Source organism: Chenopodium quinoa, unplaced genomic scaffold, assembly GCF_001683475.1.
Source record: "Chenopodium quinoa cultivar QQ74 unplaced genomic scaffold, ASM168347v1, whole genome shotgun sequence".
NCBI lineage: Eukaryota > Viridiplantae > Streptophyta > Magnoliopsida > Caryophyllales > Amaranthaceae > Chenopodium > Chenopodium quinoa.
Genome location: NW_018744069.1, coordinates 1428777 through 1572955, shown reverse-complemented (window position 1 = coordinate 1572955; position 144179 = coordinate 1428777). Strand labels below are relative to the sequence as shown.

General features: G+C 37.8%; 1 long non-coding RNA gene across 1 annotated transcript; it reads left to right on the top strand.

Moving 5' to 3' along the window:
- Positions 1 to 1303: 1303 nt before the first annotated feature.
- Positions 1304 to 4145, top strand: LOC110691185. The gene is made up of 6 exons (XR_002505243.1): positions 1304 to 1663; positions 2020 to 2084; positions 2928 to 2992; positions 3505 to 3568; positions 3639 to 3716; positions 3926 to 4145. It is a non-coding gene; the product is annotated as an uncharacterized LOC110691185 (long non-coding RNA).
- The last annotated feature ends 140034 nt before the right edge of the window (positions 4146 to 144179 follow it).

Here is a 144179-nt window from a genome sequence, read left to right as displayed (position 1 = left end):
TAGTTATTGTTGGTACATAATAATAGTTATTAAGCACCAAAATAAGTCCAGAGGGAAGTCTCAAGTGATAACTTCCAATAGCAAGTGCAACAACTTTTGCTCCATTTCCTACTCGAAGCGTTACTTACCCTTTTGCTAACTTCTTACTTTCTCTCAAGCCCTGCACGTTATTAACGATGTGAGCACCACAACCGGTATCAAATACCCAAGTGGAAGATGAAGTAAGATTAATTTCTACAACAAAACATCAAGTAACTCTTTACCTTCTGTTTTCACTGGTGTGTAATGGGGACACTCTGGTGTATGGCATGGCTAACTACCGCAAAAGAAGCATTCGCTTCCTCTCCTTTTCAAGAACTCCTCAGCATGGTTAAGTAAAAGGTTGATCAATCTCACCGAAGATCCCTCATCATTATGAGTGAGCTTGACAATGTCAAAACCATTATGGAGTGAGAACAAGATAATATCATGTGCAGAGTCATCATCAATCGGTTTCCCAAGGACATCTATCTGATTGAACATTTCAATCAGTTCACTGACATGGGCCCTTACTGACTGACCAGGAATGATTTTATTTGGCATTATCTTACAATGAACATTCTAAGGCTCATACCTAACGCTGTCAGTCCAGGAGTTGTAAATCTGAGGGGTCGAGTTAACGACCTCTCTTACATTATGATCTTTGAAGCCTCCACTTCCTAATGCCCCAATGCCACCTTGACAAATAGCACGAACCATTTTCAATGCAAGTTGGTTAGCTCATAGTGCCTGAATATTCTTTTCCAACAGATTGGAATAGATTCTAAAATGAGTCTTCTAATTTTCTCTGCATCTGAAACAATTTCAGCATGCCTTTCAACTTTATAACCTTCTGTATACTCGCTCTGAACATGAATATATAAACGAGATTCAAGCCCATGGCTTATGAGAACTTTTCTCAACTCATTTTCCCATTCCCTGAATTTTTTGAGATCCAGCCTTAAGTTAAGTTTCATTGGTAAAATAGTGTTGTCGTATAAGTTATTCATCTACAAACAAAAAACAAACGAGGAAAAATTCAATAATTATGTTTAATAAATTTAAAGTACCATAAGCAATTTTAAAACTGGTAACTTTAAAGCATTCATTCAATGTAATTGATCCCTATTGAATAGAATGATTCCAAGATCCTTTATTTGTGCAATAATCGACCGGACTGAGGCCCTACCACTACTACAAAAGGAGCCTTTTTTCGACGCTATTAACTCGACGCTTAAGCTGGGGTGTCAACAACAAATTAATGGTTCCGCGTATCCACGACGCTTTTTAATGTCTGAAGTATTTCTAGACATGTTTTAGCGTCGAGAAAACAAACATGTGCCCCGCAAGTGTACTCAATTAGGTGAACCCACTCGAAACCACTTAAAATCACAAAACTCCCAACTCGTCATATTCTTAACCCTAACTAATCTGTATATTTTTTTCTTCATTCGATCGAAATCTGCTCAGCGATTCATGGAGTTATGGCCTAGATTTTGAATTCAGATCTTCTTCCTCCTTGCGCTTCTCAAATACTATCACACCAATTTAAATATCTTGCCGAAAATTACTTTCTTTCTCTCAGATCTGATTGTTTGCATTGAAAATTGATATGCGACAGCTATTGCTCTTAATCTCTTCACAGGTTACATTCCTACATCACTCTTTGTTGATTTTAATTCTTTATAGCAATTCTTTCATTTTTTTGTGTGAGTTTAATTGATACTTGCAAGTTGCAATTTCCCAATTTCACTGATTTCAAAACCCTAGGTTATAGATCTCGTTGAATTAATGTTTCTTCTATTAAAACTCTTAAATTCTAATTTTTTTTTTATAAATTTGTAGATTGCAAAGTTTAGATCTTTTATATTACGGTATGAAAAATTCAACATTGAATTTTTTTGTTTATTAGAGTAAAAAATAATAAAGTTAAAAAAAATCAGTTTTAGTACTTTATCTTGGTAAACAAGGTCCGTGGATTTCAAATCGTGAATCTTGCAGATTCTGCAATGTGAGGCATCAACATAAGCCTAAGCAACAATGTCGATCAACAAAGGAATCTTCAGGTACACTTGATTTTTTTTTTTTTTTTAATTAGGGCCACGAGAAGCAAATTAATAGTTGAATAAGTATTTATTGGTGAAATATGTTATGAACTTTAACGTTGAAATCATTGTTTATTGACTAAGTGCATCATAATGAATGGATAGTGGGAGCCTACTGTTGGTTTTTACTTTTTATCTCAAGCCGGATATCTAGTCATTTTTGAATTTAATGTGAATAATCATTTTTCAAATTACACTTATTTGTTGAGAATTCAATCAAATTCACCAGTATTTCATGGTCTAAGGTAAATTTCTTCATATTCCTATCTCTCTGCCAGCTATGTTTTGTATGTGGTGAGGTCCATGTTTCAATATTTTATAAATAAGAGAGAAATCATTTTATTATAGAAACGAGTTAGCAAAAATTCAATTTTGATTAATATTTAAACTCTTCAACTGAATTGGAAGATATGTTACTCTAGTTGTATGCTGAAACAATTTTGGTGTGGGCCTTGAGGCCTTAGAGTGCCTATTGATATGGAATATCATGAATATTGTTCTATGTTGTGACTATTTTGGTTCTGTATTATGATTGACTGGATAATTGAGAAGGATAGATGTATGTCTCGGGCCTCTCGGCACATTTGTGAATTAGGTGATAATAATTATTGTTTTGTATGAAAAGTTTGGTCTTATAGTTTGAGTATTTTATTTCTGCTGCTGCCTGGACTCTGCTCTGACATCTATGTAAGACGGGTTTAAGTGCAACGTGTTCCCTCTATGGTTGCTTTGAAGCTATAATATCATATTTTAAATACCGTTTTCTACTAATCAACTATGGTTTTCTGTCTTTTGTTTTTCCAGGTTTATCTTAAACTTTGTTAATTCTTGTTGCAGGCTTGTCATCTTTAGACTTGAAAGCGTAAAAGGTATTTGTTTTATCCTTCTATATTTGTTCCTTTTAGAAAAACTAACATCAATACTTTGGGTTTCAAATCATACCATTTTATATTGCCCTTAAAAGTTACTGAATTCTAGTAGTATTGGTGTAAAAAACTAGCTACACATTCTTTAGTAGCTGTAAAAACATTTGTTAGACTATTATTGTTAGTTAAATGACTTTTATTTTTTAAAATTTTGTAGCACTCAAGCTCATTTGTCTGCATAATCAACATGGTGCAGCCTCTTAAATTTTTTCTTCAAACCTTCTGTTTTTCCCATTTTAAGATATGCCTTCCCAGTTGATCCCCTTGCCTTTACTAGGCTTTTAGGTTGGTCCTGCTACCTTGTTGTTTGATTTTTATACGGAAATGTGACGTTGAGCATCATCTTTATTAGCGAATTTTGTTTCTGCATAGTTAATGGTTGTTTTTCCTCTTTGGATTGCATGTCTGAGCATTTTGTCACAATCTGAACTTTGTTTTACTCCCCCTGCAAGCAGATGAAGAAACCATAATTGTGGCTTTTAACTAGACCTGTAATGAGGATAGCCAAGAAGAAATAAGGTACTTCACCATCCTCTCTCTTATTCTATGAGGGCTCTGCATATTCATCTAATATTAATATTCATTGCAGAAATCAAACTTGAGAATTTTGATAATATTGGCAACTGATGTCTTGTCTTCTGAGTGTATGGATGCCTTTATACTTTTGGTAAGTTCTTTACTCCATAATTTGTTATGAAAGCTGGTTGTGATTTTGGTTTTCTTAAATTATTAGGTGGAAAATACTTTTCAGAGATGGTATGTATTCTTTGTGTTTTTTGGCAGATGGCTCCCTAGTGTTAGTAATTTTGATCTATTATTGTATTTAGATTCGCTTGTTGATGTATTTATCAATGCATATTGTGAAATGTGTTGTAGGGTCAAAAGAATATGTGACATCCATGTATGAATACTAAGAAACGGTGGAAAAGGGCTGACATCTTACACTGCAATATTTCAAGGATGGACTCATGGAAGAAAGATTTCAATTAGTGATTCGGAATTTGTTCCACTACAACTAGTCACGAATTAATTATAAGTTGGAATTATATTTGTTGTAATAGAAAACTCATTACTACGAAATATGAGTTATTGTACATGTTTCGGGGTTTTCTGATGTCCTGCGGGAGAGTTACAATTCCGAGACTGGAGCCGGACGCCTGTACATGCAAAACAACGGAGACTCCTGGTGGTGGGAGCTCCGGCTCCAACGGTCAAGTTAGTACTTGATTAAGGAGTAATTAATGCGGAAATTAAAGTGATTGGGTCTCTCTAGGTGAGAGTGTTTAATGTGAGTTTTTAGCGTAATCCTCTCTTAACGAGGATTAAGGGAGGTATTTATAACCTTGGGAAACGTGCCCATCCTAGGTTTAGGTTAACCTAGGGCTGATTGGGCTTCCCTCGGAAGTTGGGCCTGGGTGGCCGGTTTCTCCATTAGGCATGGAGTATGCCACGTGGCAGTTCCAACTGGGGGACACTTGGCAGGACCTGATTGGCCCACGTGGCGCATTCCGATTGGTGGGAGCAAAATCCCCTAATCATTTGCCCCTCACAGGTGGCACGTGACTGGTCACGTGTTACCTGTGACAGGTGTCGCACTGTAACAGGCGACGGCCTGCTACAGGTGTCAGTCGGCGAAAGGCCGAGAGATTCTCCCGCCCAAATTTTGAATTCTGGAAGTGAACCTTCGCCTTCTCACTTCGCCTATATAAAGGAGTGTTGACTTCAGTCATTTTCACACTTGAGAACTTTTTGAGAGAACATTCGGACCCCTGAACTTGCTCTGACATTTTGGACCCTTTCTGCCTACCGCCTGCTCTGACAAGCCGACTGCAAAGGATTTTCAGAACTTCATCAATCGTCACTCGTTCAGGTAACTGTCGGTTCTCTTACTCTTAATTTTCTTTTTATTCTTTTTTGAAATGGCACCACGGAAGCACACGACACGACCTAGGTTAGTGATCAGCCGGTCACCGGGGACGGCTGAATCTAGGACTAGGAGTGCCGCCTGCCCTTTTCCGGACCCATCTTTGCCCTTTATACAAAGTCCGACTGTATCTGTGTCTATGCAGAGCATGATGGCCAGAACAAAAAAGACTGCCAGGATCTCAAATTAAGACGGCTCCTTCCTTAGGGTGCCGATTAGTGAAACATCTGACCAGGCGCCAGATGTGGAAGTGAAACAAAGCGGCTTGAAAGCCGGCAGTTATGAGGGAGGAGTCAAAGTGACCCCTTCCCATTTTACAGTTGACAATTCTTCATTTTCTCCGGCTCCTTTTAAAGGAGAGGAGGCGGGCCCCTCCGGGAGAGGGGAGGAGTCGTCCTCTTCGGACTCGTCAGAGGACGATTCCGAGTCTAGCTCTTCTGGCCATGCTTCTCTGGACACAGAAGAGAAAAACAGTCGCCTACAAGAGGCGAGACTTTCTCACGCAGTTGAGAAGGGGGACGATTGGGCGGAGCCATCCGCCTCTTACCGAGAGCAAAATATCCCCTACTACTGCACGGTACCTCTGGGCCGGATCACAGCCATGCAAGAGAAAGTGGAGAGCTTTATCGCAAACCACACAATGGGCCCCAGCTTTTTAGTGTTTGTGCCGGATCCATAAGACACTGTCGTCTGGCCGGCTGGTACCAGTTATGATAGCGCCTGCTTTGGCTGCTACGAGGCGGCCATCAAGGCTGGGCTGCGCTTCCCACTACATCCGGCTGTTCAGCGGATCTTGGATGGGTTTGAATTGGGGCTATGGCAATTAGCCCCGAACTCCTGGGTCAACGTACTCGGCTATGTGGCCGGGTGCGAACTGCACGGGGTGGAGCCGAGCTTCGAGGCTTTCGCCCACATGAACTACCTCAGCCGGACCCCTAAGGCAGGCGGTATCGGCTGGTATCAATTGACGAGCCACAGGGGCTACCTCATGACGAGAGGTAAAGCAAACAAATGGAAGGACTGGCGGAGCACCTTTCTCATCATTGAGAGTTCAAACACAGAGCTGAACAAGCGCTTCAACAGGTGGAACGGGAATCCGCCCCTTCTTGGAGGCGGCCGCAGCATGCCGCCTGTTCCCCCAAGGCTAAGAAAGAGATCCTAGATAAAGGACTCTTCAAAGTAGAGTCGAAGGTGAACTCTACTTCAGGGGTACGAGAGCAAGTACCCCTACACTGCGTCTGCATGTCAATGACCGCCTGCACCTTCTCAGGGTTCGCCTCTATACCTCTCTGATTGATAAGGAATCCGAGAAATTTCCCAGACTCAACTCCAAAGACACATTTCTTGGGATTGAGCATGACATGGTGCCGCCTGAGTGTGGCGAAAGTTTCTCGGAGGTCCGACAGATGATCTTTCTGAAGTTTAGACTTGACAATCATATCATCAATATATGCCTCGACATTTCTCCCAATTTGATCAAAGAACATAGTGTTTATCATTCGCTGGAAAGTGGCCGGGGCATTCTTAAGACCAAACGGTATGACCGTGTAACAGTATAACCCCTGATCAGTGACGAAGGCCGTCTTCTCCTGATCTTTCTTCCATAAAGGAATTTAATGGAAACCAGAGTAGGCGTCCATAAAGCTCATCAAAGCATGGCCGGCTGTTGAGTCGACCAGGTTATCAATTTTAGGCAGAGGGTAACTGTCTTTGGGGCACGCTTTGTTTAAGTCTGTGTAGTCTACACACATTCGCCAGGTGCCATTCGGCTTTTTAACAAGCACCACATTTGCAACCCAGTCTGGGAAGTAACATTGCCGAATGAACCCTGCATCAAGTAATTTTTTAACTTCGGCGGCTGCCGCCTGACTTCTTTCTTCGCCATGGTTTCTCTTCTTCTGCCGTACCGGCTTCTTTTTTGGATCCACGGCCAGTTTATGTACCGCCAGATCAGGACTAATGCCTGGCATTTCATGGATTTCGAATGCAAAGATGTCCTTGTATTCTTTCAATAGTTTGTGAAAGTCGTCACCAAGGTCTCTCAGAGCAGTCGTCCCAACTTTGACTGTTCGCTCAGGACGTGAGTCGTCTAAGATCAAGTCCGTATGCTCACCAGCCGGCTGAGGGCGGAATTCATCCGACCGCTCCTCTGTCAATGATTGCTATTTTTTGTCTTTTCTTGCGGCCCCTGTCTGGGATGCTTTTCTCTTCTTGCCGCCTGCTTCTTGAACATGCGCACTCTCCTTGACATTGTCAAGGTCTGTTTTTCCACCACTTGACCCAGTGGCCATAACAGTGGGCTTGACATCCGAGAGATAGCACTCTCGGGCCATCTTCTGATCTCCCCTTAGGGACCCGACTGTTCCATTATCCCTCTCAAACTTGAGCAACATAAGAGATGGGATTATAACAGCCTTGGAATTATTCAGGGTTGGTCGTCCCAGAATCATGTTGTAGGCCGAGAGTTCTTCTACTACCAGGAACCGGACTACCATGTGTCGTCCTTCTCCTTTTTCGCCCAGGTGGATGGGTAAATCCACTCGTCCTAGTGGGTGGACGACTCCTCCTCCAAACCCTACTAAAGGGTGGGATGCCGGATGTATGCAATTAGTCTGATATTTTAGTTTCGACAGACATTTGCTACTGATGAGATCTGAGGAGCTTCCGGTATCTATGAGGATTCGGACAACTCTCTGGTTGGCCACTTTACATTCAATAACGATAGGGTCGTCATGCGGCCCTCTTACCCCTCCTAGATCTTTTTCAGTGATGACAATCTCAGGAAATGAATATTTGGAGGGCCGTTCTTGGTGAACGGAATTTACATCTAACTGTTTGATGTTGTCTGATGTTTGATGTTTGATGTCGTCATGCGGCCCTCTTACCCCTCCTGAGAAGCCGCCTGCAATGGTGTAGACGACTTCATCATCTGTATCGGAGCTGTCGGCCTGTTGATTCTTTTTGGCCGACTGCTTTTTTGAGGAAGTGTTCCCCGTATATTTCTTGACATAAATGTCAAGATCACCTTGCTCAGCCAGGCGATCCAGATACCGCATGAGACTGGTGCAATCATTGGTGTGATGACCAACATCTTCATGATAAGCACATAATTTTTCTTGGTTCCGGTTGTTTGCAGAACCCTTCATGGGGACCGGCTTCTCAATTGAGATCCGTCCCTTGATTTCCTTTAGGATAAATTAGCTATCCTTGTTAAACGCATACTTTGGGGAGTATGGTTTGAATTCTTTTTTCTTTTTCTGGGCCGGCTGTTTAGAGGAATCAGCCGCCCAGACCTCTTTTCTCTTCTCGTCTTTGTTTGACGACTGTTTCTGTCGTCCTTCTCTTTTGTCGAACCTTTTCCCGTCTGACTGTTTTACCGTACTACAAAAATCAGTCGCCTGTATATAGGCTTCCGCTTCAATCAAGGCCTCTTGAAGAGTCGCCACCCTCTTTCGGACCAAATCAAATTTGAAGGTCGACCCGTCTTTGAGACCTCTGAAAAAGTCAGTATAGGCTACTTCATCCGGTAACCCTTGAATCTGTATTCTCATCAGGTTAAACCGCCTGATGTAAGAACGAAGCCCCTCTTTCTCGCTCTGCTGAATTGTTCCTAAATCAAGGGTCGTCTTCTTCGCAGGGATGTTCATGGCGAAGTTAGAGGTGAATAAATAAGCAAGCGTCTTGAAGCTATTTACACAACCAGTCGGCAGGTTGCCGAACCATTGTTGTGCGATTCCTTTGAGAGTCGCTGGGAAACACTTGCACCAAGTGGGATCATCCAACCCTTGAAGGTACATCAGGTTGGTGAAGGCCATAAGATGGTCTTCTGGGTTAGTAGTGCCGTCATAGGCTGAGCGGCTTCAGTAATTTCCTTGGAGAAGGCCGACGGCTGTTCACCAATTCTAAGCAACCGTAGCTGCCAGTCCATAGGTTGGACATTTTTTGTTGCATGTCCACCAAACGGAGGTGGCTCTAAAAAATACTGTTGTTGCGGCACAAACGGTAAGTTTGGTACCGCCTGGTCGCTATGAAAGCCGGACTGACGGGAGGTGCCGCCTGACTGACTCTCATGATACGACTGAGTATGCCTCATTGAGGTATTTCGCAGACTGTCTTGGAAGTTTGAAGTAGAGGCCGACTCTGACAATCGGTCACTCTTCTTCTGCTCTAGCAGTAGCCGAGCGTCTGTGTATGTTTGCTTCGACCCGTCCGCCTGAATATGACGAACAGGTTTCCTATTTCCTGGAGTAAGAAAACGGTATTTTGTGAAATCAAGGGCAGGTGGCTCCCACTTCCTAGATTTAGGATGAGGGGTCGCCTCTCGCCCTTGAATTGGTTTCCTCTTCAGTGAAGTGGAAGGTTTCTTAGCCGACTGCTCCTTGTCCAGAGCAGGCGGCTTCTTGTTGATCAACTCTTGAATCTCTCCCTTGAAAGTCCCTCATGAAGGTCATGAGTTCGTTCCTTGTGATGGGAGCAGACCCATCAGTCGGCTGCTGCCGAACAGGCGGTGCGCCTGCTGGCTCACTTCCAGTTTGAAGATGTTCCCGTTCCCTCCTTTCGGTATGACGGGTACGTCGGGCCCTTAGGGTCCCGTCTGAAGCTGTGTGAGCTTCAACTTCAAATTCATTCTCAGTATCGTGGTCCGACTGAACTTGAGGGTCGTCTAGGGGACGCCTCTCTTCAGGAGTCGGTACAGACTTGGATGCCATCTCAGAAGTACTCTCCCCACAGACGGCGCTAAATGTTTCGGGGTTTTCTGATGTCCTGCGGGAGAGTTACAATTTCAAGACTGGAGCCGGACGCCTGTACCTGCAAACAACGGAGACTCCTGGTGGTGGGAGCTCCGCCTCCAACGGTCAAGTTAGTACTTGATTAAGGAGTAATTAATGCGGAAATTAAAGTGATTGGGTCTCTCTAGGTGAGAGTGTTTAATGTGAGTTTTTAGCGTAATCCTCTCTTAATGAGGATTAAGGGAGGTATTTATAACCTTGGGAAACGTGCCCATCCTAGGTTTAGGTTAACCTAGGGCTGATTGGGCTTCCCTCGGAAGTTGGGCCTGGGTGGCCGGTTTCTCCATTAGGCATGGAGTATGCCACGTGTCATGACATAATAGGTCCAAGGTGGACGAATAAGCGTGTGCCACGTGGCAAGCCCTGGCAGTTCCAACTGGGGGACACTTGGCAGGACCTGATTGGCCCACGTGGCGCATTCCGATTGGTGGGAGCAAAATCCCCTAATCAGTACATATTCAATAATATATTTATATGCAATAATAAACTATTGGCATAATTTTGTTGTACATGTATCATTTTTTTTTTTGGTTTAATATTAATATACTAAAAATAATTATCAGTGAATAAGATATTTTAATTTGATATTCTAGATATTTTTTTAAATATTATGGACAAGAAAAAGCGACTCCAAATTAGATAATATGGACAGAAAAAAGCGTCACAAAAATGTTAGCAAACAAAGGTATGAAAATTTGGACATAGAAAAGTGTCACCAATTTTAAGATTCATGACTAAAAAAAGCGTTGCCAAAGATATAAAGTGCGCCAATTTTTACAATTTGCGACGCTTCGTAAAAAAATTTGTACACAATAAAGCATTGAGATTCGCGACGCTTTTTGACATCTAGCAAATTTCTCGACTCACTTATTCTCGACACTCGTCAAGAGAGATTTTTGCGACGCTTTTTTTTGTCGAAAAAAAGGCTTAAAAGCGTCTAAAAAGCACGCTTTTTGTAGTAGTGTATCATCAAGTATTGCATTTTCAAGGTGAGAAAACTCTTTACTAATTACAACTCTTTATAATTCTTGGTTGAATAATTACCCATCATATGTTTAATTATTACCCTTAGCTTCAAGGTTCTAAATGCTTTAGGAAACCTTGTTGAGTATAACCAATTAAAAATGTAAAAAGTGATTGACACCCTGCTGAGGCATGACCTATCATAAATATCGAAGGTTTCATCGGGTTTTTAATTGGAAAAGCAACCTCAATATTACCGGGACCTAGATTTATTATGTTGTGATTATTTAGTGAAATCTAGCGCATCATCAAATAACATAAATAAAATCTAACATGCATAATCTACTAATGTATAAATAAAACATGACATAGTATGGCTCCTTAATCCTAAGAAAACTAATAAAGCAAAAAGCTCCCATTTCAACCTTCATGGATCTCATCCATCTTGCTCATTTGGGCCTTCACTCCATGGATTCTTGGATTAACTGCAACCTGTAATACTATTCTATTCTATCTACTACTTAAATAAAATAAAATAAATTACAAAAATACTTTATGGTACGCAGACCGTATTTAGATTACAAAAATATATCACGATGCGCAAATCGTATTTAGAATCTATGAGCCATACTAATCTATATAGCAATAATTAAACATCATATATTATAAAATGCCATATAATAAATCACTCAACATGCTTTCCTAAACTACAACATCGGATGTTCACAATTAAGGAAACATGGCTCCTAAATATCTCATATTTTAATTAATTACTGTAATTAGATAATATCATATATTATTCATAACCAATTATAAAATATCATATATTTTAATTTAAGTATGAGATAGAATCAAATCTTATTTTAATTATAGAAGATAAATCATATTTATTTTATGATTATCCTAACTAATTTAGGAGATTCTATCCTAATTACTTGCCAATCACATATTTTAAATCAATTAATATCCTAAAATAATTATGGGATAATCACATTATTTAATCAATTATTATCCAAATAGAATCTTTTGCTCCATAATTATCCTATCTTAACAAAATTAACAACTTTAGCTTTGTTAATAATTTTTTCAAAATCAAAACTTATCTTTTAATATTGTTTTAATTTTGAAAACTGATTTTTATCCAAAATAAAATAATAATTTTTATTTTTTAGAAAACCACGCCAACCACCGTGGTGTGGCCAGCCAAAGCCGGCCACGGTGGCCGTACTCCTTGCGGTGTACGCTGCCCTGAAGCGACGCACAAACAGCAGCAACAACACATGCAACAAGGTGGTGCACTGCTTGCGCTGCCCCTGTTCGTCCCCTGCCCAGCCCGCCTTCCCTCCTGGACCACCGCCGGTGCGGTATCGCCGTGGCTGCGCCACCCAGCCGCGGCTGCCACACCTAAAATTCTTTTTTTTTTTTTAATTTAAAACAAAACAATTTTATTAAAATTAAATTAGTGTGGTCCTTCTAATTTTAAAATTAAATCATGTTCAATTTCCGGTTCTTCATGAATTTAATCCCAATTCAATTTAAATTTTTAAATTAAATAATTTCATCATAAAAAATTCATAATTTAGCATGAAATCAAATAAATTAAATTCTCTAAACATAAAACTTTTGAATTAAATCAAAACCAAAAACACAAATTTCACAAATTAGGGTTTATGATTTCGAAATTTTCAAAATATTAGGGGGGGGGGTTCGAATTTTTCGAATAAAATAAGGCAATTTTTAGATCAATATTGGAGCAAATTAAAAAACTTTTAATGATTCTATATTGTTAAATAACATTTAATATAATAATTGACCCATAATTAAATTATTCTCCCTCCTAATTGAATTAAAATTGTGGATTATCAAAGAATTAATACTCAATATATGTAATTGCAAGAGACTAACTGATACCACTGTAGGGAATTATAGGTACGCAGTGGATTAAACATGAATCATATTCATAAAGCACCAAACCAAGGATCTCATGCATAACGCATAAAGAGTAAGAATTATACCTTTGTAGCGTGATTCCACTAGTAATCGAACAAGAACGAGGGAGACAAAGAACCTCAAACGTGATTCCTCTACTTGGTCCACAGGCACGGATTAAGACCTCCACTAATGCTAGTTAGTCGCGATCGAACTCTTCAATCGACTTTCTACGGAAAAGTATGAACAACGAACTAGCCACGAACCACCACGAACAACAATAGAAGAAGCCGACCGCAAGTCCAAGGGAGGGGGAGAGGGGTGCCGTGAGAGAGAGAGAGAGAGAGAGAGAGAGAGAGAGAGAGGTTGGTTAGGGTTCTTGGGATTTAGTTGCCTTGATTCACAATTCACTGTAAGTTAATTGTGACTTAATTAATCAACCCTAGGCATGGATCTTATTTATAGATCACATCTCTAAATAAGAGTCCATGACAAAGCCCAATTCCTAATCCCAATCAAACTACACTAGCCCAATCCTATTCATGATTAGTTAAATGCTCATAAGGCTCATTAATGGGCCTCTTACTTGCTTAACCCAATACCTTTGTGTGTGACCTCATAGAATCCATTCTAGCGGGCTTTGGACTATTTTACTAGCCCAAAGATCATCTCTCATAGTGTAGCAAAAAATGATGACGCCCCAAGAGAATGAATTTATTATCTCCATAATAGTTGTTTCAGGGGTTTTTTTCCCTTGGGAGAGTTACAACACTGAGACTGGATTCAGCAAAGGGTGCCTGTACCTGCAAAGCAAACGGACCACTGGATGGTCAATGGTCTGCCTCCGACGATTAAGTTAGTTAGTATTCGGAGTAAAACGTGCGAAAATAAAGTTATCTGCTCGGATTCCAAGCTCAGGTAAGGTGATGTCTGTTTCTGGAAAACGATAGCTCTGTAATAAATGTTAAAGTGACGTATTGTCTCGTATTGCGTGTATCTCTGTCATAAATGAGAGAATTGTCTCTATTTATAGGGTCTCATGGAAAAGTGTGCCCTCCCTAGGATCTGGTGACCTAGGGATTAGGTCACGCCGCAAAACGGCGCCTCAAGGTTTAGGCCCTTGAAGGCCGCCATTCTAGAAGCAATGCCTAAGTGACACGTGTCACTAATCCCAAAGGGCTTTTGGGCATCTCTTAGGGTGACACGTGTTTCCCTCTTAATGGTCCATGCTGGATCATCAATCATCCCAGAATGGTGAGATGGCTGCCTACCACGTGTCATCATCTCAACGGTCCAGGTGGCACCTTTACCTATGACACGTGGTGGCTTCTGATTGGGCCACTTGGCCGGGTATAAAAATACCCAAATCATTTGCCCCTCACAGGGGTCATGTGCGTTGCACATGACGCCTGTGACAGGTGTCAACATCTGACTGGCCGGATTTTCAAATTATACTTTTGGGGGGAAAATTAGGGTATACCCTTTTTATAAATATAAGGGTTTGGCTTCCTTTTGGATTCACATTTGCGTGAATCTTCAAGGAATCTTGAATCTTCAGACTTTCAAGGACTTTGACTTTCAAGAGCATCCAAAAGCCGGCCCCCCTAGTTCTCCTGCTTCATCAAGCGCCCAAGACCGACGTCTCTCGTTACCTTCTTCTAAGGTAACCGCCTGATCCCTTTTTCACTTATTTTTTTTACATTTTTCTTTTAACGAAATGGTTTCCCAAACGCACACGGCACGACCTAGGTTAGCGATCAGCCGATCACCGGGGACGGCTGAATCTAGAACTAGGAGTGCCGAATGCTCGTTCGAGAACTTTCCATTAAGTACATCTCCAAATCTGACAGTGTCTGTGCCTCTGCAGGACACGATGGCCAGAAAAAAGCAAACGACCAGGAGATATAGAGCGGATGATACCTTTTACCATTCGGACAGTGAGACTGTCAATTTCGATGGCACCATTAGGGTGCCTATCTCTGAGGTTAGCAGAGACCCGCCTAGCACCGTCAGCACTCCAAATGACTCGTTTTTGGAGGAGTTCGACGAGGAATTTGAGAACCCCGGGCCGAGTGGATCGGTGCCATTGCTACAGCCGGCAGTCCCCTAACTCCGATGAGAGTTCTGATGACTCGGCGTCATCGTCTTCCAACTGCGTCCCTCTTGACTCAGAAGAGGCGCTGTCAAATTTAAACGCTGCCAAAGAGTCCCTCTTCGTTGAGAAGGGAGAGGATTGGGCAGAGCCGTTTGCTTCCAGGCGGCATGAACGTGTGCCCTACTATCTGCGCGTTCCGGAAGGCAGGCGGAAGATCATGGCGGATGATCTTCCTGAATTTCTTTCTACTCATGTCATGGGACATGGGTATCTTCTGTCTGTGCCGGATGGTGAAGACACGGTCACCAGGCCTGAGATGGCTGTTTATGGTGACTAGTGTTTCGGCTGCTACGAGGCGGCCATCCAGGCAGGACTTCGCGTTCCTCTCCATCCTGCCGTAATTACTGTCATCATTGTTACGGCTACCCATCTATGTCAAAATAAGGCGAAGTTTAATAATTATGTTTAATTTATAATTAAAGTATCATAAACGCATTCATTAATTAACTTTAAAACACTTTATTCAATAATTAATTGATCCCAATTGAATTTTAAGTGATTCCAAGATCCTTTATTTGTGCAATAATTGACCGGACTAAGGCCCTACCATCAACCATTACATTTTAAAGGTGAGTAAACTCTTTAATGATTACAACTCTTGTAACTCTTGGTTAAATAACTAATCATCACATGCTTAATTATTACCCTTAGCTTCAAGGTTCTAAAACCTTTAGGTAACCTTCTTAAGTATAACCAATTAAAAGTGTAAAAGTGATTTACCCCAAATCCCCAAAGATATAATATGAAACCCAGCTGAGGCATGACCCATCATAAATATCAAAGGTTTCATCGGGTTTTTAATTGGAAAAGCTACCTCAATATTACCGGGACCTAGATTTATTATGTTGTGATTATTTAGTGATTCCTAGCGCATCATCAATCAACATAAATAAAATCTAACATCCATAATCTACTAATGCAATAAAACAAAGCATGACATAGTATGGCCCCTTAGTACTAAGAAAACTAGAAATGAAAATGCTCCCACTTGAATCATCATGGATCTCCATCCACCTTTCTCCTTTGGGCCTTCACTTCATGGGTTTCTTTGGACAAACACTATTTGAATAACTATTCTATTTAATTCAAATAAAACTTACAAAAATACTTAACAGTACGCAAACCGTATTTAGATTACAAAAATACTTCACTATGCGCAGATCGTATTTAAGAATATATGGGCTATACTAGTCTATATACAGCATCATAAAATCATATATTATGAAAGTGCCATAGAATAAATTAGTCAACATGCTTGTCTAAACTACAACATCGAATGTTCATAATAAAGTCAACGCATTTCCTAAAATATCTTATATTTTGATCGTACTTAGATAATATCATACATTCTTCATGACCGTTTATAAAATATCATATATTTAATTTATTCATGAGATATAATTAAATAATATTTTAAATCTAGAAATATAAATCATATTTAATCTTCCATGATTATCATAACAAATTTAGGAGATTCTATCGTAATTACTAGCCAATCAAATAATTTTAAAATCAACTATGTCCTAGTCTAATTATGGGATAATCACATTATTTAAATCAATTATTATCCTTTTAGAATATGCTCAAAGTATCCAAATCAATCTTATCCAAAATTAACCACTTTAATTAGGATAATTGCAAATTTAACAACTTTAAATATGGATAATATCAAATATAACAACTTTTGAATATTTGATTTTATCCTAAAATAAAACATTTTATCAAAATAAAATCGATTATATCTTTTAAAATAAAATATTATATTTTTAAAATATTATCTTATCCAAAATAAATCATATTTATCTTAAAATATTTTTAAAATAAAATAAATTTTTTTTTTGATAAACTGCAAGCCACCACCACCGGGCACCGTAGTTGGCTAGCCGAAGCTAGTCACGATGGCTGACTGCCTTGACGGCAGCCACTGCCGCAAGGGCAGCAGCGCGACAGCTGCTCCACTAGTCGTGGCAGCAGCTGTGCAACACTTGCACGCTGCTGCCCACAACCACCATCGATAGCCTTCCCTCCCTCCCTCCCTCTTCGCCTACCACCTGTTCGGCAGCCGCCGTGGCTGCGCCACCCAGCCGCGGTTGCTGACCTTAAATCATTTATTTATTTATTTTTTGTTTTAATTCAATTAAAATAACATTTATCATAATTAAAGTAAATCAGTCCATAAGATTAAAAGTAAATCAATATTCAATTTTAAAATTAGGGTTCATCAAAAAATTAATCCAAATTTAATTCTAATTTGTAAAATTAAATCGATGATCAAACAAAAAACACTTTTATGTATAAACCAATTCGATTAAAATTATGAATTATAAAATAAATTTAATTAAATCAAAATCAAGCACAAAAATCATATTTTAGGGCTAGTATTTCGAAAAATTCAGAATTAGGGTTATGGTGGTTGAAAATTTTGAACAATATAGGGCTAAATTTTGGTCTCTTCATGGCTATTTTGAGCATAACTAAATCGCATTTAATCAATTCCAAGAGTTTAATCACATTATATATAATAATTGAACCATAATTAAATTAGTTTCTCCCTCTAAATTGATAATAAAATTAACATGGACATCAAATAATCTTATTATTATGATCAAGTGTGTTCATGCAAGAGGCTAACTGATGCCACTGCAGGAGTTTATGGGTACTACGCAGCGCAAATAATATGAATTATATTCATAAAGCACCTAATCCAAGAATCGTATGCATAACACACAAGACACATAATCATACCTTTGATGCGTGAATTCCACGTAGCTATTCAACAGGAAAATCAGGGGGAGAATAGAGCCCCGAGTGTTGCTCCTCTACTTAGTTAACGAGCTTCGAACGAGCCGTCCACCAATACTAGATTGATCGAGTGATTGAGGAAAACCGCGATCACCACCTTTTAGGGACAAGGACCGACAACCACGAACCACCACAGGAGGCGCCGGGAAGGAAAGTGCCGTGAGAGAGAGAGGAGAGGAGAGTTTCAGAGGGCTAAGTCTCGTGTTTTCTAATTAGGGTTTGATCACACTGATCAGTTAATTGCATCCTAGCAAACCCTAGGCACCTAGTCTATTTATAATCCGATTATAATTAGACTAGTGTACCAAGCCCAAAACTGTCTTATCCACTCCATATTGCCAGCCACTATAGGGAATGAGGCCCATGATGGGCCTCATCCTCTCGTGCTCGATTTAGGCCCATCGCGTGACCATATAGGATCCGTCCAATTGTGATTTGGGCTATTTTAATAATCCAAAGATCGTTAGTACCTCTAGCTATGGCAAAACGATGACCCAAATGTACGAACTTAATTATCTCGATAATTTGATCCATTTATATATCTAGTAATTGCACACGATGAAGACATAACTCCTTCACTTCAAACCTCAAAGTCTGCTTCGATGATTCATCCGGCTATGCGGTATTTCAACCATACGCTCTTTGCTCCAAGGACTCTTTGGGAGCTATCTCCCGTGAGGAGCTTTGTTGGTAGTAAATAGTCGACCAAAACGATTTTGAGATTAATTCGGTGGATTTCACGGAGCATTTGATCTCTCGATTCTTAGATATTCGTGATGGAGTTTGCCTATCGGTGTGCATCCGATTGGGTGGGATGATTTCTATACCAGTTCTTTGCATCAATAATGATTACAAGACTTTGTTAGATGAGCTTCCCCCGATTATTGATCCTCGAGAAAAGTCTCCCTCTCATTTCCTAAACATCTCCACCCTTGTGAATAAAAAATTTCTTGATCGAACGAGGAAGGATGATGTTTTCATTTGGAAAGTTTCTGGAATGGTTCCTCATCCCTTGCAACGAGGAAACCACTCGACCTGAGGAGAGATATTCCTTGTCTTGGAGGCCCCTGGTGCAAGATATTAATCCCTCTATCCAACGAAAGACAAATTGTACAAGAGGTCGTTCAACCAATGCGTGCTCATAGAATGCTCATTCTCTTCCCCCAGTTGAACCGGTAGGTACACCTACTCTTACCCCCTCTCCCACTCCTTCTACTTTTGATATGTCAGCCATTCATGCTAAGCTTGATTCTATTACTAACATGTTATACTCCATGCCTTCTGTGCAACCCCCATCCCTTGGTTACGATTACCATACATATGGATTATATGATTTGCATGTTTGGAAGGGGGAGATAGAACCTTACGTCAACTATCCGTACCTCCTGATCCAAAAAGGACTTGTCCCTTAATAACAGCCTTTTGATCCTACTGTTGGTCCTAGACTTTGTTACCCTTATTGGAGGGCCCCCTTATTCACCCTAGTTCTATCATAGGCACTACCCTGGGCACTTACGATTATAGGCGACCCGGTGGTTGTGATTATGCGTATGATCCGGCTAATCCTTCGCCTTTTTTGGACACCGAGACTTTTGGTAAGTGGGGTAGGTCGGGTTGGCCGGTCTTAGTTGATTGGTCTCATTATTTTGAGGTTGATAGAATTAGGAGGGAAATTCGGTTGAGGGGTAAGGCTCCCATGGAGGTGAGCGAGATGGCAAGCTCTAGTCATTTGATTGAGACCGGTGAGGGGAGTTCTCATTCTACCCCTTACCATATTCCCGAATGATACTACCGTGCCCCCTCCCCCTTTTGTGCTTTATATGATGTTTCTCTTTTGCCTATATGTCTTTAGGTTTATAGTTAGGGGGTGGCCCATATTAAGGTTGGGGGTATTATATGTCGTTTGTTGCCCCTTGCTTTTGTAGTTCATTCCTGGTCTCGTCTGCTTCTAGTTTCGATATCTGAGTCCTTTGGTTCTATGATGATTATGCTGTGTTTACGTTGATTTCTCTGCCCGGCTATTTGCTTTGTTGTTTGATTCGCTGACCATTGTCTGATGTGTTTTTCGGTATCTCTGTTATGATGATTATCTGATATCTTGTTTCCAGTTACTCTTTCGGTCTGATGTCTCATTGGATATTACTCCTGTTGCTATTACTACTTGCTTTTCCTTTATTTTCATTATTTTATTTTCTTTCTTTTCTTCTTTTATTTTGTTTGGAAGTAACTAACAATTTTCTTTGTATATATTTCTTATATTTTCACCTTGCTCTTTTGCTTATGCTTTAGAATTCAACGATTCGTAAGGTGCTCTTTCACCTTGATTAGTGTAGCATAGCTTTGGCGCTCGGTGAGATCTTTCTATATCTCTTCTTTTTCTTTATTGGATGCTTAGTTTAGGATTAGCTTTAGGATGAGTTGAATGGTTCGAGGATGTTTGCTTTGTAACACCTAGCGTGTTTGGGGTCATTGGCATTGTTGTCGAATGACCACTTGTTTGACGATTGGGTATTACTTGTAATTGTTTGCATTCTTGTACTTATCTCTTTTTATTTTAATTTTTAGTTCTTTTCTCTCTTTTAAATTAGAAATAAAACATTTTTGAGTCTATTATTTTTCTTTTTTCTTGTTTAGCTCTTTTCTTTGGATATTCTACAACTCGAAATTTTGCCTTTGCATGTATGCTTTCCTATTTTTAATTGGTGTGCATATTTTGAGAATATTTGCGGTTGACTCTAGGATAAGGTATGCCAAGGTAGCGATTTAGACCTTTTGGGGCCTTGAAGCCTGATTCCTTTGGGTTTGTGGTATGGCGGAGTTGCTTCTTTTTGTTGATTTGACACCTTTAGTGAGTTTTTGCCGCATCCATGTGAGGTTCATTATTTTTCAAGCCTTCAACATATATTTGCATTAGCGGCATGGATCCTTGACTATTGAGGAACTAATCTAGAATCTTGACTCATAATTCTCAAACTCGAGACCGAACCAACTAGGGAGGACAAAGGCATCTTTTCGAGGTGGTATTTTTCATTTCTAGGATTTTTCTTTCTTTCTAGTTCATTAGGTTTACATTTTCCTTCTTGCGAACCACTTGAGCCTTTTCCCTTCTTTTCAAGCCACATCTTTAGATCTTGCGCCTTTTGTTTCATTTTCGTTTCCATTATTGGTTTTTGTGAAGCAATAGATCATTATTGTTGGAATTTGTGGTGAAGGAGTTTGGGTATTTGGTTCTCTTGAAAGCAAGTTTATATTGTGATATTTGTGTGAATAATGGCAAGTGAATAAAGTAAAAGTCGTCCAAAGAAAAACAAAAGGCAAGGCCTATGCCATTGCATATTTGTAAAAGTTGTCCTAAGTTTAAGAGGCATGGACAATTGTTTTGATATTAATGAAAATACAAAAATAAAACAAAAAAAGTGAAAATGAGGAAAATTCAAAAATATTTTGATGTAATTTCTTTTCCCTTTTCCTTTTAGCTTGGGGGAGAAGCGTTTACACTTTTTGTATATATGCTTTTATATATAGCTTTGAATAAGCTTGGGGGTGTTAGTTTGTTTTTGTTTGGTGAGTACTTTATTGTGATTCTAAGAAAGGGTCCATTTTTTGCTTCACTGTTAGGGAAACCACCAAATTTTAAAATTTTAGCCTACCCCTAACCTTTTGCGCTTACGTTACAACCTTTGGGAAAGTCCTTTCAACCTAGTGATTGAGTCATATAACGAGGGAGGGAATTATGAGTTAAAGCCTAAGGAAAAGGGATGCAAGGTCAAGATGTCGAGAAACCTTAAAATTATATTCTTTTTCCGGTTCCTTCGAGTAACCATAGAGATGCTCAGTAAGGAAAGATTTCAAACCATAGGGAGAACGCGGCTAGATTGGTTAGGATGAAAGTGGATTGCGCCTGTTTAGTTCACTACGCTTAGCATACCTTATGTTTCAATTAACCGTGAATATCTTGAAGCATGCATACCCATTCCATATAGAAATATGTTCATGCATTTGCATTTGACCATTAGTGAAAGTCCTTGTCAAGAGCTATTTGTTTAAAGTTTTTGTTTTACTTTCTTTTCTTTTTAAAAGATTTTGCCTCATTTTAATTAAAAAGAGTTTTGGGTTAAACTCTTAGGAAACCCTTACGAGACCTCACTCGTCCTCATACGCGACTTTGGGGTTTAAAGGGCTTGCTGTAGCTAAAAACAACTGTGATTCCTACGACAGTGAGGTTTAGTGTATATTCTTCTTCTCTCTCTTTTTATGCTGAAATAAACTCTCCTTATTCCTTTTTAGCCTTTGTTTTGCTCGGGACGAGCAAAAGTCAATCTTGGGGGGATTTGATGAGTTCATTTATGGCACTCATAGGGTAGTGTTTTAGGATATTTTCACTATATTTTTCATGCTTTTCTTTTATCATTTTGGTTATTTCTCCTTTAGTTTCTCCATTTCTTCTTTCTTCGTGTTTTACTTTCCTTTATGTGCTTTTCCTCGTGTTTTCCTTTTATATTGCTCTTTTTCTCTTCTATTTTCTCTCTTTGGTTTCTGTTGTAAGTGCCTAAGGACTTAGCTTTGCAAAGGATTTAAGAGGAGCTAAAAGAGCAAAGCAAAGGAGTTTCAAGCCTCATGGAAAGGGCTTGGCGAGGGCGCTCCGCTTCTTCTCATGGTCGCGGGCGCGGGTTATGTGCACCATGTTGGTGATTTTGGGCAGGAACTCTCCGCACCCTAGTCGAGGTCTAGACGCGGGTGCGGTGGATCTGGAGAGACAGCTCCAGAATAGAGATATCAAGGCCCACTGCTTCACCAAGAATAGGGCATCTGCCGTGCCCTGAGCCGCGGGCTCGGGTGTCTTTATCGCGGGCGCGGGTTACAATACCCGCGTGCGCGAGTTTTGCCTTGATTGCCCGCGGAGTTAGTTATGGAATCTGTACCCATTTATGCGCGCCTGCGGGGTTTTCTTGGAGAGGGCGACCTATCAGTTTCTCTTCTTTGTCTATAAATACTCTTGTAAATCCTTTGAAAGCCAACTTTTAGATAATATTTTATTTGCTTTGTTTTTAGAGAGAGAAACTAGAGAGAAAGTAGAGATTGTTATCTTCGGATTTGATTTGTAATTCAACATTGTTTCTTCAATCAAGTTTGTCATTCTTCTTCATATCAATCAAAGTTTGTAAGATTTCTTTCCATTGAATTTACTTCAATTGCAATTTTCTTTTATGCTTGAATGTTTGGTTTCGATTTTGATTTAGCTTTGAGAATTTGTTAATTGATTGTACTTTATTTTGATTTAGCTTGAGATGAATATGTTTGTGATTGAATTTGTTTTGGCTTTAGATTTCACCATGATTAGTGAGTAGATTAGTGGCTAGGGAAAAGGGGAAGCATTCTTGATTGATGAATTTTGCTAGTTGATGATCCTTGATTGATTGATTGTTGCAATTAAATTGGTTGACATAGTTGTGCATGTGATTAATTAGACTAGGAGTGATCAACCCATAAGATTAAGCTAGATTGCATTGCAAATTCAATGACACGAACAATTGATTTGGGAAATGCTTTAATTGATTGAATTTGATTGTGATTCTCCTTGTTAACCATTCATAGTGAACCCTAGCTTGGTTTATAGGAGATAACCTTTGAATTCCTTTGATTGCAACTATTTTTTGTCCTTTACAATGTTTGAATCAATTAGGTGATCTATCAATTAGCATGATTGTTAAGCTTGCATGTGGAACCTATATCCCTAGTGTTTAGCAATTTGATTGAATTCTTGATTCTTGTTATCCTAGTTACCATTCTCAATCATTGACAATTCTTCAATTAAGCTTAACATTAGACTATAGCATAGCTTTGATTCATTCCTTTGGGTTCGACCTGCCTCTATACTCGTATAAGGTTTGTTAAGTGCTTACAAATTTAGTTTGACCAAGGGAGAATTAGATGACAACCTAGTTCCACCCCTTGTCAACCGCCAAATTCTAAATTTTAAGCCTACTCTCAACCTTTTTTCCTTACATTACAACCTTTGGGAAAGTCCTTATGACCTATAGGTTGAGTCACATAACATAACGAGGGAGGGAATTATGAGTTAAAGCCTAAGAAGAGTGGATGCATTGTCAAGACGTCGAGTAGCCCAAAAATATCACTTTTTCCGGTTCCTTCGTGGAACTTTTGAGATGCCCACTACGGGAAGATATGAGACCAGTTGGGAGAACACAATAAGACCGTTTGGGATGAAAGTGGATTGCGTTTCTCTAGTTCCTATACTTAGCATATTTATGTTTCAATCAACCTCGGGTATCTTGAAACATGCATTCCCTTACTTATTTAGAAAGATTTGCATTCATTTGTGCTTGTACATTTGGAAAAGTCCTTTCATGAACATTTGTTTGCTTTTCTTGTATTTTGGTTTCTTTTTCATGCTTTGCCTTGTTTGTATTATTATGAGAGTTATATGTTAATCTCTTAGGAAACCTTTACGAGAGCATCACTCGTTCTATAGGGCGATCTAGGGGTTTAAATGGCTTGTCTTTAGTTGCTAGAATTGTCCGTGATTCCTACGAAAGTGAGTTAGTGTATATTCCCATCTTCTCTAGTTTTCTTGTTTCTTTCTTTGCATGAATAATTTCATTATTTTTCCCTTGTTTTGTTTTTTTTTGCTCGAGGACGAGCAAAAGTTTAACTTGGGGGAATTTGACCCGTGCCATTTATGGCACCCTTAGGCTATCTTTTCTTTATATTTTTATGCTCGTTTTTAGACGTTTATGTTGTGTTTTTTGGGAATAATGCTCGATTTGCGTGTTTGTGTGTTCACTATGAATAACAAACCAAGGGAATCACAATCAAAACCAATCGATAATTGTAATTCCTAAATAAATTGTTCGTGTCATTAGCAATTACAATGTAATCTAGCATAATTCTCAAGGCCTAATCTAATTACACACATGCAAACCTTCATTAATCACTTTAAACTCAACAATCAATGAACATAATTCCCAAATTAATCACAATTAATTAATCATACAAGTGTAACCCAATTCCTAGCCAATAACAACTCAACTATCATCATCTATCAACAAACAACTAAAGAAATCAAGAATCAACAATATATCAAGAACAATTACACTAATCAAACATCAAACATCAAAATTAAAGCAAACAAACATGAAATTAAACAAAGCAATAAAGTGAGATAGAGTTAAGAATTCTCATTGATAATAGAGATGATCTTCAACACAATTGTCACCCTTGTATCATCAATCTCTCAATCACCATTGAAATCCTTCACTTTCTCTCTCTAAAATCTACTCCTAATCTAGAGAGAGAACCTCCTAATATAACCTAATTCTAGAGAGAGACTATTCTAATTTAAAGTATTTCATGTATGAAGAATAAAAGGAAAGGTCGTACACTATATATACAAAAGGAGAAAATAAATGAAATCGCAAGTAAAACCTAGAAAACCACGCCTTCGGAGAAATCTGTCGTGCTCGCGGAGGAGAACAAAGCACGTGGGAAGCCGCGCCCGCGTCCAGAGCCCGCGCCTGCTGGGCTCCCTCGGCTAGCCCTCTCCAAGTTCCCAGTCGGAATTGGTAATTTTTTATGCACAACCCCTCGCGCCTACAGCCTGCAGACCCGTGCCCAGCCTTCACCGCGCCCTCTCTGAGCCCTCTCCGCGCCCTCTCCAAGGAGCTTGCTTGTTCTTTGCTTAGCCCTTTTTGCTCCTCTTGATCCCTTTGCAAAGCCAACTCCTTAAGCACCTACAAAAGTAAACAAAGAGAGAAAATAGAAAAGAAAAAGAGTCAAATAAAAGGAAAACACGAAGAAGGAAAGAAATAGGGAAACTAAAGGAGAAAAGACCAAAATAATAAAAGAAAAGCTATAAAAATAGGGTGAAAACATCCTAAAATACTACCCTATGAGTTCCATAGTCATAAAATTCCCCCAAGCTAAACTTTTGCTCGTCCTCAAGCAAAACAAAATCCAACCCAAGGGGAAAATTATGACATTATTCACGCAAAGAAAGAAACAAGAAAACAAGAGAGGGTGGAAATATACACTAACTCACTTTCGTTGGAATCACGGTAAATTTTAGCAACTAAAGACAAGCCATTTAAACCCCTAGATCGCCCTAGAGGACGAGTGATGCTCTCGTCAAGGTTTCCAAAGAGATTAACCTATAACTCTCATAATAATACAAACAAGGCAAAGCATGAGAAGGAAACCAAAAGAAAAGAAAAGAAAATATATGTTCATGAAAGGACTTTTCCAAATGTACAAGCACAAATGAATTTAAATCTTTCAAAACAATTAAGGGAGTGCACGTTTCAAGATACCCGAGGTTGATTGAAACATAAATATGCTAATCATAGGAACTAGAGAAACGCAATCCACTTTCATCCCATACGGTCTTACCACTAGTCTAATATCTTCCCCTAAAGAGCGTCTAAAAAATTCCACGAAGGAACCGGAAAAACAAATAATTTTGGGCTACTCTACGTATTAACAATGCATCCCCTCTCCTTAGGCTTTAACTCATAATGTCCTCCCCTGATATGTGACTCAACCTCTAGGTCAAAAGGGCTTTCCCAAAGGTTGTAACGTAAAGGCAAAAGGTTAAAGGTAGGCTTAAAATTTAGAATTTGGCGGTATTCCTAATTAGTGAAGCAAAGGGTGATCTATCCTAAATACCATAATCAAGAAGTCTCCAAACAAAAACAAACTAACACCCCAAGCTTATTCAAAGCTATAACCATAATGATATATACAAAAAGCGTAAACGCTTCTTCCCCAAGCTAAAAGGAATCATTGTCCTCAATGCTTGAAAAGAGGAAAAGAATCACATCAAAATATTTTTGATTTTTCTTATTTTCATTTCTTTCAAACAAATTGTCCATGCCTGTTTAACTTAGGACGACTTTTACAATTTTTAATTTATTATGTCCTTGCCTCTTTTAACTTTGGACGGCTTTTTCCGTCATTCATTTGCCATTATTCACACAAATATCACAACATAAACTTGCTTGCAAGAGAACAAAATATCCAAAGTCCTCCACCACAAACTCCAACAATAATGATCAATTGCTTCACAAAAACCAAAAATGGAACAAAAAGAAACAAAAGGCTCAAAGTTCTATATATGTGGCTTGAAAATAAGGGAAAAGGCTCAATTGGTTAGCAAGAAGGAAAATGTAAACTCAATGAACTAAAAAAGAAAGAAAATTAAACTAAAAAAGAAAAACTACCACCCCGAAAAGATGCCTTTATCCTCCCTTGATGGCTCGGCATCGTGTTTGAGAATTAAGAGTCAAGATTCTAGATTATGTCAGCAATAGTCAAGGATCCATGCCTCTCTTGCAATTATATGTTGAAGGCTTGAAAATTAATGAACCTCACAAGGATGTAGCAAAAACTCACTATTAGTGTCAATTCAACTATAGGAAGCAACTATCAACATGCCACAAACAAGTAAAATCCGATTTCATGGTCCCACTAGTTCTAACCAACTACCTTAGCATGCTTTATCCTAGAATCAACCAAGCATACTCTCAAACCGTGCACACCGTTACCATTTAAGAAGAAAAGAATTCAACTATACAAGTCCAAAAGTATTATGTCCAAAGCAAGAATAAAACAAAACACAATGCAAATTTGCTTTGATAGAAACAAAAAATCTTTTTGGGATTTTTCTAAAATAAAGAACTTTGAAATGTATAGACAAAGGTTTATATCATATATGAATCAACATTCCACCAAACATGATAGAATACCCTCCCCTAAGATTGAATGATACAACATGCTCAAACATAAATCAAATATTCCACGGGAGGGGAAAACAAAGAGATTAATCCAACAATACCAACACACGTCCAACAAGGCTTCAACCATTAGAGAGAGAGCAAGGAATGATATTACCAGATTTAGGTGGGTGTAAATACCTGCAAATAACCCAACTTAATCATTCAAAGCTAATTTCCTCAAGAATTGAAACTTGTTTTCCATGTGCTAGCAATTGTGGTGCCAATCTTTCTTGATTTTTGATCCAAACCAATGCACCAAAGTATATCATCAAGTCATGTACCTAGAAAAAGGCAAACAAACATTTCCATCAGAGAAAATACATTCTAAAAAGAAAAGAAAATGAAAGCAACAAAACACGGGTTACTTCCTGAGAAAGTCTTGCTTAAGGTCCAAGCTTGACCGCTCTAGAAAAAAAAATAATTGAACGCACGCAAGAGCTTGTTAAATGCACTACTACACATTTCATATGATAAAAGGTAGGCAAATGACAGGGTAAGTACGTAAAACAAGGATATCGCACGCAAATGAGGAGAAAGATGCCAAGAAAAGGAAGAAGAATCAAAAGAAAATTCAACAAAATAAGATGAAAAAGAAGAAGAAGAAGGCAAACTCTCCTCAAAATATGTTTGGGTGGCTACATCACCCTTTTCCTCAATATAAGACAAATGAGGGACATTAAAATTATCATAGACAAGGGGTACCCAAATAGGCTCATCAACAATGGAAGGGAGGGATATAGGAGTGTAGGGGATGTAGTTGAAATTGCTTGAAAAAGGGACATGAGAGGAGGGAATAGGGGCTATGGTTTCACAAATGAACTCTTTCTCACCACCATGCCTCAAATTACCAATAAGAGCATGAAAATCAATTATAGAATCCTCAAAAGAAGAACACTCATGATCATCATCTCCCTCAAACATCCAACTTCCAAGAGGAACTACATAATCCCCTTCACTTCAACCGTGAACAACAACTCCCTCAACTTCCTTGAAGCCTAAAGTCTCAAAGCCATGCATGAATGGATGCAAATTCATTTCAAACTCATCTCTCTCCCATGAAGTAGTCTTAATGAACTCAGTCAAAAGGCTATGAGTTTTCATTTGACACTCAAAGAACACATTGATCATAACCTCAATCGAGTCCAAATACTCATGGATAGAAGAATCACAATAATGCATAAGAGACTCATCAAGATGGGAAGTAGGGTTGAGGTTATCAAAATCAACACTCTCTTCATTCTCAACTCCTTCACCATCACTCAAATTCTCACCAATGGGACCCTCACACTCTCTTGATTGCTCAAAATCATCATCATCATCCTCAACACACACATTAAATTGGGATTTTTCACCAACCAGCATCAAGGATGACAATTGTCTTTCTAACTCTTTCCTCTTCTCTTTTGCTCATTCGTTTTTATCATCTCTAATTGACCTCTCATGTAATTAAGAATCTTCTCCTTACTAGGCCCAAGCTCATTATCAAGCTTAATGCACCTAATTTGAGCCTCAAATACGATATAGGCACATGGATGCATTTCCATGTTCTATATTTTGAAAAACTCCGAAAAGATTCATATTTCTATCATGGAAAATTTTCAATGCATCTTTGTTTTGTTCTTGATTTGAACATAATACTTTTGAACTTGTATAGTTGAATGTTTTTCTTCTAAAATGGTAATGGTGTGCACGGTTTGAGAGTACACTTGGTTGATTCTCGGATAAATCATGCTAAGATAGTTGGTTAGAACTAGTGGGACCATGAAATCGGATTCTACATTTTTGTGGCATGTTGGTAGTTGCTTCCTATAGTCGATTTGACGCCAATAGTTAATTTTTGCAACATCCATGTGAGGTTCATTATTTTTCAAGCCTTCAACATATATTTGCATAAGCGGCATGGATCCTTGACTATTATGGACCTAATCTATAATCTTGACTCATAATTCTCAAACTCGAGACCGAGCCATATAGGGAGGACAAAGACATCTTTTTGGGGTGGTAATTTTTCTTTTCTAGGTTAATTTTATTTCTTTTTAGTTCATTGGGTTTACATTTGCCTTCTTGCTAACTATTTGAGCCTTTTCCTTTCTTTTCAAGCCACATCTTTAGATTTTGATCCTTTTGTTTCATTTTAGTTTCCATTCTTGATTTTTGTGAAGCAATTGATCATTATTGTTGGAGTTTGTGGTGGAGTAGTTTGGATATTTGGTTATGTTGAAAGTTTATTTATGTTGTGATATTTGTATGAATAATGGAAAATGAATAAATGAAAAAGCCATCCAAAGTTAAAAGAGGCAAGGACATAATAAATGCAAAATTGTAAAAGTTGTCCAAAGTTAAAGAGGCATAAATAATTGCTTTGAAAGAAATGAAAATTAAAAAAAAAATGAAAGTAAAAAAATTCAAAAATATTTTGATGTTATTCTTTTCACCTTTTCAAACATTGAGGACAATGCTTCCTTTAAGCTTAGGGGAGAAGCGTTTACGCTTTTTTTATATAAGATTGTGGTTAAAGATTTGAATAAGCTTGGGGGAGTTAGTTAATTTTTGTTTGGCGATTGCTTGATTATGAGAAGAAGGTTTGATCACCTTTTGCTTCACTAATTAGGAATACCGCTAAATTCTAAATTTTAAGCCTACCCTCAATCTTTTATCCTTGCATAACAACCTTTGGGAAAGACCTTTTGACATAGAGGTTGAGTCACATACCGAGGGAGGGAGTTATGAGTTAAAGCCTAAGGAGAGTGGATGCATCGTCAAGAAGTCGAGTAGCCCAAAATTATCTCTTATTCCGGTTCCTTTGTGGAACTTTTGAGATGCTCACTAGGGGAAGATATGAGACTAGTAGGGAGAACGCGGTAAGACTGTTTGGGATGAAAGTTGATTGTGTTTCTCTAGTTCCTATACTTAGCATATTTATGTTACAATCAACCTCGGTTATCTTGAAACGTGCACTCCCTTACTTGTTTAGAAAGATTTGCATTCATTTGTGCTTGTACATTTGGAAAAGTCCTTTCATGAACATTTGTTTGCTTTTCTTGTATTTTGGTTTCTTTTTCATGCTTTACCTTATTTGTAATATTATGAGAGTTATAGGTTAATCTATTAGGAAACCTTTATGAGAGCATCATTCGTCCTCTAGAGCGATTTAGGGGTTTAAATGGCTAGTCTTTAGTTGTTAAATTGACCGTGATTCTTACGAAAGTGAGTTAGTGTATATTCCTATCTTCTCTTTTTTTCTTGTTTACTTCTTAGCTTGAATAATTTCATCATTTTTTCCTTGGGTTGGATTTTGTTTTGCTCAAGGAAGAGCAAAAGTTTAGCTTTGGAGAATTTGATTCCTGCCATTTATGGCACCTTTAGGTTATATTTTCTTTATTTTATGCTCGTTTTTAGTCGTTTATGTCGTGTTTTTTGGGAATAATGCTCGATTTACGTGTTAGTGTGTTAGTTTAGAGAAATGCGTGCTTTTAATGGTTTTCTTATCACTTTATTTATTTTACTGCTATTTCTCTCGCTTCTTCGTTTCTTTGTTTTGTTTTGTGGGTATGTCGAGTTCTCGCGGATTTAATAATCAAGGAAGGAGCTCAAGTGCATTCAAGGAATTTAACAGAGCCGAGTTAGGGAAGATAAGCACGCAAGTCCAGCCAAGCCGAGCAATCTCCGTAAGCACCAAGGAAGCCCAAGCATTCTTGCGCGCAACGAGCAGCCACGCACCCTGCAGCTCAGCCGCACACCAAGTCGTGCAGCAGCTCAGCCGCGCACCAAGTCGTGCAGCAGCTCAGCCGCGGGTTGGACGCGGGTTGGGTGGGGGCGCGGGCCCTGCTGCCTCAAGCGTAGGGTCTGTCGTCGCGGGCGCGGTTGGCTACAATCCAAAATCCACCAATTTGAGGTAGGAACTTCCAGAGGGCAGGCCGCGGGCACCCCGAGGGCGCGAGCCTAGCCCGCGGGTGCGGGCTTTGGCTGCGGGCGCGGCTTCCCTCGTGCACTCTTCTCCTCCGCGGGGGCGGCCGATTACTCTGAGGGTGCGGTTTTCTGGGTTTTACTTGCAATTTTATTTATTTTCTCCTTTTGTATATATAGTGTACGACCTTCATTATTCTTCATACATGAAATACTTTAGATTAGGTTAGTCTCTGTCTAGAATTAGGTTAGATTAGGAGGTTCTTTCTCTTGATTAGGAGTAGATTTTAGAGAGAGAAAGTGAAGGACTTCAATGGTGATTGAGAGATTGAAGATACAAGGGTGACAATTGTGTTGAAGATTATCTCTATTATCAATGAGCATTTTTAACTCTATCTCACTTTATTGCTTTGTTTAATTTCATGTTTGTTTAGTTTAATTTTGATGTTTGATGCTTGATTAGTGTAGTTTCTCTTGATATATTGTTGATTCTTGATTTCTTTAGTTTTTTAGTTTTTTGTTCATAAATGATGATAGTTGGGTAGTTGTTGGCTAGGAATTGGGTGAAACTTGTATGATTGATTAATTGTGATTAATTTGGTAATTGTTTTGTTTAATTGTTGAAATTAATGTGATTAATGAAGGTTTGCATGTGTGTAATTCGATTAGGCCTTGAGAATTATGTTAGATTGCATTGTAATTGCTAATGACACGAACAATTGATTTAGGGATTGCAATTATCGATTGGTTTTGATTGTGATTCTCTTGGTTTGTTATTCATAGTGAACCCTAGCTTAACAATTAGGAGATAGCTCTTTGATTCCAATTGATTGCACTTATCATTAGTCTTCTCAACCTTTGATTGGCATGCTCTTCCCAAGTTGTTGCAATTGACATGATTACTTATTGATCCCCGTTCCTAGTGTTTTATTTCCTTGGTTACTTGTTTCGTTAGTTGTTAGTTTCCTTTCTTACCTTCGATTTTGACATATCTTAGGCGCATAATTGAAGATTCTTGAACATTAACGTTACTTTGGGTTCGACCCTTAGCTTGCCTCTATACTCGTATTTAGGTTTGTTTAGTGTTTATAAATTTAGTTTGACTGAGGGAGAATTAGATGACGACCTAGTTTTACCCCTTTTCATTTGTGTGATAGTGACACTAAATTTTGCCCGCAAAGGCTAAATGTATGGAAATATGTTATTTTCAAAAGAGCCAAAAGATGGTGACTCTTAGGCTAGGTAGGCTAACAATGTAGGGAACAAGCCCCTAAGTCTAGCTCTAAGTAGATAGGGAATAGCATAGGGGATACCTTGGTATGATCATTCATGAAAGTAGATATGAATGAATGAATTTTTATTATGGCCGCACCTCGATGTGAGGTTGCCTACTTATCCGTTAAGAATTAGGACGAACGTAGATCTAGCCGAACCTCGCACAAGTGTGTGTATACCTCAAAAAGGTCTGTTGAAGGTTTGTAACGTGGTTAGGCTAAAGGTTTGAAGAAGAAGGGGATAAAGGCTCAACACCCTAGATAAACCCCCAAGGTGTGCAACCTTGCTTTTGAATCTTTATATTTTTATGCTTGAGGGTTTTAACTCTTTTTTAGCTCTCTTTACCTTTTTTTTGCTTTTACTTTTTTTTAAAGCTTTTTTTATAAGTGTGGGCAATCCCGATCGTGCGGTCTATCACTCACTTAGCATTCATGTTTCTCAGGCACGGTACCGAGCACTCAATAAGAGACGCAATCTGAGACATGTTCATATCGAAGATATTTTCATATCAAACACATTGGAACACTTGCCCTTTTGTACACTTTTATTATTATTTATTATTGCTTTTTTATTTATTTTGATCTTTTGAAATCACGCAAGATTTTTAAAATTGTATAAGTTGCACAATGTCCCATCCCAAGGTTAGGTAGAGGTGGGTTGAAGAAAGAAAGGTCTATCGTTAGACGAGGCTCAAAGTGGTTTATCAAAAAGGATTGTATATTTGAAAGGTGAAAGGAGATATGATGTGGCTATAAGGGGTGTCTCAAATCATTGGTATACCTTGTGCTTAGTTTGATTTTTTTTAAAGCGATGTAATGAAATTATCATATGCAAGAAAATAAATGCTCATTTTATTAAAACGGAAAAAGAAAAAATCAACAAATAAATCTAAGGGAAGAAAAAAAAAAGTGTCTATGCTAGACTTATTTGGGAAAGGAAAAAATGAAAAAGAAATAGAAAAAGAGGTCATGAAATCTTGTCGTTGAAGCTTGCCTCTTGTCTTGTATCGTTTGCTTTATCATCACCCAGTCTTCTTGTTAGCTAGAGGCAATGGGATCTTGTTTTCTTCTATGAGATCTTGAATGTGATTTTGAGACCTATAGCATTCATCCGTGGTATGACCGTTTCCTTGATGGTACTTGCAATAAGATTTGGGGTTCCATATCGAAGATCGATTTTCTGGCGTTGGATCTTCAGTAGGGCCGATAGGTTTTATAAATCCTCGACCATAGAGACGATCGAAAGCAACGTCATAGGTAATTCCAATAGGTGTGAGCTCTCTTTTGGGTTTCTTTTTAGATCCTTGGTTATCCATAGCTAAGACTTCATTGTGATCTTTTATGTTACTAGAGTGGGCATTCTCAGAAGAAGAAGGATTGTCGTTCTTCTTTTCTTTCCAGCCACTGTGGTTACTATTGTTAGAAGCTTTATGCTTTGTGAGGTCATCAATTCCGATGTCATAGACGACCTTAAAAGTATTAAAATCATGTTGATATTTTAAATGCTTCGAATAATTCTCTTGGAGATTCTTGATAAACATCCTTATGGATTCTTTTTCTGTGGGCACCTCAATCATCTTACCGGAAGTTTCCCTCCACTTATTAAAGAAAGAAGTAAAGCCTTCATTCTCTTTTTTTCTTAGCATCTCAAGTTGTCTATAATCAGTTTCGATTTGAATATTACACTTATACCTGTCAATGAAAGCCTTTTTTATTCCATCCCATGTAGTGGTTTTTTCTTTATCCAGAGAAAAGAACCAATGTTGACAAACGGTTTCTAGAGACATTGAGAATAAAGAGTGAAATATATTTTTATCAATCCCCTTAATGTTCATTATAGTTTCAGAGGCCCTTAAGTGGAAGTAAGGATTATCTGTTGCCTTGAACTTAGGGATGTCATTGGCATTGAACTTCTGCGGAAGAAGCTCCTTATCCACTAAGACCCCTTGTGAGCAAATGCCCTGGAATCTATAGTCATTGGATATTTTTCTAAAGCTTTCTTGCATAAGCTGCATTTGTTGTTGTTTCGCAGGGTCATTGATTTAAAGGGTTAAGGTCCTCAGCACCTCATTCACGTCTGCCATTTGCTTCTTAAGCTCGTTGACTTCTTCTTGACTTGCCATTATCTTCTTACCTTTTCTTTTTCGACCAACTGGTTGATCAAAAATTTGAGCTTGAATAAAGGTGTTGTCCTTGATTAATTGCCCTTCTCTCCTTTACCAAAACTATGGAAGGGAAATTAGAGGTAAGTTTTTTTTATTATTTATTTTGACTCAAGTTCTATTCAACATGGAAGAGAATGGGATAGATTGGACCCCCCCTGAATGGCGGAAAACGACTTATGCATGAACCTAAGACATGGTCATGGTGACATATACAAAGTGCGTGCTAATAATAGTGAGTGTAGGTGACATGTTAAGACTCGTTTGATGACCATGTGGCTAGACTATGTAACTAGACTCAGGCAAAGACTAAGTTAAGACTTCATGTATATGCATTAAACTGGACAGGCTGTGGTATTTTAGTCATAATGTTTGATCTATGACTCTAATTGGGATAAAACCAACGCCAAAATTCATAGAAAACTCGGGGCTACAGATCCATAGGTTGAACGGCTCGTATTCTAAAACTTCGACTATGACCAAAAAAAGTTGACGATTGTGCAGTATACGGGAATAAAATATCGTGTTGACTTAAAGGAACTATGAGTCGATTTAAGGTATATTTTTAGCTCAAATTAATTAATCAATTAATTAAGAAAAGTCCTTAGTCCTTGGTTGGTTTATTTAATCATATTCATAATTACAAGTCAAACCAACGGTTAGTTTAATCACATGTAAGTATGCACAAGCAAATAATGCACAAGTAGTCAAATAGTCACAACATGATGCAATGAGTTTGTAACCTAACCATGGCTCTAGTTCTTTGAAGTTCACGATATGGATTAGTCAAAGAGGGTCCATGGTTATGAGTCCAGATGCACCGCGCGGAAGCCTTATCTTTGGAAGGGTTGGCGTGTGTGGATGGGACCCCGCGAGTTAAAATCGCTTCCATAGTTTGGTGAATTCAACATTCTCGGATGTACCCTTTGTTGCTCAGAGCGTTCAATCGGGTTGATGGAGCATGAATTCCCAGAGGGTTATTTCCATATGTAGGACACATATGGGATTCAGAAAAGTGAGAAATACTCAATAAGGAAGTAGTATCGAGCCAATAGTGCTAGAACTGGTCGAAACAAGAACGCATATTTCAGGCTCAGTGTTGGAAGAACGCAGCGCCATCCAACAGGTACTGTCGCCGGGATATGAGCCATGTCGCCTGGCGACAGAGCCATATCTTCAGCAACATGCTCTGTTTCTAGACGCCAATTCCTACATGCCTCAGCAGCTTTCTGTGTTCTTAAAATTTTCCAGTTTTTCACAGCAGTATTTCGATTCTAGTTGTGAAAGATATTCCTCAAATTTCCTACGTGTAAAAAATCCTATGTTTTTACTCATTACGGATGGTCTTTCCAATGAGAACCTTTTTTATGCATATGACAATAATGTTAATCAAAATTACGCACATGAAATACTTAGAACTTTTCGAGTCTCATCCACTCATTCTATGTCATTGCCGAAAAAAATTTCAAGAATTAAAATAGAAATCCTTCCCAGTGGAGTCGCCAAAAACTGTAGGGAATATTTCAAGCATTACCCCAAACTTGAACCTAGAGCAAAAGAGTCGCCAACAAATTTTAGGAACTTGTAAAACGTTCACTAGGTGAAGGTTACACCCCTTAACTGTCCATGAGATTGTTAACTCCAATAGGTTTGGAACCAAGACTGGAAGTTCGGGGATGAAGGTACAAATCCAATCTAAAAGAGAAAGAACCTGTCCTAATAATAGGCCTCTACTTTATTCTTCTCGTATTCATGTGCGCTTTCTGACTAACATGCAATCAATAAGTTTACCTAAACCTGTTTATTCTATGTTTGTTGAATATTAATGCACAAACAAAACTATTATTGGCGATCACTTGATTTATAATCATATTATCCCTAAATAAGATTATTAAATATCTTATTAAGCGTGATTACAAGTACCAATTCCCTTTAAACATGCATAAAAGGCGTGATCAAGCAATAAAAATAAAATATCAAGCAACATAATAATCATAATAATAATACAAATTATAATCAAAATAATAATGTTAACAATAAAGCTTAATAATTGCAAGATCCTAGGCATGATACTAACAAGATTAATAACAAATTCTAGTATGCAACTAAACAATATAGATCAAATCTTTAGCCCTAACATGATACTAACATGAATATCAAGAAAAACATAGGAAGCATTTTTAATCATACTTCAGATTAGGAATTTTTAGTTGTTACTCTAAACATGATACTAGGAAGCAATAAAACATCCTAACATGATACTTGGAATCAAAATAACAATCTAAACATGATTTCAATATCAATTAAACAATAAAAGGACTTACTTGGATGCATTGTACCTCTTTCTAATAACAAAATACATGTTAGTAACTTCAAGGAAAATATAAAACTAAACAATTAAATAATTAAAATAGTGATTTGGAACCTAAACCCTCAGAAATACCAAACCTTTCACGTCTAGGGCGAAGGCAACTTCGAATTATGCTAGGTGTGTCTAGATCTTGTGAATGCGGAATTTTGTTTGTAAAAAGGTTGGCTTAGAAAGAGAGAGAGAGAATATCAAGAATTTTTTTATGAGAGTTGGTGGGAAATTGATGAGAATTGATGATTAAAAACGAAGGTCTAAGGAAGCTTGTTGAGAATAATTTCCAGCCTTTAAATCCCACTAGCTTGAACCCCACTGTGATCATACACTAAAGTACGGTGGCGTCCAAAAGTGAAGAAGATAGAGCAAAAGAGTCGCCAACAAGTTTTAGGAACTTGTAAACCGTTCACGAGGTGAAGGTTACACCCCTTCACGATCCAAGAGATCGTCAACTCCATAAGGTCTAGAACCAAATAAGGGTTCGGGGATGAAAGTACAAATCCAACCTAAAACAGATTGAACATGCCCTAATAATAGGCCTCTACTTTATTCTGATCGTATTCATGTGCGCTTTCTAATTAACATGCAATCAATAGGATTAACCTAAACCTGTTTATTTATGTTGGTTGAATTTAATGCACAAATAAACTATTATTGGCGATCACTTGAATTATAATCACAATTAACCCTAAACAAGATTATTAAATATCTTATTAAGCGTGATTACAAGTACAAATTCCCTTTAAACATGCATAAAAGGTGTGATCAAGCAATAAAAATAAATAATGTATCAAGCAACATAATCAATAATCAATATCATGAATAAAATAAATTATAATAACAATCATCATAATAATAATAATATCATCATAGATAAAATAATCATCATCAAAATAATAATAATAATATTCATAATCATCATAAATTATAACAATTATAATCACAATCATGTTCATGTTAATATTTAAGCATAATAATAGCAAGATCCTAGGCATGATACTAACAAGATTAATAACAAACCCTAGCATGTCACTAAGCAATAAAAATCAAATCTTTAGCCCTAACATGATACTAACAATCATAAATATTAGGAAGAACATAGGAAGCATCGTAACAATCATATTTAATATTAAAATTACCCTAGACATGATACTAGGAATATCATAATAACAATACAAACATGATTTCTATATCATAATATCAATTAAGACAATTAAAGTACTTACTTTGATGCCTCGTACCTCTTTCTAATAACAAAATACACACGTTAGTAACTTCAAGGAAAATAATAATCAAAACAATTAAATTAAATAATTGAAAGAGAGATTTGGGACCAAACCCTCAGAAATTAAAACCTTTCACGTCTAGGGCAAAGGCAACTTCGAATATGGCTAGGTATTTCTAGATCTTGTGAATGCGGAATTTTGTATGAAAAAGCAAAATAAGAAGAAATAATTGAATAATTAAGAGAACGCTAATTAAAACTGATTGTAGATGAGAACTCGTGAATGATGAGAATTGGTGAAAATAGGTGAAAATAGGTGAATGAAAACGGAGTTTTAAATACGATATTTATAGAGAAAATCATCCAAAAAGATAAAAAAAACAAAACAGAGTCTGACGCACAAAAAACAGAGCTGGCGCCAACCCTGGCTAACTGGCGCTAGGCACCAACACTAGCGCCAGGCGCCAATGGCTAGCGTTAGGCGCCAGGCTTGGTTCTAGGCGCCAAGGCCTGGGGTTAGGCGCCAAGCCTGATTTTAACGCGTTTTCGAAAATTAGATAAATTTTCCGTACTGGAGGATAAAATCATATAATTTCCTCGAAAATGCTATTTGATTTCGATAAAAACTCTGAAAAGCCAACAAAAGTCAATTTATCAATGCTAATTGAATTAGGAATGAAAAGAACCTTCTAGAAGAATCTAGAAAACTAAAACCATTCCTAATTGCATTAGGAATGATAAATCATATTAGGCCCTTCCCAAGATCATTGGGCCGTACATAAAGCTCAAACCGGGCCAAGTTTAGTAAATTGGCCATAACTTCCTCAATATTCATCGGAATTGGGCTTATAATATATCGTTGGAAAGGTCTTTGCAAACCCCATCCAACTACACTACTATTGTTCCCAGATCATGGAACAACCAAACTGGATTGGCTGTTTTCTTAAAATAAGTTTTCAAAAACAGAGAGAAGAGAAAAGAAATTAAAACTATTCGCAACACTAAACCTTTCCACACTTTCGCTTCATTCGATTATGATTCGACGTGAAAGGTACTCATCATTGGGTTTGGTTTTGGGGAGACACAAATGGGTGTCTACAACGCTATTTATAATGAAAAAAGTCCGGATTAGATAAAAAAAGAATCGTAGTTTGCAAAGAAATAAAACACGCCTCTGTCGCCGCAACAGCTTCTGTCGCCGCGCAACAAGGCTTGTCGCTAGGCGACATCCTGGTGTTCGGCGCTACAGGCGATTTTCCACACGTTTTCTATTTTTTTATAAATTCAAGCGTAAAATTCCGTACGAGGGGTAAAATTGTAATTTCATTTAAAACACTTCATTTATTCCAAATAAAACTCATGAAACTTGATTATCAATCCTAATCACATTAGGATTCAAAAGAACCTTCTATAAGTTTCCAGAAGACTATAATCAATCCTAATTGCATTAGGAATGATAATTTAATAATAGACCCTCCTTTAGATTATTGGGCCGCATATAAAGATCTAACTAGGCCCAGTTTAGTAATTTGGTCCTAACTTCCTCATTATTCATCGGAATTGGGCTTATAATATATCTTTTGTAAGCTCTTTTCGAGCCCAATCCAACTACACTATTATTGGACCCTTGTCATGGATCAAACTAAACTGGATTGGTTGTTTTCATAAAATAGGTTTTTGAAAACATAAAGAAAGAAATTTAATAAAAACTAACCGCAACACTATATTTTCAACACTTTCACTTCATTCGATTATGATTCGACGTGAAAGGTATTTATCACTGGGTATTGTTTTGGGGAGACACAAATGGGTGTCTATAGTTACACAACATGTTATTGGTTTAATTAGAATCAAGTGTAATCACTACTATGTTTTTTTAATTTATTATCTAGTTCAATAATGCCTCTTGTTTTTTTTTTTTTTTTTATTTCGAATGGAATAAAAAAGTGCTTTATTAAATATTTTTTTTATAATTGGATCATAAAGATTGGCTACGTATTCGTCGTACAAAATCAGGTCTTTGCGTAGTTCTTTGCAATTGTTTTATGTGTTTTTTTATTATTTTTTCTTCAACCTCTCATGTAGAAATTGAATGAAAAAATTAATCATACTTTGTTAAATATTTTAAATCAAAGCTTAATTTTTTAAATTATCTGAGTATATGTTATTTTTCAAGAAACGCCCTGTTTTTTATCGCAAGTAAAAATCACAATTTTATTATCGCGCAAAAATTATGGGTTTGTATTTCGTCATCAGGTGACGCGCGAACATCTACCGTTGCGAGAGCCTATCGCGCGCAACTAATTCAGTTGCGCGTGACATCCGTGCGCAACTAGTTTAGTTGCGCGTGTCACCCGTGCTACGAGTGTTAAATTTTTTTTTGTAATAATACCTCTCCAAGTGTGAAGAGTTTTTCGTGGTGTTCGAAAAAAGAAGAACTTTATAATGGCTTATGTTTGTTTTTAAATTACCCCACCAAGTGTTATGAACTTTACTGTGTTATTCGGTAAAGTGCGTAACACTTAGAATCTTTTAATTGAATGCTAAAAAAAATGATTCATTTAGTGAATGAACGAGTTTGTCCGGATTTCATATGTAATATTTTTTAAGTCGATTAATTTTTATTACTTGTCAAATTTCATCACCTTCAATATCAATTAATCTGATAGCTCATCCTGATAGAATTTCAATTACGCAGTAGGGCCCAATCCAATTAGGTTTGTTTTTCCCTCTTGGATCGGTTGGTGGGCCTCTAACCTCTTTTGGTACAAAGTCACCATCTTCGATATTTTTTGGGTCGTACCCTTTTGTTAAAATGTCGCGCAATGCGTTGTTGGTAGACTTGTACATGATGCAAAGCTCTTAATCAACGTTTATTGAGGAATAAAAGCTCTTCATACCTCAATCTTATCCATTCAACTTCTAGTAGCTTACTTTCGAGTACGATGTGTAGGGATGGTATTTCCAATTTGACTGGTTGAACTGCATCCATTCCAAAATCTAAGGAGTATGGAGTTACTCCTATTGATGTTCGTATGGACGTTCTATAACCCCATAGAGCGAAGTGTAGTTTATTCGGCCAGTGTTTATAATTTTCATCCATTTTCTTAATGATGACTGTTATGTTTTTATTTGTCGATTCTACAGCTCCATTCATTTGAGGTATATATGGGGATGAATGATGGTGTTTTACTTTATAACGAGTTAAGAGGGTCTCAATTTCAGCTTTGAATTGAGATCCCTAATCACTAATTAGTTCATGTGGAACTCCATATCTACAAAATATGTTACTTTTAGGAAACTTTGCGACATGTTTAGAAGTTATGTTCACGTAAGAAGCGGCCTCAATCCACTTAGTAAAGTAATCAATGGCTACTAATACGTACCCGTGCCCTCCTGCTCCTGTTGGAGATATTTTTCTAATTATGTCAATTCCCCAAGTCAAAATAGGCCAAGGGGAAGTGAGATTTTATAGTTCTGATGGTGGAAGGTGTTGTAAGTTAGCAAACATTTGACACTCTGGACATTTTTTAAACATATTGTATGCAATCATGTTCCACAGTGGACCAATAGTACCCTTGTCGTGAAATTATTTTAGCAAGCATTTTACCATTCATGTGAGATCTACAAACGCCTTTGTGAGTATTCTCCATCAGGTGTGTGGATTTAGGTTGATCTATACACAATAAGCTTTGACCATTAGGCCCCTTTTTGCATAATTCACCATTTAATAGACCATATATGGCCACAAGTGTTCTTAGGGATCGTTGGTCTTTCGATGAAGTATTTTCAGGATATGTGCCATGGGTAATATATTAGAGCATATGATCATACCAAGGATTGTCTCCTTCAATGTCATTTATTTCCTCCATAGCGTTGTAATATGCTGGTTCTTCTCTTCTATCAACGCATAATGGCATCATATTTAAATAATTTGGAATGTTGATCATTGAGGCTAATTTTTCTAGCGCATCGGCAAATTGATTATCATCCCTTGGGAGGTATTTAAAATCAATATAATCAAAATGCTCTATGAGTTGCTCTAGGTGCGCTTAGTATAATATCATTGTGGAGTTCTTTTTTTCCATTTTTTAGTACATGATTTATAATCAAACTAGAATCTCCAGATACCTCTAATTTTTACACGCCTATGTAGCTGCTTCTTCTAATCAAATAATGCACGCTTCACATTCTGCGGCATTATTAGTAACCTCAAAGTCTAGATTGACAAAGATGAGTAACACTCCCACGCCACACCCTTTTTGATTAGATGCATCTTCGAAGTAAATTACCCATTTATCATCTTGCGTCATGAGAATCTCTTCATCCAGAAGATGAGTAGTTTCTGCATAACTTGTTTGAATAGGATGTTGGGCCAGAAAATTGGAAATTCCTTTTCCTTTTACTGATTTTTTAGGAATATATTTTAATTAAAATTCGGCCAACATCACCAACCACTTGGATATTCTTCCTTGTACAGGTAGTTTTTCAAACAAATACTTTATCGGATTTTTTTGAGAAATCACATAAGTAGTGTGTGGCAACGTATGATGTCGTAACTTTTTAGTTGCCCACACTAATGCTAAACTTGGTTTTTTTACAAGGTGCTATATTTTGTTTCATATTGAATGAATATTTTGCTTATGTAGTATATTTCACGCTCGACTTTCTCTACCTCTTGTGCTAGCATGTCACCTGTGGTCGTGTTTGTAACCGTGATGTATAGCCTAAGAGGTAGTTTGGGTACTGGTGGTGCTAAAATTGGTTGACTTTTGAAATAATCTTTGGTTTTCTCAAATGCTCTTTGGAATTGATCGTCCCATTCATTTTTTCTTATTTTTTTCAATTTTTTGAATATTGGCTCACAAGTCATAGTCAATTTGTTAATAAACCGACTAAATGTATTGTATTTTGTAAAGAACCCCCTTATTTATTTCTCTATTTGAGGAGGAGGCATATCAATGATTGCCTTTATTTTAGAGGGATCGATATCAATACCACGTGTGCTTACTACGTATCCGAAAAACTTACCAGAAGTTCCTACGAAGGCGCATTTTTGTGGAATCAATCGCATTTTATATTCTTTTATGCGAGTGAAAAATTTGCGTAAAGCTTTTACGTGTCCCATTCTATCTTTGGACTTTACAATCTTATAATCCACATACACTTATATTTCTTTATGCATCATATCATGTAAGAGAGTCGTAGCTGTTCTTTGGTATGTAGCTCTTGCATTTTTTTGACCAAATGGCATGGCTGTGTAGCAATATATACCCCAAGGGGTGATAAAGCATGTCTTTTCGTCATCTTCTTTTGCCATTAGGATTTGGTTGTAACCTGCGTATCCATCCATAAAGGATAACATCGCATGTTCAGCCGTGTTATCTACCGATATATCAATATGAGGTAGAGGAAAATCGTCTTTAGGGATAGCCTTGTTAAGGTCCCTAAAGTCGACATACATGCGAACTCGTCCATCCTTTTTAGGGACTGGGACGATGTTCGCTACCATTCTGGGTAATTACATACGCGAATGAAACCTGCGTCAAATTGCTTCTGTACTTCTTCTTTTATTTTCAAAGAGACATCAGGTTTTATTCGGCGAAGTTTTTGTTTGTTACTTGTTTAGAGTTAGGGTTCAAGGGAATAGTATGTTCCGCAATTTCCCTATCTATTCCTGGAATGTCCTTGTATGACCAAGAGAACACATCTTCGAATTCATTGAGGGTCGATATAAGAATCAATCTCTCTTCCAGATTTAAAGTTAAGCAAAATTTGACTTCTCTTTTGTATTCATTAGTCCCTATATTAACTATTTCAGTTTCTTTAATTATAGGGTTCTATAAGGAGGGTGTTCCCATCGTAGGGGATCCTTCTCCTTAGATGCCCATGGCCCTTTAAAGCCTAGGACTTTACACTTGTTAGGGTGTATTAGGATTTGAATTCCTAACTTTTTGGGAGACCTTTGAATTAGAGATGATTCTATCATATACGCTTTTTTTGTAAGAAACAAGTAGGAGTCGCCAATGAGTTTTAGGAAAAACCCATAAACCTCGTTCATGCCTTTCTCCCAAGTAGAGTTCAAGGGATATTTAGCATGAATCATAAGTTTACCCATGCCCAAATTGGTCTAGAAAACCAGAAATGAGTTCGGGAGCGAGGGTACTAAGATAACGTTCCCTTTAGAAGGGAATCGCGATCCTAGCCCTAGTGCGGCCTCTAATAGCTCCTCCTTTGCACAATTTCATTGCCAAATAATATATGCAATGTGACACCTAAAAACTATATTAATTGATTTAATTTACACACATTAATTCACATAGGAATTACATCGTAAGGTCGTTATTCTTATTTAATCAAATTCGTGAAAAGAACAATAAAATAAACAATATTCGCCTTGACTTAGGTGATCAACCAACAATTATTTTATTCAATTCTAATCTTGATTAACGAAAGAATACTATGTGAAATCAATTAATTTATTATTTTAAGGCGATCAAACAACACTAATTAATTAATTAAAGTTCTTTTAAACAATAAAAATAATGGTGATTTAACTAAGTGCTCGGTAATTTACCATTTCTCTTTGCTAGATCTCCGCTTAGAACACTTATGGACTCTTTCTTGTTGGGGAACCTCCACCATAATAACAAAATATCGAAAAGGGTTAGTGTTTAGGACAAGAGGGTTTGGATGCACAAGTTAACAAGTATTCTACCAGAGTTTAGGTTAATTTTCTATGTCTTGAAGCCTCGGATTAGGGTCTTATTTATAGGGAATGATTAGGTTTAGGGTTTAGAGCATTCTGCCGCAGCAGGTGTCGCGCGCAACTAAGTAGGTTGCGCGCGGCTGTCGCGCGCAAGTGAATAGGTCGCGCACGGTATACGCGCGCAACTATTTGTCTTGCGCGTAGCTCTATGGTAAGATTCGATTTTCCAATATTTTAATATTCTAAATCTTACGCGAGCGCATCTCTGAAAGTTGCGCGCGAATGCTGAGCCCGACTTTGTGAGATGCGCGCGATATTTTCCGCGACAACTTTTATTTTAACCTACACGCTCCTAAATCCGCCAGTATTGGGTTTTAAGCACGGGCTTAAGCCTAATTATGATCAGGTTTAGTTAATTTGGACCTTGTGTTGTCCTTGTTCTTTTGTATGGGCTAGTCTTTTGTGTTTTGTGGCTTAACCAGTTATCCATAAGCATTCTTTACTTTGATCCAACACGAAGATGGTTTTATTTATCGTCATTGCACTTCCTGTCAAGACAGGATGCTAAAAGTAGATGTCTACAAGTTCTTTTGTTCTCATTCATTCATTAGTTCAACCAATTTATTAATATTATCGTCTTCATTAGATTGATTGTTATAGCATTCAAAAGATTCGGAAGAAGGCATAAACTCGGAAATCGAACTTATATTATTGAATTCAAAAGTGAGTAAAACAAGAGAAGAATCCTTTTTGGGATCTTCGCCCTTAGAACTAGAAAATAAAGACTCATTAATAGCCACAAGGCTCAAATTTTCAACTTCCTTAAAGTCTAGGCTAAACTCAACATTAGATTCTTCGAACATCTTCCCTTCTCATGTGATAATCTCCAGCTTATCACCTTTATGTTTAGTCCACATGAAAGATTTCCTCCATCCATGCTTGAAGGCTTCATTAGAAGGGGTGATCAACGAGGTTTAGTCAAAAGCTTCATCCTGGATGGCATTTTTATTAGTGATGGTAGAAATATGGTTTTGCTCTAGTCCAAAGAGCAAGTTGAATGCTTGCCTATCAAAGCACCCTGGGGTTGGGTGTTTTAATTCAACGACTTCGAGGTCGTCATTCAAGAAGTAGCAATCATTAAATATCTCAAATCCAGGCTTCTTGATTCCTCCCAAAACCAGGGGTTCTGGAAAGTCATAGCAAGGGTAATCGTCTACCTCCCTAATGAATTGTCCATTAAGGGTTTGTTGGCAAGATGGGAGCAAAGTGATTATCCCCTTTTTATTTTTGTCTCCACGTGCTTTGGTTTTTGCATCATGAGGCTCTAGTACTTCCTTGGTTGGTTTGTATCCCAATCCATAAGAGAGACTTTTCTTTTGGATAGGAAGTAAAAGAGATTTTTTCATTCCTATTCCCAAAGGCATCCCAGGAAAGTAACTACTCTTAAACAAGATGTTGTTTTTTAATTCAGGTGGAGTATGGATCAAGCTTGAATGATTCTTCAAGGCTCTCTTTCGTTTCGATTGTGCAAATTGGCTCGGCGGCAAATCCCCACATGTCCTCTTCATCATTATCATGGTTTATTTCTAGAAGTGATTAGTCATTTATAGCTATTTTGAGAGGAGAAGCATGTATAGTCGTAGGAAGCACATGATAGTTCAACCTAATCATTTGATGAAGTGAGCATGGTATTGCACCAAGCTCATGTATCCAAGGACATCCAAGTAGAAGGTTGAATGTGGTTTAATATCCATGACATGGAATTCAACCATCTTTTAAATTAGGCCTTTGGTGACTAGTAGTTTAATAATTCCACACACCAATCTCCTTGAGTTGTCATAGGCCCTAATGCTTTATGTTGTTGAATGAAAATCTTTTTCTGGAATAAGGCCTAGATATTTTGTTGTTCGTAATGGGCACGTTTACAGCCGACCCATTTTCTACTAAACTGAGAGGGATATTGTACCCTTTGCACCCTACAGTTAAGTATAATGCATTGTTATGGGTAGTGTCTTTTGAAGGCAAATCATCATTGGTGAAAATGATTGACTTGTCGGATTTCTCGCTAGTAAGCAAGCTAACGAGATCCTGGGGGGTTGTGTCTTTACTTACATATATAAAGCCGTAAGAGCGTTCATCAGGGAATTCCTATGTTATTTCGAAGTACTTAGGAGTTCCCAAATGCTAACATTTTCCTTGGATTGGCAAAGTTGTTAGACCAATGGATCTTCCACCTCAAGTAGAGGTGGTATTGGATTTTGTACTTGACCTTGAGTTTTATTTTGTGTGGTCGAAGATCCATTTGGTGGTTCTTGATAAACTCGCCCGTAATGAGTTAGATGATCTATATCGTTTGGATTAGTTGTAGGACTAATGAACCAACTTTCTTCTAGAGGCTTCGAATGTGTCTCCATATCAAGATTTTCCATGAGTTGTGCTTTATGCCATTGTTCATCCAAGGAGAGATTTGAAAAGTCTTGTGACTTCCCCAATAAATGCTCCCAATCAAGCGTTCCATTTGTCTCGCTTTGGAGACAAGATGGAGACAACAGATTCTTGTTTAATGGATCAACACGGTTCAATAGCTAATAGGCTAGCAGTTTAGGAAGTTGCATGCTTAATGCTTGGTAAAATAGTTCCCCAAATCTCATGTCGTGCACCCACTTCTTTCTTGTTTTATCAAACTTCTGACATATTCTATAAAATGTCTCAATACGACATATTAAGTTTGGTTTCTGCAATACATGTCAATACAAAAATTTTGGGTCAACCACATTCAACATAGAGACGAATAGTCTTACCATTATTAAAACTTATGTAATAAAACAGTAACAAACCTTACTCCTACCCTTTTCTTGATATACGAAGACTTCACCATTAGCTTTAACTAACCCGCCCACAGTCAAGTGATTATCCTACTGAATGCAACCAGTAAGCAACCTACATAACTTTGAAATTTAAACTTCAGTAAAATAACACTGGCAGAATTCGTTAGCGTAAATTAAACTTTGTGGTACCTCAAAAATCTCAGGGCGAAGTTCTACAAGTCTCCCATTAGCTCTAACACTTGATATTGTCCTGTAAACCTAGTTCAGGATGTAACATTAATCATCACAAGATCTCTAAAACACAAGTGGAATGCTTAGGGTATCCGTTCATACCTTCTTACCATCCTTTCTCCTTTTTGAGCTTAGCCCCAATGCCTAAATTTTTTACCATAAAGTAATAATTAGTAAAAGTTCTCGCCTTATCATATTAAGTTGTGGTGTAAGTTGTTATTACCAAATCCAAATCACCCTTTGAAATCGCATTATCTAAGAATGAATAGCTCAAGTCCATTGCAATCATAAAGGTAAAAGAAAATACAATTCATTGAATTACACAAGTCCAATCGAAGCAAAGTGAATGTATAAAAAAAAAACTCAATATTACAGAGCAATTACAACTTACCTATGTAGCTAGAATTAGTTCAAACATATATAAAACTAATTGGCTTGCAACTTCCTAGACGTAGATACAACAACAACCAATAGGTATTATAGACACCTAACTGTTTCTCCCCAAAAACCAAACCCTGTGATAAATACCTTTCACGTCATTTGATTATCGAACGAAGCGAAAATGTGGAACGTCTAGTGATGTGGATGTTTTTAATAAATTACTTTCTTTCTATTTTCGAAAATAATCCTTTTTCTTACTCTATTTATGAAAACATCCAATCCAGTTTATTTTAGTCCATGATTAAGGTCTAATAATTGCGTAGTTTGATGGGGTTTGAAAAGATCTTTCCAACAATATATTATAAGCCTAATTCCGATGAATAATGAGGAAGTTATGGCCAAAATAGTATATTGGGCCCAAACCAGATTTTACCAACGACCCAAGGATCCTGTGGAGGGTCCAAAGGTTTAATCTCATTCCTAAACTAATTAGGATTTATTAGAAGCTTCTATGAGTTTATAAAAGATCTTAATTATCCTTTTTTGAAAAGATAAAATCAAAGAATTTGAAATTGAATAAAAACTTTCCTTTATTAAAAACTTTCCTTTTTTAAGTCATAATTATATTCGAATTTAAAGATGTTCAAAGAAAGTTAGATATTATTTGTTACCTCATAATCATTCTCCAAATTTGATATGGTTTGATATATTTTGAAATTATCTTTCCAATGATATATTATAATATTAATTCCGAGCTATCACGAAAAAGATATGAATGGAATACGAAACTCTATCCAAAACTGATACCCTTCTAGTATTTTGGCCATATCATTTTATCCACAAAATATTTTATTTAAGAGATTTCCAACGACATATTAGTTGACTTATTTGGACTTCTGGATCAAAAGATATGATAAAAATGAAATCCACAAAAAACTGTCCCAGCGCTTAACGACAGAGTCTGTCGCCTGACGCTACTACCTGTCACCTGGTGCTGCTCCTGTCGTCTAGCGCTAACTCCTATCATTGGCGACAGGAGGTCTTTTATTGTGAATGGGACTCGAACTATTTCCTATTGTTTTTGGACTATTTTTCTATAAATAGGGGTCGTATCTCCCCGTTTTTCATCATTCACAACCATCATCTCTCTCTAAAAGCTAGAAGCTTATTCTCTCTCTATTCTTTTTCTAAACCACCCATTTACAAAATTCCAATTCATTAGTTCTACACACATCTAGCCAAGTTCAAAGTTGCCTTCGCCTTAGACGTGAAAGGTTTAATATTTCTAAGGGTTTGGTCCCAAATCCCTATTTCAATTATTTAATTTAATTGTTTTGTTTGATATATTTTCCTTGAAGTTAATAACGTGTGTATTTTATTATTAGAAAGAGGTACGAGGCATCGAAGTAAAAAATTTAATTGCTTTATTGATCTTTTGATATAGAAATCATGCTTATATTATTTTGATGATTCCTAGTATCATATTAGGATGTTTTGTTGCTTCCTATTACTATGTTTAGGGTAATAACTAAAATTTCTAATATCATGTACATTATTACGACTCTTCTTATTTCTTTCCTAATATCACGTTAGTATCATGTTAGGGCTAAATTTTTTATTTTTACTGTTTAGTGACATGCCAGGGTTTGTTATTAATCTTATTAGTTTCATGCATAGGATCTTGCTAATAATATTATTGCTTTGAGATTAAGAATATTATTATGGTTATGATTATTATTATTAATATCATGTTGCTTGATATATATTATTGTTGTTATTGCTTGATCACGCTTTTTATGCATGTTTAAAGGGAATTTGTACTTGTAATCACGCTTAATAAGATAATTAATAATCTTGTTTAGGCTAATATGATTATAATTCAAGTGATCGCCAATAATAGATTTGTTTGTGCATTAATATTCAACCAACATAGATTAAACAGATTTAGGATTAATCTATTGATTGCATTTTAGTCAGAAAGCGCACATAAATACGAGAAGAATAAAGTAGAGGCCTATTATTAGGGCAAATTCAGTCTCTTTTAGGTTGGATTTAGACCTGTTGGAGTTAACGATCTCTTGGTTTTAAGGGGTGTAACCTTCACCCTGTGAACGGTTTACAAGTTCCTAAAACTTGTTGGCGACTCTTTTACTCTAGCTTCCTTCCCTTTGGACGTAACCATGCTTAAGTGTATGATCAGAGTGGGGCTCAAGGGTGGGATGCTTGAAATATTCCCTACAGTTTTTTGGCGACTCCACTGGGGAGGATTTCTATTTTAATTCCTAAAATTTATTTTGGCAAGAATTTAAAATGAGTGGATGAGGCTCGAAAAGTTCTAAGTATTTCATGTGCGTAAATTTGATTAACATTATTAGCATAAGCATAAAAAGGTTTTCATTTGAAAGACCATCCGTAATGCGTCAAAAACATAGGATTTTGACAAGTAGGAATTAGGGAAATATCTTTCACAACTAAAGTCAAAATAAAGCTATGAAAAAAACTAGAAAATTTAAGAACACAAAGCTGCTGAGTAATGTAGGAAATAGCGCTGAGAAAACAGCGTCAGTGCCGAGCGATGGCTTTTTCGCCTGGAGACAATACTTGTTTTCTGGCGACAAAGGCATCGTCTGGCGACAAATGCTATTTTCTCGCGCCGAATTCTTCCAATACCGAGCCAAAAATCTACCATCTTGCTTCGACTAGTTTTCTACTGCTGTTTGCTCGGTTTTACTTCCTGGTTGAGTTATTCCCTTCTTTCTAAAACACATGTGTTCTACATATGCCCATAGCCCTCTAGGAATTCATGCTCCATCTACCCAAGCAAATGCTCCTGGTAGAGAAGGGTACATCCGAGTTTGTTGAATTCACCAAATTATACCATGGAAGCGAGTTTAACTCGCGGGGCTCCCATCCAGTCGCCCCAACCCTTCCAAAGGTAAGGCTTTCGCGTGGTGCATCCGGACTCATAACCATGGACCCTCTTTGACTAACCATAATCCTTGAACTTTAGAGAATTAGAGCCATGGTTAGGTTGCAACCTCATTGCATCATGTTGTTACTACTTGACTACCTGTGCATTATTTTCTTGTGCCTACTCACATGTGAATAAACTGACCGTTTTGTTTGACTTGTAAGTATTAATATGCTTAAATAAACTAACCAAGGACTATAAGACTTTTCTTAATTAATTAGTTAATTAATTTAGCTAATAAATATTTCTAAAATCGAGTAATAGTTCCTTTGAGTCAACCCGGTTTTTTTATAGGGGTGTCAACGGGGCGGGGCGGGGCGGATTTTGGCATTCCCATCCCCATCCCCGCCTCACATTTTCATCCCCATCCCCATCCCCATCCCCATGTCGGGTCTGAAAATAATCCCCGTCCCCGCCCCGGCGGGTCCAACTCTAAAACCACCCCCGCCCCATCCCCGTCCCCGCCCCATACCCGCCAAACCCCCACCCCATACCCGCCAAACCCCCGCCTCATCCCCGCCAATTCCCCGCCCCATCAGTGTTCTAGCAAATTAATCACCTCCATATAGATCAAAGCAAACCACTAATTAAAACCCAAAAAGGGCTACAAATCCTAATTCATGCAGTCTTTAAACAGCATTAAACCATTAATCATTCTTATCTTTGTACATTATTCAGTCAAAATCATATTTTCCAGGACCAATTAATGACTCTTTTAGCTAAATTGACAACTAATGAAAAGTATCACCACAAGAAACTTCTCTTGGGGTTCTGAATTTGTTTCTGTTCCTAATTGATTTGGGTATATGAAGAAAAAACTAAAACTACGATTAATAAAATCCACAAAAAAGACGGAACTTGAACTTGAAGCTTTCAAAAGACTTGTCAACGACGAATTTCCACAGGAGGGAACTTGAACTTGTTGGAGATGAATGGTACAGCATGAGACTTCTCCACTAAATCGTTGTATAAATCATACTCGGCCAAGTAATCGTGTAAGGTGAGCTCCGCCTTTTGATTGGTATGGTAATGATGCTTTGCAGCAGTCGATTGAATGAGTTGAAAACCCAATTAAGAAATTCTTAATTGAAAACCCAATTAAGAAATTCTTAATTGAACATATTGAATTAAGAAAATTCTTATATAATAATGCGAAAACGTTTACCTAAATTGAATGAGTTGCAGCCTTGCAAGATCGAGGTTGAAGAAGAAGGATCGAAGATATTTGATTGCAGACGAGGACCACGAGGTAGAAGAAGAAGGATCGAAGAGAGGGGTTTGAGACAGTGAGGCAGTGAGAGGAGAGAGTGAGGCTAGGGTTTTTGTTTTGAGAATGAGTGAATGACTGAATGAGGGTGGGTATTGGGTAAGTGGGTTACTGGGTTAGATTTCATTAGGTGTAGTAATTTTTTTTTTTTTAATCGTATTATGCTGGGTCTTATGCGGGTATGGGGTGGGTATAAAGCGGGTATGGGTCGGGTATGGAGTGGGTCAGGCGGGGCGGGGCGGGTACGGGGTGGGTCAGGCGGGGCAGGGCGGGGCGGGTATGGGGCGGGTCTGGGCGGGGCGGGTATTACATAACAACCATCCCCGCCCCATCACCCATGGCGGGTATGGATTTTAGACCCATCCCCGCCCCGCGACCCGCCAAAGCTAGACCCATCCCCGCCCCATCGGGGCGGGGATGGGGCGGGTCTCCTACTAGACCCGCCCCAGTGACATCCCTAGTTTTTTATTCCCGTATAATGCACAAGAGTCAACTTTTTTTGGTCATACTCGGAGTAATAGGAAGAGTTATGAGTCTTACAGCCTATGGTTCTGTAGCCCCGAGTTTTATCTTTTATTTGGCATTGGTTTCGTCCAATTTAGAGTCACGGATAAAAAGTTATGACTAAAATACTGCACCCTGTCTAGTTTAGTGCACATATGTGAAGTCACATAGTCTAGTCACATGGTCATGACACGAGTCTTGAAGAAATCACTTACACTAACAAGTATTCACACACTTTGTACATACTCTTTTCTCACCATGACCATGTCTTAGGTTCATGCATGAGTCGTTATTTCCGTCATTTGAGTTGGGGGTCCACTTTATTCCTAAATTCTTCTATATATCCCCATCCATATCATTTTTGCACTCTCTACATACTTTCTCCATACCTATAATTCTCCTCTTTCTTCCATGATCGTTTCCCATTTATTGCATGTTGAATAGAGCTTGAATCATTAATAAAAAAATAAAAAATAAAAAACAAAAATTTACCCCTAGCTTCCTTTTTCGCATCACTTGATCAAGGAGAGAAGAGCGTTTAACCAAGACAACACTTTTTGTTAAAGTACCACTATTTGATAGAAGAAAAGGGTTGTAATAATGGCCAGTGAAGAAGAAATTTTCTTAAGTAATACTGGGGAAAACACATCAAGTCTAGAAGAAGACGTTCATGAACTACGAAATACTGATGTCATGCTTATGGGTGCAATAGAAGGTCTAGCAAACCGGATAATGGTTATCGAACAAGGTTCTCATTGTCAAGACCGAAAGGACAAAAAGGAGGACACTATTTTTCCTCTTCCTCCCGTCAAGGATTTAATGAAAAACTCAATGTTCCTAAGCTGCGGGCAAAACGAACCATTGATGAATACACACCAATAGGAATGACTTATAATGAAGCTTTCAACTGAGGCCAAGGTCTCATTCACCTTATTGGTCTAATTCCAGATCCAGTACCTGAGAGACAGTCTTCCAAGACCAAAAATCCTATTACCAATATCATAGAGTCCATGGTCACGCCACTAAAGAATGTTTTGCCCTCAAGGATCGCGTTCAAGACTTCATTGATTCAAATCTCCTTCATGTTCCTCCGAGCAACAAGAAGGCCAAGATTAGTAGCAATAACAACAATGGATGGAAAGGAAAGAGGAACGACCATCCTTCTTCTTCCAAAAACACCTACTCTGGAAACAATGATGTTACCTTTGAAGTCTTCGCCATGGATAATCAAGGACCTAGAAAACAACTAAAAAAGAATTTCACTCCAGTCGGGATTAGCTATGATACTGCTTTTGATCCAATCCATGCCAAGGGACTCATTACTCCCATTGGAGCTCTTCAAGATCCCTCACATGAGAAGAGATTGCGTAGTTGGGATCCAAACGTACACTACAAGTACCATCAAGGTAGGGGTCATACTACTGAAAATTGTTGGAAGCTAAACGAGGTCATCCAATGTCTAATTGATACTAACAAGCTTCCCCCACCTCTAAATGGCAAGAATACTAGGTGATAATAAATAAATACATGAGGCGAGCTTCAACGCCAAGATTTCGTGACCTCTTTTTTCTATTTTATTTTATTCTTCCTTTCCCTAATAATTCTAGCATAGGTGTTTAGGCTTAATGTTTTGATGATGATAGTTTTAAACTCAAGCAAACTTAACTAAAGATTTCTTTTAGTGTTTGACTAAGAACAGTTGAAGTAGACCTTGGTGGTGGAAGAGTAACCTTGAGTAAGAAGAGCATGAAGGGAATAATTTAAAAAGGTTAAATAAGAGAAAAGAAGAGTTCCCTAACAGGAACTTAGTTCTCTAAAAAGAACTATTTAAGTTCCCTAACAGGAACCTGAAGACAGTAGGAACTTGGTCTTGGTCTGCGTGAAGCCCAAGCAATCTTCAAGTGCTGAATATATCGTCACAACAACTTATTCTAGTTAAGATTTTATCTTCTAGATTTGTTATTAAGTATGTTAAGTAGGGTTTTCACGAAACTTATTAGAAACGTGACAAAGAGCTTGGCTAATATAATAATAAGGGAAAATATAATAGGTTTTAGGAAAAGATTTTCTAAAAAGTTATTTCTTAAAATCGGAATATAAAAAAAGATATTATTATTTTTAATAATCTATCTTTATCTAGTTGTCCAAAAAGATTTTCTATAAAAATGATTTACTTAAAACCGTGTTTTAAGATTTGGTAATTTAACATCTTTATCTTTTGAAAACCCTACTTTTTATATGAGCTAGACTCCTATAAATAGTTGATATCTTATTTCATGGTTCTCTGTGAGTTTATGCTTGAAGAAATTATTCGTGCTAAATTGTGTAAGTTTTCCAAGCTTATTATTTTGTCATATTAGTTTCGGGTTTCGTGCATAACTTGCCTAACATATCTAGGGTCACATATTTTGTACTGGTTGGGTTCTTGGGCGAGTGTGTAATTTATACTTTCCATACAGTGTGCTAGCTTCTAGTGTGAGGCTAAGAGTGTACTTTGGGAGTACGAATGAATCTAAGTTTGGGACATAGATTAGGTAGGATAGGGTCCTACTGTGTAGCAAGTTCATTGTGGAACTTGTGAGTAAAGGTCTGTTTTATAATAGGTTGTAATTTGGTATTGTCTTATTATAGTAAATTGGTTTGGTTTGGAAATCCCTTAGGAAGGGTTAAGATTTTACTTTCAGTTGGGCCCTGGAAGGTTTCCTCGTAAAATCTGTGTGCATTTGCAAGTTACTTTATAGTTTATTTTATTTCCGCAAGAAGTAGTAATAGGAACTCACCTACAATTCACCCCGCCCTTCTTGTAGTGCTCGTCTCAACTAACAATTGGTATCAAAGCACGGTTCTCACATGCAAGTAGATAGCTTTGCTGAGTAAGTTCCTGAGGAGAGATGAATTACAAGGAGAAGCTTGAAGAAGGGTATTCTACCAAACGTCCACCTATGTTTAATGGTAAGTTCTATACCTACTAGAAAAATAGGATGTAGATCTTCATTAAGGCTGAAAATTACGAGGTATGGCATGTCATAGAATCTGGTGATTTTGAGGTAACCTCAACAAAGGACAAAAAGGAGGTAGTTCCTAAACTTATTTCTGATTATGATAAAGAAGACTATCAGAAACTTGAGTCAAATGCTCTAGCTGTTAAATATTTGCACTTTGGTCTTGGACCCCATGAACATAATCGTATTATGGGGTGTAAGACAGCCAAACGAATCTGGGATTTACTAGAGGTAACTCATGAAGGAATTAATGAGGTAAAACGTACAAAATTGATTTATTGATGTCAAGGTATGAGAGGTTTGAAATGCAGTCTAAGGAAACCATAGATGAAATGTTTACAAGATTTAATGATATAATAAATGAATTGGGTTCCCTTGGCAGGCACATTCCTAAAGATGAACAAGCAAGCAAGATCTTGAGGATCCTACCACAAGATGAACGCTAGAGATCCAAGGTTACTGCAATGCAGGAAGCGGAGGACTTCACTAAGTTCAATATGGAACCGCTAGCAGGTTCCCCAATGACTCATAAACTTCACCTGAGTTCCAATACTGAAAGTTCCTAAAACAAAGGCCTAGCTCTCAAGGCATATGATTCAGATTATTCAGGAGTTGTTTTTTTGGAAACTAAGAGAAATTTTATTACCAAATGGAAAAGTTACAACTTACAAAAGCTAAGTTATAACAAACACCAAACCCCACAAGACCTAAAAACAGGCCAACCAACACCAAACAGTTCAAGCTCACTCTCCTGCCACCTTCTAGGAAGGGTTCAGGAGAAAGAGAAAAGAACACCCTGAGCACAAGCTTCCAGCCACCTTCTAGGAAGGGTTCTAGAAATAAGGCCCAAGGACTCAAAGACAGGCACAGAGCAACAACAAAAAACAAAACCCCTGCAAACTGCAAAAAGCAAACCTCCACCTAGACTCGGTTGCAAAAGCAACAGGACTAGACAAAAGAGGGTTATACACCACCTTAGGGAAAGCAACAAGACCAAGCACCATAAATTCAACATTAATAACTCTGACTTGCAACAACTGCAGCCATCAAAAGCAACTAAAACTAGTAAAATCAGTAAGAAAAAATCAGCATCAGCAACACATACAGCAATAGAACAGTGCAGCAACACATACACAGTGTAGCAACACAGACAGCAGCAGAATAGTGCAGCAGCACTGATAGCAACAGTGCAGTTCAGCAACTCCAGCAACCATAACTGCTGAAACAGCAGCCAACAACACCACCAGCAGCAGCAGCTGTAGATCAGAACAGCAGCCCTCAGCACCAGCTGCTGACCAGCAGCAAAGCAGACAGCAAGCAGAGCAACTAGCAACAACAACGGGAGCAGAGCAGAAATAGTACAGCAGGCAGGCAGCCAGCAGCAGATAACAAGCCAGCAGCAGCAGCACAGCACCCAACACAACCAGTAGCTGACCAGAACAGAACCAGAGCATACAGCACAACAAAACAGCCAGCAACAGCAAAGGAGAAGTAATAGCAGCTGAATTTCAGCAACAGCAAGAAAATAGAAGCAACAACAGAAACCAACATCAAATAAAGATCCACAAGAGCATCAAAAACAAAACAACAATAGCAACAACCCCAAAAACCAGAACTCAGAAGTTAGGAATCAGAAATCAGCAAGAACCAGCAACAGCATCAGAAGCAGAAACAGCTCCTAAATTATCAAATATTTGCTTCCCGCTGGGATTCTACAGACTGAATGAAAGACAATATCCCTAACTAGATCATCAACAGATTTGCAACAACCGGTAAACAAGACTGCATTCCTCTGAATCCAAATACCATAAACTGTTCCAGTGAAGGCTACATGGATTACTTTGTTTTTCAATCTGGAACTTCTGCAGATTTTCTTTAGCTAATCAATCTCATCACTAAACTACTGAACATGCTTGGAAATATGTAAGATACCCAACACTTTGTTCCAAACCTGTCTAGAGTATTCACAATCAAAGAATAAGTGTTGAACACTTTCATTACTATTCAAGCACAAGAAACACCTTAGATCACAAGAAATGTACCATTGGAGCAACCTATCCTTAGTGACAAGCCTATTCCACAAAGCTAGCCACAAGATAAAAACACTTTTAGGAGTTGCTAAATTATGACAAATAACTCTCTTCCAAGGAACCTTAGGGACTTGAGGTCTAATAGCAGCATAAAGCTTCTTGATTTTCACTTTGTTGCCTTGTATGAAACCATCCCATCCCTCTTGATCATTCACAACATCTCTACAGCTCAGAAACTTCTTCAAAAACCAAGAGCATTTATCAGGGGTAGGGGCGGTCCAACAATCTTTATTCTTGAAGTAATAGATATGGACCCACTTAACCCAAAGATTATCAGCCTTGTGAGCAATATCCCAAAGTAACTTAGTGACAGGTGCTTTATTCCATTCAAGAAGAGAAAGCAAGTTCCAGCCACCACAAACTTTAGGGAGACAGACATTATTCCAAGCAACCAAAGATTTTTTAGCAGGAGCAGAGGAACCAGTCCAAAGAAAGCACCTGAATATAGCCTCAACCTGTTTCAAAATTTTCTTTGGCAAGATAAAAATTTGAGCCCAATATGTCTGAATACCAAACAACACATTCTTCACCAACTGAAGCCTCCCAGCATAAGACAAGTGTTTAGCCCTCCAACCTTGGATTCTAGCAGTCACCTTCTCCACCAAAGGCCTACACTGAGCAATAGTAAGCTTCTTGGAAAAGAGAGGGACCCCAAGATACCTAAAAGGGATAGTACCATGAGAAACACCAAGAAGCTCCCTCAGCTCTGTCTGAACATCAACAGAAACTCCTCCAAAATAGACTTCACTTTTATCAAGATTAGCAGAAAGCCCAGAAGCACCCGAGAATTTCAAGAAGGCTTGGAAGAGGAGCTTAACAGAAACACTATCAGCTCTAGAAAACATCAATAAATCATCAGCAAACATCATGCGAGTTAGGTTTAACTTTTCACATCTAGGATGGAAGTTAAAATCAGGAGTTAACCTAAACTCATCAAGGCATCTGGAGAGGTATTCCATACCAATAGCAAAAAGAGAAGGACACATAGGGTCACCTTGTCTTAAACCTTTCTTAGCTTCAAAGGGAGGGGCAGGAAAACCATTAATAAGAATAGAATAAGAGACAGAAGTAAGACAAGTCCAGATCCAGCTAACAAATCTCTAAGGGAAACCAAGCTCCTGCATAACAGTGATCAAGAATCCCCACTCAAATAAATCATAGGCTTTCTTCAAATCCACCTTAACCATGCATCAAGGAGAGATAAATTTATGATCATAGCCTTTGATCAATTCAGTTGCAAGAAGGATATTGTCACCAATATGCTTGCCTGGAATGAAACCTGCTTGAGCATCATCAATCACCTCACCAATGATAGCAGCAAGTCTAGTAGTTATGACCTTAGAGATGAGCTTATAAACCATAGTGCAACAGGCTATAGGTCTAAAATCCTTAACATGGGAAGCATTAGGAATTTTAGGAACAAGAGTGATAGTTGTGAAATTCCATTGCTTAGACAAGGTCCCTTTAGTGAAGAAATCAATAGCACGAGCATAAATATCATCTTTCACAATATGCCAAACTCTCTTAAAGAAGAAGGAGTTAAAGCCGTCAATACCAGGAGCTTTAGTGTTATCAATTCCCTTAAGGGCAACATCAATTTCAGCATGAGAAATAGGCCTAATGAGATAGCTCTGAGCAACAGAGCTAAGCTGCTTACCCCTCCTCATATTAACAAGGTCAACAGCAAGGAGCCAAGGAGCATGAGTCCCTAGAAGAGACTTATAGAAGGAGATAATTTCATGAGAAATAGCATCCGAATCCTTGAGCAACACTTGATTAGAGTCAAAGATGGAGTCAATTCTATTCATTGCTTGTCTATTCTTCATCACATAGAAGAAATAATGAGAATTTCCATCTCCAAGCTTAATCCAATTGATCCTAGATTTTTGTTTGAAGATGCTTTCCTGAATATTATTCCAGTGTTTGACAACCTTAATAGCATCATATTCTTTAGCATATAAATCCAAATCACCAGGATTCTTAGCCATTAAGTTCTGAATTCCAGAAAGCTCAACATTAGCTTGATCAATCTTTTCCTCAATGTTGTGAAACTGCCTGCTATTAAGAGACTTGATACTAGACTTCACATAAATGAGTTTCTGCCAAACAGAACTATCAGAACTCCAAGCCTGAGAAACAATATCAAGGAAATCAGGGTGATCAGCAATACAGTTTAGAAACCTGAAAGGTCTACCTCTCCCAGTAGGGGCAGAGCATACATCCAACAGAACTGGACTATTATCAGATAAAGAGGGGGGAGATAGACAGTCTCAACATGCCCATGAGAGGCCAGCCAAGCTTGGTTACCAAAGACTCTATCAATCTTAGAGAGAGTTCTAGGACAAGTGTGAGCCTTATTTGACCAAAAGCCAAGAAGAGCCAAACTTCCTCTGATAAGTGAGAACATTTTTCAATTTAATTTTTGTTTCAAGAAGACCAACAACATCAACTGAATGGGAATGAAGAAACCTCTTTACAGAGGCAACTTTGCTAGGGTCATTCAGGCCCCTGACATTCCAAATAGAGTAGATCATGACACCAAAGGGGGATTAACCTCACCCCCGCTTGGATTTATAGTGAAACCACCTGCACCATCCATTTCATTTGCAAATAAAGCAACAAAAGCATTAGAGGTAGAGGCAGGCTGATGAACTCTAGTTTGTTGGCCTTTTTTCTTCCTTCCAACTATTCTCCACCCCTCATCTGAATTTTGAGAAGTATGAACCTGTGAAGTAATGACAGATTGTCCATGAACAGAAGCACCAACATCAACAACGGGAGCAGGAGCTTGGCTAGGCTTAGGAACCCAGGCCTGCTTTTGCTTAGGAGCAACAGGAGTTGGCTTCTTAAGAACCTGCTTAGGCTTAGCAATAGCAGGTTTAATAGAGCAATCATGACCAACCTTGTTGCACTTAGAACATAAAGGTGGGGCCCACTCATACACTACCTTGAGCTCCAATAGTTCCTCTGAAGGACTCTCAACCAAGACAGAGTTAGGCATAGGCTTTGTAACATCAATTTCAATTAGAACCCTAGCAAAAGACACTCTAAGTTATCTAGTAGTACACTCATCAGCACAAATTGGTACTCCAAACAAACTACCAATGCGGCTAAGAGTGTCAGATCCCCAACAATTAAGTGGGAGATTAGGAAACTTAACCCAGAGAAGAACATTTCTAAGAATTTCAGCATTAAAATCAAATTTAGGACACCAAGGCTTCACTATTGCTGGTTTCCCAAGGAACACATGAGGACCAGAACAGAGTATAGTATCTTTATTATTACTAGAACATAGATTAATGATAAAGTACCCATCATCATGCTAATAAACATCTGGTTTTTGCATATCACTCCATTGTTGAGCAAAAAATCGAAGAACAACAGCAATAGTAGGGTAAAAGCCAACCACATAGAAAACTAAAGCATTAGACCATTTTTGATTACCTGCTTCAAGCTCGGATTCCTGTAGTTCAGCAATTTGCTTCCCTTCCTGGACTTTCGAAGCAATAAAAGATAAAGAAGCTCCTTTGGCAGCCAAATTTCCAGTGAAAGGAGCAGCCCAATTGTTAATTCGGATGATATACTACAAGAGGGGGGGTGAATTGTAGTATGTTCCTAGTGCCTACTTTTCGCGGAATATAAAATTAATTGTTGTGAGGAACTTAGACAATGCAAAGAGGATTTTACGAGGAAACCATCCAGGGCCCAACTGGAACTAAAACCTCGACCCTACCTTAGGGATTTCAAACACAAACCACTTCACTATAATAGGGCAAACACCAAGTTACAACCTATTAGACACGGACCTTTATTTCACAAGTTCCTCACTAGACTTGCTACTTGATAGGACCCTATCCTACCCAATCTAAGTTCCACACTTAGATTCACTCGTACCACCAAAGTACTACACGTACTGCCAAAGTACAAACTGCTTGTACCACCTAAGTACAAAACTACTCGTACTACCAAAGTACTACCCACTCGGCCTCACACATTGCACACTTACAATATAATTATTACGAGAATCCTCACGAACTCTCACACCCCAATACATAAAACACTCAAAACCCTTTTTCCCCATTACAAGATCTCAAAGAATAACTCTAAATACATACCGATGAATAAAGAGATAAAACTAATATGTCGGACACTTCAAGATTTGTCCGAAACTTACTGGACGAACTGTAAATGGAACCTGACTGGAACATCGACCCGGAGGTTTGACTTAGCTTTGTGGTGAAGGATAAAACCATTAAGCACGACCACTAAGCTTCATCAGCTTCAACTTTGAATGAATACATATGAGCATATTTATAGTACACCCAAATTATTCTTTTCGTAAAAGATAAGTTTTATTGAAAGATAGAAATAAAAGATATTTTCCAAAAATAAGTTTTCCAAAAATATATCTTTTGTTAAGAATATATTCTATCAATAATAATAAGATATATTCACCATAAAATCAGATTTTATCTAAATCTTATATTTTTCAAATATACTAATATATCTTTTAACAAAAGATATACTTACCATATCTTTTTACAAAAGATATACTTGCCATATATTTTTACAAAAGATATATTTACCATATCTTTTAACAAAAGATATACTTGCCGAAAAATTAGATTTTATTTAAAACTTATTTTACTGAAAATATTTTCCAAAAATAACTTATCTTTTTCCAAAAGGGATTTATTAGAAAATACTTTTATTCTATAAAACCAAATCCCTAAAAGATATGCACGTATTAGGTAAATATTTATATCATTAAATTCGACCTGCGACCTTTAACAACGTGCAGACCTAAGTTTCGATTAAGTTTTGGAACTCTAACATTCTCCGAGTTCCTGAAAAGTCAGTAACTCTAATTTCATTAACTATCATGAGTTCACCTTGGTTCTTTAGACTTTTTCCAGACTGACTTTTATGTCCAATATACTTACATGAATCCTAGAGCGATATACTTTGATTTCTTCGTCTTCATGTTGTTTCTTTGAAACTCTTGTTCTGGAATCTTGTAGTATTGATGTATTCTAGTTCTCGGGGCAACGTTAAGTTCCTGTAAGGGAACTAAGTTCCTGTTAGGGAACTCTTCATGTACCTGTTGGGGAACATGGAACTCTTCATGTACCTGTTAGGAAACATGCTCCGGCTCTCGTGGGAAAGCCTGCCAAAGGTTCCTTCTGCATCTCGTTAGAGAATATCTTCTGGTTCCTTTGTGGTTTGGTTCTTGGGGGAGAACCTGCTTTAGGTTCATTCATTCCCTCTTGTTCCTCTTGAAGTCTTCTATGTTCCAACCCATTGACTTCACCTAAGTCAGTTCCTGTCTTCACATGAACACTTAAGAGAAACATTAGATTGAAGTTTGTTTGTCATAAACAAACTTCAAGTGAGAGAACTAATTAAACTTAAAGATTATGTAAATACTCCTACACATATACGACTCACGTATGTATAGAGTACTTAACTCTTGAAGCTAACATATGCAAACACCTATTTACATAGTTACCTTCATAGTTCCTAAGCCATCATCATGCTTATCAACCATGACACTCATCACTGCTCTTATTCTTCTATTGCTTATCATATATAGCTTAAGTTCCTTATATACATACTTGTCATTGCTCAGGTTCCTTGTATCCTGTTCCAAGTATAACTTGTTCTTTCTATGCACAACTTAATAAACACATTAGATAGATAATCGTCATTAGTTTACAATCATCAAAACCTAATTACTCAACAATTTCCCCCTTTTTGATGATGACAAACTAATGATGCTTATCACACATTAAAGGATAAATCGTTGTACATTTATTCCCCCTTAGTTCTTTGAGGAAATAACATTTAGAACAAGTTAGGAACATACACAAGAACTTCACATAGTTAGAAACTTAGCAATACACATCCTTATGAATATATATATACTTTTAAAGATCATGTTGGAAGAACTTTAGACTTAACTACTACATACCATAAGCATTATACATATTCTTCCCCCTTTTGTGTTTATCAAAAAGGGTATTGTTCCACAAGTTTGTTTTCCGTAAATTACACACACATAAAGTCATATGTCACACCTACCACCATATAATAAGTAAATATATAATGGTTAAACACTTGTTGTTCCTAAAAGCCTCAAGGTACTCACTTTTCAAACTGGATACTATTTCTACACTAATTTCCAACTCACAATCCAAAGGCCCAACTTCAAAACCCTTAATTGAACTTGACAAATAAGAAGCTGAAAATCAAGTACAGATCAAAGCTAAAAAGTTAGAAATGGATTGCATGAATAGGCAAATGAAAGCGCAAGCTCAAAGGATATATAAATAAGCATATGGAACAAAATAAGTAGAGGGAACATGAAGTGGAATTTGTGCTCTTCGTATAGACTTTTTGAGATGATAAGGTTCACCACATTTGTTCTTCATTTCATACTCTTGAACCTCCTACTAAACACAACACATATTCATCTTGCTAATTGATACCCAAGTTCCCTTACTTCAACTACCAACTTCTTTGAGAAACATTCTTCTTACTGGAACTTAACATATTTCAGCTTCATAGTCAAGTTCCTTCAACGTTTAATGTTGCTCCTTCACTAGCTAGCTTACCAAGTATATGAGTACACGACATCAACATAGTCAATATTCTTCATATTAAAAAATCTAGGAAATTAAATATTGGATCACCCTTATTCTTCTTCTTCTTCTTTTTTTTTTTTTTTTTTTTTTTTTTTTTTTACATAGGGTGTCATTACACAGATTTTGCATGCTTTCCTAAAATAACACATTTTAAATCAATGAAGATAATACTTACTGATACACTTGAGTTCCACAACCAGCTTTGAACCATTTTGATTTCTTGGTTCCTACCTTATTCCCCCTTAGTTCCTTACCATTCTTCTTCCTTTTCAAGTGCTTACTTCTTTTCTTTTTCTTCAACTTCCCCCTCAACATGTAATCACCATTCTTCACGTTTCATTGATCCATAGAAAGATTATGAACAAACTTAGAGCACATGGGAATTAAAAATAAGAAGTATGGCTATATGAAAAGATAAGGAAATAAGGTCAATAGAATCTTCGAATATATGAAAATATGAAATAAGTATAACGCAACACGGGCAAACAACTAAAAGTTGTAGAATAATGTTGCATTCGAAGAAATATGGTGTGGATGCTTGAAAGTTGGCTTAAAGATAGGTTAGTTCCCTCTGAAATTTAAACAAGTGAGGTACAAACGGTCTAGGAACTTACCTGTCTTATTCCATCAAAGTTTCTTCCATTTTTCCTTTGGCAACTTAGGAACTTTGTGTTTGACAGCACCCATAGTTCTATTATGAGACCTCTAATACTCTTAGGCAAGTGAGTATGTCTTTTACAACATAAGAACTAAGTGTGACACATAAACAATAAGCGCACATTCTTTACTTTAAGTTTAACATGCATAGGAACCCCAACTTGAACTTAAGGGAAAAATACTTTATACTCATGTTATGTTTCATCAAATCTTGTTCCATTAAGCAATATACAAGAATATGACAAGTTAAGACAGAACCATAAGAGAATCCATTCACAAATTCACATATTGCATTCATACCAAAAATATATCAATTCAATTCATCTAATGCCGACATGTGAAAAGGAACTTATATTTTATCTAGTTTATAACCAGTAAAAATATAACTTTTAAAACATTGGTTGACATGATGGCTTACCTTGGAGTTCTTGAAGTGGTTGTTTTGTTCCTTAATGATATCAAATCTAATATGAACTTCCACTTCTAACTCAAGTTCCATTATCAATGGTTAATGCTTACAAATATATTTTCTCATCATAGAATCATCAAAAACCAATGCACAATGGCTCGTTAGTTGTGCCAAAAATATAATCAATGTAAATAAGTACAACTAAAACCTTATTCCATCTTGAAAACAAAAATTGACAATTTTAAAGCTCAACTTTCAAGAAGGAACTTAGAGTATGTTCCACATAGACATCTATAACAGAAAGTTACACAAAAGACATCCATGACATCCATGTGGTACAACTCTAATCCCATATAAACAGCAAGATAAAATAATATTCAATTACCTTCAAGTCTAGCTATACGAGCAACAAGTTCCTGAAAAACAATACATACCTCTGTATTGGTTGTTTCCTATAAGAACCAACATGGCCTTGTTCCAATCACGTGCCTTACTCAATAAGCTTTTTCCAGAACACCCTTTTTAATCTCCGACCCTTTTTAGGTGTTCTAGAATAGGTTCAGCATGTAACAAATGCCTTCTTCCTTTTAAGCTCATTGAGTTCTTGTTACACATCTAACCTTCAAGCTCCATCCTCAAATGCTTCAATGTCTTGAGGATCGACCTTAGTTACATATGCATATAAGACACTGTAGCTCCATAGTTTGTTGAGATTTTACTGGTCGGAACAAATATTATCTCAACTCTGGAACTTCATCGGAACTTGCTTTCTTGTATTGAGTTCATTGAACTTTGCTGCATGAGCTGGAACTTAACATCTAAAAGTCCCTCAGCATGTGTAGCTAGCCCTTGCTGTTATCCTTAGTGACATATTTCTTTACTAGGAACTCAGGTAGTTCTACAAAAACATGTGAGTTTATCTTTTATAACCTGCTTGATGGGAACAAACCTGTTAGTCTCAAAATATGTTCACTTATTGCACATTAAACATGATAGTGTAAACTCTTTATATTTTACTGTTCTAGGCATTTATGGATAAATCGCCTTGGCACTTGTATCATTAAACATCCCTAAGTGGAACATAGGGTACGGTGCCTTGTTAACCAAAGATCTATTGCTTCAGTGTTGATGATGTAGTAAGCGACATTGAAAACTATTCCAAAGAACCTGCAAAGACCACTTGTATATAACTTTGTTCTCTTCATGTCTTTCATGATTCAAAGTTGGAAACTTGTTGTTAATCCTGTGTTCCTACTACAAACATCAAATATGACTGGAACTAGGTTCCATTGTTAGATCCATAACTTCATAAATAATGAACACTTAGCCACATACCCCGTGATAGAAAATACTTTCAACAAACAGTTCATCATCTCTTCTATTAAGAAAAGTAACCAAGTGTCCATTTGCGTTCATTACTTATAAACAAGACATCTCTTTCAATTAGTCTCCAAATATCACATGATAAATAGATCCATATCACTAAGTTCCAATGGATTAGTGTTTCTTACCATCTACCCGATGTTGAAAGAGAATATAACATGTTTTAATTCTCATGCTTCTCAATCTTCACCTGTTTGGAACTTACGTATACATATAACTATTATCGAGTTCCTACTAGATTTATCAAGCATCAAAAGATTAACATGTTCACAGTTTGAAGCATAGAATTATTTCGTAAAACATCTAGAGTTACAAGCATTTATACACCAAAAAGTGCATCAAAAACTCGACACGAAAAAATGTTCACAATGGTATAGGAACTTGACTTACTAATCACCTGTTATGCAATAATTTTACCTTCAATGTTAGTCTTATAAGTCAAAGTTCTTCCATTTTAGGTTTATAGTAGAAAATATCTTGATTTAACAATCATTATCCCTTTGGAACCTCGCTGTCAAAATACTACGAGTTCCTTCCTTCTATGCACCTTCAACTGTTCATGTTCCTATTGATATCAGGTTGGAACATGCCCTTCTAGTCCTTTTGACCATTGTATCTTGGGTAGAGGAACGTGTTGGTTTAATCTCAAATTCTTCAACACCTTGTCAAAGTTCCACAAATATTCATTCTAAAGATATAACCTGAAAAATCAAAACCCAAGAGAATTCTTTTGTGCTTTCAAAAGGTTAGTAAGTTAGTCAAGAGAGATAGATAAAATCTAAAGCATAAAAGTATTGAAACATAAAGTTTCAGTAAGAATACTCCCTTTTGGATGTTGTTCCATAAATGAAATTATGGATCTCCAACACGTAGTCAAAGATAGTCATCTTAACTCATCATCCTTCATAAGAGTCTGCTACAGGGATTTATGCTTGGTTCCAAAGAACTTTGAACAATAGGAACTTGACTGGAACTTGCATAAGAAGCTTAATAGGAACTTGTACACTAACTCTTATAGCACCTTGATATAGAAGCTTTGTTATTCATGTATCCATTTTATCAATTCAAGTTCATAAAGTTCCAACTAGTTAAGCACCAAGTTCCTAACGGAACAAACTTTTATGCACCGATTTATCTCAATGGACAACCCTACAAAACAATCATTAACAACCAGCACCAAACTAGAATAGAAGTTAGTTTGTCATGATATATGTTATAACCTTCAAAACAACTTCTCTTTTACATCCATTCACAAATAACCTTCAAAGAAATGGGAAATTGAATTTTAATAGGAATTTGTGAAGGATCAATACATACCAAAAGTACATGACCAATATTTATAGAGAAATGGGTATAGGTGACTTACACACTTATCCATATTATCGTTTCACCTACTGTAAACCTCTTATAAAAGCTTTGTAGTGAGAGGAACTTGCATATAATTCCATATATACAAACAACCAAAAAAATATCGTTATTAATAAGTTGTCTCCACTCACATAGCCTGCAAAATCGGTCACCTTTTGGCTTTGGTTACCCAATATACATTGGGTACCTTCATGTTAGTAATAGACGTCAATAATCCATAATTAAAACAAATACGGTTAAACCAACTATTTTTATTAACAATTAACATCATGTGTCTACAAAATAAATAATCAGAATAATAAGGACACATGATAAGGTCATTCTTTGGAAAATATTCAAAATATACGTTCATTACCTTGCCCAAAGAATTAAGTTTCCATTCAGGGTTAGTCCAGGTTCCGAAAGACCAAATATGCATAATTCTATACAATAAGTTCCTTAAACTATTTCCAGTAAATAGATTCTTTATTAATAAATCAATTTATAAATCTGAAAAAATGATTTTTAAATACACTCAAATCAGATTTGAGGTTACACAAAATTGATTTAAAAACATTAATAATAAAATCAACAAATTAACTAAAAATACCGCAAGGAACTCACACACATAATAACATGCATATAACAAAGAACTCAAAGATGAAACACTTACCTCAAAGATGTTAATCTTTGAATTACTTCTTCTTTACAAGAAGATTTTAGTCTTAATGTGGATTTGGGAACATTCTCGGGCTGAGTTCCAATTGCTGCATTTCTCGTAGATATACATCCTAGCCTGGAACTTGCTCCTCGTGGTTACCCGGTTTTATCTAGAGCATTGGCTCTGATACCAATTGTTAATTTGGATGATATACTATAAGAGGGGGGGTTGAATTGTAGTATGTTCCTAGTGCCTACTTTTCGCGGAATATAAAAGTGATTGCTGTTAGGAACTTAGACAATGCAAAGCGGATTTTACGAGGAAACCATCATGGGCCCAACTTGATGTAAAACCTCGATCCTACCTTAGGGATTTCAAACACAAACCACTTCACCATAATAGGGAAAACACCAAGTTACATCCTATTAGACACAGACCTTTATTTCACAAGTTCCTCACTAGACTTGCTACTTGATAGGACCCTATCCTACCCAATCTAAGTTCCACACTTAGATTCACTCGTACCACCAAAGTACTACACGTACTGCCAAAGTACAAACTGCTTGTACCACCTAAGTACAAAAATACTCGTACTACCAAAGTACTACCCACTCGGCCACACACTAGAAGCTCAATTGGCTTCACCTAGAAGCTCACACATTGCACACTTACAATATAATTATTACGAGAATCATCACGAACTCTCACACCCCAATACATAAAACACTCAAAACCCTTTTTCCCAATTACAAGATCTCAAAGAATAACTCTAAATACATACCAATGAAAAAAGAGGTAAAACTAATATGATGGACACTACAAGATCTGTCTGGAACTTACTGGACGAACTGTAACTGGAACCTGACTGGAACTTCGACCTGGAGGTTTGACTTAGCTTCGTGGTGAAGGATGAAACCATTAAGCACGACCACTAAGCTTCATTAGCTTCAACTTTGAATGAATACATATGAGCATATTTATAGTACACCCAAATTATTCTTTTCGTAAATGATAAGTTTTATTAAAAGATAGAAATAAAAGATATTTTCTAAAAATAAGTTTTCCAAAAATATATCTTTTGTTAAGAATATATTCTATCAATAATAATAAGATATATTCACCCTAAAATCATAATTTATCTAAATCTTATATTTTTCAAATATACTAATATATCTTTTAACAAAAGATATACTTACCATATCTTTTTACAAAAGATATACTTGCCATAGCTTTTTATAAAAGATATACTTACCATATCTTTTTACAAAAGATATATTTACCATATATTTTAACAAAAGATATACTTGCCAAAAAATTAGATTTTATTTAAAACTTATTTTACTGAAAATATTTTCCAAAAATAACTTATCTTTTTCCAAAAGGGATTTATTACAAAATAAATATTTTTATTCTGTAAAACCAAATCCCTAAAAGATATGCACGTATTAGGTAAATATTTATATCATTAAATTCGACCTGCGACCTTTAACAACGTGCAGACCTAAGTTTCGATTAAGTTTTGGAACTCTAACAGTCTCTGAGTTCCTGACAAGTCAGTAACTCTAATTTCATTAACTATCATGAGTTCACCTTGGTTCTTTAGACTTGTTCCAGACTGACTTTTCTGTCCAACATACTTACATGAATCCTAGAGCGATATACTTCGATTTCTTCGTCTTCATGTTGTTTCTTTGAAACTCTTGTTCTGGAATCTTGTGGTATTGATGTATTATAGTTCTCGGGGCAACGTTAAGTTCCTGTTAGGGAACTAAGTTTCTGTTAGGGAACTCTTCATGTACCTGTTGGGGAACATGGAACTCTTCATGTACCTGTTAGGGAACATGCTCCGGCTCTCGTGGGAAAGCCTGCCAAAGGTTCCTTCTGCATCTCGTTAAAGAATATCTACTGGTTCCTTTGTGGTTTGGTTCTTGTGGGAGAACCTGCTTTAGGTTCATTCATTCCCTCTTGGTCCTCTTGAAGTCTTCTATGTTCCAACCCATTGACTTCACCTAAGTCAGTTCCTGTCTTCACATGAACACTTAAGAGAAACATTAGATTGAAGTTTGTTTGTCATAAACAAACTTCAAGTGAGAGAACTAATTAAACTTAAAGATTATGTAAATATTCCTACACATGTACGACTCACGTATGTATAGAGTACTTACCTCATGAAGCTAACATATGCAAACACCTATTTACATAGTTACCTTCATAGTTCCTTAGCCATCATCATGCTTATCAACCATAACACTCACCATTGCTCTTGTTCTTCTATTGCTTATCATATATAACTTAAGTTCCTTATATACATACTTGTCATTGCTCAGGTTCCTTGTATCCTGTTCCAAGTATAACTTGTTCTTTCTATGCACAACTTAATAAACACATTAGATAGATAATCATCGTTAGTTTACAAACTTCAAAACCTAATTACTCAACACCGATCCTCACTGTGTTTGTGCGTATTTTGCTCCAGAGAAGGTGAGGGATGACGAGGAGGAATTACTGGCTCAGATCGTTGCTCAAATCCTCCAGCAACTAATGGAACAGTAAACCCAGAAACCCTAGGTACTGTTCCATTGGACTGTCTCTAATCTGGTCTAGCAGTAGCTTCAGCAAATAAAGAAATGGTCTCAGCATCACTTCTGGGAATAGCTCCACATGCTGGGTGCACTAACGCCGGCACCGGAGTAACCAATTCAGCCACCTCTTGAATCGGACTAGGAACAAACGATGTACCTGAATTTCTCAAGTTCTGCAAAATCAAAGCTTCATTAGCATTCTTTTGTTGCGCAATTTTAGGTGTAGAAGTATTCTGCTTCTTCTTCTTAGCCATTGAAATCCAAAATTGATGATGAAAACCAATCAAAGATGAATAACCATGGAGAAGAGAGAGAAGAGAGAAAGTTAACGAAAGTCAAACCCCAAGATATGATTATAATGAGACCAAGACTTGATTATTCAGGAGTTGATGAGGATGAAATGGCAGTGCTAGTGAGGAGATTCAAGAAAATTATGAACAATAGAAAGTTAGATAGGAACAAGAAGACTGCAAGTTCCAGAGACACTACATGTTTTAGATGTGGCTCGAAAGATTATTTCATTAAGGATTGTCCATTCAAGGAAGGTGATAAAGGAAAGACTAAAGGAAAGGAGCAATCCAAGGATTCCAGAGTCTATAAGCCATACTTTACTAAGGATAATGTAAAGAAGGCTATGCTAGCTACCTGGGGAGACTCAGAGTCGGAAGAAGAAGAAGACCAACCTCATGAAGAAAATGCGCAACTATGCCTAATAGCCAAGACTGATGAAAAGACCAAATTGAAGGAACTCGAGGCTGAGGTATGGTATTCTCAAAATGAATTAAGATAATTTTCTAAAGAGAAACTAATATGTGTTGTTTTGGACATTCAAGAAGAACTGAAAGAACTACATAGAGCAAAACAAAAAAGTGATAAAGCTTGATAACTTACAAGGAAAACAATGAATGGGTAGAAAATATGAAATTTGATATTCAATTCAGGTTCTTTAGTCTATTTGATGACAATGTTATCCTAAACGAATTTTTAAAAAATCTGAAACATGATAACATACTTTTGAATATGGAATTATCTTTGTTAAAACTTAGTGTTGACACTCCTAACTCGGAAATTCTTCTATTCATGCATTATCCGAGTTTTGAAAGATTAAAATCTGATTTGGAAGATCTAAAAACGGATAAGGAAAGACTGAGGAGGAACTTGAGAGACCGGATTGCTAAAGCTCAGACAAAGAGAACAGAAGGACTAGGTTTTAAAAAGAAGTTCCTAAAGGAAAAGAAGTGTGTAGATCTGCCAAGTAATATTGTTTGCTATTTCTATGGAAACACATGACAAAAGCAGGTTAAGTGTCCTAAGAAAGAGAAAAGCACAGAGAAGAATAAAAAAACATGTAGAACAGATTTGGGTTGTGAAATATAACCCCATTCTTGTTACACAGGAACCCAAAGAAACTTGTATTCCTAACACTAACGTTTGATTCTTCATGTAGGTTCCAGTGAGGGGGAACAATACTTGGTACCTCGACAGTGGTTGTTCTAAGCACATGACTAGCGACAAATCTAGATTTCTCTCACTAGATTTCTATTATGGTAAAACTGTGACCTTTGGTGATAACATGAAAGGAGATATTGTTGTTGTTGGCAAAGTAGGAAGGTCAAGTTCACATGCTATTAATAATGTGTTTTTGGTTGAGGGTTTGAAACACAATTTGTTAAGTATTTCTCAATTTTGTGATAAAGGTAAATCTGTTAGCTTTACGTCTAATAAATGTAAAATCACTCACAATGACACTGGGAACATAATCCTAGAAGGAACTCGTAAAGGGAACACATATGTTGTGTATCTCAATGAGGTTCCTAACCGCAATTTGACTTGTCTTAATGTTATTGAGGATGATCGTCTATTATGGCATAAAAGGTTTGGTCATGCTAGTTTTACTTTGCTTGATAAACTAAAATCAAAGGAATTAGTGGAAGGACTTCCTTGCATCAATTTCATATATGATAAAGTATGTGATGCTTGTGTTAGAGGAAAACAGACTCGAATTTCCTTTAAATCTAAAAAGATGGTAAGTATCAAAAGACCTTTGAAACTTATTCATATGGATCTCTATGGATCAATGAGAATCCAAAGTACAAGTGGTAAGAGATATGTTGTGGTTATTGTTGATGATTATTCAAGATATACTTGGATATTCTTTCTTGTTAGTAAAGATGAAACATTTGATGAGGTTGTTGCTTTTGTGAAGAAAGAACAGAGAAGAACAGGTAATCCATTAGTACATCTCAAATCGGACCATGGTACAAAATTCGAAAATTCCAAGTTTGATTTTTTTTGCACAGAACATTGAATGGATCATAACTTCTCTGCACTAAGAACTCCACAGCAAAATGGTGTTGTGGAACGTAAAAACGGATGCCTTGAAGACATGGCTAGAACAATGTTGATTTCAAGTAGATTTCCTAGGAACTTCTAGGCAGAAGAAGTAAACACAATATTTTATATCCTCAACATAGTATCAGTTAGAGCCATCACCACAAAACTCCTTATGAACTCATTAAAGGGAGAAAACCTAACATTTCTTACTTTAGATCTTTTGGCTGTAAATTCTTTGTTCAAAATAATGGTAAAAGGACCTTGGGAAAGTTTGATGAACGAAGTGATGAGGCAGTTTTCTTAGGATATGCCTCAAATAGTATAGTGTATAGAGTTTATAATAAGAGAAAAATTTGTGTTGAGTAATTTGTACATGTTTATATTTGATGAAACTGAACAATTGATTGATGTAAAGGTTTATGATGATGATTTTTAAATTGGAATTGTACGCAAGCAGGATCCAGATGAGGAATTAACACCAATGTAGAAGCAGCAGGTTGAAAATGAAGCAAATACAGCATCAAATGAAGCACCTACTTTAGAGAATGCAACAGGAACTCCCAAAAACCTAGAACATAATGTAGTAAATGAGGAAGTTCCTAATGAAGTTCAAACTGAGAATCAAGTTGAAGTTCCTCATGAAGAACCAGTCATCAATAATAAAGAAAGACTGTATCCAATTAAAGACTTTACACCAAAACCTTGGAAACATCAGAAGTCACACCCAGTGGATGCAATCATGAGCGATATCACAAAAGGAACTCAGACCAGATCTCAGCGTAGGAACTTCTATGCATTCCTTTCATTTATGGAACTTAAGAACTATGTTGAAGCTTTGACCGAGACTAACTGGATTAATGCTATGTAAGCTGAACTTAATGAGTTTGAAAGTTACAAAGTTCGGCATCTGGAACCTAGCCCTAAACAGAAGAAGACAATTGGATTAAAATGGGTGTGTAGGAAGAAGGTACATGAGCATTGTATTATTGTCAGGAAAAAGGCTAGACTTGTTGTACAAGGTTTTAATCAACAAGAAGGAATCGACTATGAAGAAACCTTTGCTCATTTAGCCAGGTTAGAGGATATACGCTTACTTATTGCCTTTGCTGCTTACATGGGATTTAGGCTGTACCAGATGAATGTTAAATGTGCATTTTCAAACGAATTTCTTGATGAGGAAGTCTAAGTGAAACAGCCTCTTGGATTTGAGAATCTAAAGTTCCCAAACCATGTCTATAAGCTTGACAAAGCTCTTTATGGGTTTAAGTAAGCTCTTAGAGCATGGTATGAAAGATTATCTAAGTTCCTTTTGAAAAATGGTTTTAAACTTGGTAAAATTGATAAAACTTTATTTTTAAAATCAAATGGAACTGATATCTTAGTTGTAAAAATTTATGTTGATGATATTTTATTTGGTTCAACTAATGAATCTTTGTGCAAGTATTTTGCTGACCTGATGAGTGGAGAATTTTAAATTATTATGATGGGGGAATTAAACTTCTTCCTCGGTAGGAAAATTAAACCAACTAAAGAAGGAATCATGATCCATCAACAAAAATATATTAAGAACTGATCAAGAAATACAAGATGGACAATGCAAAAGCCGACAAGACTCCTATGAGCATTGGAACCAGGTTGGATGAGGATCTAACTGGAACTTGCATAGATCAAACTATGTATCGAGGTATGATTGGCTCTCTTCTTTATTTAAAACCTAGTAAACCTGACATATCTTTTAGTGTAGGTCTATGTGCCAGATTCCAAGCAAATCCAAAGGAAATTCACTTGATATCACTAAAAAGAATCCTTCGATACTTGAAAGGAACTAATGACTTGAATCTCTTCTATCCTAGTAGTGATTATTTTAATTTAAATGGCTTTACTACTGACTATGCAGTGATTTGGTTAACAGAAAAAGTACTTCAGGTATAGTACATTTTTTAAGACCTTGTTTAGTTTCTTAGGGTTCTAAGAAGCAAAACACAGTTGCATTATTTACAGTTGAAGATGAATATGTGGCAGTAGCAGCATGTTGTTCACAAATCCTATGGATAAAGCAACAGGTTAGATATTTTGGTGTTATCTTTGAATGTGTTCCTATTTACTGTGATAATACCAGTGCTATTTGTATTTTAAAGGATCCAGTTCAACACTCAAAGGTAAAACATATCCACATTAGGCATCACTTTTTAAAAGATTATGTGGAATAAGGGAATATTAAGTTAGAGTTTTGCCAAACTGAAAATCAAATTGCAGATATTCTAACTAAGCCCTTGAACAGAGAAAGATTTGAGAAATTGAGACTGGAACTTGGGATGATCAAGCTGTTCTGATTGTTTTTGAAGTTCCAAGATATGGCAAAGTTAAAAACAATGTAAATAGAGCAAAAAGATCATTTAGCACAATCTTAGTGTGCTAAACATAGCTGAAGTGTCACCGTTGTTGATCACTGAAGGTTAGTTCACTAAACACTTAATTGTATAAGCTAGTAGTAACGTACATTGCATGTGTGTGTAAACCGTGTTCCAATTACGCGTATTTTCTGAAAGTAATTAGTTTTGGAAATAAAATAAATTTGGAAAGAAATTTTTTTTGAAAAATTCATCCTAACAAAATTGATTTGCAAAAATTAATTGAACTTCTTCAATTAAATGAATGAGCAGTAAACCCTCTAAATTCCATCATGTCGTTTCATTAATTATAAAAGGCATCTTTTACCCACCTTCTCACTCCACTGTCAAATCAAATTAACACTTTTTAGTAAAACCCATCAAAGCTTAAAACCACAGTCATCTAACATTATGGTTATCATCGCTAAAATTGTTTCATCTGAAAATTCCCATCACTCCGAAAACATAATACAAGAAGAAACCTCACCTCTACCTAGAGTTCACTACAAATCCTCTTCCAACATGCTTAAAACCTCAGAAAGCTCAAAACCCTCACCTTCTAAATAAATAGAGAATGAGAAAGAAAAGGAAGGAACAACTGGTTCAGATGTTCTTCAAAGATTTCGAGAATGGAAAGAGAAGAAAGAGAAAGAAAAGTCTCTTGAGGAACAAATGCAGGAAGTAGAGGATTTTGAGCACAAAGATTAGAATGAAGATGATGGAAACAGTGCTGAGGAGGGAGAGGAGGAAGAGAAAGAGGATGAAGGTGAATATGAGGACGAGGACAATGAACAATAAAAACGTACTACGAGTGCTGATAGGTTTGTTGTATGCCATAGACTCGATTTGTTTTGGTGCAAACAGGCGAGGTTTTTGGAATTTCTTGATTTGATAAAATTTCAAGAGTGAGAGTATTTGTTAACTAGTGCTTCAAAGAATGTTCTACATCCTGCTGCCATGAATGAATTTTGTGATAAATTTTCAGTAAAACAAGGAAAATCTCTAGTGTTATCAATTAAAAGAAAATTGAATTTGATGTTGAGAAATTGACGACAATTTTAAAAGTTCCTACTAAAGGGTTTGAAATGTATGTAAAGGGGAAATCAACATTGAAGATAGGTGATTATATAGGGGGTGATATTCTTGAATTTTTAGGTGGAAAAAGGGGGAAGAACACTATGATTCATAATGATCTAAATCCCCTAAAAAAGCTGTTATTCAGTTTGCTGAGAAAAACACTCTTGCCCAGAACCCAGAAAAAGAATGAGGCCTATTTGATGGACTTGGCTATCATCTTCTTCCTCTCTAAGAAAATTAGGGTAAACTTCCCTAAATTCATGTACCAACATTTAGCACACTTTGTTCCTAGAAAGAATAAGGTGGGCTATGGAGCTGTGGTGTCAACGGTATTTGAGTCTCTAGGGGTGAAGCTCAAAGGGGTCTATGATGGATTGGAGGAGAAGCCTGAGAATGTTATAAATAGAAAAACACTGTTGGGAATTAGTTTGGAAGTAGTGAGTGGGAAAATAAGGAGAGTGGAAGAGAAAAACACATTGGAGGGAAGAGAAAAGAAAAAGAGGTTTAAGAGAAACCTGTAAGGAAGAGCAAAAGGTTGTCATCAAGTGCAGTTCCTAAGATAAGTATGGAGGAACCGTTGGAACTTGATACTGAAGAGGAGAATGTGTTGACAAGGCAAGTGGCTGAGCTTACTTATAGAGATAAAATATCTAAAAAGCAGCTCAAGGCAGTCACAAGTCAAGTGCAGAAGCTTGAGAGGAAGGTGTAGGGTCTTGATAGCAGTCTCAAACAACAGAAGCTGGAGTTCCACATGAATATCAAGGATCTTGTAGATAAACTGGAGGAGTATATCATGCAAAATATAGAGGACAACAAGAAGATTCTTGAGCTCCTACAGACTTAAACAAGCCTATCCTCATCCTAGCCTTTCTAGCTCACTTTTGCTTAGCCATTTCCTTTTTTCTGTTTAGTCATGAACATATTCGATTTCTGTTTTGGTTTTAGAACAATTTCTTTTGGTTTGTAATAATTTTAAAATTGTTCGGAATGTTAATCTTTTGTTTTTAATGAATGTTTTGGAACTTGGCTTATATGTGTTTGTCTGTGTATTTTATGAAAGTTTATGCAGGATAGTGGAACTAACTTAAGGGAAGTTACCAGCGCTGCCTTATGTTTCCCACACTCGATGAATTGCTTGCGGGGCTGTGGCTAAATTCTGACTAACTTGAAAAAATAGGACTTTTTGATAATTCTAAAAGGGGGAAAAGAAGAAGCAAACTTTGAGGCTAACTTTTTTTTGTTCTAGTTGAGAAAGTATCAAAGATTTCACAAAGTATCAGAAACCTCTGTATGATTTCTGATTTGATGCCTCCAGTAGTTCCTTACTTAGTTTAATTTAATGTTATGTAATTTTTTTTAAGTCTTTATTATTTTTTCTTTTGTTTCTATTATGTGTTTATTTTCTGTTACTAAAATCAAAAATAAAAAATACAAACCTTTTGTTTTATATGATCTTCTAAAGAATTTTCTTAAGTTTGTCATCATTAAAAAGGGGGAAATTGTGAAAACTTAAAGATTTGATGATGATAGACTTAAACTCAAGAAAACTTAACTAAAGATTTCTTTTAGTGTTTGACTAAGAACAGGTGAAGTAGACCTTGGTGGTGGTAGAGTAACCTTGACTAAGAAGAGCATAAAGGGAATACCTTAAAAAGGTTATATAAGATAAAATAAGAGTTCCCTAACAGAAACTTAGTTATCTAACAAGAACTATTTAAGTTCCTTAACAGTAACGTTCCCTAACAGGCACCTGAAGACAGCAGGAACTTGGTCCTGGTCTGCGTGAAGCCCAAGCAATTTTCAAGTGCAGAATAAATCGGCACAACAACTTATTTTAGTTAAGATCTATCTTCTAGATTTGTTGTTAAATATGTTAAGTAGGGTTTGCACAAAACTTATTAGAATCGTGACAAAGAGCTTGGCAAATATAATAATAAGGGAAAATATAAAAAGATAGATTTTAGGAAAAGATTTTCTACAAAGTTATTTCTTAAAATCGGAATATTAAAAAGATATTATTCTTTTTAATAATCTATCTTTATCTAGTTTTCCAAAAAGATTTTCCTCAATAGCCCTAAAAATAGGGAGATATTCCTCATTTTGGGACACATTAAATCATTTATTACGCATACCCTACTTTCTCTCACATAAGAGAACCATCTTATCTCCGAATCCGAGAAGATCTCATTTTCTTTTCCGCACCTTCTCCTACTCATATTCAAGTACTAACTTGACCGTCAAAGGCGGAGCTCCAAACACCCAGAGTCTCTAATGTTTTCCAAGTACAGGCATAGTCAGATTAGTCCTCGAGATGTAACACTACCAAGGGACCAAAACACCCTAAACATTTGGCGTCGTCTTTGGGGAGAGTATCTTAAGGATGGTTCAAGAGTCTGTACCACCTCCTAACCACCCGGTTAATCAGCCGGAGGTCTTCACTGACCATAAGGATGATGATCCTCGGGTCGAAACCTACATAGCCAAGGATGACTCTATGATTACCAAGCGCATTTGTCCTAAAGACACTATGGAACGGGGTACAAGCCAGACGGTTACAAGCTGACCCCCTGGTCAACTGGAAGGAGAAACCCATACGGCAGGCGGATCTACTCCAGTCACCCGGGACGAACTCATGAAATTCATGACTAATTTCAAGGGTGAAATTAAGGATCTGATCACCAAGAGTAGGGCTGGCCCAAGCAAGGGTCAGTCGGCAAGAAAGACTCCTCCAGAGAGGATAAAGCCAGTCAAGTACAGGTAGCCAACTCCTCATCTGAAGGGCAAGGCAGCCGGGACCCTTGACTGATCAAAGATTCTTCTACCCTAGAAGAATACAAGAAACACCCGCCGGGGTGAACAGCCGGTGGGAAACAAATTGTCTACTCCTAATGCCCGGGAAATCATCATCCGCATGAGAAGTCAGCAGCTATCTGAGTCAGCCTCTACTTCGAGGTTCCCATACAACTTCAAGAATACATCTGCAGGGAATGCCCAATCCGTGTATAAGAGGCTTACAGGCGGTAATACCGTCCACTCTGGCCCTCAGATGATCGAGAATGCACCGTATGTACCCCTTATGGTCACGGCCCGTATTCCCCTTATTTCATGCAGCCGGCCCTCTTTGGAGGGGTCAGGCGGCATACTATGTCCAACTTTTGGAATAGCAGCTCTGTCTGCTCAAACTTGGTGAACAAACTTCTGCATTCACCGAGGAGATAATTGAAGCCGCACAACCGGCCAAGGTTAAAAATGTGTTGGTGGGTGCTTTTGATGGTACCACCATCTCAGAGGACCAACTCATGGCCTACTCTAACCTCATGCATAATCTGGGGCTGGAGGACGCTATGTGGTGTCGGTTCTTCCCGGCTACATTGAAGGGCATTGCCCAACGATGGTTTGGCAACCTGGCAGCCGGCTGCATCGACCGCTTCAGAAGCTTGTACTCCTGTTTGCCTCCAACTTCTCGATGAACATCCCTTCCAAAAAGACAAGTCTGGACTTGAGCACCATCCGACAGGGATATAGGGAAGGGCTCCGCTCCTATGTCAGGCGGTTCAACCTGGTGATAATTCAAATCTAGGGGTTGTATGACGAGGTAGCCTATCCAGACTTCTTCAAGGGTCTGAAGGACGAGTCGACCTTTAAGTTTGACCTTGTCCGTAAGAGAGTTTTAACCTTGCAAGAGGCGTTGACAGAGGTGGAGACCTTTATTCAAAATACCGACCTCTGCTCGTCCAGCCATCAGTCCGACTCAAAGAAGTCTTGTAGACACCCAATTGTGTCTTCCCAAAACCAAACCTAGTAATGAATACCTTTCGCATCGAATCATAATTGAATGAAGTTAAAGTATGGAAAGTCTAGTGTTGCGATTAGTTTTTATTAAAATCTCTTCTTTTTGTTTCCAAAAACCTGCTATATTTTATGAAAATAACCAATACAATTTAGTTTGATCCATAACAAGGGTCCAATAATAGGATAGTTAGATATGGCTCAAAAAGAGCTTTCCAACGATATATTATAAGCCCAATTCCGATGAATAATGACGAAGTTATGGCCAAATTACTAAAATGGGCCAGGTTTGATCTTCATATGCGGCCCAATGATCTAGAGGAGGGCCTATTATGAATTATCATTAGAAATTAGGATTAATTATAGTCTTCTAGAATCTTCTAGAATGTTCTGTTGAATCGTAATGTGATTAGGATTGATAACTAAGTTTAATGAGTTTTATTTGGAATTAAAGAAGTGTTTGAAATGAAATTACGATTTTACCCCTCGTATGGACTTTTACGATTTAATTTCATCAAAAAATAGAAAATGTGTTGAAAAATCTCCGTTTTAAATCACCAAATCTCATCAAGAAATTATGGATATTCTCTCTCTCTTTCTAAACCAACCAAAAATAACAACCAATACAACATATAAATCATATACCACAATGTATATTAGGCAAGCTGTACACCCACTAGCATAGCCACATGAGTAAAATCGACGTGCAACCATCGCGACATTATCCATGAGCTTCTTCAAAACTAGGCTACACCAGTCATATTCAACAGCTTTTGTCGCACACGTTAATGACGGCACTAAGTCAGCAGCCAATCTAGATGATTGATTAGGACATAACAACATCTCCAGCACCAACAACGAGAAAACAGTCTTGAACTCTTCCGCCTGATGTTTCTCCCATTGTCCCTCAACCCGGAAAATCAAATCAGCATTAACTTGAATACCCTCGAATATGTACTCACGACCAGTTCTAGTAGACTTAGTTTTTCATGTTTTACCATACCTATCCATAATACTTTTTACCCTTTCCAACATTTCACTATCCATTGTTTGGTATATGGGGACAGGAAGTCCACCATTGGGAATACCAAGGACCCAATGCATCTTATTTTGAGAAAGCCTGAAAACTCTACCATCTCTGCTAGTAGGAGTACAGTTAAAGGGAACTATACGAGTCATCAACTAATATTTCAACTGTCTTGGGAGGTTAATTTCTCCTATTTTTAACAGACCATCAAACCCCATTTCACAAACCCACCCCTTCCTTTTCTGGTCTAACTTTTGGCAGATTCTACCAAACGACTCTACGTGACAACTTGTATTAGCTGGCTGTAAGTATGAACCATAACAACCAACAGGTATCAATGTAAAGGTTACTAATACTACTAACAACTCACTCACCCCTCCATACAAAATACAACAACTATAAATATGGAATTAAGGACTTATCCTACAAGTTGCCTTCACATGTCTTTGCAACACTTAACCTTTCCTTTTCACACAACCACCAAGAGTTAAAGAATCATCCTATAAGATCAAGCCACTACATAAGCCTCATTAATATATTAAGTTTCAATTACCTAATACAAACTATTTATTACCTTGAATACCTCAGGAGAAAGCTTGTTTATGGTAGGTACTGGTCCTATTCCATCCTAAAATGAAAATTAATTTGACATTAGCTAAAACAAACTGTAGGGTAAAACTGGTCTACTCCATGTTTCAGGTTCTGCAGCAAAACTGTACCTCATCATCATTTCGACTGCTGCACATTTTCCACTTCATGTATCCACCCTCCATTTATTCCACACAATAGTTGCCCCTTATAACTGTTAGTTCAATTCAATTCACAATTACTAATCTAAATAACCATTTCAATTCAATGTACAAATTCAACATTTAGTTCAAATTAATTCACATTTACTAATTAGTTGTAGAGCATTTCAATTGAATTTGTTTCTTGTTAGTTCAATTTAATTCATAATTACCAATTCAATTAAGTGTACAGTACAATCCATAATTACAAAGCCCAATTCATGCCCGATTCATGCCACAATTACTAAACTGAACCCTATGCCAATTAACAAAACTTAATCATTACACTAGAATTACAACTATTCAACAACATCGATGCGATTTAAAAGCGACGACAATTCGTACAACAACTTCATATGAACAATTCATGCGACAGTAACACTTACCTTGTACAACCCTAGCTGTACATTGCTCGCATCCTACCGCCGCAGGATTCAATTGGTTATTTGACCATCCAGTACTAGTACCTCCATAGTCACCCTCTCCGTACTGAATAATTGTTCCCTTAACAATGAATTGCAATTCAATGGCTATGCAACGATTATGAAACTCGAATTGATATTCGCCAATGAAAACAATGATTGAAAACTGTGTTATTACCGTCAACAGCACGGGTTATAATGTAACAGTGTTTTTGGAACAAGAACAAACCCCGTCCAAGTTAACGTTCGTTAGTGCCCCGATACTCGCCATTTTTCGCGTAACTTTTTTACCCTTATTAAAATAGACTAAAGGTCATTCACACCCCCATATAAACAATTTTTGTTTATATGACATATTAATAAGGATTTTCTCTATGCAACCCATATGTGTGATGAGATAGGAACATAGTTATACATGTGTAGGTTAGCTGGGAGCACCTTAATCATCATCATCATTTTACCTTAATCAGCACCACCACCTTCATTATAAACCATTACCATCATCAGCCCCGTATCTGGGGTGGGGCAGGCAAGGCGGCCGCCCGAGGCCCCAGATTGGGAAGCCCAAATTATTTAGTTCAAGTTACGTTATTGAAAAAAATTGTCAAGCCCATAATCTTTGTTAGATATTTCTCCCATAATTACTCATTTTGAAATCAGAAAATTTCCATTTTCCCAATAAATTACTTTATAAATTTGTACCCCATATTAATTCCTTCCTGAAATCACGCTTATTGATACCAAAGATTTCCATTTCTCAAAACAATTACTTTCCTAAATTTTTACACGTAAATTCCTTAATTTTGCTATTATTATATTTATTTTTAGCCTGTTATATATGTTCAATTCTTAATAAGAAGATCTTCCCCTCAAACTAATCCTGATTTATACAGTTTAAATAAATTATATATGGTGGCTAGCAATGCCTACAAGGGTTTAAAAGACTAATGTTGTTGACGAGATTGACAAAAAAATACTGAGCAAATTGATAGCAATAATGTGATTTCCATTTAAAAGCTTGTCTATTTTTTTTATTCCTAGTTTGATTTTTGGGGGTTTTAAAATTTTGATAAGGGTTAGTTTTTTCTGTTTTTAATGTAATTTTGTCATATTGTATTTTCATTTTTTTTTTTGTTTCTGTGCTAAATTTTCCCAAGTTGCAAGTAAAATGTTATGAAGATTATTGGCTAAAAATATAAAAAGTACTCACCTTTATTTATGTGTTTTGAAGAAAATTGTACGGAGTACGGGAGTAGTAGTATGCATAATTATTGATTGAGTTGAAATAAATTGGAATTTTTTAAAAAAATCTTTTTGTTACTCTAGTTGTTTTTTTAAAAAAACAAATTATAAAAATATTCTTTTTAGTACTCTGCATTTTCTTTTGCTTTTTCCTACCATCAATTTTTTTTTAAAAAAATAAAATAAATTTAACATCCGTGTTTTTTTATCAAGGGCCCAATTTATAAGTTCGCACATAGGCCCCTGAAATCTCATAAACGGGGCTGACCATCATCATCGCCATCCACCTAATAAAAAATATCTGAAACTAATAACAACCACCTAACCCAAAACTACCACCGAAACTCTAAACACCCACCACCAAACTCTAAACAACCACCACCAAAACCAATGAAATCCACTTTATCACCACCGAAAGTCTGAACAACCACCACCGAACCCTGAACAATCACCACCAAATCATTGAAATCCACCAACGAATCCAGCAAATCCACCGTGATGAACCAGCGAAACCACCCCCATGAACCACCAAAATCAGTGACGAACCACCAAATCCTACAAACCACCCCCATAACCATCCAAGAACCCACCTCAAAACCAACCAGGAATCATCCAATTAATAACCTAACCCACGATTCCACAAACAACCCAAGAATCCAGCTCAGAACCACCAGCAAACCACCCAAGAATCCACCTCATAACCACCAGCAAATCACCAGGAGGAGAGAGAAAGATAATTGGGAAGATGATCGATGAAGGAGGAGAGAGAAATATCTGTGGTGGTGATGGAGTAGGAGAGAGAAAGATCTATGGTGAAGATAGAAGGTTCTGGAGATGATGAAGCAGGAAGATGATGTGGGTGGGTAAGGTGTTGGAGGAGGAGAGAGAAATTTGATGATTAGTTAAATTTTAGATCTTAAATTAGATAAGATTAATACTACTCCATCGTGAGCTACTTGCATTGTAAAAGTCAATGACGACTAAATGAGGAATTGTATAAATTGCAGTTCGGCAGTTCGTAACTACTAATGATGATTTAAGGATTATGATTTCACTAAGTTTAGGGATTATTATTTCACTAGGTATTTGAGGTTATAATACCAAAAAATATTTTAGCTACTGTTAGAAGATAAATGTGAAAGCCTATTATTGGATTTGATTTCACAATGTTCACACAAGTCCAAATACTTGTGAACTTGTATGGCAAAGCTCTTGGCTATATAAGTCATGTTGCCGGTGCAATATTACAATTTACTCATCCCATTTTTTTACTTCTTCTTCACTTCTCCTTTCACTGATTAAAAGACTTCCTATTGATAAACCTTTAACACGTTATCAGCACCAGTTTCCAGTCAGGTATATTTATACCTACTTATAAAAATTTATAACAAATAATACTATCTATTTCTAAATGTTTCGAGGAGTATGCTCTATAGTTGCCCATATTTGGGATCCTCTATACCAGAAACTCAAACATTTACTGTATTATATAAATACCTCAAAAACAACGGTGAAAGTTCTCTTACTTGTGAATTCATTACTACCATCTTTTGTTTTATTCATGTTGATGTCTCGTTGTTTGATTCATGTTGATATTACATACTCATTTTACGTAAATTTTTTAGTTATTGTAATTGTCTAGTAGAAACTTTGCATGCATATTATTAACTAGATTAACAAAAAGATGCAGTCTTTTATACTTATTATTTTTCTTACTTTTACATACTTTTTGTGTTTCTTTCCGCTTTCGAACCCATGATCTCTTATAGATATTTGGGCTCTCGGACCACTATGGCTTGCATTCCCAGTGTGATAACCATTTACAATTATAAATATATATATTTGGACCATAATTTATGTCAGTATATTAGATTGTTATATGATATTTTTACAGTTGTACAGAACAGTAACGGATAAACTTACCTCTATAAAAGGCGGATGTTTCCCCGATTTCACCACAAGTCCCCTATCCCTACCCACTTTTTATCCATAAATCACCTAAAAATTTTGTCACCCCCTTCTTCTCCGATATGTTTCCCGACGACGACAACCAGAACACCAAAAACACCCACAACTTCACCTTTGAAGAAGGTTTAAAGAAGATAAAACAATATTTTCTTCTAATTACGACGCTTGTAGTTTTATTAGTAGCAATATTAATTTTTGTCATTATGTATAAGAAAAACTCACTTATTTTGTCGTTTTAGTATATTAAAAGCTTGTTTTTGTCTTATTATGTTTGTTTGTTGTTAATCATCATTGTATAATATTACCGTTATCATTATAATTATTGTTACTACTGTTATTGTTGTCGTTTTTGCTTTTTTTTTTTTTTTTTTTTGCAACTAACATGATTAATTTTTGCCTAATTATATAATTACTCACAATAATAAACCAAGGGGGAGAAAAGACTACATTATTTATGGTTTATTATTATTAAATTTAATTATCACGTGTTTTATTGACCTAATTATAAATATGGAAGAACTAAACATGTGAGTTGTACATATAATTTGTCATTATAAACTAATTATCACGTAATTTGTTGTAGCTAAAATGGGAGACCTTATGAAAAGAAAGTTCAGCATCTTAGATTTAACTGAAAAGAAATTTCTGGAATGGAAAGTGGATGCAATGATGAATTTGAAAGCTCAAGGCTTGGAGCATACCGTTAAAGAAAATAAAAGTCCTTTTGGTCAAACAACTGATGCTACCTTTTCTGCAATGACGGTTGTAAAACCTATCACTGAACAAGATATGGCAAAAGCCTTAGTGTTGTTAAGGCATCATTTACATGAAGGCCTTAAAACTGAGTACATGATGGTTGAAGATCCCAAAGAATTATGGGATTGCCTTAATGAAAGATTTGGACACCACAAAGGGTGCTACTTCCTAAGGCAAGTAACATACTGTCGCAAGAACAGTGTCGTGAAAGACACTCACTACCTTTCATGCAAATAACATACTGTCGCAAGAACAGTATCGTGAAAGAGGTTTTAAGAAGTTCAATGAATTAATGAGTGTATTGCTTATTACGGAACAAAATAGTGAACTTCTGTTGAAAAATCACAACCTGAGACCAACTGGGTCTTTGGCTACTCATCATGAGGCAAATGCAACAAATTTTTATCCACCATAGTCAAATGCTACACGAAGAGGTGGACGTGGAAATACAATGGCCGTGGAAGAGGTCGTGGAAATTATCGCGGACGCGGCCATGGTCATGGTAGAAACAATTTTCAAGGAAACAGTAATTTCAAAAATTTTGAAAAACAGAAGGGACAGTCGTCTGGAAGCCACAAACAAAATCCTTTGAAAGGAAAAGACACAAGTTACAGATGTGGCATGACAGGACATTGGGGACGTACTTGTCGTACAGACAAACATTTGGTAGACCTTTACCAAGCTTTTATAAAAGGCAAAGAGAAAAGTGCAGAAGCAAATTATGTTAATGAGGAAAATTGATGTGTTTATTTTATATAGTATCTTACCCCCGTCCCTTGGTCATAATTAGTAGTGTTTTTGTCTCTTTAGAGCCACTTTTATTACTTATTGGTGTTTTCTAGTGTTTTCGTAGATTTGGTTGACTTTTGCAGGGATTTATGCTTTTGGAATATTTTCCCGAGATATTTTGGAGCAATCACGAACATTGGAGAAGCACGACCGGATTTTATAGCCCAGGGCCGGTTAGAGCCATCGAACCGGTGATTAAGGGCATGGTATAGGTAATACCGGGGCATTTGGACCAAGTAGTCAAGACCGGAAGAGGAAACCCAGATTGGCCCTAAGAATTGGGGCCCAGTCGTAGTCCAAATAGTGGCCAAAGTGAGCCGCCCGGCAAAAGAGGCTGGCGCCCGGAGGCGCGCCCGGCCAGGCGGGAGAAGCTATGGTTGGCGCCCGGTGACGCGCCCGGCCGGGCGCGAGATTATTATTATGAGCAAAATGGCGCGCCCGATCGGGTGATGCCTCGCCCGATCGGGCGTATGTATTTATTAGTTGACGATTAGCGTCGTTTTAGTTTGTTTTAGTTTAAGATTTGTACGGAGTATAAATAATCATCCGTAATACGATTTTAGGATCTATCTCTTTCCTTCTCTTTTTATTTTACTCTTTCCTTACTCTCTTTATTATTCTCTTAGATTTCTTTCTCCTAAACCCTTGCTCTTAATCTACTCTTAATTCCAGATTTATTTTGGTAACGATTTCTCTTCTATTAATCTTAGTTGTTTATTTTATTCCTTTCATCATGACTTATTTTATTGCTTTGATTAGTTTAGTTTTTACTATGTGTGAGTAGTTTTATTTCTAGGGTTGAGGGGGATCCATAAATAATATGAAGGGGTAATTTATTGTTGTTGATTGTCAATGCCAAATTAATTTTCTATTGATGGATTTAATGCTCTGTGACTAGATTAGGCCTATCTTTGATGCATGAGTTTGACAACATTGATTCGAGATTCGAGATTCGAGAGATGAGAATTAATGTTTAGGTCTAGTTTCAATAGGCAGATTAATTTATAAATGGTTCAGTCGAGATTCGAGAGATGAGATTTAATATCGGTAAATTAATTGTGTGATTGTAATACGTAGCGAAGGCCCTTTACAATCTGGTTAATTGATGCATTGATGATTGACTATTATTGATTATTGGTATTGCGTGATAATTTCTTATTGAATTGTTTTAACGTTTTACAATTGCGGCTTGTAAAAGTATAGCAATATTGAATTGATGAATCGAGCAGATGTCAATTTAATATTAAAGGCTATTTTCAATAAGAACTTAGATCTAGTAAATTGCAAGAGTCTGTTAGATCTATGTTGATTAATAAATTGCGAGAGCCTGTTAATCATGTTATTTATGCAATGTCAATGATTGATTACTATGTTTTACCCTGGAGTATTATTTATTGGTGAACCTATGCCCTAGATCCTTTTATATATTGTTTTCTCCCTTTTCTTAATCTCCGTAGTTTAGTTTCACATCCAAACTTACATATTAGTTACTTTATAATTTAGATTACTTTATTTAATTAGGAATAGAAAGCCTCGTTTCTCTGTGGATTCGACCCTACTTCCCTATCTACATTAGTTAGAGGATTTAGGAATTACTTTTGATTAAGGGATACGACTTCACCCTGTCAAAATTTGGCGCCGTTACCGGGGAGACGGTTTTATTTTTATTTCTAATTAATTTTGTAGTCTAGGTTATTTACCTTTTGTCTCAGAGAGCGTTAGTTCTCTGAGACAAATCTCATATTTGATTCTAGTTTTTGTTTATGCCCAGGTGTTCCAGATCAGGTTATATCCCATTCGATCCTTAGATCGAACGTTCCTTCCACAGACAAAAAAATCTCTACAAGCAAATCCTGGCGGATTCTGGTGATAATAACAATAATCACCGAGATCCTCCTACTGGTTCTAGCAATTCAGAGGTATCATCAGACGCAGAATCAGAGATGACGGCTCCAAAGAAGCTTAGTGATTATTCACAACCAAAGCTTACGGATTTTCCACATCTCACCCCTACTCCGGCTCTTGATGGGGTTCAATTTGAAATTAAACCTCAATTTATAACGATGATAGAGAGGAAGCAATTCAGTGAATCCAAGGGTGAAGACCCGAATCTTCACATTGCCGACTATTGTCAATATTGCAACACCATCAGGCAAGCCGGGGTCACTCAAGACCAAATCAGGGAGATTCTCTTTCCCTTCTCTTTAACTGGAAAAGATAAATTGTGGTTTAATGGTTTAAATAGAACTACACTTGGTATAACTGAATTGGAAACTCTTGTTTTGAATTTATATAACAAGTATTATCATGCAGAGAGAACAGCCGTACTACGAAGTGCGATCCAGAATTTTGCCCAAGAAGCCGATGAATCTTTATATGAGGCTTGGGAGAGGTTCAAGGATTTACAAAGAGATTGCCCCCACCATAATTTAGCGCAATGGCAGTTAATCCAAGCCTTTTATAATGGCCTTGGAAATTCATCTCGAATAATTTTAGACTCCGCAGCTAGTGGGAGGTTTATGAATCTTGATGTTGAAGATGCATGTCAGGTTATTAAAGACATGGCGATACACAATTCCCAATATGGGAATCCTAGAGGATTTGCTAATAAGGGGAAGCATAGTGTCGACTCTGTATCCTTTTTGCAATCTTAACTAACCTCTATTTGCCAAAAATTAGATAATCTGAGCACTGCTAATGTAGCCAATGTTTCTGCGATTAATAATAATTCTAATGAGGCTTTCTGTGAAAATTGTGGTATTGTAGGTCATTGGGAGCAAGATTGCAGGAGCTCCGTGGAGCAACTTAATGCCTTCCAAGCTTATAGGCAGAATAACTCATACTCCAACACTTACAATCCTGGGTACCGGAATCATACGTACCTTTCCTATCGGAGCACTAATGTTCAAAATCCACCACCACAAGAACCACAGGCGCCACAGCAACAACAGCAGAAATATTATCATCCCAATGCTAGCCCGAAGAACCCACCACAACAACCCTCCTCATCTTCAGACCCTTTTCTGGTGGAAATTAGAGCAATGTTGGCTAATATGCAAAAGCACATGGAGAGTAGAGATGCGACAATTGATCAAATTCTAGTGCATAATAAAATTGTAGATAATCAAATTGCGCAACTCTCCGCTACTCTACAAGCCCGCCAACAGGGAGCTCTGCCGGCACAGCCGACTAGGCCTACGGATCAAGCATTTGCAATTACTCTAAGGAGTGGTTCAAACTATGAAGGGCCCTCTATGCCCGGAGTTGATGAACCTGTTTTGTTAAATAATGTTAATCTTAATTCCGTTAAACCAAACAATGTAGTTGATAGCCCTGCAGGGCTAAAAGATAATACTAAAATATCTAATTCTACATTGCAGGATACAACTCCAGAGAAGGTGGCTACTCCAGACAAGAGTAATAATGCTCCAAAGCCAATTATCAAACTTCCATTCCCCAATCGTCAATTGAAGACAAACTTGGATAAGCAGTTTGGTAAGTTCCTGGAAGTGGTAAAAGATTTGAAGGTAATAGTTCCCTTTACTGAATTGATCACACAAATCCCCTCGTATGCAAAATTTATGAAATAAATATTAACGAGAAAAAGGTCTATTAGTGAGGTAGAGACAGTAGCTTTCACTGCAGAATGTACTGCCGTACTTCAAAATAAGTCTCCACCTAAATTAAAAGATCCGGGTAGTTTTTCTATCCGTTGTCATATTGGCAATCTCTTGATTGATAATGCATTATGTGATTTGGGTGCTAGTGTTAGCGTCATGCCATTATCTGTGTGTTCTAAGTTGAATATGGGTAAATTAAAATCTACCAATATAACTCTACAAATGGCCGATCGTTCTTTCAAATACCCCTTAGGTGTTTTAGAGGATGTCCTCGTTAGAGTAGGTAAATTTTATATACCTGTAGATTTTGTTGTTCTTGATATGGATGAGGATATGCAAACCCCAATTATTTTGGGTAGACCATTCCTTAACACTGCAGGAGCAGTCATAGATGTAAGAAGTGGTAAGTTAACATTATCAGTAGGGGATGATAAAGTTGTTTTTAATCTGAATAATGCCCCTAAAAGCTCCATGACTGAAGAGAAATGTTTCAGTGTAAATGTGGTTGAAAATTATTCTAACAAGCCCCAAGCTCTTGAAAAAGATCCCTTGGAGGCGGTATCTTGTGTTGCATCCTTTTCAGATGTGATAGACAAATGGCAGAAGGAAGTCGATGCAATAAAAAGAGCACTATACAATGTTGGTCTTGGTTTTGAGGTTGAAAAGGTGGAACCAATCAAGAAAGTTGTGCGTTTTGAGGCTACGGCAAGTGTTCCGCCAGATAGAGTTGCAAGTGTTGCAGGCAAGGAAAATTTGACGCAATCCTCGATCAAAGAAGGATCTTTAGTGCGTAGCATGGTAGATCCACCATTCCAAGTCAAGGAGGATCCACCAGATAAGGTGATTTGGCGTCCCACAGGGTATGTCAGGAAGCCACATCGCAGCCTAAACACTGCTAGACGTGTGAAAAACCACCCGACCAAGCGTTAGGCTAAGGGTTCTAGTCATTGTACGTGGTAAGAAGGTCGTGCGGGACCTAGATAAACCAGCGCTTTGCGGGAGGCAACCCGTATTTTTAATGCTTTTTAAACTAGTTTTTCTTTCCTTTTTCTTATGAGAGGAAAGATAAGGGAATTTAACGAGTTTTATGAGTGTTTGTACAGGTTTGAAGGAAAAGAGTTAGCCAAATTTTGGAGAAAAGAAGAAAAATAATATTTCGCCGATTTAATCTCGAGCCCAACCGGGCGCGAGAGCAAGGGTCTAAAAATTAAGTATTTTCGCCCTATCGGCCTAAGCTCGCCTGACCGGGCGCGAAACTCGCCGTATACGGACTTAATTGTCCGCTCGATCGGGCGAATCTCGCACGACCGGGCGCGAGAAGAGGAAAAAATTTGAACATTAGATCGCCTGACCGGGCGCGTGAGTTGGACAAAATCGGACCGATAGATCGCCCGATCGGGCGAAAGGCGCCCGACCGAGCGCGAGAGCTTAGCAAAATTTAAATCAAATCGCCTGACCGGGCGACCCACCGCCCGACCGGGTGCGAGCGGCCTCCGCCCCCTTCTTCTTCTTTCTTTTCTTCTTTCTTCCTCCATTTTTTCTTTCCTCCATTACTTTCTCTCTCTAAAACTCGAATTCTCTCTACCTTCTCTCTAATATTTCTCCTCCAATTCTCACCCAAATTTCAAACTCTTTACATATTTGTGATCCTTTCTTCATCCTCTACATTCCCATATAAAAAATTTTCAGATTTAATTCAATAAATTCTCAAACCCATTTCCTAACATGGCTTCAAAGAGGGCTAGGTCCGTTTTTGGTAGGAGCTCCAGTTCGAGGGAGGAATACGACCCGGACTTGCAACTCCCATACTAGCCGACGATCCGGATTGTGAGCCGATAGCAAAAGGAACGGCTAGAGCACTTAATCGGTCGTGAGGTAATTCCTTCTCGGTGGTTACACCGCCCTACCCTAGAATCATTTGGTTTGTATGATTTTGTAAAACGATTTTTGAATGACATTGGCATGAGAAAATTTGTTGATATGCACTATCCTACTTTCCGAGAACTTACTTGTGAATTCCTATCCACTTTCCATGTTGTTAGTAGTAGAAATGGGCCAAATTTTTTTTCAGGTTAAACAATAGAAATATTAGTTTAACTTTTGTACAATTTTGTAAAATTTTTGAATTAAATTCTGAATTATCTCACCAGTGGCATGCGGACTATAAAATGGGTGACATATATAATGCTTTGACTGGTTTGCCTACCCCCGACCCCCAACATGCTAGTACCAAACCTATTTACCACCCTGTCCCAAAAATCTGGCAAAGATTTGCGGGTTTGTGTTTTTTAGGTAGGGCCGAGCCCCATAACGCTCAATCTAACGAACTAGCTGTCATAGGACACAATGTGTACGGGTACGGGAAATTGAACATAGGCGGGTTTATAGTTCACCATTTGAGTAGGCATGCCACGACCAGCACCACATCCAAGACCCCTATCCGTTTAGGTGGCCTTATCACTTGAATAGCAGTGAAAAAGGCCGGTTTTGTAGTGGACAGACCCCACCAGCTGACCAACTGTGGATCAGATACCTATATGTCTGCTAGGTATTTGGAGGAGTTGGGGTGGGTTAGACCGGATAGCGAGCAGACACCATTTTGTTGTATTCGGACTGGGAGCGAGCAACCTGTTTCGGGGTTTTCTGATGTCCTGCGGGAGAGTTACAATTCCGAGACTGGAACCGGACGCCTGTACCTGCAAAATAACGGAGACTCCTGAGAGCTCCGCCTCCAACGGTCAAGTTAGTACCTGATTAAGGAGTAATTAATACAGAAATTAAAGTAATGAGATCTCTCCAGGTGAGAGTGCTTAGTGTTGGTAATCTGCGTCGTTAGCGAGATTAACCGGTTGTTAATAACTCTGTTCTTCTCTGCTTGATCTCTTGATTATTCGATTCCCTGATTAATGAGGATTAATCGAGTATTTATAGCCTTGAGAAGCGTGCAACTCTCTAGGTTTAAGGTAAACCTAGGGCTGACCGGGCCTCTAGACTGGACTGGGCCTTGATGGCCGGTTTTCCCATTTGGCATGGGCGGACACGTGGCGTGTCTTAAGTGGTCCGTAGAGGACGTATCTGTGACTGACACGTGGCAGGCTCCTGTTGGCCTTAGTGAAGGACACGTGGCGGAACCTGGTTGGTCCACTTGTCAGACGGTGACTGGTGGATAAAAATCCCCTAATCATTTGCCCCTCACAGGTGGCATGTGACTGGTCACGTTTCGCCTGTGACAGGTGTCGCACGGTGACAGGCGACGGCCTGTTACAGGTGTCACCTTGCAAACGGCCGAGAGATTTTCCCGCCCAAATTTTGAATTTGGAAGCGACCCTTCGCCTTCTCACTTTGCCTATAAAAGGAAGTGCTGACTTCGGTCATTTTCACATTTGAGAACTTTGCGAGAACATTCGGACCCCTGAACTTGCTCTGACATTTCGGACCTTTTCTGCCTACCGCCTGTTCTGACAAGCCGACTGACCCGAACTTTCAGGACTTCATCAACCGTCACTCGTTCAGGTAACTTAGTTCTCTTACTCTTAATTTTCTTTTTATTTTTTGAAATGGCACCATGGAAGCACACGACACGCCCTAAGTTAGTGATCAGCCGGTCACCGGGGACGGCTGAATCTAGGACTAGGAGTGCCGCCTGCCCTTTTCTGGACCCATCTTTGCCCTTTATACAAAGTCCGACTGTATCTGTGTCTATGCAGAACGTGATGGCCAGAACAAAAAAGACTGCTATGATATCAAACTCAGACGGCTCCTCCCAAAGGGTGCTCCTTAGTGAAACATCTGACCAGGCGCCAGATGTAGAACGAGGCGACTGTCAAGCCGACAGTTCTGAGAGAGGGGCCAAGGTGTTCCCTTCCCATCTTACCGTGGACATGTCTAATTTTCCTTCTGCTCCTTCTAAGGGAGAGGAGGCGGGCCCCTCTAGGAAAGGGGAGGAGTCGTCCTCCTCGGACTCGTCAGAGGACGAGTCTGAGTCCAGTTCTTCTGGCCACAGTTCTCCTGGCTCAGAAGAAAAACATAGCCGCCTACAAGAGGCGAGACGTTCTCATGCAGTTGAGAAGGGGGACAATTGGGCGGAGCCGTCCGCCTCTTACAGAGAGGAAAACGCCCCCTACTACTGCAGGGTACCCCGGGGCCGGATCGCAACCATGCAAGACAACGTGGCAAGCTTTATTGCTAACCACAAAATGGGCCCGGAGTTTTTACTGTTTGTGCCGGATCCAGAAGATACTGTCGTCTGGCCGGCTGGTACCAGCTATGGCGACGGCTGCTTTGGCTGCTATGTGGCGGCCATCAAAGCTGGACTGCGCTTCCCATTACATCCGGCTGTTCAGCGGATTTTAGATGGGTATGATCTGGGGTTATGGCAGTTAGCCCCCAACTCTTGGGTAAACGTACTCGGCTATGTGGCCGGGTGCGAACTGAACGGGGTGGAGCCAAGCTTTGAGGCTTTCGCCCATATGAACTATCTCAGCCGGACCCCTAAGTCGGGAGGTACCGGCTGGTATCAATTAACAAGCCATAGGGGTTACCTCATGACTAGAGGTAAGGCAAACAAATGGAAGGATTGGCGGAACACCTTCCTTATTATCGAGGGTTCAGACACGGAGCTGAACAAACGCTTTAACAAGTGGAATAGGGATCCGCCTCTTCTCGCAGGCGGCCGCAGCATGCCGCCTGTTCCCCCAAAGGCTAAAAAAGAGATCCTAGACAAAGGACTCTTCAAAGTAGAGACTAGGGTGAACTCTACTTCAGGGGTACGAGAGCAAGTACCCCTAAACTGCGTCCCGAGCTTCAAGTGGCTCTATGACGAGTACTTTTTGGCCGCCTGTGGCCTCGGCAGTCGGTGCTCTAGAGGTAGCCGGCCTGACGAATACTCTGTTTTTTCACGCCTTGTTTACTTGGGATTTTTACTAACTTTGCTGCTTATTTCTTGCAGCTGACGCCATGAGTAAAATAACAGCATCTAAGACTGCGGCGGCCATGCTGCGGGTCTCGCTAATGAAGCAATCGTATGCCGACTCCCCCAACAAGGAGGCACCCTTGGTAAGCTTTGAAAACTCTTCCCCTTTTAGTCGTCTTATGCATATACTAACTCTTTTTGTTTTCAGTCTGGCACTCCAAGGGCTTCTTCCTCGCAACAGCCGGACCCCAAGGCCCGGAGGACGACTGTTGCAAGCTCTCCTGGGTCTTCCAGGAAAACAGTGGCGGCTGAGAAGCAGCCGACCACTTCTTCAAAAACCCAGGCGGGGCCGCCTAGATGTATGGACACTCAATTGTAAAGCTTACCCTTGCTTCCTTCTTGATTAGGTCTAACTTGTTTTATCCTTTTACTTAAAGCAGCCGGCCCCCAGGGACTTGACTTGGTTGAGGTAGCCAAGTCAATGGTTAAAGTAGTTCCTCCATCTGACAGGGAGGCGGTCAGGGGTGCCGGCACCCTTGACCTTGATGGAATTTCAGGGGTCCTTGCTGAGGTATACTTAGTATATTTTTGAGCTTTTGAGTTCTAGGACGCCTGTTAACTTTTTATCTGGAAACTGACGCCTGTTTTTCTTTGTACTTAGGCCCTGCTCCGAGTCAACAGCCTTCGCAAGCCGATTGATCGGAAAAACAAAGAGGTAAAGGCCGCAAAGGCTATGGCCGCCTCCAGCTGTGATAAGGCAATGTTTCAAATTGCCCAAAATGAAGTACTGACCATTGATCTTCTTTATTATCAGGCGCAGGCGACCGCCGCTGTTCGGGCTCAGCTAGAGGCGGCCCAAAAGAAGGTTGACGAGCTGGAGGGGACCGTCACCAACCTTAAAGCCGAGCTGAAACCTCTTCGCCAAAAAATGCACTCTTACGAAGCCATGGAGAAATCTTTGGCCAACGTAAAAGAGCGCCTGGTGAACCAAGAGAAGAGTCTTACCCAAGAGCTCTCGGATAAGGCCGAGCAAGAGAAACAAGAGCTCGTCCGGGAGATGGTGGAAGACTCCGCTCAAATCCAACGCATGACCTGGGAACGACTGTTCCCCAGTGCCGACTTTGCCTCATGGGAAAGAACGTACCGCCAGTGTTCGGAAATATATAATCAACAGATCCTGGCGGCTGCTGAAGAAGAGGCGTTGGATGGTGCGTTGGAGGAGGAAGAGCCGGTTGTGGCGCTTGTGCCACTTGGGGGTAAGGCATCAAAAGATGGTGCAGCTAAGGCCGAGTCCAGCAAGAAGAGTGCTGACCAGGCGGCTGCTGCTGATACTGAACTGCCCCCTTCTTAAGCTTTTAAGTATTTTTTCTTTTCACGGCCTGCGTGCCGTTTGCTTTGTAATTACCCGGCCAGGGGGCCGGGGTTTTGAATATTCTGCTGGTCTTTAATGGCCGGCTCATTTTTAATCAAATTTTTGTTTTGGTTCAAATTTGTCTAAGTATTTTTAATTTGTTCACTAGACCGACTGTTGTGTATGGCCGAACGTTAAGACAGGTACAAATAGTAAGTATGCCGCCTATGCCCCTGGACGACTGGTTGTCTGTTTCCAGGATAGATGATCAGTCGGCCATTTAATCAATCGGTATTCGAACTCAATTCAATTTGACCAAGTAAATAGAATTACCTAGTAGCCAAGGAATTAAGTAGGAAAACAAGCGGCGGGTACCGGTTGTTTCCCTTTATTGCCAATGTTGGCTTTTAACTCGTTATTTGTTAACCTAGCAAGAGTATTGGTTGAGAGCCTTTGTTTATTAAAAACAAGTGGACGACTCATACCTTTTAGGCTCCATACTAAGTTTGAGTGACTATTAAGTTAACATAGGAGTTACCTAGTCTTCGTCACAATCTTGATTGAGTAGTAGAGGTATCAGGCGGCGTAGGCCGGCTAGACCCCTTGATTCACCAATGTTTGCTAGCTAATAACTCAATAGGTTATCCAGTAGGAATAGGGGTTCGAGTTCCCTTGTTTGTTTAAAACAGGCGGACGACTCAAACTTTTAGATTCCATACCCAATTTGACGGAGTGACTATGAGTTAACTTTGGAGTTACTCAGTCGCCGTCACTTTTGTTTGAGAAGTAGAGGTACCAGGCAGCGTAGGCCGGCTAGACCCCTTGATTCGCCAATGTTTGTTGGCTATTAACTCAATAGGTACCCCCTGCATTTATCCCAAGTAATACAGGCGGTCATCTGACTCAGATGTCAACTGCTACCACTGGTTTGGTTAGTGATAGAGTTATCCTTGTCTCAAAAACGGCTACGTGGTTGCCCTTGGGGACAGTCGTATAGGTGCCGTGTAATTAGTTTATAGAACAATGTTCCACCCAAAAGGGAGCTGCTCTCTGCGACGAATTTCATCCGGAGGGATGCCGTCGGACGCCTGCTATGATGTTGGGACAGGTCGAATTAGTTTTGTAGATTTGATCAGTTGGCTTGGCGCCTGGTATGATCATTCGGCCTGTGGCCTTGGTAAGTTCTTGGTGAACGTAGGTGCTAAGTAAAAGAAGGGTAGCCGCCTGTTAGGCACAGGGTCGGCCAGGCCCTAATCTTTTTAGCTAAGTATTGTGAGTAAAATACTCAATGGAGAATAGCCGACTGTAAAGGAACAGACGGCATGCCCCTCTGAAGATATAGTGAAAAACTCAATGGAGAGTAGCCGACTGTAAAGGTACAGACGGCATGCCCCTCATAATACAAAATTGAATAGTAAGTGCAAACTTTATTAAGTAGCTCTTTACTTTACATCATTCAGAAGAAATATTTTTTAAGGTTATCTACATTCCAAGTTCGAGGCAACGGTTGTCCGTCTGGTGTTTCCAGACGGTAGGTACCGTCCCTGACTTCCTCATAGATTCGGTAGGGTCCTTCCCAGTTGGGAGTTAGTTTGCCAGACTCATTAGCCCTACCAACTGCTTCCATTTTTCTAAGTACAAAGTCCCCTACTTTGAGTGGACGCCTGTGTACTTTTTTGTTGTATGATCTAGTCATTCTCAGGCGATAGATCTCATGGCGCAAGACAACATTGCCCCTCTTTTCCGGAAGTGAGTCTAATGCCAGGCGCATGGCTTCCCAGTTTGCCTCTTCGTCATATAGCATTACTCGAAAAGTCGGCTCGTAGTGTTCTATTGGAAGAACAGCTTCTGCACCATAAGTTAGGAGGAATGGAGTTTCTCCAGTCGCCCCTTTTTCAGTCGTCCTAATGGCCCAGAGAACATGTGGTAGTTCATCTGCCCATAGGCCGCCTGCTCGTTCAATCTTTTTCTTTAGACCGTCAGAGATGATTTTATTAAAGGCTTCTACCTGGCCGTTTGCTTGTGGACGGCCGACAGATGCAAAGTAATGTGCAATTCCTTGGTCTCCCAACCAGCTTTTGAGAACAGGCGTCTCAAATTGGGGACCATTATCAAAAACCATAGACATGGGAACCCCGAACCGAGTGATGACGTTTTTCCAAATGAATGAAATTACATCTTTCGTCTTGATTCCCTTTACAGCCTCCGCCTCTACCCATTTAGTGAAGTAGTCAACGGCAACAAGTATATACCTTCTGCCGCCTGTAGCAGGCGTATATGGACCCAGAATGTCCATGCCCCACTTAGCAAACGGCAGTGGGCTGTGAATGGTAGTGAGGTCAGTAGCCGGACGGTGAATTAATTTGCCAAACCTTTGGCACTTGTCACATTTTTTCACCATCTCCATTGCATCCGCTTCCAAAGTAGGCCAAAAGTAGCCCTGCCGTCTTGCCCTTTGAGCAAGCATCCTACCACCTATATGGGAAGCACAGAAACCAGAGTGAAGATCATCTAGTATCTCTCGTCCCTTTTCAGGAGTAACACACTTTAAGAAGGGTTGAAGGTACCCCCTCTTGTGAAGTTCTCCCTGTATCATTTCAAAACAGGAGGCTCGTTTTTTCAGTGCTGCCGCCTGTTGAGGATCATCCGGCAGTGTACCGTTTGTCAGATATGCCCTGATTGAATCCATCCAGGTTGAGCTTCTGTCTAGGATTCCAATAGGATTTTCCTCGATGCTTCTCTTCTCCATTACTTCCCAAAAAACAGTTCGAGGAGTATCGGAGGAGGCGGATGATGCTAATTTCGAAAGTGCATCTGCCTGGTTGTTTTCTGATCTCGGCACTTGGATCAGATGGAAATCCTCAAGGGAGCCGACTGCTTGTCGGACCGCCTGTAAATACTTGATCATGGCCGGATGTGTTGCTTCGTATTCGCCGTTGTACTGACTCACTATCAATTGTGAATCAGAACAGGCGTCTATTTTTCTTGCCCCTGCCGCCTTACACATGCGGATCCCAGCTAGTAAAGCTTCATATTCTGCCTCATTGTTTGAAGCCTGAAAACTGAAGCGTAGAGCATACTCGAACTTGTCGCCCTCTGGAGATTGACATACGACGCCTGCTCCACAACCATTTGAAGTAGAGCTTCCGTCCACATATACCTTCCAGACTTGGTCTGGAACTTGAGAGTCAGGAGGACGAGTCATCTCTACAATAAAGTCAGCAAAGGCTTGCCCCTTCACTGCTTTTCTAGGCTCGAAAGTAACTTCGAGGCTCTGTATTTCTATGGCCCATTTGATCATTCGTCCTGACGACTCCATGATGGTAAGGGGCCGCTTGATTGGTTGGTCGGTATACACAACGACTGCATGTGCCAAAAAGTAGGGCTTCAATTTTTTAACAGCCATGAAGAGTGCAAGACCAAATTTCTCCACTAAGGGATACCTCAACTCGGCATTTTTCAGTACGTGACTGACAAAGTAGACCGGGAGTTGACAGCCGTCCCTTTCAGCAAGGAGCACAGCGCTTAACGCATGATCAGAGACGGCCAGGTACATGTAGAGATTTTCTTTGGGCAAAGGACTGACCAGCCTTGGCAAGGAATGCAAGTGAACCTTTAATTTCTGGAAGGCGGCCTCAGCATCCGGCCCCCATTCAAACCTTGCCTTTTTCTTAATTGCCTGGAAAAAGTATAGGCATTTGTCGCCTGATCGGCTTAGGAATCTCCCCACGGCCGACAGACAACCTGTTAACTTCTGAACCTCTCGGACGGTACGAGGCGACTGCATGTCAATGACCGCCTGTACCTTCTCAGGGTTCGCCTCTATTCCTCTCTGGTTGATAAGGAATCCGAGAAATTTCCCAGACTCAACTCCAAATAAACATTTCTTGGGATTGAGCATGACATGGTGCCGCCTGAGTGTGGCGAAAGTTTCTCGGAGGTCCGTCAGATGATCTTTCTGAAGTTTAGTCTTGACAATCATATCATCAATATATGCCTCGACGTTTCTCCCAATCTGATCAAAGAACACTGTATTTATCATTCGTTGGAAGGTAGCCGGGGCATTCTTAAGACCAAACGGCATGACCGTGTAACAGTATAATCCCTGATCTGTGACGAAGGCCGTCTTCTCCTGATCCTTCTTCCATAAAGGAATTTGATGAAAACCAGAATAGGCGTCCATAAAACTCATCAAGGCATGGCCGGCTGTTGAGTCGACCAGGTTATCAATTTTAGGCAGAGGGTAACTGTCTTTGGGGCACGCCTTGTTCAAGTCTGTGTAGTCTACACACATTCGCCAGGTGCCATTCGGCTTTTTAACAAGCACCACATTTGCAACCCAATCTGGGAAGTAACATTGCCGAATGAACCCTGCATCAAGTAATTTTTTGACTTCGGCGGCTGCCGCCTGACTTCTTTCTTCACCATGGTTCCGCTTCTTTTGCCGTATCGGCTTCTTTTTCGGATCCACAGCGAGTTTATGTACTGCCAGATCAGGACTAATGCCTGGCATTTCATGGACTTCAAATGCAAAGATGTCCTTGTATTCTTTCAACAGGTTGTGAAAGTCATCACCAAGGTTTCTCAGAGCAGTCGTCCCAACTTTGACTGTTCGGTCAGGACGAGAGTCGTCTAATATCAGGTCCGCATGCTCACCAGCCGGCTGAGGACGGAACTCATCCGGCCGGTCCTCTGCCAATGATTGCTATTTTCTTGCTTTTCTTGCGGACTCTGTCTGGGGCGCCTTTCTCTTTTTGTCGCCTGTTTCTTGAACAGACGCACTCTCCTTGACGTTGTCAAGGTCTGTTTTTTCTCCACTTGACCCAGTGGCCATAACAGTGGGCTTGACATCCGAGAGATAGCACTCTCGGGCCATCCTCTGATCTCCCCTTAGGGAGCCGACTGTTCCATTATCCCTTTCAAACTTAAGCAGCATAAGTGACGGGATTATAACAGCCTTGGAATTATTCAGGGTTGGTCGACCCAGAATCATGTTGTAAGCCGAGAGTTCCTCTACTACTAGGAATCGGACTACCATGTGTCGTCCTTCCCCTTTTTCGCCCAGGCGAATGGGTAAATCTACTCGTCCCAGTGGGTGGACGACTCCTCCTCCAAAACCTATTAAAGGGTGGGTGGCCGGATGTATGCAGTCCGTCTGATATTTCAGTTTTGACAGACATTTGCTGCTGATGAGATCTGAGGAGCTCCCGGTATCTATAAGAATTCGGCCAACTCTCTGGTTGGCCACTTTACATTCAATAACGAGAGGGTCGTCATGCGGCCCCCTTATTCCTCCTAGATCCTCTTTAGTGATGACAATCTCAGGAAATGTATATTTGGGCGGCTGTTCTTGGTGAACGGAATTTACATCTAACCGCCTTATATTATCTTTGTTGCCCCTAATAGTGGGGCCGCCTCCTGAGAAGCCGCCTGCAATAGTGTAGACGACTGCATCATCTGTATCGGAACTGTCGGCCTGTTGATTCTTTTTGGCCGACTGCTTTTTTGAGGAAGTGTTCCCCGTAGATTTCTTGACATAAGTGTCAAGATCTCCTTGATCAGCCAAGCGGTCTAGGTACCGCATGAGACTGATGCAGTCATTGGTGTGATGCCCAACGTCATCATGATAAGCACATATTTTGTCTTGGTTCCGGTTGCTCACAGAACCCTTCATGGGGAGCGGCTTCTCAATTGAGAGCCGTCCCTTTATTTCTTTTAGGATAAACTGGTTATCCTTGTTAAACACATACTTCGGGGAGTATGGTTTGAATTCTTTTTTCTTTTTCTGAGTCGGCTGTTTAGAGGAATCAGCCGCCCAGACCTCTTTTCTTTTCTCATCTTTGTTGGACGACTGTTTATGTCGTCCCTCTCTTTTGTCGAACCTCTTCCCGTCCGACTGTTTCATCGTACACAGATCAGTTGCCTGTATATAGGCTTCTGCTTCAATCAAGGCCTCTTGAAGAGTCGCCACCCTTTTTCGAACTAAATCAAATTTGAAGGTAGACCCGTCTTTGAGACCTCTAAAAAAGTCAGTATAAGCTACCTCATCCGGTAACCCTTGAATCTGTATTCTCATCAGGTTGAACCGCCTGATGTAGGAACGAAGCCCCTCCTTTTCACCCTGCTGAATTGTTCCCAAATCAAGGGTCGTTTTCTTCGCAGGGATGTTCATAGCAAAGTTGGAGGCAAATAAGTAAGCAAGCGTCCTGAAGTTGTTTACACAACCAGTCGGCAGGTTGCCGAACCATTGCTGTGCGATTCCCTTGAGAGTCGCTGGGAAACACTTGCACCAGGTGGGATCATCCAACCCTTGAAGGTACATCAGGTTGGTGAATGCCATCAGATGGTCTTCTGGGTTAGTAGTGCCGTCATAGGCGCCTACTAGAACATTTTTTACTTTGGTCGGCTGAGCGGCTTCAGTAATTTCCTTGGAGAAGGCCGACGGCTGTTCACCAAGTCTAAGCAGCCGTAGCTGCCAGTCCATAGGTTGGACGTTTTTTGCTGCAGGTCCACCAAATGGAGGTGGCTGCATAAAATACTGTTGTTGCGGCACAAATGGTAAGTTTGGAACCGCCTGGGCACTATGAAAGCCGGACTGACGGGAGGTGCCGCCTGACTGACTCTCATGGTACGACTGAGTATGCCTCATCGAGGCATTTCGCAAACTGTCCTGAAAATTTGAAGTAGAAGCCGACTCTGATAATCGGTCACTCTTCTTCTGCTCTAGCAGGTGCCGAGCATCTGTGAACGTTTGCTTTGACCCGTCCGCCTGAATATGACGAACCGGTTTCCTATTTCCCGTAGGATAACGGAGTTTTGTGAAATCAAGAGCAGATGGCTCCCGCTTCTTGGATTTAGGATGGGGAGTCGCCTCTCGCCCTTGAATTGGCTTCCTCTTCAGTGAAGTGGAAGGTTTCTTGGCCGACTGCTCTTTGACTGAAGCAGGCGGTTTTTTGTTGATCAACTCTTGGATCTCTCCCTTGAAGTCCCTCATGAAGGTCATGAGTTCGTTCCTTGTGATGGGAGCAGACCCATCAGTCGGCTGTTGCCGAGCAAGCGGTGCGCCTGCTGGCTCGCTTCCTGTTTGAAGATACTCCCGTTCCCTCATTTCGGTATGACGGGTACGTCGGGCCCTTAGGGTCCCGTCTGGAGCTGTATGAGTTTCAACTTCAAATTCACTTTCGGTATCATGGTCCGACTGAACTTGAGGGTCGTCTAGGGGACGCCTCTCTTCTGGAGTCGGTACAGACTTGGATGCCATCTCTGAAGTACTCTCCCCACAGACGGCGCCAAATGTTTCGGGGTTTTCTGATGTCCTGCGGGAGAGTTACAATTCCGAGACTGGAACCGGACGCCTGTACCTGCAAAATAACGGAGACTCCTGAGAGCTCCGCCTCCAACGGTCAAGTTAGTACCTGATTAAGGAGTAATTAATACAGAAATTAAAGTAATGAGATCTCTCCAGGTGAGAGTGCTTAGTGTTGGTAATCTGCGTCGTTAGCGAGATTAGCCGGTTGTTAATAACTCTGTTCTTCTCTGCTTGATCTCTTGATTATTCGATTCCCTGATTAATGAGGATTAATCGAGTATTTATAGCCTTGAGAAGCGTGCAACTCTCTAGGTTTAAGGTAAACCTAGGGCTGACCGGGCCTCTAGACTGGACTGGGCCTTGATGGCCGGTTTTCCCATTTGGCATGGGCGGACACGTGGCGTGTCTTAAGTGGTCCGTAGAGGACGTATCTGTGACTGACACGTGGCAGGCTCCTGTTGGCCTTAGTGAAGGACACGTGGCGGAACCTGGTTGGTCCACTTGTCAGACGGTGACTGGTGGATAAAAATCCCCTAATCACAACCTTTGACCATTTTTCCCCTACCCAGTCCTGACTTGACCGCCTTTCCCCCAGGGCAACTTTCTTACACTTATGATGTTTTGGTTGCCAACGCTAGGGGGCAGGCACCACCACCACCAGTTCCACCACCCCAGCCTCAGCCCGAGGTGGCTTTCTCTCCACCTCGTATGTCCCACTCCGTCCCTCATGTTGACTCTGACCCAATTTGGGATCTTCAGAGTATAGGTCAAGCCTTAGGACATATCGAGCATTCCCATACTGACCTTAGGAGGATGGTAGGCTCCTTAGACCAGAGGTTAGGGTACCTAGAGCGGAACCAGGGTAGAGCTCTCTACCCTATGTACGATGATTATGCTCGTTGGGGCAACATTCCCGAAGACGCTATTCACCCTGACTGGTTTCAGCCTTCACCCAGGGATACGATAGGGATCCCACTGCCCGTGGTATTTACACTGACTATTCTTCTTTCTTCAGGTACGGCCAGGACTTTTCTTTCGGGGGACCGCCGGGGGGAGGGAGTTTTCACGCTGATTATTTTGGTGGTAACTCTTCTGGTGCAGGTGGTGCAGGTGGCAGTGGAGGTGCGGGTTTTGGCTCGATGGATGAAGATGATCAGGACTAGCTATGCTGGGCTAGTTTCCCGAGCCAATGAGGACATTTCCTGATTCTGGCTTGGGGGAGATTTTGGTTTTGGTATCATTCTTTTTCTCTTTTCTTTTATTTTTGGTGTGTTTTCTTAGGTTAGATTTCCTGCTTTCTAGGTTAGTTTTATAGCTTTCTTATTTATGAAAAATACAAAAAAAAATTGAAAAATAAAAAAATTCAAAAATACGTTCCAATGAATTGTAAATTATGCTCCCCTGTGCCCCTTACTTGAGAAAAATTGTTTTGATTCCTGGTATTTGATGATAAGCATTGTGGATTAGTGGATCATGATTTGATGTTTCATTGCCTTGAAACCTTAGTTTGCGTCAATTTTGTCCAACTACTTGTGAATATAGTGCTTGACTAGTTGATTTGGTAAGGAATGTGTGATAGTTTCATAGTTCCTGGTATGTCATTGAATTTGAGTATTGATTTGCAACTATAAGTAATGTTTATATGATTCATTATTATGCACATTGTGGAGGATGAAGGCATTTGTTCTTTTAGGTAGCCTCCAGATATTGTAGATACATTTGTTCCCTTCTTGCTACCCATGTTGTTACCTTGACTTTATGTTGTTTATTAGCCATATTACAAGCCTATTTTGCCCCATTGGTTACTAGTCCCAAGCATGGCTTGGGGGAGCTATTAGTGAGTGAGGTGAGGGAGTTTGTGGTGTGCTTATTATTTGCACAATTTGGGTGGCCTTTTGAGAAGTTGTTTGGTTTTTGATCATGTTTATTTCTGATAAGTTTGAGAGTTATATTTTCTTGAAAAAATAAAGCATGATGTTAAGAAAAAAAAAAGAAAAAAGAGAATTTCAAGAAAAAAAAATGTAAAAAAATAAGTGACATTCAAAAGAAAAGAAAAAAAATGTTCAAATATTTTAGTTGGAGGTAGATGAAAGAAAAATAATTTTGAGCCTCAATGAAAAATTCAAGTTTGGAAAATAAAGTTTGTTTATTCACTCTACTTCTTCATTATTATATTTTTATGAGTGAAATTGTAAGTGTTGGGATTGTTTATATTGTTTGGAGTATATTTGGTTTATGTTAGAGTTAGTTATTTAGGAGGTGTTGATCATTATTTATTTTGATCATGGGTTTTTGATAGGATTTGGCGCCCTTAAGCATAGCTTTTCTCTCATTTGTTCCCAAATGATTCTTACCCTTTACCCTAGCCTTACATTACAAGTTTTAAACACCTTCCGACCTTTATGCATAGAATTGTATGAATGTGAAAGTGTTGTTTGTCAATGAAAGTTATAATTTGACATATTTCGAGTCGACTAGTAGGAGTGAGCGTTCATTGTTTTATACACACGAGAGTGTGCGTTGGGAGGGCATTGTTCACATAAAGGGGTTGGATGGAGAGCGATCGAGTACATATTTTACCCGCCACAAAAATGAGAGTTGAGTGTATGAGCACTAGTCTTGAATTCTATATGCTCTTATGGTTTTCTTTATTTGACGATTGTTAGGGAAGATTGGTAATTAGATGGATTTGATTGGTTGACTTTGAAGCATGTTTATTTGATTTACCCTGGATCGTTTGTGCTTGATTTTTACTTTTTGGGGTGAAGCATATTATTGATTCATTGATGAGATCTTTGCTTAGGGACAAGCAAAGGTTTGGCTTGGGGGAGTTTGATGTGTCTATTTTATATAGTATATTACCCCCGTCCCTTGGTCATAATTAGTAGTGTTTTTGGCTCTTTAGAGCCACTTTTATTACTAATTGGTGTTTTCTAGTTTTTTCGTAGATTTGGTTGACTTTTGCAGGGATTTATGCTTTAGGAGTATTTTCCCGAGATATTTTGGAGCAATCACGAACATTAGAGAAGCACGACAAGATTTTATAGCCCAGGGCCGGTTAGAGCCATCAAACCGGTGATTAAGGGCTCGGTATAGGTGATACCGGGGGATTTGGACCAAGTATTCAAGACTGGAAGAGGAAACCCAGATTGGACCAAAGAATTGGGGCCCAATCGTAGTCCAAATAGTGGCCCAAGTGAGCCGCCCGGCAAAAGAGGCTGGCGCCCAGAGGCGCGCCCGGCCGGGCGGGAGAAGCTATGGTTGGCGCCCGGTGACGCGCCCGGCCGGGCGCGAGATTAGTATTATGAGCAAAAAGGCGCGCCCGATCGGGCGGTGCCTCGCCCGATCGGGCGCGTGTATTTATTAGTTGACGATTAGCGTCGTTTTAGTTTAGGATTTGTACGGAGTATAAATATTCCTCCGTAATAAGATTTTAGGATCTATCTCTTTCCTTCTCTTTTTCTTTTACTCTTTCCTTACTCTCTTAATTATTCTCTTAGATTTCTTTCTCCTAAACCCTTGCTCTTAATCTACTCTTAATTCCAGATTTATTTTGGTAACGATTTCTCTTCTCTTAATCTTAGTTGTTTATTTTATTCCTTTCATCATGACTTATTTTATTGCTTTGATTAGTTTAGTTTTTACTATGTGTGAGTAGTTTTATTTCTAGGGTTGATGGGGATCCATAAATAATATGAAGGGGTAATTTATTGTTGTTGATTGTCAATGCAAGATTAATTTTCTTTTGAATGATTTAATGCTCTTTGACTAGATTAGGCCTATCTTTTATGCATGAGTTTGACAACATTGATTCGAGATTCGAGAGATGAGAATTAATGTTTAGGTCTAGTTTCAATAGGCAGATTAATTTATAAATGGTTGAATCGAGATTCGAGAGATGAGATTTAATAGCGGTAAATTAATTGTGTGATTGTAATACGTAGCGAAGGCCCTTTATGATCTGGTTAATTGATGCATTGATGATTGACTATTATTGATTATTGGTATTGCGTGATAATTTCTTATTGAATTGTTTTAACGTTTTACAATTGCGGCCTGTAAAAGTATAGCAATATTGAATTGATGAATCGAGCAGATGTTAATTTAATATTAAAGGCTATTTTCAATAAGAACTTAGATCTAGTAAATTGCGAGAGCCTATTAGATCTATGTTGATTAATAAATTGCGAGAGCCTGTTAATCATGTTATTTATGCAATGTCAATGATTGATTACTATGTTTTACCCTGGAGTATTATTTATTAGTGAACCTATGCCCTAGATCATTTTATATATTGTTTTCTCCCTTTTCTTAATCTCCGTAGTTTAGTTTCACATCCAAACTTACATATTGGTTACTTTATAATTTAGATTACTTTATTTAATTAGGAATAGAAAGACTCGTTTCTCTGTGGATTCGATCCTACTTCCCTATCTACATTAGTTAGAGGATTTAGGAATTACTTTTGATTAGGGGATACTACTTTACCCTGTCAAAAATGCTCCTTGTCCCAGCCTTGATGTATCTGATTATTTCATGGATAATGCAATTGGAAATGATTTCATTCTTAGAGAAAACAACAATGCTTAGGTTTCCCATCTACTTATGTAACATATGGTATGTTTTAATGTATTTTATTAGTGTCTTGTATTTTAAATTTCTAGTCATGTACTCTAAATCTCTACCATCAATAAAAGTTTATATGATATTATTCTAAACTAATCTCAAATTTATTTTATGAAGATATGGATCTTCCAGAAGTTAGTCCCGAATATCAATGCCTTTTGGACAGTGGAACAACACCTATTATCTTAAAGGATAGAAAATATTTTTCACAACTAAAGTTGTTTCAAGCAAATGTAAACACCATTTTCGGGTCAGCTAAATTAATCGAAGGATCTGGAAAGGCTTGTATAATGCATCCAAATGGAACAAAATTAATAATCAATAATGCTTTATATTCGAGTAAATCTCGAAGAAATCTTATAAGCTTTAAAGATATACGCCAAAATGGCTATCATCTAGAAACAATGACAACAGATCAAAAGGAGTATATATGCCTCACGGCAGAAAAACATGGCAAGAAACATATATATGAGAAATTGATAGCATTTTCTTCGGGGTTATATCTTATAAACATACGACCCGTGGAAATCACTATGGTATCTAACCAGAAGTTAGATAACAAACATTTGATTATTCTATGGCATGATCGTTTGGGACATCTAGCAACTGGGATGATGCAAAGAATAATAGCACATTTAGTTGGACATTCAATAAGAAATGTCAGAATTCCCCGATCAGATGAATTAACATGCTCTGCATGTTCACTTGGCAAATTAATAATAAGGCTATCTATGAACAAAATTGCTACCGAATCTCCAAAATTCTTAGAAAGAATTCAGGGAAATATATGTGGGCTAATAAATCCAGCATGTGGACCATTTTGATATTTCATGATTTAAATTGATGCTTTCACACGATGGTCACATGTTAGTCTGCTTTCAAGTAGAATTGTTGCCTTTGCAAAATTACTTGCCCAAATCATCAAATTAAGAGCACAATTCCCAGATCATACAATAAAGAAAATAAGACTTGACAATGCTGGGGAATTCACATCCCAAACATTTAATTATTATTGTATGTCAATTGGAATTGATGTCGAACACCCAGTAGCTCATGTTCATACACAAAATGGTCTAGCTGAATCACTAATTAAGAGATTACAATTGATTGCAAGACCATTATTAATGAGGTCAAACTTGTCATCATCTTCTTGGGGACATGCTATAATACATGCAGCAGCGCTAATTAGATTGAGACCTACAGCTTATCATAAATTCTCACCACTACAACTTGTTTGTGGTCGAGAACCAAGTATCTCACATATAAAAATCTTTGGTTGTGCTATATATGTTCCCATTGCTCCACCCCAACGAACAAAAATGGGTCCACAATGAAGGCTGGGAATTTATGTCGGGTTTGATTCCCCTCTATAATTAAATACGTTGAACCATTGCTTGGTGACTTATTTACGGCCAGATTTGCCGACTGTCACTTTAATGAAAAAATATTCTCAGCCTTAAGGGGACAGAAAGTGGACCCACGTAAAAGAAATTGAACTTATTTGGAATGAAACACAACTGTTGATGTTTAGACCCACGAACAAACATGTGTGAACAAGAAGTCAAGAAAATTGTTAATTTACAAAGTGTTGCAAATCAATTGCCTGATGCATTTGTAGACACAAAAAAGGTGACGAAATCACATATACCAGCAGAAAATGCCCCTGCACGGATTGAGATTCCAACTGGTAATAAAGCCATAGAAAGTGAATCTTAAGCACGCAGAAAGCGTGGGAGACCACTTGGTTCAAAAGATTCTAAACCAAGAAAATTGAAAAGATTGGATGGAATAGAAAATGAGACTAATGATGTTCCCCCGTCAGAAGGTCAAGAAAGACCAAATGTGGATGAAAGTAAAGAAAATGATGATAATCCAATAGGGCACGAACAAGAAGACAACCCTACGGAAAATGAACAAGATGTTCAAAACATCGATAACAATGAAATTTCAATGAATTACGTCTCTACCAAGACTCAATGGAATAGGAAAGATTATGTTATCATGGATGAAATATTTGCAAATTCCATTGCAATCAACATTGTATCTTGTCCGCATGCACCGCGCGGAAGCCTAACCGTGAAGGGTTGGCGCGAGTGGATGGGACACCGCGAGTTTAGAAAAACTCGCTTCCATGGTTTGGTGAATTCAACATCTCGGATGTACCCTTTGTTGCACAGAGCGTTCAATTGGGTAGATGGAGCATGAATTCCCAGAGGGTTATGTCCATATGTAGAACACATATGGGTTTCAGAAAAGTGAGAAAAAAGTCAATTAGGAAGTAGGATCGAGCAAACAATACGAAAAACCGGTCGAAATTAGAACTCATATTTCTGGCTCGGTATTAGGGGAGGTTGGCGCCAGCAAACAGAGACTGGCGCCAGTTTTTAACTGTAGCGCCTGGCCCCAATACTGGCGTCTGGCGCTACGGCTAAAAGTCTGGCGCCAAGCTCTGGCCCCTGACGCTACTTTCTGCGCTCGATAAAATTTTCCAGTTTCGCACGGTATTATTTCAGTCCTAGTTATGAAAGACGTTTTTCAAATTTCCTATGTGTAAAATCCTATGTTTTTAACTCATTACGGATGGTCTTTCCAATGAGATATTTTTTATGCATATGACAATAATGTTAATCAAAATTACGCACATGAAATACTTAGAACTTTTCGAGTCTCATCCACTCATTCTAAATCATTGCCGAAACAAATTCAGGAATTAAAATAGAAATCCTCCCCAGTGGAGTCGCCAAAAACTATAGGGAATAATTTCAAGCCTTTAAATCCCACTAGCTTGAGCCCCACTTTGATCATACACTAAAGTACGGTGGCGTCCAAAAGGGAAGAAGATAGAGCAAAAGAGTCGCCAACAAGTTTTAGGAACTTGTAAACCGTTCACGAGGTGAAGGTTACACCTCTTAACGATCCAAGAGATCGTCAACTCCATAAGGTCTAAAACCAAAAAAGGGTTCGGGGATGAAGGTACAAATCTAACCTAAAAGAGATTGAACATGCCCTAATAATAGGCCTCTACTTTATTCTGATCGTATTCATGTGCGCTTTCTAGTTAACATGCAATCAATAGGATTAACCCTAAACCTGTTTATTTATGTTGGTTGAATTTAATGCACAAATAAACTATTATTGGCGATCACTTGAATTATAATCACAATTAACCCTAAATAAGATTATTTAATATCTTATTAAGCGTGATTACAAGTACAAATTCCCTTTAAACATGCATAAAAGGTGTGATCAAGCAATAAAAATAAATAATGTATCAAGCAACATAATCAATAATCAATATCATGAATAAAATAAATTATAATAACAATCATCATAATAATAATAATATCATCATAGATAAAATAATCATCATCAAAGTAATAATAATAATAATATTCATAATCATCATAAATTATAACAATTATAATCATAATCATGTTCATGTTAATATTTAAGCATAATAATAGCAAGATCCTAGGCATGATACTAACAAGATTAATAACAAACCCTAGCATATCACTAAGCAATAAAAATCAATTCTTTAGCCCTAACATGATACTAACAATCATAAATATTAGGAAGAACATAGGAAGCATCGTAACAATCATATTTAATATTAAAATTACCCTAGACATGATACTAGGAATATCATAATAACAATATAAACATGATTTCTATATCATAATATCAATTAAGACAATTAAATTACTTACTTTGATGCCTCGTACCTCTTTCTAATAACAAAATACACATGTTAGTAACTTCAAGGAAAATAATAATCAAAACAATTAAATTAAATAATTGAAAGAGAGATTTGGGACCAAACCCTCATAAATTAAAACCTTTCACGTCTAGTGCGAAGGCAACTTTGAATATGGCTAGGTGTTTGTAGATCTTGTGAATGCGGAATTATGAAAAAGCAAAGTTGTTTTGCCCTCAAGGATCGCGTTCAAGACTTCATTGATTCAAATCTCCTTCATGTTCCTCCGAGCAACAAGAAGGCCAAGATTAGTAGCAATAACAACAATGGATGGAAAGGAAAGAGGAATGACCATCCTTCTTCTTCCAAAAACACCTACTCTAGTAACAATGATGTTACCTTTGAAGTCTTCGCCATGGATAATCAAGGACCTAGAAAACAACTAAAAAAGAATTTCACTCCTGTCGGGATTAGCTATGATACTGCTTTTGATCCAATCCATGCCAAGGGACTCATTACTCCCATTGGAGCTCTTCAAGATCCCCCACCTGAGAAGAGATTGCCTAGTTGGGATCCAAACGTACACTACAAGTACCATCAAGGTAGGGGTCATACTACTGAAAATTGTTGGAAGCTAAACGAGGTCATCCAATGTCTAATTGATAATAAAAGCTTCCCCCACCTCTAAATGGCAAGAAGACTAGGTGTTAATAAATAAATACATGAGGCGAGCTTCAACGACAAGATTTCGTGACCTCTTTTTTCTATTTTATTTTATTCTTCCTTTCCCTAATAAGTCTAGCATAGGTGTTTAGGCTTAATATTTTGATGATGATAGTTTTAAACTCAAGCAAAATTAACTAAAGATTTCTTTTAGTGTTTGACTAAGAATAGTTGAAGTAGACCTTGGTGGTGGAAGAGTAACCTTGACTAAGAAGAGCATGAAGGGAAAAATTTAAAAAGGTTAAATAAGAGAAAAGAAGAGTTCCCTAACATGAACTTAGTTCTCTAAAAAGAACTATTTAAGTTCCCTAACAGGAACCTGAAGACAGTAGGAACTTGGTCTTGGTCTGCATGAAGTCCAAGCAATCTTCAAGTGCTGAATAAATCGGCACAACAACTTATTTTAGTTAAGATTTTATCTTCTAGATTTGTTATTAAGTATGTTAAGTAGGGTTTTCACGAAACTTATTAGAAACGTGACAAAGAGCTTGGCTAATATAATAATAAAGGAAAATAAAATAGGTTTTAGGAAAAGATTTTCTAAAAAGTTATTTCTTAAAATCGGAATATTAAAAATATATTAATATTTTTAATAATCTATCTTTATCTATTTTTCCAAAAAGATTTTCTATAAAAATGATTTACTTAAAACAGTGCAGCAACACAGACACAGTGTAGCAACAACAAACAGCAGCAGAGTAGTGCAGCAGCACTGATAGCAACAGTGCAGTTTAGCAACTCCAGCAACCACAACTGCTGAAACAACAGCCAACAACACCACCAGCAGCAGCAGCTGCAGATCAGAACAGCGGCCCTCAGCACCAGCTGCTAACCAGCAGCAAAGCAGAAAACAAGCAGAGCAACTAGCAACAGCAACAGCAGCAGAGCAGAAACAGTACAGCAGGCAGCCAGCTAGCAGCAAATAACAAGGCAGCAGCAGCAGCACAGCACCCAGCACAACTAGTAGCTGACCAGAACAGAACCAGAGCATACAGCACAGCAAAACAGCCAGCAACAACAAAGGAGAAAGCAACAGCAGCTGAATTTCAGTAACAACAAGAAAACAGAAGCAACAGAAGAAACCAGCATCAAATAAAGAGCCACAAGAGCATCAAAAACAGAACAATAATAGCAACAACCCCAAAAACCAGAAACCAGAACTCAGAACTTAGGAATCAGAAATCAGCAAGAACGAGCAACAGCATCAAAAGCAGAAACAGCTCCTAAGCAGTCAAATATTTGCTTCCCGCTGGGATTCTACAGACTGAATGAAAGACAATATCCCTAACTAGAGCATCAACAGATTTGCAACAACCGGTAAACAAGACTGCATTCCTCTGAATCCAAATACCATAAACTGTTTCAGTGAAGGCTACATGGATCACTTTGTTTTTCAATCTGGAACTTCTGCAGATTTTCTTTAGCCAATCAATCTCATCACTAAACTGCTGAACAGGCTTGGAAACATGTAAGATACCCAACACTTTGTTCCAAGCCTGTCTAGAGTATTCACAATCAAAGAATAAGTGTTGAACACTTTCATTACTATTCAAGCACAAGAAACACCTTGGATCACAAAAAACGTGTCATTGGAGCAACCTATCCTTAGTGACAAGCCTATTCCACAAAGCTATCCACAAGATAAAAACACTTTTAGGAGTTGCTAAATAATGACAAATAACTCTCTTCCAAGGAACCTTAGGCTTGAGGTCTAATAGCAGCATAAAGCTTCTTGATTCTCACTTTGTTGCCTTGTATGAAACCATCCCATCCCCCTTGATCATTCACAACATCTCTACAGCTCAGAATCTTCTTCAAAAACCAAGAGCATTTATCAGGGGTAGGGGCTGTCCAACAATCTTTATGCTTGAAGTAATAGATATGGACCCACTTAACCTAAAGATTATCAGCCTTGTGAGCAATATCCCAAAGTAACTTAGTGACAGCTGCTTTATTCCATTCAGGAAGAAAAAGCAAGTTCCAGCCACCACAAACTTTAGGGAGACAGACATTATTCCAAGCAACCAAAGATTTTTTAGCAGGAGCAGAGGAACCAGTCCAAAGAAAGCACCTGAATCTAGCCTCAACCTGTTTCAAAATTTTCTTTGGCAAGATAAAAATTTGAGCCCAATATGTCTGAATACCAAACAACACACTCTTCACCAACTGAAGCCTCCCAGCATAAGACAAGTGTTTAGCCCTCCAACCTTAGATTCTAGCAGTCACCTTCTCCACCAAAGGCCTACACTGAGATAGTAAGCTTCTTGGAAGAGAGAGGGACCCAAAGATACCTAAAAGGGATAGTACCTTGAGAAACACCAAGAAACTCCCTCAGCTATGTCCGAACATCAACAGAAACTCCTCCAAAATAGACTTCACTTTTATCAAGATTAGCAGAAAGCCCAGAAGCACCCGAGAATTTCAAGAAGACTTGGAAGAGGAGCTTAACAGAAACACTATCAGCTCTAGAAAACATCAATAAATCATCAGCAAACTACATGTGAGTTAGGTTTAACTTTTCACATCTAGGATGGAAGTTAAAATCAGGAGTTAACCTAAGTTCATCAAGGCATCTGGAGAGGTATTCCATACCAATAGCAAAAAGAGAGGGAGACATAGGGTCACCTTGTCTTAAACCTTTCTTAGCTTCAAAGGGAGGGGCAGGAAAACCATTAATAAGAATAGAATAAGAGACAGAAGTAAGACAAGTCTAGATCCAGCTAACAAATCTCTAAGGGAAACCAAGCTCCTGCATAACAGATCAAGAATCCCCACTCAAATAAATCATAGGCTTTCTTCAAATCCACCTTAACCATGCATCAAGGAGAGATAAATTTGTTATCATAGCCTTTGATCAATTCAGTTGCAAGAAGGATATTGTCACCAATATGCTTGCCTTGAATGAAACCTGCTTGAGCATCATCAATCACCTCACCAATGATAGCAGCAAGTCTAGTAGTTATGACCTTAGAGATGAGCTTATAAACCACAGTGCAACAGGCTATAGGTCTAAAATCCTTAACATGGGAAGCATTAGGAATTTTAGGAACAAGAGTGATAGTTGTGCAATTCCATTGCTTAGACAAGGTCCCTTTAGTGAAGAAATCAATAACACGAGCATAAATATCATCTTTCACAATATGCCAAACTCTCTTAAAGAAGAAGGAGTTAAAGCCATCAATACCAGGAGCTTTAGTGTTATCAATTCCCTTAAGGGCAGCATCAATTTCAGCATGAGAAATAGGCCTAATGAGATAGCTCTGAGCAACAGAGCTAAGCTGCTTACCCCTCCTCATATTAACAAGGTCAACAGCAGGGAGCCAAGGAGCCTGAGTCCCTAGAAGAGACTTATAGAAGGAGATAATTTCATGAGAAATAGCATCCGGATCCTTGAGCAACACCTGATTAGAGTCAAAGATGGAGTCAATTCTATTCATTGCTTGTCTATTCTTCATCACATAGAAGAAATAATGAGAATTTCCATCTCCAAGCTTAATCCAATTGATCTTAGATTTTTGTTTGAAGATGCTTTCTTGAATATCATTCCAGTGTTTGACAACCTTAATAGCATCAGATTCTTTAGCATATAAATCCAAATCATCAGGATTCTGAGCCATTAAGTTCTGAATTCCAGAAAGCTCAACATTAGCTTGATCAATCTTTTCCTCAATGTTGCCAAACTGCCTGCTATTAAGAGACTTGATACTAGACTTCACAGAAATGAGTTTCTGCCAAACAGAACTACTAGAACTCCAAGCCTGAGAAACAGTATCAAGGAAATCAGGGTGATCAGCAATACAGTTTAGAAACCTGAAAGGTCTACCTCTCCCAATAGGGGCAGAGCATACATCCAACAGAACTGGACTATGATCAGATAAAGAGGGGGAGATAGACAGTCTCAACATGCCCATGAGAGGCCATCCAAGCTTGGTTACCAAAGACTCTATCAATCCTAGAGAGACTTCTAGGACTAGTGTGAGCCTTATTTGACCAAAAGCCAAGAAGAGCCAAACTTCCTCTGATAAGTGAGAACATTTTTCAATTTGATTTTTGTTTCAAGAAGACCAACAACATCAACTGAATGGGAATGAAGCAACCTCTTTACAGAGGCAACTTTGCCAGGGTCATTCAGGCCCTTGACATTCCAAATAGAGTAGATCATGAAACCAAAGGGGGATTAACCTCACCCCCGCTTAGATTTATAGTGAAACCACTTGCACCATCCATTTCATTTGCAAATAAAGCAACAAAAGCATTAGAGGTAGAGGCAGGCTGATGAACTCTAGTTTGCTGGCCTTTTGTCTTCTTTCCAACTATTCTCCACCCCTCATCTGAATTTTGAGAAGTATGAACCTGTGGAGTAATGACAGATTGTCCATGAACAGAAGCACCAACATCAACAGCGGGAGCAGGAGCTTGGCTAGGCTTAGGAACCCAGGCCTGCTTTTGCTTAGGAGCAACAGGAGTTGGCTTCTTAAGAACCTGCTTAGGCTTAGCAACAACAGGTTTAATAGAGCAATCATGACCAACCTTGTTGCACTTAGAACAAAAAGGTGGGGCCCACTCATACACTACCTTGAGCTCCAATAGTTCCTTTGAAGGACTCTCAACCAAGACAGAGTTAGGCATAGGCTTTGTAACATCAATTTCAATTAGAACCCTAGCAAAAGACACTCTAAGTTATCTAGTAGTACACTCATCATCACAAATTGGTACTCTAAGCAAACTACCAATGCGGCTAAGAGTGTCAGATCCCTAACAATTAAGTGGGAGATTAGGAAACTTAACCCAGATAGGAACATTTATAAGAATTTCAGCATTAAAATCAAATTTAGGACACCAAGGCTTCACTATTGCTGGTTTCCCAAGGAACACATGAGGACCAGAACAGAGTATAGTATCTTTATCATCACTAGAACATAGATTAATGATAAAGTACCCATCATCATGCCAATAAACATCTGGTTTTTGCATATCACTCCATTGTTGAGAAAAATCGAAGAACAACTACAATAGTAGGGTAAAAGCCAACCACATAGAAAACTAAAGCATTAGACCATTTTTTATTACCTGCTTTAAGCTCGGATTCCTGTAGTTCAGCAATTTGCTTCCCTTCCTGGACTTTCAGAGCAATAAAAGACAAAGAAGCTCCTTTGGCAGCCAAATTTCCAGTGAAAGGAGCAGCCCAATTGTTAATTTGGATGATATACTACAAGAGGGGGGGTGAATTGTAGTATGTTCCTAGTGCCTACTTTTCGCGGAATATAAAATTGATTGCTGTTAGGAACTTAGACAATGCAAAGAGGATTTTACGAGGAAACCATCCAGGGCCCAACTGGAAGTAAAACCTCGACCCTACCTTAGGGATTTCAAACACAAACCACTTCACTATAATAGGGCAAACACCAAGTTACAACCTATTAGACACGGACCTTTATTTCACAAGTTCCTCACTGGACTTGCTACTTAATAGGACCCTATCCTACCCAATCTAAGTTCCACACTTAGATTCACTCGTACCACCAAAGTACTACACGTACTACCAAAGTACAAACTGCTTGTACCACCTAAGTACAAAACTACTCGTACTACCAAAGTACTACCCACTCAGCCTCACACTAGAAGCTCAATTGGGTTCACCTAGAAGCTCACACATTGCACACTTACAATATAATTATTACGAGAATCCTCACGAACTCTCACACCCCAATACATAAAACACTCAAAACCCTTTTTCCCAATTACAAGATCTCAAAGAATAACTCTAAATACATACCAATGAATAAAGAGATAAAACTAATATGCTGGACACTTCAAGATCTGTCCGGAACTTACTGGACGAACTGTAAATGGAACCTGACTGGAACCTCGACCAGAAGGTTTGACTTAGCTTTGTGGTGAAGGATGAAACCATTAAGCACGACCACTAACCTTCATCAGCCTCAACTTTGAATGAATACATACGAGCATATTTATAGTACACCCAAATTATTCTTTTCGTAAAAGATAAGTTTTATTGAAAGATAGAAATAAAAGATATTTTCCAAAAATAAGTTTTCCAAAAATATATCTTTTGTTAAGAATATATTCTATAAATAATAATAAGATATATTCACCATAAAATCATAATTTATCTAAATCTTATATTTTTCAAATATACTAATATATCTTTTAACAAAAGATATACTTACCATATCTTTTTACAAAAGATATACTTGCCATATCTTTTTATAAAAGATATACTTACCATATCTTTTTACAAAAGATATATTTACCATATCTTTTTACAAAAGATATACTTGCCCTAAAATTAGATTTTATTTAAAACTTATTTTACTGAAAATATTTTCCAAAAATAACTTATCTTTTTATTCTTTAAAACCAAATCCCTAAAAAATATGCACGTATTAGGTAAATATTTATATCATTAAGTTCAACCTGCGACCTTTAACGACGTGCATACCTAAGTTTCGATTAGGTTTTGGAACTCTAACAGTCTCTGAGTTCCTGACAAGTCAGTAACTCTAATTTCATTAACTATCATGAGTTCACCTTGGTTCTTTAGACTTGTTCCCGACTGACTTTTATGTCCAACATACTTACATGAATCCTAGAGCGATATACTTTGATTTCTTCGTCTTCATGTTGTTTCTTTGAAACTCTTGTTCTGGAATCTTGTAGTATTGATGTATTCTAGTTCTCGGGGCAACGTTAGGTTCCTGTTAGGGAACTCTTCATGTACCTGTTGGGGAACATGGAACTCTTCATGTACCTGTTAGGGAACATGCTCCGGCTCTCGTGGGAAAGCCTGCCAAAGGTTCCTTCTGCATCTCGTTAGAGAATATCTTCTGGTTCCTTTGTGGTTTGGTTCTTGTGGGAGAACCTGCTTTAGGTTCATTCATTCCCTCTTGTTCCTCTTGAAGTCTTCTATGTTCCAACCCATTGACTTCACCTAAGTCAGTTTCTGTCTTCACATGAACACTTAAGAGAAACATTAGATTGAAGTTTGTTTGTCATAAACAAACTTCAAGTGAGAGAACTAATTAAACTTAAAGCTTATGTAAATACTCCTACACATATACGACTCACGTATGCATAGAGTACTTAACTCATGAAGCTAACATATGCAAATACCTATTTACATAGTTACCTTCATAGTTCCTAAGCCATCATCATGCTTATCAACCATAACACTCGTCACTGCTCTTATTCTTCTATTTCTTATCATATATAGCTTAAGTTCCTTTTATACATACTTGTCATTGCTCAGGTTCCTTGTATCCTGTACCTAGTATAACTTGTTCTTTCTATGCACAACTTACTAAACACATTAGATAGATAATCATCATTAGTTTACAATCATCAAAACCTAATTACTCAACAATTTCCCCCTTTTTGATGATGACAAACTAATGATGCTTATCACACATTAAAGGATAAATCGTTGTACATTTATTCCCCCTTAGTTCTTTAAGGAAATAACATTTAGAACAAGTTAGGAATATACACAGGAGCTTCACATAGTTAGAAACTTAGCAATACACATCCTTATCAATATATACATACTTTCAAAGATCATGTTGTAAGAACTTTAGACTTAACTACTACATACCATAAGCATCATACATATTCTTCCCCCTTTTGTCTTTATCAAAAAGGGTATTGTTCCACAAGTTTGTTTTATGTAAATTACACACACATAAAGTCATATGTCACACCTACCACCATATAATAAGTAAATATATAATGGTTAAAGACTTGTTGTTCCTAAAAGCCTCAAGGTACTCACTTTTCAAACTAGATACTATTTCCACACTAATTTCCAACTCACAATCCAAAGGCCCAACTTCAAAACCCTTAATTGAACTTGACAAATAAGAAGTTGAAAATCAAGTAAAGATCAAAGCTAAAAAGTTAGAAATGGATTGCATGAATAGGAAAATGAAAGTGCAAGCTCAAAGGATATATAAAGAAGCATATGGAACAAAATAAGTAGAGGGAACATGAAGTGGAATTTGTGCTCTTCGTATAGAATTTATGAGATGATAAGGTTCACCACATTTGTTCTTCATTTCATACTCTTGAACCTCCTACTAAACACAACACATATTCATCTTGCTAATTGATAACCAAGTTCCCTTACTTCAACTACCAACTTCTTTGAGAAACATTCTTCTTACTGGAACTTAACATATTTCAGCTTCATAGTCAAGTTCCTTCATCGTTTAATATTGCTCCTTCACTAGCTAGCTTACCAAGTATATGAGTACACGACATCAACATAGTCAATATTCTTCATATTTAGAAATCTAGGAAATTAAATATTGGATCGCCCTTATTCTTCTTCTTCTTTTTTTTTTTTTTTTTTTTTTTTTTTTTTTACATAGGGTGTCATTACACAGATTTTGCATGCTTTCCTAGAATAACACATTTTTTAAATCAATGAAGATAATACTTACTCATACACATTTTGATTTCTTGGTTCCTACCTTATTCCCCCTGAGTTCCTTACCATTTTTCTTCCTTTTCAAGTGCTTACTTCTTTTCTTTTTCTTCAACTTCCCCCTCAACATGTAATCACCATTCTTCACGTTTCATTGATCCATAGAAAGATTATGAACAAACTTAGAGCATATGGGAATTAAAAATAAGAAGTATGGCTATATGAAAAGATAAGGAAATAGAGTCGATAGAATCTTCGAATCTTCGAATATATGAAAATATGAAATAAGTATAACGCAACACGGACACACAACTAAAAGTTGTAGAATAATGTTGCATTCGAAGAAATATGGTGTGGATGCTTGAAAGTTGGCTTAAAGATAGGTTAGTTCCCTTTTAAATTTAAACAAGTGAGGTACAAACGGTCTAGGAACTTACCTGTCTTGTTTCATCAAAGTTTCTTCCATTTTTCCTTTGGCAACTTAGGAACTTCATGTTTGACAGCACCCATAGTTCTATTATGAGACCTCTAATACTCTTAGGAAAGTGAGTATGTCTTTTATAACATAAGAACTAAGTGTGACACATAAACAATAAGCGCACATTCTTCACTTTAAGTTTAACATGCATAGGAACCCCAACTTGACATAACTTAAAGGAAAAATACTTTATACTCATGTTATGTTTCATCAAGTGTTGTTCCATTAAGCAATATACAAGAATATGACAAGTTAAGACAGAACCATAAGAGAATTCATTCACAAATTCACATATTGCATTCATACCAAAAATATATCAATTCAATTCATCTAATGCCGACATGTGAAAAGGAACTTATATCTTATGTAGTTTATAACAAGTAAAAATATAACTTTTAAAACATTGGTTGACATGATGGCTTACCTTGGAGTTCTTGAAGTGGTTGTTTTGTTCCTTGATGATCTCAAATCTAATATGAACTTCCACTTCTAACTCAAGTTCCATTGTCAATGGTTAATGCTTACAAATATATTTTCTCATCATAGAATCATCAAAAACCAATGCACAATGGCTCGTTAGTTGTACCAAAAATATAATCAATGTAAATAAGTACAACTAAAACCCTATTCCATCTTGAAAACAAAAATTGACAATTTAAAAGCTCAACTTTCAAGAAGGAACTTGGATAGCAATCTATCCTAAAGTATGTTCCGCATAGACATCTATAACAGAAAGTTACACAAAAGACATCCATGACATCCATGTGGTACAACTCTAATCCCATATAAACAGCAAGATACAATAATATTCAATTACCTTCAAGTCTAGCTATACGAGCAACAAGTTCCTTAAAAACAATACATACCTTTATATTGGTTGTTTCCTATAAGAACCAACATGGCCTTGTTCCAATCACGTGCCTTACTCAATAAGCTTTTTCCAGAACACCCTTTTTAATCTCCGACCCTTTTTAGGTGTTCTAGAATAGGTTCAGCATGTAACAAACGCCTTATTTCTTTTAAGATCATTGAGTTCTTGTTACACATCTAACCTTCAAGCTCCATCCTCAAATGCTTCAATGTCTTGAGGCTTGACCTTAGTTACATATGCATATAAGACACTGTAGCTCCATAGTTTGTTGAGATTTTGCTGGTCGGAACAAATATTATCTCAACTCTGGAACTTCATCGGAACTTGCTTTCTTGTATTGAGTTAATTGAACTTTGCTGTATGAGCTGGAACTTAACATCTAAAAGTCCCTCAACATGTGTATCTAGCCCTTGCTATTATCCTTAGTGACATATTTCTTTACTAGGAACTCAGGTAGTTCTACAAGAACATGTGAGTTTATCTTTTATAACCTGCTTGATGGGAACAAACCTGTTAGTCTCAAAATATGTTCACTTATTGCACATTAAACATGATAGTGTAAACTCTTTATATTTTACTGTTCTAGGCATTTATGGATAAATCGCCTTGGCACTTGTATCATTAAACATCCCTAAGTGGAACATAGGGTACGGTGCCTTGTTAACCAAAGATATATTGCTTCAGTGTTGATGATGTAGTAAGCGACATTGAAAACTATTCCAAAGAACCTGCAAAGACCATTAGTATATAACTTTGTTCTCTTCATGTCTTTCATGATTCAAAGTTAGAAACTTGTTGTTAATCCTGTTTTCCTACTACAAACATCAAATATGACTGGAACTAGGTTCCATTGTTAGATCCATAACTTCATAAATAATGAACACGTAGCCACATACCCCGTGATAGAAAATACTTTCAACAAACAGTTCATCATCTCTTCTATTAAGAAAAGTAACCAAGTGTCCATTTGTGTTCATTACTTATAAACAAGACATCTCTTTCAATTAGTCTCTAAATATCACATGATAAACAGATCCATATAACTAAGTTCCAATGGATTAGTGTTGCTTACCATCTACCCGATGTTGAAAGAGAATATAACATGTTTTAATTCTCATGCTTCTCAATCTTCACCTGTTTGGAACTTACGTATACATATACCTATTATCGAGTTCCTACTAGGTTTATCAAGCATCAAAAGATTAACATGTTCACAGTTTGAAGCATAGAATTATTTCGTAAAACATCTAGAGTTACAAGCATTTAAACACCAAAAAGTGCATCAAAAACTCGACACAAAAAATGTTCACAATGGTATAGGAACTTGACTTACTAATCACCTATTATGCAACAATTTTACCTTCTGTGTTAGTCTTATAAGTCAAAGTTCTTCCATTTTAGGTTTATAGTAGAAAATATCTTGATTTAACAATCATCATCCCTTTGGAACCTCGTTGTCGAAATACTACGAGTTCCTTCCTTCTATGCACCTTCAACTGTTCATGTTCCTATTGATATCAGGTTGGAACATGCCCTTCTAGTCCTTTTGATCATTGTATCTTGGGTAGAGGAACGTGTTGGTTTAATCTCAAATTCTTCAACACCTTGTCAGAGTTCCTCAAATATTCTTTCTTGAGATATAACCTGAAAAATCAAAACCCAAGAGAGTTCTTTTGTGCTTTCAAAAGGTTAGTAGGTTAGTCAAGAGAGATAGATAAAATCTAAAGCATAAAAGTATTGAAACATAAAGTTCCAGTAAGAATACTCCCTTTTGGATGTCGTTCCATAAACGAAATTATGGATCTCCAACACGTAGTCAAAGATAGTCATCTTAACTCATCATCCTTCATAAGAGTCTGCTACAGGGATTTATGCTTGGTTCCAAAGAACTTTGAACAATAGGAACTTGACTGGAACTTGCATAAGAAGCTTAACAGGAACTTGTACACTAACTCTTATAGCACCTTGATATAGAAGCTTTGTTATTCCTGTATCCTAAATCTATTTTATCAATTCAAGTTCATCAAGTTCCAACTAGTTAAGCACTAAGTTCCTAACGGAACAAACTTTTATGCACCGATTTATCTCAATGGACAAACCTACAAAACAATCATTAACAACCAACACCAAACTAGAAGAGAAGTTAGTTTGTCATGATATATGTTATAAGCTTCAAAACAACTTCTCTTTTACATCCATTCACGAATAACCTTAAAAGAAATGGGAAATTGAATTTTAATAGGAATTTGTGAAGGATCAATACATACCAAAAGTACATGACCAATATTTATAGAGAAATGTATAGGTGACTTACACACTTATCCATATTATCGTTTCACCTACTGCAAACCTCTTATAAAAGCTTTGTAGTGAGAGGAACTTGCATATAATTCCATATATACAAACAACCAAAAAATTATCGTTATTAATAAGTTGTCTCCACTCACATAGCCTGCAAAATCGGTCACCTTTTGGCTTTGGTTACCCAATATACATTGGGTACCTTCATGTTAGTAATAGACGTCGATAATCCATAATTAAAACAAATACGGTTAAACCAACTATTTTTACTAACAATTAACATCATGTGTCTACAAAATAAATAATCAGAATAATAAGGACACATGATAAGGTCATTATTTGGCAAATATTCAAAATATACGTTCATTACCTTGCCCAAAGAATTAAGTTTCCATTCTGGGTTAGTCCAGGTTCCGAAAGACCAAATATGCATAATTCTATACAATAAGTTCCTTAAACTATTTCCAGTAAACATATTCTTTATTAATAAATCAATTTATAAATCTGAAAAAATGATTTTTAAATACACTCAAATCAGATTTGAGGTTACACAAAATTGATTTAAAAACATTAATAAAAAAATCAACAATTTAACTAAAAATACCGCAAGGAACTCGCACACATAATAACATGCATATAACAAAGAATTCAAAGACGAAACACTTACCTCAAAGATGTTAATCTTTGAATTACTTCTGATTTACAAGAAGATTTTAGTCTTAATGTGGAGTTGGGAACATTCTCGGGCTGAGTTCCAATTGCTGCATTTCTCGTAGATATACATCCTAGCCTGGAACTTGCTCCTCGGGGTTACCCGGTTTTATCTAGAGCATTGACTCTGATACCAATTGTTAATTCGGATGATATACTACAAGAGGGGGGGTGAATTGTAGTATGTTCCTAGTGCCTACTTTTCGCGGAATATAAAACTGATTACTGTTAGGAACTTAGACAATGCAAAGCGGATTTTACGAGGAAACCATCCAGGGCCCAACTGGAAGTAAAACCTCGACCCTACCTTAGGGATTTCAAACACAAACCACTTCACCATAATAGGGCAAACACCAAGTTACAACCTATTAGACACGGACCTTTATTTCACAAGTTCCTCACTAGACTTGCTACTTGATAGGACCTTATCCTACCCAATCTAAGTTCCACACTTAGATTCACTCGTACCACCAAAGTACTACACGTACTGCCAAAGTACAAAGTGCTTGTACCACCTAAGTACAAAACTACTCGTACTACCAAAGTACTACCCACTCGCCCACACACTAGAAGCTCAATTGGCTTCACCCAGAAGCTCATACATTGCACACTTACAATATAATTATTACGAGAATCATCACGAACTCTCACACCCCAATACATAAAACACTCAAAACCCTTTTTCCCAATTACAAGATCTCAAATAATAACTCTAAATACATACCAATGAAAAAAGAGGTTTATTAAGAATATTTTCCAAAAATAAGTTTTCCAAAAATAAGTTTTCGTAAAAGATAAGTTTTATTAAAAGATAAGTCCCGAATTATTCTTTTCGTAAAAGATAAGTTTTATTAAAAGATAGAAATAAAAGATATTTTCCAAAAATAAGTTTTCCAAAAATATATCTTTTGTTAAGAATATATTCTATAAATAATAATAAGATATATTCACCATAAAATCATAATTTATCTAAATCTTATATTTTTCAAATATACTAATATATCTTTTAACAAAAGATATACTTACCATATCTTTTTACAAAAGATATACTTGCCATATCTTTTTATAAAAGATATACTTACCATATCTTTTTACAAAAGATATATTTACCATATCTTTTAACAAAAGATATACTTGCCATAAAATTAGATTTTATTTAAAACTTATTTTACTGAAAATATTTTCCAAAAATAACTTATCTTTTTCCAAAAGGGATTTATTAGAAAATAAATATTTTTATTCTGTAAAACCAAATACCTAAATGATATGCACGTATTACGTAAATATTTATTTCATTAAATTCGACCTGCGACCTTTAACGACGTGCAGACCTAAGTTTCGATTAAGTTTTGGAACTCTAACAGTCTTTGAGTTCCTGACAAGTAAGTAACTCTAATTTCATTAACTGTCATGAGTTCACCTTGGTTCTTTAGACTTGTTCTAGAAGACTTTTATGTCCAACATAATTACATGAATCCTAGAGCGATATACTTTAATTTCTTCGTCTTCATGTTGTTTCTTTGAAACTCTTATTCTGGAATCTTGTAGTATTGATGTATTCTAGTTCTCGGGGCAACGTTAAGTTCCTGTTAGGGAACTCTTCATGTACCTGTTGGGGAACATAGAACTCTTCATGTACCTGTTAGGGAACATGCTCCGGCTCTCGTGGGAAAGCCTGCCAAAGGTTCCTTCTGCATCTCGTTAGAGAATATCTTCTGGTTCCTTTGTGGTTTGGTTCTTGTGGGAGAACCTGCTTTAGGTTCATTCATTCCCTCTTGTTCATCTTGAAGTCTTCTATGTTCCAACCCATTGACTTCACCTAAGTCAGTTCCTGTCTTCACATGAACACTTAAGAGAAACATTAGATTGAAGTTTGTTTGTCATAAACAAACTTCAAGTGAGAGAACTAATTAAACTTAAAGCTTATGTAAATACTCCTACACATATACGACTCACGTATGTATAAAGTACTTACCTCATGAAGCTAACATATGCAAACACCTATTTACATAGTTACCTTCATAGTTCCTTAGCCATCATCATGCTTATCAACCATAACACTCATCATTGCTCTTGTTCTTCTATTGCTTATCATATATAGCTTAAGTTCCTTATATACATACTTGTCATTGCTCAGGTTCCTTGTATCTTGTTCCAAGTATAACTTGTTCTTTCTATGCACAACTTAATAAACACATTAGATAGATAATCATCATTAGTTTACAATCATCAAAACTTAATTACTCAACACCGATCTCACTGTGCTTGTGCGTATTTTGCTCCAGAGAAGGTGAGGGATGACGAGGAGGAATTACTGGCTCAGATCGTTGCTCAGATCCTCCAGCAACCAATGGAACAGTAAACCCAGAAACCCTAGGTAATGTTCCATTGGATTGTCTCTAATCTTGTCTAGCAGTAGCTTCAGCAAACAGAGCAATGGTCTCAGCATCACTTCTGGGAATAGCTTCACATGCTGGGTGCACTAACGCCGGCGCCGGAGTAACCAATTCAGCCACCTCTTGAATCGGACTAGGAACAAACGATGAACCTGAATTTCTTAAATTATGCAAAATCGAGTCAAAAGCTTCATGAGCATTCTTCTGTCGGCAATTTGAGGTGTAGAAGTATTCTGCTTCTTCTTCTTAGCCATTGAAATCCAAAATTCATGAAGAAAACCAATCAAAGATGAAGAATCATGGAGAAGAGAGAGAAGAGAGAAAGTTAACGAAAGTCAAACCCCAAGATATGATTATAATGTGACCAAGACTTGATTATTCAGGAGTTGATGAGGATGAAATGGCAGTGCTAGTGAGGAGATTCAAGAAAATTATGAACAACAGAAAGTTAGATAGGAACAAGAAGGCTGCAAGTTCTAGAGACACTACCTGTTTTAGATGTGGCTCGAAAGATCATTTCATTAAGGATTGTCCATTCAAGGAAGGTGACAAAGGAAAGACTAAAGGAAAGGAGCAATCCAAGGATTCCAGAGTCTATAAGCCATACTTTACTAAGGATAATGTAAAGAAGGCTATGCTAGCTACCTGGGGAGAATCAGAGTCGGAAGAAGAAGAAGACCAACCTCATGAAGAAAATGCGCATCCTTGCCTAATAGCCAAGACTAATGAAAAGATCAATTGAAGGAACTCGAGGCTGAGGTATGGTATTCTCAAAATGAATTAAGACAATTTTCTAAAGAGAAACTAACATGTGTTGTTTTGGACATTCAAGAAGAACTGAAAGAACTACATAGAGCAAAAAAAAAAAGTGATAAAGCTTGATAACTTACAAGGAAAACAATGAATGGGTAGAAAATATGAAATTTGATATTCAATTCAGGTTCTTTAGTCTATTTGATGACAATGTTATCCTAAACGAATTTTTAGAAAATCTAAAACATGATAACATACTTTTGAATGTGGAATTATCTTTGTTAAAACTTAGTGTTGACACTCCTAACTCGGAAATTCTTCTATTCATGCATTATCCGAGTTTTGAAAGATTAAAATCTGATTTGGAAGATCTAAAAACGGATAAGGAAAGACTGAGGAGGAACTTGAGAGAGCTAGGAAAGGTAAGTAATCCATAGAATACAAAGTTCCAGACCGGATTGCTAAAGCTCAAACAAAGAGAACAGAAGGACTATGTTTTAAAAAGAAGTTCCTAAAGGAAAAGAAGTGTGTAGATTTGCCAAGTAATATTGTTTACTATTTCTATGGAAACACATGACAAAAGCAGGTTAAGTGTCCTAAGAAAGAGAAAAGCACAGAGAAGAATAAAAAAACATGTAGAACAGATTTGGGTTGTGAAATATAACCCCATTCTTGTTACACAGGAACCCAAAGAAACTTGTATTCCTAACACTAACGTTTGATTCTTCATGTAGGTTCCAGTGAGGGGGAACAATACTTGGTACCTCGACAGTGGTTGTTCTAAGCACATGACAGGCGACAAATCTAGATTTCTCTCACTAGATTTCTATTATGGTAAAACTGTGACCTTTGGTGATAACATGAAAGGAGATATTGTTGTTGTTGGCAAAGTAGGAAGGTCAAGTTCACATGCTATTGATAATGTGTTTTTGGTTGAGGGTTTGAAACACAATTTGTTAAGTATTTCTCAATTTTATGATAAAGGTAACTCTGTTAGCTTTACTTCTAATAAATGTAAAATCACCCACAATGACACTGGGAACATAATCCTAGAAGGAACTCGTAAAGGGAACACATATGTTGTGTATCTCAACGAGGTTCCTAACTGCAATTTGACATGTCTTAATGTTATTGAGGATGATCGTCTATTATGGCATAAAAGGTTGGGTCATGCTAGTTTTACTTTGCTTGATAAACTAAAATCAAAGGAATTAGTGGAAGGACTTCCTTGCATCAATTTCATATATGATAAAGTATGCGATGCTTGTGTTAGAGGAAAACAGACTCAAATTTCCTTTAAATCTAAAAAGATGGTAAGTATCAAAAGACCTTTGGAACTTATTCTTATGGATCTCTATGGATCAATGAGAATCCAAAGTACAAGTGGTAAGAGATATGTTGTGGTTATTGTTGATGATTATTCAAGATATACTTGGATATTCTTTCTTGTTAGTAAAGATGAAACATTTGATGAGTTTGTTGCTTTTGTGAAGAAAGAACAAAGAAGAACAGGTAATCCATTGGTACATCTCAAATCGGACCATGGTACAGAATTTGAAAATTCCAAGTTTGATGATTTTTCCACAGAACATTGAATGGATCATAACTTCTCTGCACCAAGAACTCCACAGCAAAATGGTGTTGTGGAACGTAAGAACAGATGCCTTGAAGACATGGCTAGAACAATGCTGATTTCAAGTAGATTGCCTAGGAACTTCTAGGCAGAAGAAGTGAACACAACATTTTATATCCTCAACAGAGTATCAGTTAGAGCCATCACCACAAAACTCCCTATGAACTTATTAAAGGGAGAAAACCTAACATTTCTTACTTTAGATCTTTTGGTTGTAAATTCTTTGTTCAAAATAATGGTAAAAGGAACTTGGGAAAGTTTGATGAACGAAGTGATGAGGCAGTTTTCTTAGGATATGCCTCAAATAGTATAGCCTATAGAGTTTATAATAAGAGAAAAATTTATGTTGAGGAATTTGTACATGTTATATTTGATGAAACTGAACAATTGATTGATGTAAAGGTTTGTGATGATGATTTTTTAATTGGAATTGTACGCAAGAAGGATCCAGATGAGGAATTAACACCAATGTAGAAGCAGCAGGTTGAAAATGAAGCAAATACAGCATCAAATGAAGCACCTACTTTAGAGAATGCAACAGGAACTCCCAAAAATCTAGAACATAATGTAGTAAATGAGGAAGTTCCTAAAGAAGTTCAAACTGAGAATCAAGTTGAAGTTCCTCATGAAGAACCAGTCATCAATAATGAAGAAAGACTGTATCCAATTAAAGACTTTACACCAAAACCTTGGAAACATCAGAAGTCACACCCAGTGGATGCAATCATGAGCGATATCACAAAAGGAACTCAGACCAGATCTCAGCATAGGAACTTCTATGCATTACTTTCATTTATGGAACTTAAGAACTATGTTGAATCTTTGACCGACACTAACTGGATTAATTCTATGTAAGCTAAACTTAATGAGTTCTTAATGAGTTTGAAAGTAAAAAAGTTCGGCATCTGGAACCTAGTCCTAAACAAAAGAAGACAATTGGATTAAAATGGGTGTTTAGGAAGAAGCTAGATGAGCATTGTAATATTGTCAGGAAAAAGGCTAGACTTGTTGTACAAGGTTTTAATAAACAAGAAGGAATCGACTATGAAGAAACCTTTACTCCTTTAGCCAGGTTAGAGGATATACACTTACTTATTTCTTTTGCTGCTTACATGGGATTTAGGCTATACCAGATGAATGTTAAATGTGCATTTTCAAACGAATTTCTTGATGAGGAAGTCTAAGTAAAACAGCCTCTTGGATTTGAGAATCCAAAGTTCCCAAACCATGTCTATAAGCTTGACAAAGCTCTTTATGGGTTTAAGTAAGCTCTTAGAGCATGGTATGAAAGATTATCTAAGTTCCTTTTGAAAAATGGTTTTAAACTTGGTAAAATTGATAAAACTTTATTTTTAAAATCAAATGGAACTGATATTTTAGTTGTACAAATTTATGTTGATGATATTTTATTTGGTGCAACTAATGAATCTTTGTGCAAGTATTTTGCTGACCTGATGAGTGGAGAATTTGAAATTATTATGATGGGGGAATTAAACTTCTTCCTCGGTAGGCAAATTAAACAAACTAAAGAAGGAATCATGATCCATCAACAAAAATATATCAAGAACTGACCAAGAAATACAAGATGGACAATGCAAAAACCGACAAGACTCCTATAAGCATTGGAACCAGGTTGGATGAGGATCTAACTGGAACTTGCATAGATCAAATTATGTATCGAGGTATGATTGGCTCTCTTCTTTATTTAAAACCTAGTAAACCTGACGTATATTTTAGTGTAGGTCTATGTGCCAGATTCCAAGCAAATCCAAAGGAAATTCACTTGATATCACTAAAAAGAATCCTTCGATACTTGAAAGGAACTGATGACTTGAATCTCTTCTATCCTAGTAGTGATTATTTTAATTTAAATGGCTTTACTACTGACTATGCAGTGATTTGGTTAACAGAAAAAGTACTTCAAGTATAGTACAGTTTTTAAGACCTTGCATTATTTACAGCTGAAGATGAATATGTGGCAGCAACAGCATGTTGTTCACAAATCCTATGGATAAAGCAACAGGTTAGATATTTTGGTTTTATCTTTGAATGTGTTCCTATTTACAGTGATAATACCAGTGCTATTTGTATTTTAGAGGATCCAGTTCAACACTCAAAGGTAAAACATATCCACATTAGGCATCACTTTTTAAAAGATTATGTGGAACAAGGGAATATTAAGTTAGAGTTTTGTCAAACTGAAAATCAAATTGCAGATATTCTAACTAAGCCCTTGAATAGAGAAATATTTGAGAAATTGAGACTGGAACTTGGGATGATCAAGCTGTTCTGATTGTTTTTGAAGTTCCAAGATATGGAAAAGTTAAAAACAATGTAAATAGAGCAAAAAGATCATTTAGCACAATCTTAGTGTTCTAAACAAAGCTGAAGTGTCACCGTTGTTGATCACTGAAGGTTAGTTCACTAAACACTTAATTGTATAAGCTAGTAGTAACGTACATTGCATGTGTGTGTAAACCGTGTTCCAATTACGCGTATTTTCTGAAAGTAATTAGTTTTGGAAATAAAATAAATTTGGAAAGAAAAGATTTTTGAAAAATTTATCCTAACAAAATTGATTTGCAAAAATTAATTGAACTTCTTCAATTAAATGAATGAGCAGTAAACCCTCTAAATTTCATCATGTCGTTTCATTAATTATAAAAGGCATCTTTTATCCACCTTCTCACTCCACTGTCAAATCAAATTAACAATTTTTAGTAAAACCCATCAAAGCTTAAAACCACAGTCATCTAACATTATGGTTATCATCGCTGAAATTGTTTCATCTGAAAATTCCCATCACTCCGAAAACATAATACAAGAAGAAACCTCACCTCTACCTATAGATCACTACAAATCCTCTTCCAACAGGCTTAAAACCTCATAAAGCTCAAAACCCTCACCTTCTAAATAAATAGAGAATGAGAAAGAAAAGGAAGGAACAACTGGTTCAGATGTTCTTCAAAGATTTCGAGAATGGAAAGAGAAGAAAGAGAAAGAAAAGTCTCTTGAGGAACAAATACAGGAAGTAGAGGATTTTGAGCACAAATATTAGAATGAAGATGATGGAAACAGTGCTGAGGAGGGAGAGGAGAAAGAGAAAGAGGATGAAGGTGAAGATGAGGAAGAGGACAATGAACAATAAAAACGTACTACGAGTGCTGATAGGTATGTTGTATGCCATAGACTCGATTTGTTTTGGTGCAAACAGGCGAGGTTTTTGGAATTTCTTGATTTGATAAAATTTCAAGAGTGAGAGTATTTGTTAACTAGTGCTTCAAAGAATGTTCTACATCCTGCTGCCATGAATGAATTTTGTGATAAATTTTCAGTAAAACAAGGGAAATCTCTAGTGTTATCAATAAAAAGAAAATTGAATTTGATGTTGAGAAATTAACGACAATTTTAAAAGTTCCTACTGAAGGGTTTGAAATGTATGTAAAGGGGAAATCGACATTGAAGATAGGTGATTATCTAGGGGGTGATATTCTTGAATTTTTAGGTGGAAAAGGGGGAAGAACACTATGAGTCATAATGATCTAAATCCCCTAAACAAACTGTTATTCAGTTTACCGAGAAAAACACTCTTGCCCAGAACCCAGAAAAAGAATGAGGCCTATTTGATGGACTTGGCTATCATCTTCTGCCTCTCTTAGAAAATCAGGGTTAACTTCCCTAAATTCATGTACCAACATTTAGCACACTGTGTTCCTAGAAAGAACAAGGTGGGCTATGGAGCTGTGGTATCAACGGTATTTGAGTCTCTAGGGGTGAAGCTCAAAGGGGTCTATGATGGATTGAAGGAGAAGCCTGAGAATGTTATAAACAGAGAAACACTGTTGGGAATTAGTTTGGAAGTAGTGAGTGGGAAAATAAGGAGAGTGGAAGAGAAAAACACATTGGAGGGAAGAGAAAAGAAAAATAGGTTTAAGAGAAACCTGTAAGGAAGAGCATAAAGTAGTCATCCAGTGCAGTTCCTAAGATAAGTATGGAGGAACCGTTGGAACTTGATACTGAAGAGGAGAATGTGTTGACAAGGCAAGTGGCTGAGCTTACTTATAGAGATAAAATATCTAAAAAGCAGCTCAATGCAGTTACAAGTCAAGTGCAGAAGCTTGAGAGGAAGGTGTAGGGTCTTGATAGCAGTCTCAAACAACAGAAGCTGGAGTTCCACAAGAATATCAAGGATCTTGTAGATAAACTAGAGGAGTATATCATGCAAAATCTAGAGGACAACAAGAAGATTCTTGAGCTCTTACACACTTAAACAAGCCTATCCTCATCCTATCCTTTCTAGCTCACTTTTGCTTAGCCATTTCCTTTTTTCTGTTTATTCATGAACATATTCGATTTCTGTTTTGGTTTTAGAACAATTTCTTTTGGTTTGTAATATTTTTAAAATTGTTCGGAATGTTAATCTTTTGTTTTTAATGAATGTTTTGGAACTTGGCTTATATGTGTCAGTCTGTGTATTTTATGAAAGTTTATGCAGGATAGTGGAACTAACTTAAGGGAAGTTAGCAGCGCTGTCTTATGTTTCCCACACTCGATGAATTTCTTGCGAGGCTGTGGCTAAATGCTGACTAACTTGAAAAAATAGGACTTTTTGATAATTCTAAAAGGGGGAAAAGAAGAAGTAAACTTTGAGGCTAACTTTTTTTTGTTCTAGTTGAGAAAGTATCAAAGATTTCACAAAGTATCAGAAACCTCTGTCTGATTTCTGATTTGATGCCTCCAGTAGTTCCTTACTTAGTTTAATTTTGTGTTATGTAATTTTTTTTTAAGTCTTTATTATTTTTTCTTTTGTTTCTATTATGTGTTTCTTTTCTGTTACTAAAATCAAAATTAAAAAATACAAACCTTTTGTTTAATATGATCTTCTAAAGAATTTTCTTAAGTTTGTCATCATTAAAAAGGGGGAAATTGTGAAAACTTAAAGATTTGATGATGATAGACTTAAACTCAAGCAAACTTAACTAAAGATTTCTTTTAGTGTTTGACTAAGAACAGGTGAAGTAGACCTTGGTGGTGGTAGAGTAACCTTGACTAAGAAGAGCATAAAGGGAATACTTTAAAAAGGTTATATAAGATAAAAGAAGAGTTCCCTAACAGAAAATTAGTTATCTAACAAGAACTATTTAAGATATTATTCTTTTTAATAATCTATCTTTATCTAGTTTTCCAAAAAGATTTTCTTTAAAAATGATTTACTTAAAATGTGTTTTAAGATTTGGTAATTTAACATCTTTATCTTTTGAAAACCCTACTTTCTATATGAGATAGACTCTTATAAATAGTGGAGATCTTATTTCGTGGTTCTTTGTGAGTTTATGCTTGGTGAAATTGATTTGGGTAAAATTACCCTGTCCATGCGGACCAATCAAAGAGGGCCACGTGTCAAGCCCAGGCTGGTCCAAGTGGACCAATTGCCATCTGACACGTGTTAGCCTCATATACCTCTAAAATTGCGGCCTTTAAGGGCCTAACTCCCAAGAAACCCGAAAAACTGCACAGCCCACCAAACCTAGGTCAAATGACCTAGATAGAGGCACATCCTCCAATGGCCCTAATAATAGGGAGATATTCCTCAAATTTGGGGACACATTAAATCATTTATTACGCTTACCCTACTTTCTCTTACATAAGAGAACCATCTTATCTCCGAATCCGAGAAGATCTCATTTTCTTTTCCGCACCTTCTCCTACTCATATTCAAGTACTAACTTGACTGTCAAAGGCGAAGCTCCAAACACCCAGAGTCTCTAATATTTTCCAAGTACAGGCATAGTCAGATTAGTCCTCGAGATGTAACACTCCCGAGGGACCAAAACACCCTAAAAATTTGGCGCCGTCTTTGGGGAAAGTATCTTAAGGATGGTTCAAGAGTCTGTACCACCTCCTGACCACCCGGTTAATCAGCCGGAGATCTTCGCTGACCATAAGGATGATGATCCTCGGGTCGAAACCTACATAGCCAAGGATGACTCTATGATTACCATGCGCATTTGTCCCAAAGACACTCTGGAACGGGGTACAAGCCAGACAGTTACAAGCCGACCCCCTAGTCAACCGGAAGGAGAAATCCATACGGCAGGTGGATCTGCTCCAGTCACCCGGGACGAACTCATAAAATTCATGACTAGTTTCAAGGGTGAAATTAAGGATATGATCACCAAGAGTAGGGCTGGCCCAAGCAAGGGTCAGTCGGCAAGAAAGACTCCTCCAGAGAGGATAAAGCCAGTCAAGTACAGGAAGCCAACTCCTCATCTGAAGGGCAGGGCAGCCGGGACCCTTGACTGATCCAAGATTCTTCTACCCTAGAAGAATATAAGAAACACCCGCCGAGGTGAACAGCCGGTGGGAAACAAATTTTCTACTCCTAATGCCCGGGAAATCATCATCTGCATGAGAAGTCAGCAGCTGTCTTAGTTAGCCTCTACTTCGAGGTTCCCATACAACTTCAAGAATACATCCGCAGGGAATGCCCAATCCTTCTATAAGAGCCATACAGGCGGTAATACCGTCCACTCTGGCCCTCAGATGATCGGGAATGCACCGTATGTACCCCTTATGGTCACGGCCCGTATTCCCCATATTTCATGCAGCCGACCCTCTTTGGGGGGGTCAGGCGGCATACTATGTCCAACTTTTGGAATAGCAACTCTGTCTGCTCAAACTTAGTGAACAAACTTCTGCATTCACCAAGGAGATAACCGAAGCCGCACAGCCGGCCAAGGTTAAAAATGTGTTGGTGGGTGCTTATGATGGTACCACCATCCCGGAGGACCACCTCATGGCCTACTCTAACCTCATGCATAAGCAGGGGCTGGAGGACGCTATGTGGTGTCGGTGCTTCCCGGCTACATTGAAGGGCATTGTCCAACGATGGTTTGGAAACCTGGCAGCCGGGTGCATCGACCGCTTCACAAGCTTGTACTCCTGTTTGCCTCCAACTTCTCGATGAACGTCCCTGCCAAAAAGACAAGTCTCGAGTTGAGCACCATCCGACAGGGATATAGGGAAAGGCTCCGCTCCTATGTCAGGCGGTTCAACCTGGTGATAATTCAAATCTAGGGGCTGTATGACGAGGTAGTCTATCCAGACTTCTTTAAGGGTCTGAAGGACGAGTCGACCTTTAAGTTTGACCTTGTCCGTAAGAGAGTTTTAACCTTTCAAGAGGCGTTGACAGAGACGGAGACCTTTATTCAAAATACCGACCTCTGCTCGTCCAGCCATCAGTCCGACTCAAAGAAGTCTTGTAGACACCCAATTGTGTCTTCCCAAAACCAAACCCAGTAATGAATACCTTTCGCATCGAATCATAATTGAATGAAGTGAAAGTATGGAAAGTCTAGTGTTGCGATTAGTTTTTATTAAAATCTCTTCTTTTTGTTTCCAAAAACCTGCTATATTTTATGAAAATAACCAATCCAATTTAGTTTGATCCATAACAAGGGTCCAATAATAGTATATTTAGATATGGCTCAAAAAGAGCTTTCCAACGATATATTATAAGCCCAATTCCGATGAATAATGAGGAAGTTATGGTCAAATTACTAAAATGGGCCCGGTTTGATCTTTATATGCGGCCCAATGATCTAGAGGAGGGCCTATTATGAATTATCATTCCTAATGCAATTAGGATTGATTATAGTCTTCTAGAATCTTCTAGAATGTTCAGTTGAATCGTAATGTGATTAGGATTGATAATTAAGTTTAATGAGTTTTATTTTGAAGTAAAGAAGTGTTTTAAATGAAATTACGATTTTACCCCTCGTATGGACTTTTACGATTTAATTTCATCAAAAAATAGATAATGTGTTGAAAAATTTCCGTTTTTAATCACCAACTCTCATCAAGAAATTATGGATATTCTCTCTCTTTTTCTAAACCAACAAAAAATAACAACCAATACAACATATAAATCACATACCACAATGTATATTAGGCAACCTGCACACCCACTAGCATAGACACATGAGTAAAATCGACGTGCAACCATCACGACATTATCCATGAGCTTCTTCAAAACTAGGCTGCACCAGTCATATTCAACAGCTTTTGTCGCACACGTTAATGACGGCACTAAGTCAGCAGCCAATCTAGATGATTGATTAGGACATAACAACATCTCCAGCGCCAACAACGAGAAAACAGTCTTGAACTCTTCCGCCTGATGTTTCTCCCATTGTCCCTCAACCCGGAAAATCAAATCAGCATTAACTTGAATACCCTCGAATATGTACTCACGACCAGTTCTAGTAGACTTAGTTTTTCATGTTTTACTATACCTACCCATAATACTTTTTACCCTTTCCAACATTTCACTATCCATTGTTTGGTATATAGAGACAGGAAGTCCACCATTGGGAATACCAAGGACCCAATGCATCTGATTTTGAGAAAGCCTGAAAACTCTACCATCTCTGCTAGTAGGAGTACAGTTAAAGGGATCTATACGAGTCATCAACCAATATTTCAATTGTCTTGGGAGGTTAATTTCTCCTATTTTTAACAGACCATCAAACCCCATTTCACAAACCCACCCCTTCCTTTGCTGGTCTAACTTTTGGCAGATTCTACCAAACGACTCTACGTGACAACTTGTATTAGCTGGCTGTAAGTATGAACCATAACAACCAACAGGTATCAATGTAAAGGTTACTAATACTACTAACAACTCACTCACCCCTCCATACAAAATACAACAATTATAAATATGGAATTAAGGACTTATCCTACAAGTTGCCTTCACATGTCTTTGCAACACTTAACCTTTCCTTTTCACACAACCGCCAAGAGTTAAAGAATCATCCTATAAGATCAAGCCACTACATAAGCCTCATTAATGTATTAAGTTCCAATTACATAATACAAACTATTTATTACCTTGAATACCTCAGGAGAAAGCTTGTTTATGGTAGGTCCTGGTCCTATTCCATCCTAAAATGAAAATTAATTTGACATTAGCTAAAACAAACTGTAGGGTAAAACTGGTCTACTCCATGTTTCAGGTTCTGCAGCAAAATTGTACCTCATCATCATTTCGACTGCTGCACATTTTCCGCTTCATGTATCCGCCCTCCATTTATTCCACACAATAGTTGCCCCTTATAACTGTTAGTTCAATTCAATTCACAATTACTAATCTAAATAACCATTTCAATTCAATGTACAAATTCAACATTTAGTTCAAATCAATTCACATTTACTAATTGGTTGTAGAGAATTTCAATTGAATTTGTTTCCTGTTAGTTCAATTCAATTCATAATTACCAATTCAATTCAGTGTACAGTACAATCCAAAATTACAAAGCCCAATTCATGCCCGATTCATGTCACAATTACTAAACTGAACCCTATGCCAATTAACAAAACTTAATCATTACAACCTAGAATTACAACTATTCAACAAAATCGATGCGATTTAAAAGCGACGACAATTCGTACAACAACTTCATATGAACAATTCATGCGACAGTAACACTTACCTTGTACAACCCTAGCTGTACATTGCTCGCATCCTACTGCCGCAGGATTCAATTGGTTATTTGACCAGCTAGTACTAGTACCTCCATAGTCACCCTCTCCGTACTGAATAATTGTTCCCTTAACAATGAATTGCAATTCAATAGCTATGCAACGATTATGAAACTCGAATTGATATTCGCCAATGAAAACAATGATTGAAAACTGTGTTATTGTCGTCAATAGCATGGGTTATAATGTAACAGTGTTTTTGGAACAAGAACAAACCCCGTCCAAGTTAACGTTCGTTAGTGCCCCGTTATTCGCCATTTTTCGCGTAACTTTTTTACCCTTATTAAAATAGACTAAAAGTCATTCACACCCCCATATAAACAACTTTTGTTTATATGACATATTAATAAGGATTTTCTCTATGCAACCCATGTGTGTGATGAGATAGGAACATAGTTGTACACGTGTAGGTTAGCTGGGAGCACCTTAATCATCATCATCATCATTTTACCTTAATCAGCACCACCACCTTCATTATCAACCATTACCATCATCAGCCCCGTATCTGGGGCGGGGCAGGCAGGGTGGCCGCCCGGGGCCCCAAATTGGGAAGCCCAAATTATTTAGTAAAAGTTACGTTTATTGAAAAAAATTGTCAAGCTCATAATCTTTGTTAGATATTTCTCCCATAATTACTCATTTTGAAACCAGAAAATTTCCATTTTCCCAATAAATTACTTTTATAAATTTGTACCCCATATTAATTCCTTCCTGAAATCACGCTTATTGATACCAAAGATTTCCATTTCTCAAAACAATTACTTTCCTAAATTTTTACACGTAAATTCCTTAATTTTGCTATCATTATATTTATTTTTAGCCTGTTATATATGTTCAATTCTTAAAATAAGAAGATCTTCCTCTCAAACTAATCCTGATTTATACAGTTTTTAATAAATTATATATGGTGGCTAGCAATGCCTACAAGGGTTTAAAAGATTAATGTTGTTGACGAGATTGACAAAAAAATACTGAGCAAATTGATAGCAATAATGTGATTTCCATTTAAAAGCTTGTCTATTTTTTTTATTCCTAGTTTGATTTTTGGGGGTTTTAAAATTTTGATTAGGGTTAGTTTTTCTGTTTTTAAAGTAATTTTGTCATATTGTATTTTCATTTTTTTTGTTTTTGTGCTAAATTTTCCCAAGTTGCAAGTAAAATGTTATGAAGATTATTGGCTAAAAATATAAAAAGTACTCACCTTTATTTATGTGTTTTGAAGAAAATTGTACGGAGTACGGGAGTAGTAGTATGCATAATTGTTGATTGAGTTGAAATAAATTGGAATTTTTTAAAAAATCTTTTTGTTACTCTAGTTGTTTTTTTAAAAAAAAAATTACAAAAAATATTCTTTTTAGTACTCTGCACTTTCTTTTGCTTTTGCCTACCATCAATTTTTTTTAAAAAAAATAAAATAAATTTAACATCCGTGTTTTTTATCAAGGGCCCAATTTATAAGTTCGTATATAGGCCCCTGGAATCTCAGAAACGGGGCTGACCATCATCATCGCCATCCACCTAATAAAAAATATCTGAAACCAATAACAACCACCTAACCCAAAACTACCACCGAAACTCTAAACAACCACCACCAAACTCTAAACAACCACCACCAAAACCAATGAAATTCACTTTATCACCACCGAAAGTCCGAACAACCACCACCGAACCCTGAACAATCACCACCAAATCATTGAAATCCACCAACGAATCCAGCAAATCCACCGTGATGAACCAGCGAAACCACCCCCATGAACCACCAAAATCAGTGACGAACCACCAAATCCTACAAACCACCCCCATAACCATCCAAGAACCCACCTCAAAACCAACCAGGAATCATCCAATTAATAACCTAACCCACGATTCCACAAACAACCCAAGAACCCAACTCAGAACCACCAGCAAACCACCCAAGAATCCACCTCAAAACCACCAGCAAATCACCCAGGAGGAAAGAGAAAGATAATTGGGAAGATGATCGATGAAGGAGGAGAGAGAAATATCTATGGTGGTGATGGAGTAGGAGAGAGAAAGATCTATGGTGAAGATAGAAGGTTCTGGAGATGATGAAGCAGGAAGATGATGTGGGTGGGTAAGGTGTTGGAGGAGGAGAGAGAAATTTGATGATTAGTTAAATTTTAGATCTTAAATTAGATAAGATTAATACTACTCCATCGTGGGCTACTTGCATTGTAAAAGTCAATGACGACTAAATGAGGAATTGTA